Source organism: Xenopus laevis, chromosome 3L (assembly GCF_017654675.1).
Source record: "Xenopus laevis strain J_2021 chromosome 3L, Xenopus_laevis_v10.1, whole genome shotgun sequence".
NCBI lineage: Eukaryota > Metazoa > Chordata > Amphibia > Anura > Pipidae > Xenopus > Xenopus laevis.
Window position 1 is genome coordinate 30,594,350 of NC_054375.1, and position 144,179 is coordinate 30,738,528.

At 37.7% G+C, this 144,179-nt stretch overlaps 1 long non-coding RNA gene across 1 annotated transcript; it reads left to right on the forward strand.

Moving 5' to 3' along the window:
- The first annotated feature begins 10,667 nt into the window (after positions 1-10,667).
- LOC121401155 lies at positions 10,668-89,959 on the forward strand. Its single transcript, XR_005966149.1, has 2 exons — positions 10,668-10,736; positions 89,917-89,959. It is a non-coding gene; the product is annotated as an uncharacterized LOC121401155 (long non-coding RNA).
- The last annotated feature ends 54,220 nt before the right edge of the window (positions 89,960-144,179 follow it).

Genomic DNA, 144,179 nt, shown 5'->3' on the forward strand with positions numbered 1-144,179 from the left:
GCTTCAGAAACACTAATATTGTTTATTTAAATAGGCTGCTGTGTAGAAATGGGGGCAGCCATTCAAAGGAGAAAAGGCTCAGGTTACACAGCAGATAAGTTCTGTAGAACATAATGGTGTTATCTGTTATCTACTATTTAACCTGTGCCTATAGACTTTTTTCAATTTCCTCCATTGCTACACAAGCCGCTTGTTTATATGAACTATAGTAGTGTTTCTGAAGCAAACACATCAGTTTTACCAGTGCAGGGCAACAGTACATGATATTTTCATTACTTTAAAACTAGAACACTTTAATTTTTTGGTTAACAACAACATTTCTCAAGCGGGGTACAATTACCATCAAGCAATAATGATAATAATAATGGACTAAATGGGTTGGGGTGTCCACAAACAGACCAATTGAAATTATATATACAAAAATTGGGACTTACTAACCCCCAGCCCATAGGCCCAAAAGTCTATAATGCTGTGAATAATCACACACACAAAAAAAAATCAACATAAATAAAAAGGCAATATTTATTCAACACCATGCCATAACACCCAAATTAAAACAACTTAAAAACAAGCAGCACTGCATGTTGGGTTTCGGATCCCTCTATTATAGATATTTAATCCCATTCACTGATTATATAAATCAAGTGTGTGGGAAACTGAATATGACCTTGTTAGGTACTATGTATGCTATCTGCATGTAAGGTAGAACAATCGGATAAGCCTATACACTGTTGGAGTATATGTAGACACTTCAATAATGGTAAGAGGGCAGGCAACCTGAGTAGAAATGGTTATGTCTTTTAGCAATCATAAGGGAAGAATGGGTCCCAGGATCTGTAATGCGCACCATACCAAATTGCATGTAAATCCAAAGTTCCGGACATAAATATTAGCACCCTCGGTGCCCTTGTATCTGTATTTAGCTTGTGTAGTTGCATTTGGGAGTGTGTGCATGGTGACCAAATCCTTATGCACTAGACAATGTCCAATAATATTACGAATGGATAAATCGGTAATCAAATCCAAATGGGAGATTAGCATTCAGCAATCGCCGTGTTTTTTTTTTATTTATTTTTTTTGGTGTTTCTGTTCCCTTAATAAATCTTGATTTTTTTTTTTAAAAAATACAAGTTTGTCAAATTTTCTTATCTCTGCATACATCTTCTAAGTAGGGATTGAGCAGAACATAAAGATCATAGTTTACCATAGACTGTAGCCTTCTACCACTGCTCTGTAACTTCAATCCATCCACCCACCCATCCATCTATATATCATCTATCCATCATCTATCCAATTATCTATCTGTCTGTCTGTCTATCCATTTTAGGATGTATGTGTATTACCAAATGTGTCAAGTATCTATCTATCTATCTATCTATCTATCTATCTATCTATCTATCTATCTATCTATCTATCTATCTATCTATCTATCTATCTATCTATCTATCTATCATCTATCTATCTTAGTATGTCTGTGTATTACCTATGTGTATATATTCACAGATATGTGCATACAAACAGTTTAAATTGAATGTAGGACCATAAGAAAGCGTAGGTGCTTGTCTAAATAACGAGACAGAATAGCTCTGGGCTAGCTAAAAATATAAATAACTTACAGGGGCATAGAAGGAAATCACAACCAAAGCTGTCATAGCATATTCTATTTTGGAATATCTGTTCATTAACCTGTAGGTGTATGTTTTGCATTAAATGCCAACTGTTATTAACCAGCAGATTAGGTCAATGCATAGCAGAAATAAAGTCATCTATTAAGTCTTTAAATATCACTTCAGCTGACGTCGGAGTCATTGACTTTTACAAAGCAGGTGTCAGGACATGCACGGGTTTCACAAGTTATAATTTATAGATGGTGGGGAAAAAAATCCTTGTTTCTAATCAGCACTGATTATGAAACCTTTAAAGAAACGTTAACTCATTTGCTCTCAGGTTGTTAAATCATAACCCAGTACTGACCAACAGGTAAGGTAAATGTAAAAACAACATTTTGCAGTAATTACGACTATAGAGTGAGGACAACAGGCAGCAATACAAGCTCAGTCCTAAAGCCCAGGAGATGTCATATAGTAATGAGTAAATCACTCTCTCTCGTATTGCTGTACCAATTGGCAGAGATCTGCATTGGGTTTTAACTTAAACTGATGGAATCCTGGATGGAATTCATATAATTCAAGATCGATCTATCTGTGTCCCAAAACTCTTATGAAACATCTTGACATAAATAATATATACTGTAACAGCAGTTATGACTTAGGCATCAGACACTTTGCTCTTTTAGGTACAGGTATGGGATCTGTTATCTGGAAACCTGTTATCCAGAAAGCTCTGAATTATGGGAAGACCATCTGCCATAGACTCCATTTCATCCAAATAATACAATTTTTTTAAATATGATTCCCTTTTCTCTGTAATAATAAAACAGTAGCTTGTACTTGATCCAAACTTAGATATAATTAATCATTATTGAAGGCACAACAAACATATTGGGGTTATTTAATATTTAAATGGTTTTCTAGTAGACTTAATGTACAAAGATCCAAATTATGGTTGGCTCCTTTATCTAGAAAACCCCAGGTCCCAAGCATTCTGGATAACAGGTCCCATACCTGTACAATAATTGATCATATCTGTGTTGTATGATTATTTAATACATTTTTGGACCCCTTTGACAAGACGGTTATTAAGGTTATTTTATGTTTGATATTCTATTAATATGTTTGAGTCAAGATGGAATGTTTCCTTTAATTTCATCAAATTGTAATTTCTACATTTACTACACAATACAATACAGGTATAGGATCCCTTATGCGTAAACCCGATATCCAGAAAGCTCCGAATTATGGAATGGCCTCCCATATACTCCATTTTATCCAAATAATCCAAAATTTTAAAAATAATTTCCTTTTTCTCTGTAATAATAAAACAGTAGCTTGTACTTGATCCCAACTAAGATATAATTAATAAGCAAACCCAGCTTATTGGGTTTATTTAATGTTTAAATGAATTTCTAGTAGACTTAAGGCATGAAGACCCAAATTATGGAAAGATCCGTTATCCGGAAAACCCCAGGTCCCGAGCATTCTGGATTCCATACCTGTACTACGCAATATTTTGTACATATGTGCAATACTAGTAAGATATTCATCTTCTGCATCAAAGCAAGTTTTTTTCAGAAACATATAGATGATCCTCTTCATTAACTCAGCTTATATTTTCCATGGATGCACAAACACATACATCATTTGATTTCTCTAAGGTATAATATTAGCCTAGCTTGTGATTTTTAATGTCTGCAATAAATTAAATTAAACCAGTTAGTTATAAACAGAAGCACTACTGATATTCTAACGCTGAATATTTTTATATAAAATATCATGATAAATAATCAAGAAACATACTGTACAACAGCTGAACCATTGTCTTCCCTGTCCTACAATTAAAATTAAAAAGAAATCCATCAAACTTCTGAAGGCAAAACTCTGAGAATCAATTGCTGATTTAATTATTTGAGCAAATGGTCGAGCAATCATAAACGGGCCCTGAGTTTCTCATTGAGGTATAGCTCACATATGTTGTATTGCCACTTTCTGTGCAGAAAATAGTTATTGGTATTTATAAAGTATTTTCAAAAGAATCAATAGGTCACATACAGTATTTATAGATAAATAACAGATTGTTGCAATGCTTTCAAAATATCTGAATTCCTTTTAACAAAAGAAAGTACTTTGCCTACATTTTTTTTGTTTTTGGAAAACTCTGAAAAAACTAGTGGCAGATATCTATTTTTTAACACACCTGAAGGCTTTTATTTTAGCTTAAGGCTTTAAAGTAAAGAATTGAAGAACATTCTATTAGAAAGAAGTGACTGCACTGCCTGTTCACCTGCAAACTCATAAAGCGTTTATTACAAAACAAAGACAAAGGAAACCAAATCCTTGCACTGACTTTATAAACCTTTCGTGGCTTTGTAGGTTTTATCAGGGAAAGTTTAAGAAAGAGCAGGTCCATTGTCTTATTCAATATTTTTAATCCATTACAACAAATTCAAATTTCTGATTTGATATTCCCAGTGATCTGCATCATCACTTCAGGTCTAATAAAGATGATCAAATGGCAGAGATACGTTTGTGCTGAGAAAATCCCTTAAACTTTAATTGACCTAGTCTCTGAACTATACTTAAAAGGTAAAATGAAGTTGCTGCTACAAAAGAATAAAACCTAAATTCTATTCATTTTCATGCCATCTAGTTAACCCAATTTTGCAGAAAGGCTGATTTGGGCGTTAAATAGAATTGCAAATTCTATTTCCTTCTTGTACTGTATCCTTGGCTGGTTCAAATAACAGATTAAAGATGAAACCTGAATAATTATTTAAAAAAAATTGCATTTTAGTTATGCAGTAGAAACAACGTTGGGCCAGATTCTATTCAGTGAGAAAAAGGTTATGGCTGAGATTCAATTTAAGTTGCAATTCGATTTAGGAAAATGTATCTCATAGTTTAGCATGTGAAAACTCTATGGGGAAAAAACTGGAACTGAATGAAAAGTTTTTTTCTCCTCAAATTGAATCTCATCCATGAGTTTTCATGTGATAAACCAAGCGATAAATTTTTTACAATGATTTCAATCAGGCCCATTATCTGTGATATTTTAATTCTTGTAAAGGAAATGTTGGTTTCTCTATAATAAAGCATTACTTTGGAGTTTAGAAGACCTGTCAGTGTGACTTTACCTGTGTTAGCAAATTGTAAAATATATAGTACTGTGTATATATATATATATATATATATATATATATATATATATATATATATATATATATATATATATATATATATATTTTTTTTTTTATGTGGTGAGGTCACTACTAGGATACCTGGGAAAGTCCAGGACGGAGCTTATTTATGCCCCAGGTTCCTAACAGAGTGGTTCTGGGACTGCTAGTCCATCCCGGGTGTTTTGAGTTGTCCTGAGGTATCTCAGGTGGTTAATTAAAGAGGCAGCTCAAGCCAGAGTGGAGAGTTCCTGGCTGGGGAAAAGACACAGGAAAGCTGCCTGTGTGAGAGGGATTGAAAGGATTATTGATTTGAAAAAATTCCCTGTGTGCACCGGCATCTACTTACCTATATATATATATATATATCTGAACGAGCAGGAACACACGACCATGAATGCTGCAAGGGCCGGGTGCCAGTCTGTAAACACAAAGCGTGACTGATTCTGGAGTGCCGTCATTGGAAGGAGTCTGTATATATATATATATATATATATATATATATATATATATATATATATATATATATATATATGCACTTGGAGGAAAAATCCATAGAAGCCTTGGTGCAATGTCATATATATATATATATATATATATATATATATATATATATAACAAACAAGGGAAAGTTGTGCTCACCACTAGTTTTTAAAACCATTAGGCGGGGGTGCAATGAGGCTGTGACCACAAAATACATATAGACAAATACAAGATTCCTCTGCACTCAACCCATTATCAATATATTTAAGACAGAGACATTTTGTGCATACTGCTACTGAAAAATGCCTTACCCTTTAAACAACACAGGGATTGTTTTTCCATATATTGCAATATATTTAAGCTGGCCAACTACGTCAAAGTCATCCCATATCTGGCCAGTCCTATGCTCAATTTTCATTTGATTCATTAAGAATTCTATGGTTTCATTATACATTTTATAAAAGGGACGAATACGTTTTACCTGCAACTTACTAGCTGCTTTCAAAGTAAAACTCCCAAACTTGGCTGCCCTTTTATTAGACACCAGTGGGATCACCTGACTATAGTTGGAGAGGGTGGGAGCTACAACATGGAGCTGGTCACTGCTCTTGTAGAACTATAACAAACAAGAGAAAGTTGTGCTCACCACTAGTTTTTAAAATCATTAGGCGGGGGTGCAATGAGGCTGTGACCACAAAATACATATATATATATTAGACATTGCACCAAGGCTTCTATGGATTTTTCCTCCAAGTGCATTCTTTCTGTGGTTCTTTCTTTTGTTGTGGTTAAATCTCACAAATGGCAATTAAGAGGGCAACGAGTTGAGAGATTTAACCTTGGAAAATCAAGTGGTGGGTAAAACATAGCAATGACTTGAGGAAATACTAAAATTCTTAATGAATCACATGAGTGTAGGATTGGCCAGACCAGGGATTACTGTGATTTAGTTGGCCATCTTGAATATATTTCAGTAGGGCAATCAATCCCTGTTTAAAGAAGAGGGCATTTTTTAGTTGCTTTATGCACACAATATTCCAATATGGGTGAGTGAATATTGTGGTCATACCCTCATTATATGCCCACCTAATAATTGAAATTCATTTAACAGTGAGCACAACTTTCCGTTTTTCTATAGAACCTCATATGTAACTGATTTTAGTAGAAATATCCGAATATACAATCCCATATCATGTACAGTTGTTAAAACCTTGAAACTTTACTTCGAAATAGAGATCCACCAGGTGTGAGTGTAGAGGTATAAGATATAAAATGCTTTTAAAGTAAGTCAATTGTAATACAGTAGGGAAACAGAAACTATTTTTTTTTGCCTATAGCTGCAATTTATCTACTGTATATGGGGGAACTACAAAAACGACATTTCCCAGAATTCCTTTTTCCTTTGTCTATCCTGGTAGATGCTTCACTGGAAACAATAAGTAATATAGTATGCCCCCGGTACGGAGGAAGATGGTACAACCCTGCTTTATAAAAGCCACATTCATCAAACAATGGAAGGCCCATATTGGCAGATTTAAAGGAAATTTAAAAAGTGACATTGTGTGATGCTTTATGCCACCTTTATAAATATTTTCCATTTCTTTAGTACAAGAAAAGAATGAATTTAAAGTCTTATTTTCTGCAAGTTTCTGTCTGTGAAAGTGCAGGCTATTTTGATGTCGATAGTCATTTATTCCTGTAGCTTTAAGCATTCATATAACATCTGTTACTGTAGTTTCTCTGGAAAACTTCCCTCCGGGGGTTCTTCATGAGAGGATACAGAAGGATTCTATCACACATATGAGCTGATTAGAAAAGTATTGGATCACAACGCCACATCTTGTACCGACTAATTAAAAAGTACTTCAGCAGCAGGATAGAACCAGAAGATGTCGCATGAAAGAATCACCAGTTGTTTTGTTATTAAAGGTGATGCCTCATTTAGCAATACAAATAGAAGTGCCACTTAAGTGAAATTATTTATCTGAGTATGGTGTGTCCTTCCCACCAGTTTTTCTTTTAATTATAGAAATATATTTGACAAGAATCCGCACCCCTTCTTGGGCAGCACGGTCATCAGTTTATTTAATGTATGCCACAAAAAAAAAGTTTCTGTATCAAAGTGAAACGTCCAAAAGAAGTGGTGCAAAGCCCCCTTTATTTTGCACTTTACACCATTCCCTCTTGAGTTTCATCCAGAGGCCAAACTCTCTGCACTTCTAGAATGGAGAGCAAAGAGTTGTGCCTCCATTCAGTGTTGTTGTGTACAAAATGGCCTAAATAAAAATGGCCTTGTATACTCCTGCTTAAAAAGGATGAACACCTTTAGACTAGAGGAAAAGAACTTTCATTTAAAGCAGTGTAGGTGGTTCTTCACAGTGAGGGTAGTGAGGTTGTGGAATTCACTGCCAGCTTATAAAGGTTATGGCTGATGTTATGGCTGATTCTGTTAATGCTTTTAAGGCTTGGATGACTTCTGGGTCAAGCATACTATCATAGACGATTTAAGGCCATATACCAGTGGTATTAGAGCTTTGTAGTACCATTATTAGACTTGATTTCTCCAATACCACGAATGCCATGAATGTTATTAAAAGATCAGAATATATAAAGTACAAATGGGGAAAATAGAGCAGAAAAAACTACGAATATCTCTAAAACCTCTAAAAATTAAATATTTTTGGTTAATTACTAGCAAACAAAATCCAAAAACGTTGACAACATTGAGTTCTATGAGACCTCCACTGCTTTTACTTGGAGAAATCTTTAAAAAACTGATTTTGATATGATTTGATATTAATCAAATAAATCTGAATGTTAGTAAATAGGCCCACAGTATAGATATGTGTATACAGTATAAAGTTAATGTGAGTGTATGGAGTGGTCAACATGATTGTGTGTATGTCTGGGTTTCATTTGGAGGGTTTGAACCTGATGGACTTTTTTCAACCCAACGTAACTATGTAAATACAAGGAGTTGCATTTGCTAAGGCTTTGTTTGATCTTTATCAAACTAAATCTTGATCTAATGACCAAATCCTGCATATATGTGCACTCCTTTATTAAAGGACAAGGTGCAAACTGCAAAACCTGGGCCACAAAGATATAAAAATCAATAAGAAAAGAAAAGTCCTTTAGATTTTACCCTTGTCAATCCTTTTCCAGTCTCTCTCTATGGCAACAGAGAAAACAGACAAAAGAACAAAAATATGACTGAATATTACATGCAATAAAGAAATTGCCATCTTGTAAGTAAGCACTTTGGCCAAAGTTGGTGGAGGTTTGTGCAATAAGCTTACATGCACGCTCTGGAGAAGTAAAAAGGTTTTTGAAAGGGGAACTAACACAAGAGTTTTCTTGTTTTCCAACACAAGGTGTCATCTAGAGAAATCTGAACATACTACACCATAGTTTTGTTCTGTTGTCTGTTTTCTCTGTTGCCATAGGTGCTGATTTGCTTTTATACCTGTGAAAACCTGGGCCACAAGAGCCATGTACATTTAACATCTTGCTCAAGTGCAGTAAAACCATTGTTCAAAGGGGAAGCAGTGTTGGTAAACAGGGCAAAACTGGGGTGGGTATGGGGAGCGGGTGGTGCACTACCCAGGACCCTACTAGCATTTAACCTGAAGAAGTAGCCGTGAAATTCACAAGAACATCACCATAATTGCCCCATAGCTATTGTGTAAATGGGGGTCCCCTGGCACAACTTTCATTAAGAATATTCTGCCCAGGAGTAGTAGGGTATAGGGATGGGCGAATTTTACCCGTTTAGTCCGCTCAACGCCATACAAGTCTATGGGTGTCATCTCCGCGGCAAAACAAGGCGAAAAAAATCTCCCATCTGTAGTAGGGTATATAAGGTACTATGGAGCCCTTACTTAATACTTATCAGGCATATAAGTACAAGTATAAGGATCCTTGCGCCTGTCAGCTCTGTACCTTTTCAGTTCAGGGAAAGGGGCAGAGGGCAGTTATGATGATAAATGGGGGTTCCAAGTAGTAACCATATCAACTAGAAATACATTTTTAAAAAGAATATGCTGTTTGCCAGATAATTAATACATTTGGTAGTGTGTTAGCTATTAAATTGTATCTATATTCAAAATAACCATTTTCTAATGGGATTCATCATACTTGATTTTACATGATGCAAATGCTTCCAATTAGTAGTTTTAAATCAGTATAATAGAGTCTCACAGTGTGAGACCCGATGTGCAATCAGTCTGTTAGAAAATTACTGATTCCGCCGCATACCTGATTAATGGTTTAGTTACAGAAGAATCAGAGTACAATGACATTACCAGCATACTCTGCTCTGTGTATCCGAGTAGGAGAAATATATAGTATATAGATAAACAACTGATAGAATCAATAAACAATTTTATTCACCCTAATGCTTTTATACCACAGTTATGTAGAATCATGTTTATTTATAAAACCAAATAAGTATTCTTTTGAAATGTGTCAAGCCATATGCAGAAAAAACTGAGATAAATAAGTTGTAGTTCTAAAAATGTGTAAAAAGATTAGATTTGTCGGCCAGATCAGAAGAAATAGAATTGTAAATAGTCATTGTGCCGCAATTCGTGATGGGCGAATTTGCCCGGAACGAATTTTAAAAAAAAATGGACGCCGGCGTCAAAGCCGGAAGCCGTTTCACGATTTGTCGCCGAATTTTTCGGCGTTCGCAAATTCGCCCATCACTAGCTGCAATCCTTGTTTTTAATGATTTTTTTTCTAAGGGAGCATGTTTTTGTGTTTCTGCAAGTTTGAGGTAGTGTTGAGCGATTTTGTCCCAATTTGCTTTGTCAAAAATATTGTGAAACATTAAAGTCAATTTGTGTCAAGATTTTTTTTCTACACATAACAATTTTTCTCGCTCCAAATACATTAAAGCCAACGGGCGTTTTTTCTTATGGCGACTTTTTTTGTCCAAATGCATTAAACTCAATTGGCGTTTTTTCTTATGGTGACGTTTTTGTCCAAATGCATTAGTAAATGGGTGTTTTTTCGTGTTGCAGACTTTTTTGTTGTAGTGAATTTTTCTGCTGTGTGTAATATGAATAATTGTGTATTCAGTCATTATGTGCCATCTGCGAAAGAAAATACTCGTTGTGCCAAAAATGTTATTGTAGCTGTCAAAAGGTGGATTACATCATGAAAAAATAATGCATAACAATAAAATAATTATTTTGAGCTTTAATTAAATTTCCATCTGTTATCATTATGGCAGAATGTAGAAAAATGAACCTGCATTTACAAACATACATACAATTAGCTTATTTTAGGTTCTGAAAGCTTCCAGAATTTGATGCAATGCTAATTCTCACCTGCACATTTTTATTGATCTTGTTTTTACACCATGTTTTTATACTGTTTTTCAGAATTGATAACATCAGGAGAACAAGAAAAAACTGTTAAGAAATCTTCCTTCTACATCAGGCAGTAATACAAATGCGTGAGTTAAAACTGTTTTCAATTCTACAAACGTACTATGTAATTACGTTGACTATTGAGTGACCTTTATGTCAATTATGCAGGATATTACCACAATCGTGTCACATTTAACAGGGTTTGATAATGTGGACCACTTGCTGGTTTTTCATTTTGATTCAAAAGCTTGCTGTTTGGCAATGCATGTAACCTTAGAGAATTTTACTCCTGTAGAGCTTTTGATGGGGTCAAGTAATATTCAATATTCACATTTTGCTAAAAATATACTGCAATCCCTCAGTTTGCCAATACAGCGTTCACCTCCAAACTCTTTAGTACAGGTATGGGACCTGTTACCAGATTTCTCGGGACCAGGGTTTTCTGGATAAGGGATCTTTTCATAATTTGAATCTCTGTGCCTTATTAAAAAAAAATCATTAATTAAAGACCAACATCATTGTTTTACCTCCATTAAGGATTAAATGATATCTTAGTTGGGATCAAGTACAAGGTATGATGTTGTTATTATTACAGAGAAAAATGCAAATTGTTTAATATCTTGCCTGATTTGATTAAAATGAAGTCTATGGTCAATGATCTTTAATTTCGAGCTTTCTGGATAATGGGTTCCCACACCTGTATAAATAACGCATATTGGCAGATTCCCCATTCTCTAATATTTGTAACTACCATCAAGCCTTTAGTTCAATTTATTAAAAGCATACATGAGATCAGAGAACAGAGACATGACCTAATCCCCATGCACCACGTGGCTTCTGCCTTCTTTCTCCCAGCCGTAAAGGGATCCTGTCATTGGAAAACATGTTTTTTTCAAAACGCATCAGTTAATAGTGCTACTCCAGCAGAATTCTGCACTGAAATCCATTTCTCAAAAGAGAAAACTGATTTTTTTATATTCAATTTTGAAATCTGACATGGGGCTAGACATTTTGTCAATTTCCCAGCTGCCCCTGGTCATGTGACTTGTGCCTGCACTTTAGGAGAGAAATGCTTTCTGGCAGGCTGCTGTTTTTCCTTCTCAATGTAACTGAATGTGTCTCAGTGGGACATGGGTTTTTACTATTGAGTGTTGTTCTTAGATCTACCAGTCAGATGTTATCTTGTGTTAGGGAGCTGCTGGTTACCTTCCCATTGTTCTTTTGTTTGGCTGCTGGGGGGGAAAAGGGAGGGGGTGATATAACTCCAACTTGCAGTAAAGAGTGATTGAAGTTTATCAGAGCACAAGTCACATGACTTGGGGCAGCTGGGAAATTGACAATATGTCTAGCACCATGTCAGATTTTAAAATTGAATATAAAAAAAAATCTGTTTGTTCTTTTGAGAAATGGATTTCAGTGGAGAATTCTGCACGAGCAGCACTATTAACTGATTCATTTTGAATTTTTTTTTTCCCATGACAGTATCCCTTTAAACAGAGGCTGACTATCCTACCATCAGGACCCCATGCCTACTGAGCTACTCATGCTTCATATCAAATACCACATTTTTATTCCCCCTGGAGGTCTGAGTAAAGGTATCCTTCACTAACTGTGACTACAACATCACCCCACCTCATAGGGAGAGAAGGTGGGACATTGCGAGAAGCTGCTCCTCGCTCTGCACGGAACCAACTGGCAAGTTAAGGGACCAGACAGCCCTAACTAACACCCATCATGCCCTGCTCCCCGATGCTTTGCCCCTTGTCATTGGGTTCTCTGAGAAGAGAAAGACTCTTCATTGACAATATTATAATTAAAACTAGTTATTTTGAGTAGGTTTTGGGAAGGTATCTGACTAAGAAACTAGCTTGCTTAGTATCAGGCCCTTTGTTGAATTCCTTATAGAAAATAGACAGTTTTAAAATATTTCATACTGACAATATTGTTTGAAGTGGGAACACTCACAGAAGAGAAGAGAAATAATCCAGAGATAGGAGAAATCCCTGACAGAATCTCAGTTCTAAGAAACACAGTCCAAGTGGCTTCTTTCTTTGTTGCTTTTGGAAGAAAATTAACCTTAAATTTTAATAAACAGTATTGGGGTGCCAAATCCAGACAAGTAAATGTTCAGACTTGATGAATAGTAATGGGCGAATTTGTCCTGTTTCGATTCGCCATGAAATTCGCAAATTTCCTGAGATGGGCGTCCCTTAATTGGCACCGGTGTCTAAATTGTCGCCAGCCTCAATGCCGGCGTCAAAAAAACATTGACGCCGGCGAATTATCGTGACAAATTCTTGAATTTATTTGCTGGCTGCAAAATGCAGTAATTTGCTGCAAATTCGCGCCTGGCGAATAAATTCTCCCATCACTATTGATGAATAGATATGGCTTGATACCAGCAGTCACATTTGTGGTTGGTGTAAACTTGGTGCAAATCGAGGATCTGGGAGGGAAGATTAATCAATAATAATTATCTTATTTGTTATTATTCTAATGACTGCAAAAAACTGGTGTGGGTCTCTTGAAACTCACTCTAGTGTGTATATATATATATATATATATATATATATATATATATATATATATATATATATATATATATATATATATATATATATATATATATATATATATATATACACACACACACACACACACACTAGAGTGACAGTTTCAAGAGACCCACACCAGTTTTTTATATATATATCTTATATATATATATGATATTTTAAACATTAACAAAGTGTTTTTAAAATATATGTTTTATTTCTACTTATTTTTTTTATCTTTGGGATTGCCCATTTGCAAAGGCCCCTCTTGACATACTAGACCATGAACTCAAAGTCTGAGAAACTTTATGTACCATGCAGTATTTTATGGACTGTTTCACGGCACCCCCTTCTGAAGGGGCAATTCTGGAAGCGTGGCTCTGTGAACTGTGTTAAGGACGTTTTGTGGTTTTCCAGGAATGGCCTCCTCATTTTAAGGAGGCAAAGGATGACTATTTAGAACTGTTGAAGGTTAATTCTGTTTAGAGACTATTCCATCCGAGAAAGCCCTGAGGAAGAAGAGGGCTAAATCCCCTTTCCTTCCCCTATCTTTTCTCTTATGTGAAAATAAAGCTTTAGGCCTATGGACTCTCCTACCCTTACCCCATTTACCTCTCCCCCATTCACTACCCTTACCTCTGTAACTTTATTACTGTCTAGTATTGTGCACTGAAAGGCATAGCACAGTAGTTAGTAAAATCTTTGTTTATATATATTTTACATATAATAAAGGATATTTTCTGAATACAGGTATGTGATCCTTTATACAGAAAACTGTTATCCAGAAAGCTCTGAATTATAGAAAGGCCATCTCTCATATACATTTTATCCAAATAATCCATATTTTACAAATGATCCTCTTTTTCTCTATAACAATAAAACGCTTCGTGATTATGCTGATTAAATTACAGATATCTAGTTTCTCAAAGCACATTATTTTATTTCTGAATCGCTTTTTAGGTCAGAGTTAAACATTTAGTTAGACCGAGACCTACAATTAACTTTGCAAATAACCTGTACCCTTTTATAGTACAGGATTAAATTTATTCTAAAAGTGATTGAATATTTTTTATACTACAGTAAATCTTTGTAGTGCAAATATACAATAATGTATGGTTGGTATTTCATAATTTATAGCATTCATAATTCATTACAGGACTCACTTAACACTACAAACAGTAGAGTAAGCATTCACTGGTCACACAAAATGCTTCTGCAGTCCATATTGTAACCAGAACTTTGAATGATTCATTGACATTCTTTTAGAAGAATTAAAAATAAATGTCACTCAAAGGTTAAATTAATAATAAGCAAAAATGGCAAACTACAGTTGATTTGATGCGACCACCACTCTGTTTCATGAAAAAGTAAAAACGTGCAAGATCCTAAGAATTGTAGTGATGCATTATGTATGGCTCACACCAGTGATAATATGACTTTTATTCTACTTACACTTATCATAAGATTAAGTTTAAACTCTAACTGAACAAATACAGTTTTAGGGTAAGAAAGTCTTATGAGAGATATGTGAGATTAAAGCTCTCCACAGAAAAACTCACCCACTTTTTAGAACCATATTTATTTCACCAGGGGTGAACATGGGGTAGAACTTGGATTCTACCTACTGATATTTCAAAAATTATTTCATAATTATTTTTAATAAATCTGCCCTTAATTGTACATTATTTTCTGAAATATCAGGTCAGTTTGTAGAATGGTTGTCTATGTTTTTATATGGTTTATACCAATCACCATTACATAAACGTTTGTATCGAGTATCTATAAATAGGACCGGTAACTGCTCCTTGCCAACAAACTGGTTTATGAAATTGGGGACCATCAAGAACACATTTTAGAAGACTAGTGGGGGAATGTAGTATGTTTTGTTAGCGACCATGTTTGCATCCTATTTGACTGATTACAGACCTCCATGACTTCCTTGTAAAGTTTGTGACCAAATGACTTTTGCAAATATTCACAGTGCATTTGATAACATTTTTGAAAAACGTTATTTTAAACATCATTTGCGATTTTTAATTACGTTCCCCCTCTAGACTGCTAAGTGCTGTCAGTCCTAATCCCTCTCTATCAAAGAAAGTTTCAAACGATAACCGGTACATATGTTGGTGCTATGACTTAGCTTGCTTTTGCTTACATACATGAATATCTGACTTGCTGATATCAAGAACACTATCTTATATTACCTACAAGAGAAGTAGAGCAAAAACTCCTGAGAACCATAGCCAGATACGAAGGTGTCTAATAAAAGGGCAACCAAGTTTGGGAGTTTTACTTTGAAAGCAGCTAGTAAGTTGCAGGTAGTCCCTTTGTAAAATGTATAATGAAGCAATAGAATTCTCAATGAATCAGATGAAAATTGAGAGTAGGACTGGCCAGATATGGGATGACTTTGACGTAGTTGGCCAGCTTAAATATATTGCAATATATGGACAAACAATCCCTGTTTTGTTTAAAGGGTAAGGCATTTTTCAGTAGCAGTATGCACAAAATGTCTCTGACTTAAATATATTGATAATGGGTTGAGTGCAGAGGAATCTTGTATTTGTCTATATGTATTTTGTGGTCACAGCCTCATTGCACCTCCACTTAATGGTTTTAAAAATTAGTGGTGAGCACAACTTTTCCTTGTTTGTTACAAATAGGAAGAACAGTCAGGCCACCACACTCTTTCTGTTTAATACAGGGTTGTTTTTAAGGGAATATTCGGGAAGAATTAATCGACGTCGACAAATCGCCTCTTCTTCGGACAAATAATCTCCCCGAACTGCCTTCTAGAATTGAAATCGCCGGCGGGATGGCACTCGGTTTTCCAAAGTCGCCCGAAGTTACCTCATCTGGATTTAGATTTTAACTGGCAGGAAGACTTTTCGGGAGATTAGTCGCCCAAAGAAGAGGCGATTTATCACCGGGCGACTAAATCTCCCCAAATCTTTGCGTTTGTCTCTGCCCTCAAAGTTCATGTGTTCTTAATTCCATTCTTCTATCAGTTCAACAGTGTTTGCTCTCCTGCTTTACTGCCAGGAGGCAATTATTTCTTTATTTTCTTTTCCCCACCTCTATGACTTCATAATAGAAGGACTAAAATCATTATTCTAGTCTATGGTATTCTCATCAACAGTATGACCAGAACCTACAAAAACAGTGTTTACATACAGTACAGGTATGAGATATGTTATGCAGAAACCCATTATCCAGTAAGCTCTGAATTACAAGAAGGCCATCTCCCATAGACTCCATATTAATCTAATAATTCACATTTTTAAAAATGATTTTCTTTTTCTCTGTAGAAATTAAACAGTAACTTGTACTTGATCCCAACTAAGATATAATTAATCCATATTTTAGGATAAACAATCCTCTTAGGTTTCAAATTATTGCTTTTTTGGCGATTTAAGGTATAAAGATCCAAATTAGAGAAAGATCCCTTATCCCGAGCATTCTGGATAAGTGGTCCTATACCTGTATTTGTTTTTACTCTACTGTGAGAGACAGAATACATTTATGTCTAGCATATGCATCTATCTCTTTACTAGGCATAATTGATAAAATATCTATTCAAAAATAAACTATTCAATGTTTTATTTATGTTCTTCAGGAATAATGAAACTGCAGCATAATTAACCAATCCAGATTTGGTTTCAATGTTTACCAAAAAAGTGGACTTTTTTTTATATATAATAGAAAGGTGAATTCCAAGCTGCCTGGTTTATTGTGTTTTTAAATTCTACAGTTTTTCTATTTTTAACCGTACGTTATGCCAGGATTGGACAAAGTAGGCCAGTCGTTATAATTGACAGTTTTATTTGTAAGTGTGTTAAAAACCATAAATAATTAACTCTTTGCTTGAGGGAATAACATTGGCTGCAAGTAACCTCTCTATTAAAATTCCGTCTATCTTGTTTTCATAGTTATTTTAATATTGCTTTTTTTTTTCTTCAAAATTAGGTATTTTTTTAGGATGCGTTTAAACATTCGTGCAGAAACTTCTGGGGAAAAAAGGCCAATTTTTTTCTAAAAATGAGTCACTGTGCATGACTCACTATGAAAAGGAATGACATGTTCTTTTATCATTTCTGACAGAACTTTCATGTGGAAATGGAACCAACCCTTAGAGCTTTCCAATAATACACCTGTTCTATATATTGCTGTTGATGAAAACACATATACAGTGAGTCCATAAATTACAGCAACAAATCCACAGATGCACAGCACTAACAATATTTAATAATGGACATGTAGTTGGCAAACTATGGGGCCTTTTTATTATGTTGTGTAAAAAGCTGCGTAAAAATAAATGGCGAATTTATCAAGCTTTTATCTTACACCATGTGAATGCCAGATTTTCTGCCATTATTTTACACTGCTTCAGACCTATGTAAATAAGTTCTGGTGGAAGTTGTTCCAAGAAAAAAATATTTTTATCACGGTGAAGCCTGGTGATGTGTGCCAAATTATTCTGCATTTTTTTACACCAAATAATAAATATGCCCCTTTTTGCACTAAACAACAGAAAGTGAAACTTTTGGAGATCTGCATGTAATGTGAAAATTTGCCCAAAAATTCAACCGTGTTTCCACTCCCTTCAGAAGAAATGTGACTCAGCAAAAGCTTTTTTTTTTGGGGGGGGGGGAGTCCATTCTCCAGATTTCCTTTAGAAATGTTGTCTGGTGTTAAAATACATTTTAAGCTTACATATTTGTAGAACAAAGAAAGAAAAGAGCTGACGTGAAGGTTTGCTTATTCATTTAAACTCTGAATAAATAGACAACATAAATTTAAGAAGTAGCAAGAAACGGTGGCACATGCTGCAGGAAAGATATATCGGAATTCCCTGAAAAAGCCAAGAAAAAAAATGTAAATCTTGTACAGGTAGGATCTCTTGCCTGGAAATTTGTTATCCAGAAATCTCAAGATTATGGGATGACTGTCTCCAATACAGTAAATTTTAAACATTTGCATTTTTAAAAAACATTTCTTTTCCAATTTAATAATAAAACAGTAGCTTGTACTTAATGGTAACTAAGCTGCATGGAGCCATATTGGTGGCAACACAATTCTATTGGGTTTATTTACATTTTTAATGATTTTTAGAAGACTGAAGGTATGATGATTACAGGAAACAAGAAGTCACGAGCATTCCAAATAATAGATTCCATGTAGTGACTGTATTGACAGTAAGTTATTAGTGTATAAGAAGTACCATTTCCATTGCAAATAGTACTTGTATCACCATGCATTCTGTTTTGGAAATACAGTACCTGGCGACTCAAGGGAAAACAGTAATCTATAACATGAAATGGTTCGAAGCAACAAAGAAAGCAGGTCATAGCTTTTTATTAACTTAAATTATGACGACATGAGCACTATGCCACTTTTGATTGACATATGATGTTTTATGATCTCACTTCCTGTTTTACACCTTAAAAAGTTTGTTCACATAATGATTTGTACACTTGATAAAGGGCACACACTTGATAAAGGGCTTTGGGCCCGAAACATGTTGTGTGCAATAAAGAGCACTTAGCAGCAAGTTCTGCCTCTTCGTTTGCTTTCTCTCAGCTCTTTTGTTGATTTGCATAAACTCTTATAAGATTGGTTAATTCAGATGACCAATGCTAGGCAGCCCCACATAGTTATAGTTTTCACTTAAGACTAAGGGGGTTATTTATCAAAGTCCGAATTTATCTCAATATTTTCTGAAAAAAATTCCAACCAAATCCGCACGCGTTTGTTGGGCTTATTTATTAATACACTTTCCCGAAAAATTTGTTTGCCGGAAAAAATCCAGAGAAATCAGATTTTCACGATTTTTTTTGGATCTTTCATCAGATTTTCACGATTTTTTTGGATTTTTCACCCGAAAATTCTGAATTTTGCCCGAAAACTCAGAAAACTTCTGGGTATTGCCAAAAACCCAGCGCACCTCAAAAAATCATTGGGACTTCTCCCACCGACTTAAATGCAACCTCGACAGATCTGAGATGCTGGATTTTCAGATTCAGAATATATTCTGAAAAATTCATGATTTTTTAAAAGTCTGATTTTATAAAAAAAATCACAAAGTTTTCGTGATTTTTGCATTCGGAGTTTAGTAAATAACCCCCTAAGTCTATAATTGCAAGATTTGATTGGTAAGAACACCATCCTTACCTGAAAAACACGGTCCTTACCCCATAGACTACACATAAATACAGATACAGGACGTGTTATGCAGAATGATCGGGACCTAGGTTTTCTGGATAAGGGATCTTTCTATAATTTGGATCACCATACCTTGCCTACTAAATAATCTAATATTCTTTATTTTGCCTTTATTAAGAATTAATTATATTTTAGTTGGGATCAAGTACAAGGTACTATTTTATTATTACAGAAGAAATTATTTTTTAAAACTATTTGATTAAATTGAGTCTATGGGAGATGGCCTTCCCATATTTTGGGACTTTCTGGATAACAGGTTTCTGAATAAGAGATCCTATACCTGTACAACATTATTTTATTGACACATGTAAAGGTACGGCATCCCCTATCTAGAAAGCTCTGAATTATGGGAAGACTGTTTCCCATTGAGTTCATTTTAAGCAAATAATATCCTATTTCTCTGTAATAATAAAACAGTACCTGGTACTTGATCATAATTAAGCTGCACAAATCCAAATTTGTAGCAAAACAATCCTGTTGAGTGTATTTAATGTTTGAATGAACTCAAATGATCTTGAAACTCGAATGGTAGCTTATTTAAGAAAAAACTTAAATTTCAATCACTCAATTCTGCGAATTAATTGAGTTTTCTCTGGGAAAATACTTTAATCGATTACATTGAGTTCTCGATTAGAATTTTCAGCCAAAACCCTCCAAAAAAAAAATCATCAAGCCGGCTGTTAACCTCTTCTAATGGTTCCTGGGACCTCTACCATTGACTTATACATGAACTGGCCAGGTTTTAGGTTGAATTTGAGTTATTTCCAGGGTAGGGGGATGATAATAATAATAAAATTCGAACCTTAGTAAATATGCCCCTAAATGTTTTTAGCAGACTTAAGGTATACAGGAATTACTGGTCTATATGGAAACCATGGATTGACTTTTGGATAATGATAAGAATAGTTAATGTTATTCTACACAAGGAATGGCACTATATAAAGGATTCAGTTTTTTAAAGGTTCCATTGATTTTGTTTTTGTTTATACATTAATACATAGAACATTGGTTACTCAATAAAGACAGAAACTTTTTTCCCATCCCCTCTTTTCTCACTCCATCATGCTTTTTAATTTTGTAACTATAAATGCATGTAGAATGTTCTAAAACATATACCTTGCATGTCATATGCAGACAATTTACCTCTCATGAATCCTTGCAATGAAATTGAACTGTAATAATGAAATATATGCAATTTTTAGACTTTTTATATTGATTTGCTCTTGTAAGAGTCAGAGACCTTAAATACAATGGGCCAAATTCAATTTAGTGAGAAAAAGTTATCTCATGGTTTATCACAGGAAAAGTCACAGACAAGATTCTTTTCTCCAAATCCAGTTTCAGTTTTTCCCCATATACTTTAATAGAGTTTTTACATGATAAACTGTGAGATACTTTTTTCTGAATTAAATTGCATCTCAAATTTAAGTCCATGTGCTAAACCTTCTTTTCACTGAATTGAATCTGGCCCAATGACTGATTCACTGAAACCAAGAATCCAAGCTTTTTGTATAACCTTAAGATGCTCCATCGCTATAATTAAACAAATACAGGCATTAATTAGCTTTCACTAGAAAAAAATAATTAAGGTTAAAAAAAGTAAATAAATGTCTAATAAAATGAGTTCCTGATCATTTAAATGGAGCAGAACAGCTTGATTACTTTGCTTAACAGCATGTTTATCTCACTTCAAAACAGTCCTTCTGTCTCATTTGCTAAATTATAAAGCACAGAAAGGTGAGCAGCTTTGCATTAGAGAAATTGCTTGGTCAGGCAACAATGATGTAGTTCTGTGTTTTGGAAAATATGTATTACTCTTTTAATTCCTAAGGTATTTTAACTCTGAGAAATGGTTTATATTTGTCAGTTTCTGCACTCATGATAATGCGTTTGTTCTAACATTTTAAATGGCTTCCATGCATACCATAAATATAAAAATGGATCAACAGAAAAATATAGTCACCTCTTAAAGTTTTTCTAACTGCTATTTTTTTTGGTACTAAATCAGTATAACCTTTATTTGGCTGCAGCTTCAGTGAGTACCATCTGGTTTTCTAAACCTCAATCTTTTTCTGGTTGAGGCTTTTGGGCAAAAACTCAAATTTTTAGATGAAATTATACCCCAAAACTGCTAAAATTCCCAATCCGAAATCCACCATCTCAAACCTGCAGAAGTCATGTAGAAGGCAATGGCAGATGCCCCTTTTACAATTTGCAGATATGATGATCTGTGCTGGGTTTGGTCCGATAATCCGAAAAATTTGGGGGTTTTAATCGATTACCCAAAACATTTAGCAATTCAGGCATCAAATCTGAAATATTTGTACGATTATAGTTTTCCCGTCGATTTTATTGTTTTTTGACCTGACTTTTTCGAGTTGTATTGATAAATAGTATAAAATTGTGGATGGGATTTTGGTTGAGCTTCGCTTAAAAATGAAAAAATAGTAAATAACCTATAAATCTCCATATTGAAGCCTAGGCCACTCTTTCTAGCTACCCTGTCTAGCTAACACTCATGGATATATACCTATACTCCTTTCACGGGTCCCCTATCCTCAACTTCACTATGGGGCTGATTTAGTAAAGGAAAGGAGTCATATTGTTTTAAAAACAATAATGTGCTAGAAGGAATGTGCTTAAAATATCAGGTTTAGTTATTGAAAATATCTGCAAAAAAATCCTACTCGTCTCACCCATCTGTTACTCTTCCTGCTGGCTCTATTCCCAGACCTGGATTTACAAATGTGGCACCCCTGGGCCGTCTCCGCTCATCTCCCCCCTCGTATGCCTACCCTTCTCTGTGTCCCCTTCCGCCTCAGTGTCGTATTGCATCACATTGCGTTGTCCTCCCCGTCTTTTTGTGCCTGCACATATATTTCAAGATGTGCGCATGCGCATATACGTGCATGCACAAGAAGACGCGGAAGGGGAGCAACTTGCTTGTAATCGGTTGGGCGGCATGCCGTCCCTGAATTTCTGCCGCCCTAGGCCCGGGCCTTTGTGGCATTGCCACAAATCCAGGCCTGTCTATTCCCAGGCTGTGCAGGGGAGCCAGCACACTGCACTGTTGAATAGGAACTAATCAGCAGCTAGGCTGACTTGAGGGGGAACTGAAGCCTATCTTTGCTTGTTTGACTGCAGGGCTGTGATTGACTGTCCCACTCCTACTTTGCTGGCAGGGACCATTAGGACACACCCACCCCTCATTTAAAACACCTCCAGGAACTGTAGCAGATCTATAGGGAGATCCAATAAAGGAGGCATTCAAATAATATTAACTCTTAGCCCAAAGTAAAACCACAACCACATAACATTTATATTGTCTACAATATCAGGTGGGTTATTAACAATCTTATATGCCTATATGTTTGTATTTATTTTCCCTGAATAAAAAAGTACTAAAAAATGTGTATTTATCCAATTACTCTAAACCATGAAACATGTGATATTTATTCAGTATAAATATCGTGATCAACTTGAATACAAAACTTCTCCATCTAAAAGCCGGTGAGATCATGTATAAGTCAACGGGAAATGTTCTTTCCCAATTGCTACATCTTACCTTGCTTAGAGCATTTCGAGTTTTTTTTTTTATTTGTAATTTATTACGAAAACCAAGATTTTGATTTTTTTTGTATTCTCATTCAGATTCGTTCCACATTTTTATTTGTTCCTGTGTTTTACATTCAGATCTTTTAATAAATAAGTAGACATTTGTGGTTTTTAAACATTTCAGTTACAGTAAGTAGAGTTTTTGAAAAAAACCTATAAAACTACATGCATATATACTTACATACAAAGCTCCCTGCTTTCAACTTTTAGCGGCGGACCGGGTACAGGGGGATGTGGCATCACTAGTAGTGAGAACTATTGCACTCGCTGCACTAGCAGAGCGAATTTCCATGTTAAAAAATGGAAATTCAGCTCTTAAAGTCACCAGAGGTGCCCGCTCCATGACGCCTGACCAAGGTACTTGCCTTGCCTCATGGCAGGAGTGGCCCTGGTCCCACTGCCAAATGCTGAAGATCCCCAATAAGTAATAACACTACACAGCTCACTTTTTTTTCTATTGCTATTTTTCTGTTGGGGTCTTAAGATGTAGGGGTAACTAGGGATGCACCAAACCCTGCTTTTCAGGGTTTGTCCGAATTCCTAAATTTTGGAATTTGGGCGATTACTTAACCGAATGTACATGTAAGCCCCTCTTCTGTGGCGGAAAAGCTGGGGCATAGGTGGAAATACTTGCCTATAGTGCTCGCCTAAACGGCAGCACACTAATTTTTAAAACGTTATATAGGGTTCGGATACAGTCTTGGATTTGGCAGAATCCGAGTCCTGATAAGAATAGTTTGGATTTGGCCGGATAACAAAACAAATCTGGGATTCGGTACATCCCCCTGACCACCTCTTATGAATTTAGTGGTACTGAAAACAGGAAGTGTTGTATTCATGGCAAATGCGAGCTTCATTTTCAGAAAAGTGGAGGGCACAAGTGAGCAAAAAAATTTTTTTGTACTTTGCAACCTGCCCTGAACTTTGTAAATGTAGATGATTTATATGCTGATTACAATATATCAGTCTGGAGCAACTTCAGCAGTGAGGACACCACAAGGTTATTTATTATGATATTTAAATTGTGTATAATGAATATAAAACAGTACCCATTAACACTAGTATTAGGTATCTAATATAATTATTATAATATAATAATATAATTATAAGAATCAGAAGAAAGATTTAAATCAACAGTACCAGTTGAAAGATGGCATATTATTTTCTGTATATGTTCTTCAGTCAATTTCCAGATCATATTTTATGAATATGGCACCAGTGCATAATACAATATTTTCTAACAAAGCTTCAGGTTTTTGTTTTTGCTACTGCAGTTTCTGCAAATTACTTTTTTGACCTACTAGGATGAGTACATTTTTCATTTTTTCATTTATTGATCTTGTTCTTCTGTAGCAATATCCCAGGCACAGAGATTTTTGCCATACTTACAAGTTACCTAGAAAAATAAAACGTGCTACCGTCTATGCAAAAATGAGTTTGACATTTTTATTCACGTTCTGAAATAGTAATAACATAAACATAATATAAAATGGTTGATGTAAAAAAAAGTTCAAAGATGTATTGTTGGAGCAAACAAGAAAAAAATGATGGCAAATAAAATATAACAGTACTGTTATGTATACAATAGATTTTTTAAACATTATTTCTTTAATTAACCATTGTGGAAAATGTAAGGATCTTGATATACTGTGTACATATTAACTGGAATTACAGAATATACAATACCATTTAATTTCACTCTTAGATGGTCTGTATTTATTAGGAGATAAGTTATCTATTCACCTGGGTGCAGTTGCACAGAAATCAACAGAACATTCTCTATAAATACAAATATAGAATTCAATTTACCCCAGAATGTATTTCTATTGATAAATATTGATTGATGTATGCAAATGTATATTGATGTGACCTCATTAGTGATGGGCGATTTTTTTATTTCCAGGGGGGTACTTGGCTGAGGCTGAGTTTGTGAGGTTGGTGAGTTTTTTTCTACCTCAAATAAACACAAAACCCTAAGGTTTGCTTATTTATGAAAAACTCACAATGTAAAAAAAACTTGATTGAATGCAATCGGGGGAGGAAACTTAAATACCTCAAATTTATTGAGTTATAGGCTATAGATAGATAGTATATTTTTAGATTAAATCTATTTCCAGCTTCAGGGCATAATAAATCTCCAAAAATTTGAGTTTTGGCTGAAAATACTCCCCAAAACTCTCAAACAACTTGACCTTTAATAAATCTGCTCCTTAGTAAATCATGAATTTAGAGCTTTAAACAAAAAATCAATATTTGATTGTTAGTAAATGAGCCCCGAATTGTCAACAACTTGCATTTATCATGAAAGATTTTATCTACTCAGCTTGCTCAGTTCCCTCTGCCAGAATGATAAATAATATATATGTTTTCACTTGTCCATCATTTTTGTTTTGTCCAAAGTTGAGATATAGCGATGAGCGAATTTCTCCCATTTCACTTCGCAGAACAATTTGCGGAAAAATCGTGAAATCTGAAATTTTCACTGAAAAATTGTGAAATTCAGACATTTTCACGAAAAATCGAGAAAATCGGAAAATTGTTGCCCGCGTCCAAGCTGACGCTGGCTTTAAAGTCAATGAGCGCCTAAATAGTGTTGACGAGCACCGATGTTGACTCGATCAACTTTTCGGACACACATCCAAAAAAATATTTGACAATGAATTTGGCCGGTGCGTTTCGCAAGAGATTCCAGGTGCCTTGCTTTGCCAGGTGAATTTATGAGATACTGTAAATTGCTTCTTATGCCTAATCCTGATTTCAAAATTAGATTATACAAAAGTGCCCTCAATCCAGAACTATATGGAAGGCAGTTTAAAACCTTAGTCCTAGTAGAGGATACCTCATTAAAACTATCTGTACACAGTTCTTCAATCAGTTCTCTACCAAGTACAGTGTTCCCATTAATAAATAAAAAATAAGGGCCAATTATAAATCTTCTTAGCTAAATTGCATCTACAGATGCATAATCTTTTGTTTTTTATTAATGACGACTTCTTGAATCTATGCATTCAAGTGCGACATAAAAAGGCATAATATATTTTAGCAAGAATATGAAATAGCATTCCCATTGTTTGGACAGGAATTTAAAATGTGTGACTACATCCTTGGGGCCTAATGGTTAATTCTAGTGCATTTTATAGCAAATCTCTCAGATCCCTGAGGCAATGTCCTGATTCAAGTGTTGATGTCAAATACATTTTTAAAATGGAAACTATGAATCCCAAATATGTCAGAATGTGATGGTTACAGCATGTTGCTGCTCTGAGCTTTGCAGTGCTTAGCTTGTTAGTGAGATGGAGTTAAGGGCAAGAAAAAAAAAAATCAACAATGAAGTAAAAAAAATAATAGCTTATTTATTTTAGCTTAATAAAATCACCTTGTCTATTCATTAGTATTAATAATACATACACATACATTATAATGAATATGTTCATGCTCTCCAAACAATAGTATTAATAATAACAAATAAAATCATCTACAATAAATAAGCATTTACCTGCTAAATTTGACGACTGTTTTTTTTCTTATCTTTTTCCTGCAAGATTCTAAACATATTCAAACAGTAAATTACATGACAATACTTTATTAGAAATACATAAAAAGGGTACAAACGGAAAAACAAAACAAATGAGTTGGAAATAAAATGTATTTACCCTATTTAAGGATAACAGAGAAAACAAATCAGGTCTTCTGGGAATATGCCGTATGTATTACTGTAGAAAGAATCTGGATGAATTCACTGAATTGTAACATTTTTGAAGAGAACATCCTATTCCATAATTGGCCAGGGCTGTGAAAATTTCTACATAAATTTCACAGATGGGAATGTCTTTGGGTTTAGTTCTCAACAAAATGTTCTTCAATTGAAAATGCTACTAAACTATGTAACACCATACAACATTTTGGGAGGGCATATTTAGGTGGTTATTTATTAAACCTACGACTTTATCTGTCAGGCTTTTTGGTGCAAAAACGTGTTTTTTCGTGGAAAGATTTATTATACCGCAATGCTGCATAAAGCCCAAATCAAGTTGCATCTAAGGAAGGCTGGTTGGGCTGAAACATGTAGTGCATGAAACCCCTGAAATTAAAAATACTATAATAAAGTTATAAAATGAGACATGGCAGAGATGTGAAGTTGAAAACACACAATTAGTGTGCACTTACCGACACCTGCTCCACGGGTCCAGATTACACCTGTGCTGCCACGTACCCACGCCTCCGGCCTTGGATGGACTTAATGCAGATATACAACAGTTTGTAAGGAGCACACGATGTGTTGGATAAAATCTTAATTTATTAGGTATGATTAAAACAATAAATTCATCTCATATATATGTGACTTGTATCCCACGCTTGACGCGTTTCGTGGCGACTCTCCACTTCCTCAAAAGCATAAGATATTCAAACCCCACTTCCCAGTAAATACAGCCACATTAAAGGTGACCCGTCACCCAAAAAAAATATTCATAATCCTATTTCATCACATCAGTTAAGCAAAATGAACTTTAATTACACTATATAAATTATTTAAATCTTGTTTCCTCCAGTCTGGGAATTCATAATTATAGCAAGCAGGCAGGTGCCATTTTGTGGACACTGTTATTAAGACAAGCCTTGTATCATCTCAGAATCTTGTTTGTGCACCAGAATGGGGGACCCGATGTCCATCCCCATGCGCTGGCTAAACAATTAAACAGTGAAGGGAACGGGGAAATGTGGGGAGAGTAGCGATTTCTAGGAAGTGCTGAATGTAAAGTGAAAGTAATTGTCTGCCCCGCCTCTATGCCCAGGGCATAGAGGAGGGGCAGACAACATTTGATTGACAGCTGAGATGTTTAAATGAGTTACAACAGCTATGAATGCTTTAATAAAAAATAAAAATTGGATTTTATGTTTATGTTTAATTTGAAAAGGACTTTTATTATACAGCTTTTTGTGTCTGGGTGACAGGTCCACTTTAACCCCACCCCATAAAACCATTAACCATTTAACCCCCAACAGACTCCTGGTAACTAAATGCTATCTGGGGAAATTGTGTTTACATTCAACCAGAAAGAATACTGAATTTATCATAGCTACACACTTTACAAATCATATAATAATACAATATGTTGCTTATTGAACATCTGTTTACATTTTTAACAAGATACGTTAAATTGTTGTTTAAATATAATAAAGGGATTTGGTCAAGTCTATGGGGCACATTTACTATTGGTCGAATATCGAGGGTTAATTAACCCTCGATATTCGACCCGCGAAGTTAAATCCTTCGACTTCGAATATTGAAGTCGAATGATTTAGTGCAATTCGTTCGATCGAACGATTCGAAGGATTTTAATCCATTGATCGAACGATTTTCCTTTGATCCCAAATTGCCTAGAAAGCCTATGGGGACCTTCCCCATAGGCTAACTTTGGTGCTCGGTTGGTTTTAGGTGGCGAAGTAGGTGGTCGAAGTTTTTTTAAAGAGACAGTACTTCAACTATCAAATGGTCGAATAGTCGAATGATTTTTACTTCGAATCGTTCGATTCGAAGTCGTAGTCGAAGGTCGAAGTAGCCAAAAAAATACTTCGAAATTCAAAGTATTTTTTATTCTAATCCTTCACTCGAGCTAAGTAAATGTGCCCCTATGTGTCTTGTCTCAATGTTAAAAAACCTACAATATAAACACAATACGTTCAATTATACAGTATACCATATTTTACATCAACACATAAGCTCAAAAAATGCACTAATTGCAATAGCAAGAAATCTCCCATTCTCTATCGAGTCCCCCATAATTCTCAGTGGCTTCTAGCCTGCGAAGTTTTTGATCTAAATCTCCTTTCCTTACACCTCTGGGTGGCTTATCTATGATTTGGAAACTTATACAGACTTCACCCTGATGCTTTTCCACCAAGTGTTTGTTTGGCTATAGCTGACCAGATCTATCTGGTCAAAAGCCGACATATGTTCCAAAATATGGGTACTAGCCATCCTAATTGTTTTGCCCACATACTGGGCCACGCATCCACAAGTTGCTAGATAAATAACCCCTTTGGACATTAAAATACTGCTTGATGTTGTAGGTGGCCCCTGTTGTTGAGCTTTGAAACATCTTAGAGACCTTAACCAGTGAAAAAGTCTTACATCTGGTTCGTCCACATCTATAGGAGCCCTTATATTTCAACCAAGCACTAGTACCACTCTGCTCCTTAGTAGTATACAGACTCTTCAAAAAATGTGCTGCCACGTTCTTACCTCTCTTATATACAAATAAGGGTGTTTTATCCAGGATCTTCCCAAGGACGGGGTCCTGTAAAAGTACACCCCAATACTTCTTGATACTCCTAATAAGATGGGCATCATGATTATGGGTTTTACAGAAACAAACATCTGACTGTCTCTTTTTTAAGCTGTTCTGGAGACTTCACCCTGATTGGAATCAGCCTTGTAGTTCAGTAATTTCTCACGATCTGCCTTAACTGCTTTATCGTATGCTGTTTTTATGTATTGAAGCCTGTATCCCCTATCCGCAAAGTGATCCCACAGCAATATTGCTTGTTCATTGAAAGCATCCCAAGAAGAGCAGACCCGGCGTAGCCTTAAAAATTGTCCCACAGGGATGCCTCTTATGCACGGACTCGGATGACTGCTCTGTGCATGTACGTAGCAAAGTGTTGCGGGTGATTGCCTTGCGGAAGAGGGTAGTAGTAATCTTGTCACCCTGTGTTTGAAAAATCACATCTAAAAAAGGAATTTCTGATACATGAGTCTCATACGTAAATTGAATTCCTTTAACTGTGTGGTTACAGTATGTTACAAAGGCCGCAAACGAGATATCATCCCCTTCCCACACTCCTATGTAATCATCGATGTAGCTATAGATTATATGATTTCTAAATGGGCTTTGGTCTCCAAAAATGAAAATTCTCTCCCACCAGCCCATGACCAAATTAGCATAGGTAGGTGCGATAGAAGTCCCTATTGACGCCCCGTGTTGTTGTAAATAAAAGCGCCCATTGAACAAAAAGTAATTGAAATGTAGCAGAAAATCAATCCCTTCTATAATAAATTAGTTCTGTACCTGGAGAAATGCTCTTGTAACTGCTAACCAATACCGTATTGACTCCAAGCCAATGTCATGATCTATAGAAGAGTATAGGGACACAACGTCCATCGAGAACCACCTATAAGTTGGCCTCCACACTAGATCTGCCATTTTATTTAAACACATCGTAGTGTCCCTTAGATAAGTTGGGAGTTTAAAAACTAAGGGTAACAATAGCTTATCTATATATTTGGACAAATTCTCAGTTAGGGAACCTATACTAGCCACTGTGGGGCGCCCCTTCAGATTTTCCAGAGATTTATGTACTTTGGGGAGTACATGAAATATAGGTATGATTGGACTCTCACAGTCTATATATTCAAATTCCTTCCGATTGATAACTCCCATATTTAACGCGGATGACAAAAATACACATAGCTTGTTCTGAAAAACTATAGTAGGGTCTGCATCTAACACCCTGTATATTTCCTTATACATCATGATCTCTGATTCATACACTTCCACATCTAGGACCACCACAGACCCACCCTTGTCAGCATTTTTCACCACAATATCTCTATTCTGTCCCAGGGTTTTTAAGGCCTTGTATTCCCCAATACTCAAATTGTTACATCTGTGTAAATGCATTTTTTTTTATTATCTTTTATCTCAATTGTCTCAATATCCCACTGCACCAATTTTTGAAACAAATCAATTGCACTACTTTTTGATTGTATGGTGTAGAAACTGGAAAGTTTCTTCAAATTAGTATGTGATATAGGGGGTTCCTCCGCACAAGAAATCTCATTCTCTCAACGTTCACCATGTGAAAGAACATAAGCCGATAAGTTTATCACATTATCACTGGTATTGGATGGTACAGTTAAATGTGTTGTCCGTTGCCCGTTGCCCGTCATTAGGTTGGGATATAAAAGGATCTAGTTGCTCACTTGCAATGGGATCATCATTCACCAACGAGGTTTCTTGTTGCGAGCCCCGTCTCTCCCCATCTGATAACCTGACGTTATTCCTCCATCCCCCTCGCCTTGTATGTTTCGGGAGCTGCGGGTATTGACGGGGTCCCTCCGTATATAGCCTCTGCCCCCTGTATCTTTCGCCGAAGTTGCCCCAATCTCTGTGATCTTCCCCCGATCTCTGTGATCCTCTGGTTCGCTTTCTGTTAAATCCGGTACTGAGGTTAAAAAAGAGGATGAAGATACGCGAGAGCTGTGAAGTTGTAATGGTAGATACATTATATTCTGTAGTTCCAGGAAAGGGTTGGATCACTTTTAGTGACTAAGGAATATAAATAAATAGTGATGGGCGAAAAAAATTCGCCATAGTTAAATTTGCGTTGAATTTCTGCGCTTCTCGAAACTGCGTCAAAAATTCGCCTTGTGGCTCGTTTCGCCATGCGACGCGAGCTGTGACGCCAAGAGTGTGCGTCAAAAAAAAGGTTTGCGTGGAAAACGGAATGTCATCCACAGCAGCCAATTAGATGTGAGCCATCCCACTATCTGTGTAAGGAGCTGCAGAGGCGGCCATTACTCGTGGGGTTTTTGGTAGAGGTAGAGAGAGCAGGATAGTGAGAGATTTGTGTGTGATTTAGCTAGAGGAGTTTGTGTAGAGAGCCAATGCAAGTGGAGGTTGTGGATTTCAGTTTACTGTTTTCCCTCTTCTGCTTGCCTCCTAACCACCCAATGGCCCTTTTTAGGGCTAACTGTCTTTGTCTGTGCTTGTGTGTGTTTTCCTTGTGGGTATTTTTCTCTACTTTCCTTCCCCCAAATATCCAAACCGCCCCCTTATTTTTTTTTTTTTTTAGTTTAGTTGTGCCCACTATGACGGGCCATGGGAGAGGGGTGGTGGAGGTTGGAAGAATGGTGGGATAGGGAGGGGCGGCCGAGGAAGAGGCCGTGGTGCTGCCCTGGGCATCCAACCCCACAACAGCCCAGCCCATGTGCCATGCCCAGTCTGGGCACTGTAGCGCAGCACAAGCTGCCATCACAGCAGCTGCCATCACAGCAGCAGCCGCAACAACAACAGCAGCAGCAGCAAATGCCACAGCAGCAGGTGGCTCTGGGTCGCAGTGGGGCAACTGGCACATGTAGGACTGTGGCAGATTTTTTTGCCACTGCTTCGCGACCCATACGCTCGCAGCAGGCAGAGGCGGTGGTAGACAGGCTGACCCAGGCTACCTCGTCTGCAGCAGGCACCAGTGAGCGACAGGAGGTGGCATCACCTGCTAGCTCAGTGTGTGATGACACCCCATCCCTCTTATTTGATCCTGAGGTGGACTTGGGCCCAGACACCCTGGATCTTTTTGATGATCAAGCAGGAATGGGGGGGAGGTTATTCATGTCTGATGAGGAGGTCATGTCACAGCCCACATGAGTAGGGGATATTGGGCAGGGTCCCCTAATGGCAGGGCAGCAGGTTGCTGGTGTGGGGTCAGACACCAGCATGCTGGATGTGGGTATTGATGCCATGTATGAGGCAGAGTCTGGGGGAGGACGATGACAGGGACAGACCCTGGGAGCCGGCTCCAGAGGATAACAGCAGCAGTTCGGGGGGAGGGGAACTGTTTGTTATTGATGAGGATGAGGATGAAGAGCCGGCTCCCCAACCACTGCTAGGGGAGGCAGGCAACAGGGCAGCACTGCACCTCGGTCCAAAGCCTATGGGCGTACGGTGGGGACCATCCCCAACCCTCCACAGCAGGCAAGGCAGTGGCCCACACTTCTGCAGTGTCGGCATTTTTCACGTGCCAGGCAGAGGAACAGACGGTAGGAGTGTGCCAGTTCTGCCGGCCGAAGGTTCGAAGGGGGCAGGTAGGGTCACATATGGGAAGTTCCCATATGAAACGTCATCACAGGATGACGTGGGAGCAGCACCAAAGTGGCAGGGCACCAGGGGGAAGTGGTGCTTCCTGTCCACCTCCTCCCATTCCTCAGGGAAGAGGTGCTAGCTCCCTAGACCCTGCAGCAAGGGAAGAGGATTCTGGGGCTCACAGTCCGAGGCAGCCAATGTGTACTGTAGCTCAGCCTCTTCTGCATCCTCCTCCTCCTCAATGCAGCCCCTGTCCCGCCAGGTTTCCCTCCCCCAGTTCCTCACCCGCAAGACGCCTCTCTCCCCCAGCCACCCCCAAGTGCAGAGGCTTAATGGCTGCCTGGCAAAACTTCTGGTAGTGCAGCTGCTGCCCTATCAGCTAGTCGAAGCAGCCCCCTTCCGACAGCTGATGGCTTGCTCCTCAGCTGCCATTATTTTGCCAGGAAGGCCATCCCTGCCCTCCACCAGAAGGTGGTGGAGAATGTGTCCCTGTCGCTGGATCATGCTGTCGGCGGCAGGGTGCACTGCACCACTGGACCAGCAGGCATGGGCAGGGCATGTACATATCCTACACTGCACACTGGGTCACCCTGATGAGTGCTGGGGAGGGTGCAAGCAGGGGCGCTCCCCTCATGCTACAGGTGCCTTCCCGTCGGGTACAGGGCAAACCCCACATGCCCACTTTCTCCTCCACTATGGATGAGCCACCCCTGAAGCGCCCCGCAGCTACGCTTCAGTGCAGCACAGGCGATGTCAGGCTGTGCTGCAACTCCTCCCTGGGCGAGAGGAGTCATACTGCACCTGAGCTCATGGCTGCCTTCCAGACTCAGGTGCAGCGGTGGTTCACTCCCCGCCAGCTCCAAGCAGGTAACATTGTTTGCGACAATGGCCGCAACCTGTTGGCCACCTGACCCACGTGCGTTGCTTTACACATGTCCTCAACCATGTGGTGCAGCGCTTCCTCAAGAGCTACCAAGGGTTGGGTGACATGCTGGAGAAAGTACATAGGGTATGCACCCATTTTCACAGGTCCCCCACCGCCAGCACGTCTTTGGCACGGATGCAGTGGCAGCATAATCTGCCACCCCACCGGCTCATCTGTGACCTGCCGACGCGCTGGAATTCCACCCTGCACATGGTGGAGTGCGTCGTAGAGCAGCAATGGGCAGTCAGCAATTACCTGCTGGAACACAGTGCCAGGGGTACTCAGGGGGCAGATTTAGGGTACTTCAGTGCAGAGCAGTGGCAGCAAATGAGGCAGCTCTGCAAAGTACTTGCCCCCTTTGAGCAGGCCACACGATTTGTTAGCAGGGACAATGCGTGTCTTAGTGATGTGATACCCCTGGTGTTCCACGTCAAGCGCACGTTGGATGGGCTGCTAGAGGAGGGTGACGTGCCGGAGGAGGAGGAGAGGCCTCGTAGGCAGGCAGAGGGGGCTGGGAGGCAGGATGAGTAGGAGATGGTGCCCGATGAGGAGGATGAGGGAGAGGAGGTCTGGGTGCCTGAGCAGCATGGGGAGCAGGGCACACGCCACCCAACCACCCCAGCTGGGAGGGTACAGAGCAGGGGCAGGTCGAGCCAGATGACCTGCTGCATCTGGAGGGCAGTCAAGAAGAGGTTGGTCAGGGGCACCTCTTTTACATAGCTGTCCATATGCAGACTTGCCTCCGAAGCGATCCCAGGGTCTGTGACATCAAAAACCGGGAGGATTATTGGGTGGCCACTTTGCTTGACCCACGGTACAAGGGAAAGGTGGGGAAGTTCCTTGTACCCAGCCAGAGAGAGAGGAGGGTGGGTCAATTGAGGAGGGCTCTGTGCTCGAAACTAGTGGAGGCCTTCCCTCAGTCTGACACTTCTCAGGCCTCCACTATTCCACACACCCAGCAGAGACGGGGGGCCTAGCAGCAGCAGCAGCAGCAAGGGCGGAGATCTCATGGGTGTGTGGAAGAGCTTTTTTGAGCCTCAACGGCCAGCAGCAGGCCCAGTCAGCACCCAAAGCCACCACCAGCAGTGGGTGCAGCATATGGTGGCTGACTACTTGGGGTCAGTCAGCGTGCAGGATGCCATTCGCCCTGATGATGACCCCATGCATTACTGGGTATCGAGGCTCCACTAGTGGCCAGAACTGGCACAGTACACTCTGTAGGTGCTGGCTTGCCCCCCTGCCAGTGTCCTGTCTGAGCCACAGGTGGGATGATCACTGAGAAGCGGGCGAATGTGCGCCGTTTCCCTTCGCTGAAAAATTCGCGAAACGTATATTTTGACGCCGGCGTCCTTTTTTTCCAACGCCGGCGGAAAAAAAATTTGACGCCGCCGAATTTTTTCGGCCGAATTTTTGCGGGCGTTTCGCGAATTTATTCGTGGGTGTTTCGCGAATTTATTCACTGGCGGCGAATCGCGCAAATTTGCCGCGAATTTGCACCTGGCGAATAAATTCACCCATCACTACTAGCCTCCTCTCCTCCTCCTCTTCACAGATGAAGCCTCCTCTTTCCATTGCTGCCCATACTCTCCTCCTCAGTAGTATTGCCCATTCCCCATCTGTCTGCACTTTCTGCCCTTGCTGCTGCTGCAGCCTGCTACTAGCCCTAGTAGTACTGCTGCTGTGCTGCATTGTCAGCAATTTTTTTTCTGGTGGGGGCCTATCAAGGCTCCTACTGCTGTCGCTGACACTGCTGCTGCATTGTCGGCATATTTTTTTTCAGGTGGGGGCTTATCAAAGCACCTACTGCTATTGCAGATACTACTGCTGCATTGTCGGAATTTTTTTTTGTAGTTGAGGCCTAACATGGTTAATATGTTGCTTCTAATTTTGCCGCTTAGTTGGCTAATTTCTTCTGGTTGATGCCTAACATGGCTTCAAAAAATGTTTCTGAATACTGCCACATTGTTGGCTAATTTCTTCTGGTTGAGGCCTAACATGGCTTCTAAATATGTTGCTTCTAATTTTGCCGCTTAGTCGGCTAATTTCTTCTGGTTGAGGCCTGCCTCATTTAATTCTTCTGGCTCTAATATAGTTGATTCCAACACTACTGTTGCTGCTGCTGTTGCTACTAATGCCTCATTATTAACTTTGCCAAAACACTGATACGCGCCCACGACAAATTATCGTTATTCGGCGAAACACCACAGATTCGCCCGTCACTATAAATAAAGGTTACACGTAATAACACTCAGGGACACAGAATAGAAATGTCACAATATAAGGCTGATTAGTAATTAATACAGATAATTACTACATGGCAGCACAGAAACCAGTGTAACTAGCACACAATTTAATAATCAGCCTTGTAGCATGAGCTTATTTTACAGGCCAACTTAATTTTCTGCTTGATAATTTCTGACAACCCCTAAGATTAGTTTCTCAACAGCTGCTCAGAGCCCACTGAGCATGTGAGTGTCACCGACACTTTCCAAGATGGTGACCCCCTGTGAAAGTTGGATCATTGTCCTGGATCATTGCTGCTATTGACAAGCTGAAACTTTAGGCTGGTGCAATAAGTTCACTACATAAAATATGTCATTTATGGCCTCATTCATTTTTAGGGTTTAGTTCTCCTTTAACGAGGCAGATTTTTTTTCATAAAGATAAAATTATACAAATATAAAAAGATACAAGATAGATACAAATATATATAAACAGAATAATAAACATAAATGTTGTGTGTGTATATGTGCTGGTACAATAAAAAAAATATATATAGCCATATTCATTTTTAGGTTTTAGTTCTCCTTTAAAGTATTTTTTGTCTTGGTGACAATATTGTCTCGACTACTTTTGTTGCAGCAAATTTTTCCATTGTGAATTTTTTTTATCTCTGTTTAATTTCTCCCGCGAAATGGCGAAAAATTTGCAAAAAATAGTGAAAATCAAAATTAACCCCTGCGTTCAATTTTCGCGTCAACTTTGATAATGGCAACTTTTTGGACACGTGTCCAATTTTTTTTGACGCAGACGAATTTTTATGGGAGAATATATTAACCGGTGGCGAAATGCGGAAATTCGCCACAAATTTGTGACAGGCGGATTTGTGACAGGCAAAATGTGGAATTTTGCTGTGGATTCATGGCTGCAAAAAATTCGCTCATCACTGCTTATTAATCTTGAATTTTTAGAGTTTAGAGTTTTTAAAAAAAAAAAAAAATGGAAAAAAATAAAAATCTATATGGAGATTAGTTGATATTTCCTTACTAGGCTATTTTGTGTTATTATTGAGGTTTATAGATATGGAAAATCATATGTTTTTATAATATATTATTCATTAGTAGAATAAGCAAATTGCATTGATTGTTAAGTTGTTAAAAATATATATATATATATATATATATATATATATATATATATATAAAGATATAGTTAAGAGCACTCACGGGTATTGTGAAAAAGGCTTTTATTGGAGTATTACAATCTACCCCACATCAACGCGTTTCGGTTCCCTCTGAACCGTCTGAATCCTGACGACGGTTCAGAGGGAACCGAAACGCGTTGATGTGGGGTAGATTGTAATACTCCAATAAAAGCCTTTTTCACAATACCCGTGAGTGCTCTTAACTATATCTTTATGCTATTTCTTGAAGAAGCACCAGGGACTTGATTGATCGTTGGTGAGTGCCGGTTCAACAAACTGACTATATATATATATATATAGGACACATATGCAATAACACTTTTTCAATTTTTTGCAAAATCCTGGTGTTGCTGGTCTTTCTTTCTATAATATATATATATATATATATATATATATATATATATATATATATATATATATATATATATATATATATATAAAATATACATATGCAAAGAGCATTTCGTAGCTATTCTACTACACCCCTGGAGAGATATAGTTACTATCTGCCTGCAAGCTTTTCTCACATCATTGAAAGCTATAGATTCCAGTGAGACAGCGTCTTACTTAGGACATGGCTGAATTTGTCCAACAAATTTATGGAAATAAAGGAAATACCAGGCTTGCCAGGCTCTTTAAAGGGGACATTGACTAAATATACTGTACATGAGTGATGTAATTTCAGGTATCAGAAGATAGAGAAAGATTTAGATAAGCACCAACTGTATATCAGATATCCCCGTTATATTTTTTATAAATAGTATTTGGATGTAGATGTATTATATTACATTTAGGGGGTTATTTACTTAAATCTGAATTTCTTATTTTTTTTTTTAAAAAAACACAACCAAAGTCCCATGTCCGATTTTAGCTTATTTATTAATAAAAAACTTGATTGAATAAGATCATGGAAAAACCCTATAAAACCGAGCGAAAACCCGAATACCCCGAAAAGTTAGAATTTTGGGCTAAACCAAAAGGATTTGGATTCGGGGGTTCGGCCGAATCCAAAATAGTGCATTCGGTGCATCCCTACTAGAAACGGGCAGTGATGGGTGAATTTGTCCTGCTTCGCTAAGCTGCGAAATTCACGAAATTTCCAGCAAGATAAAGTTCCAGTAAAATAAAATTCATGAAACTTGAATCTTGACTTTATGCCGTTGATGATTCCAACGCCATTTGATGTGCATTAGTCAATGGGCGTCCATTTACTTGTTGGCGGCGTCGGAATTGTTGTAGAATATTCACGACAATTTTGCAAATTTATTCGCTAGCGCGAAACATGGAAAATCGCTGCAAATTCGCACCTGCCGAATAAATTCGCCCTTCACTACTATGAACCACCCCTTTGAAGAGGCCAGTGCCATTACAAGGATTTTTCTAACTGATCTTTTTTTTTCTAGCTGATCTTTTTCCATTTTAAAAATGTAAGCATTCGGACAATATCTAGCTGGCAGGATCTGCCTCCGATTGCTCCTGAGGCAGGTAGGGTAGCCCTGCATGTTACAGAGCACCCTGTCTAGACAATCATACATACATACGTTGTGGAGCGCTCATAGCCAAGATGACTAGTAGCGCATTTGTCCCATTTCACTTTGCCATGAATTTCACGAATTTCCTGAGAAAAACTGGTAAAAATCGCGAAACGGCGATTTTAAAAATGGCCGAAACTGTAATATGACTAGGAGAGAGCCGAATTGAAAGATGTATAATAAAAAGTAACAATAACAATACATTGAGTGATTCCCATTTGAAAGCTAGAAAGAGTCAGAAGAAGAAGGCAAATAATTAAACTATAATAAATTATCGTTTATCGCATCTAAATTGGCGCCTGCGCCCGAAACCGGCGCCAACGTATTTTCACAGCAAATTCGCAAATTTGAATTGAAATTCACTGCAAATTCGTGCCTGGCGAATAAATTTGCCCATCACTAAAGATGACTGTGCCTATGGCTATGCGCTGACATCATTGTGCTGTGGTGATGCACCAATGTGCCCCTGTAACCTGTTCAATGCCCAGATATAGTTCTTGTTAAAGTTCCTGGGTGCTCCTAATTATTTTTCTGACTTGATTTACTAGTTCCTGACCAGCTGCTTTGTCTTTGACCTTGATACTTGCTGCCTGCCCTGATCTTTTTGCCTGGAATTGACTACAAACTCTCAACTCTTCGGATACCTCGATTGGACTTTGCTGCATTGTTTCCTCCATGGTCTTACTCCTACCATCCATCATGTTTGGCCCTGACACCGTCATACAAGACCTGCACATTACCTGATTGGAAGGGTCATGAGCAGTAGCATTTTTCGGTTTTCTCAACCACCATAAGAGCTGCTGCAGAATAATGCTATATAATGCTCATGTGCTGGCTTTTCAAGTCCAGTCCTTTGTCCGAAGGTGAACATCGCCTTTTAGCGTGCTCCTGTGTCCTCCACCATTGAATTTTTTTCCTCTAACAAGTTATATTAAGTATAAAGTTACACTGATGATATTGTTAATGTAATATAATAAATCTACATCCAGACACAAATGATAAAAACATAGAGATATCTTATATACAGCTGGTACTGGTCTATACCTTTCTCCATATTCTGATATCTGAAGTCACTGCCGTGACATCACTCCTGTATAATGTTCAATCAACAGCCAACCAGATGCATGTAACAGTACCCAACATTCTTTGACAGTCAGTCAGTTTAGAACATGTGCAATAATCAACTACAAATTATAAGTACATATAGGGATGCACTGAATCCAGGATTCTGACTTTTTGTCACAAAACAAGGAAGTAAAAAATGGTTTCCCCTTCCCACCCCTAATTTACATATGCAAATTAGGGTTCGGATTCGGTTCGGTTTTCAGCCGAATCCTTCGCCAAGGATTCGGGGGTTTGGCCAAATTCAAAATATATCTGATATTTTTTCCTAGCATGTAATCCTTCAAAGTTGCCTGACTGCAACTTTCAATGGTTTCTGACAGCTGAAGAAGTTTTTTTCAACTTCTCAACTTGCAGCAGAACTGTAGGCTGAACACGATGACAGATGTAAGAAATCTCTTTACAGCCTTGTGACCTGTACAAAAAAAAGCTAGGGCTGCATTCCAACAGGGAACCAATCTTTAAACATGAATTAAAATGTCAAATTATAATTCTGTTTACTCTGTCCAGAACTGTACTTACTGTTGGGAAATATAATGATTAGAAGGCACGTCAGTGTTTCGTGAGTTCCATAAAAGTATTCTACTTGAAAACTGTGCTTTAATATATCTACGAGATTCCTTGGTGACATCTCATATCTTTATAATGTATTATAGCAAACACATTATGTTATATACTTTTTTCCAGTAGCCTTAAACTTTCATTTAATATGCATGTTGTGGTTCCTATTAGAGCCCACAGAATGATCGCCATATGAGCACTTACTTTTTGTTTTTTCGTGAATTGATGCCCTCTGGTCTCTTCAAGTGCTGGATAAAAAAAAATGTAATTAAATGAAATTAAATGTAAATTGTCAGCATTTTTTAACTGTGCCTAATTAACATTTTCATCATTTACTCTGAAAATGTATCTCATTGACAAGGAATTTAAAATGTTAATTAACAGAACAATGCCGTTGAGTTTGTTGTTTTTTTTTTCATTTCATGGCAATAAAAAAATATTGCTTATTAGGATCATTACCCAAGGGAGCATTGTAATAATTGGATTTAGCACTGCCATTAAAAATGACAAGTCATACTAACAGAACCGGATGTAAAATGATATAGTTTTCTGTTTTTTAACTTTCTTCTATATGTCTAGGTTGCTTTTTTTTTTAGTTTTTTTATGTTAAAATCTTACTCTGGAGTAGTACCTTAGAGCCGACCATAAGCAATTAGTCCTCAAAGGTCTGTTGTAGGCAGGGTGTAAGGAGCTCCCTTCCTCTTCAGTGGTGCCGGTGTGGTGACATCATCATGTAGATGTATGACGTCATTGCACTGTTTTGCCACTAAAATTGGAAATAAATAGATGCCGAGTGTCGCATGTGGCTCCCTAAATTCAGAACAAGTGCAAAGCTCCTGGTCACGGTTCAATCTTCCGCCTTTGGCCTTGGGAGGAGCCCTCAGCTACTCAGATGATGCCAGGTCTTAACTTGAGGGGAGCAACGCAAGTGTTCTGAACGAGCAAAAGGGGCACAATCGTTACCATGGGTAGGACGGAAGGCAACAACAGCTTTAAAGAATAGACAATAAAGTGTGGTGAGACAGGCCAGAGTCGGTACAGGCAGATTTCAAGAATAGACAGGCAGGTCGGGTCGGTATAGGCAGAGTTCAGAATATTCAGGCAGGCAAAAAGTCAGGATTTGATAGAGTATAGCAGAGTCAGACAGGCAGGGATCAAAACCAGAGAATTCACAGACGAAAATCACACCCAGTAAATATATCAAAATAGACCTAATGGGGCAATGAGTTTGGGCTCGAAGCCCCTTTAAATATTTGAATTTCGCGCCAAAGACATGATGACGTCACATGCATGGCTAGTAAAACTTGAAAGTGCATGCCATAGGAGAACCAGAACCTGAGGAGAGAGGATCACCGCAGCGGGAATCCCTGCGGGCCCACTAAACCACCAGGGTGAGTCCTTACACCAAGGACCTGGGTTCAATGTCCAAGTATAGGTCTTACCTCTGTAAGTTCCTGGGTGTGCTACATTTGCTAATTGACTGATTCCTGGTTTATGACTCTTCTGCTTTGTTTCTGACTATGCTGATTGCTGCCTGTCTCTGACTTTTGCCTGAATCACGACTCTGAGCTTCTTAACCCCTTGTGTACAGCAAATTGGACTGATCCTGTCTGTCGGCATTGCTGTTTCCTCCATGGTCCCAACTTCAGCTCCTGTAAGGCCCTGACATAGGGCTTCTGAATTGGAAAGCAGGGAGCAAGGAAGGAGCAGTACTGGGCTACAGACAGGATGGGCAATGAATTGGCACGACCGAACAGGCAAAATAGGAAGACAGGGCTGGCTATCCAGGCATAGTTAGGAAAAGCCTACTAGCCAGGTACAAAGCTTTAGTTTGTGGTGAAAGTCCAGTGGCAAGATAGATGGTTCACATTCACAAATGGTCAAGATAACAACCAAAAACACCTTGACTTTACTATGACTCAATGTTGGTCCCATCTCCACACCCCAGTAAAAATTCACAACCACAACCTCTTGGGTGGAAAGGCTGCAGCTTGATTAATTACATAAGAGTACATGAACTTGTGTATATGTGTAAAACACTAGCCATTGAAGGCTGCATATAACCATTAACGAAATCTTATGATAAATGAACAATACTTCAAACCAGTTTTCCAGCCTAAGCCTCCACCACCTACTGTGCCATCTTGCCCCTAAACCTAGCCCCCAGGCCTATCCAACACCAACCTCACCTTAACACAACCTCCATATTTTTCGCTACCTAGTAGGGAAGCCTCACTATGCCAAAAGTTGCGACATACTATCTCCCAAACCTTCCCCACACAGTGGGAGGGTGGGATGCTGTCTGTTCCAATGTAGTCACCAGGTAAAAGGGCTTTCCTCACTATCCTCCTTGCTGTTTAATGGCTAGGCCCTTTCCCTCACACTACAATTCCTATAATGTCAAAGCTGCCAACACCAAAAGTTTTTCTACTCATCCCTCTGCTACACCTGTCCCAGACTTGTCCAATAGGGTTTCTGGAATTCAAAAGAGTGAAGTGTTCACATAGGAACAGAATCTGGTTCAAGATGACCTGCGATCAGTCAGCCTTACTGTCTGTGGTAGTGGTAGGTTTGAATATTGAACCTTTAGGCCAAGCATGGGACCAAGATGCTGTTCCATTGCATCCAGACCAGTCAACACTTGCCATAACCGGCATAATGATGGTGGTGCTACTTTACAAAGATAACATTCTGAGTCTTTGCTAAATGTTACTTCAACTTTTTGGTGTAACATTGCACCTGTTTTACATATCACTCTCTCTACCTACAAAAAGTAATCTCGTTTTATTTGTTTAATTTCAATGGGATCTGTCAACATTTACTGTAACAAGCACATACATTAAACTTATGTTAACTTATCATTAATGAAAAAAATTTTTTTGATTAGTTAACGCAACTAAAAACAGTTTCTGTTTGGCTAAAAATTCCCTTCTCTCCTTACCTGACTACTCATACCATTCCATAGCCAGTTCTCCTTCAGCCAAGATTCAAATTGCCATAACGTCTTGTATGTTAAGTGATTAATTGTAATGGAAAGTGTAGAACTTACCCCACGGGACATCCAAGATGGCGACCTCCTGCCCCACCATGCGGCTCTTCCTGGTCGTAATATGACTGCGTCAGAAACGTGTCGCCTCAGGATTGGTCGCCGGCGACGGAATGGACGCCGGCGTCAGAATGTGCGTCGGCGTCAGGACGCCAACGTGAGGACGTCGGCGTCATGACGTCATCGCCTCAAGTTTTGGCGCCAACCTTGGACTATTTATTCCCAATTGCCCTTTCTGTCTTTGCCCAATTATAGGTCTATCTTGTATAGTTCCTGGGTGTGATTTCTTGCTATTCTGATTATCCGTGTACCGACTTCTTGCCTGTTTAACGATTCTGATCCTTGCTGCCTGTATTGACCATTTGCCTGCTTACGACTATTCTCCTGATAAATCCTTTTGTACCGCGAACTTGGTGTTGTTGTCTCCTCCTTGGTCCACACTACAACAGAGCCTTCGGGCCCTGACAGTATAATTGGGCCATGGACCCCTCTGAGGAGCCTCAAGTTCCTACTGATGTCGGCAGAGCCGTTCGTGGATTGGCTTCCCGCATGCACACCTATGAAGCCCAGCAAACCCACTTCGGCCAGGCACTTGAAGCAATCCTGGAGAAATTATCCGCTTTATCTCCTGTGGCTCCAGTCCCTATGCCGGTTCCTGCAACTCCGCTCCAGGTTTCCGAACCTCGCATCCCTGCACCTCCTCTGTATAGCGGTGATCCGGAATCATGCCGTGGTTTCATCAACCAGTGTGAGATCCAATTCACCCTGCTTCCAGGTCAGTTTATCTTGGAGCGAGCAAAAGTGGGCTATATTATCACCCGCCTGCAAGGGAAAGCTCTGGAGTGGGCTTCTCCTCTTTGGGAGAAGGAGGATCCGGTAATCGACGATGCCAAGGCCTTCATCCGGGACCTTCGCACAGTCTTCGATGCTCCAGGTCGGGCTACTTCTGCCTTGGCTCGTTTATTCCAGCTGCAGCAAGGGACTCGTTCTGTTCCTGAATATGCCATCGAATTCCGAACTCTCGTGGCAGAAACTTCGTGGAATAATGATGGATACCATGCTGCCTTCTACAACGGCCTGGCGATGCGCATCAAGAATGATCTTGTATCTCGTGAGATTCCTTCTCGATGGGAGGACCTTGTTGCGTTGGCTGTGAAGGTTGATACCCGACAGAGGGAGTTCCAAGTCGAACTTGACAGGGAACGTGCTAGGAAGTTTTCCAGGTTCCAACCCACCCTGGCTCCACGCTTCCAAAGACCCTTACTCCCCAGTCCGGCTTCCAACCTTTTTCCTCCTCCTCCTGCGGCACCTGCTACTTCTTCTTTACCACCTGAAGAACCAATGCAGATCAGTCGGGCACGCCTTTCCGAACAGGAGAAGCTCCGGAGAAGGGCTGCTGGGTTATGCCTCTACTGTGGGGGAAAAGCCCACTTCGCCCAGGAATGCCCAGTGAAGCCGGGAAACTCCAAAACCTAGGTAAGCTTGGGGAGACTTACCTGGGTGGAATTTGTTCTCCTCCCCATTCCTCTGCTCAACGTTTTCTTCTTCTTGTTCAAATCCAGTTCGGCTCCAAGAAGATCTCTTCTCAGGCCTTCCTCGATTCTGGTGCTGCAGGCAACTTCATGGATCGTGCCTTTGCTGATAACCATGCCATTCCGCTCCAACCCTTGGCAACCCCTCTTCGAGTCCTGGCGATTGATGATCGTCCTCTTTCTTCTGCCATCATCTCGCAGTCTACTCAGGAACTTTCCTTCAAGGTGGGCACTATGCATTTGGAAAGACTGTCTTTTCTTCTTATCGATTGCCCTTCAACTCCCGTTGTCCTGGGATTGCCTTGGCTGTGTGTTCATAATCCGGTCATTGACTGGTCCTTCTCACAAATTTTCCGTTGGAGTCCATTTTGTGTACACAACTGTTTACCTGCTGTTCCTGTTGTCAAAGTTTCTTCAGTGTCTTCAAGTTCTTCTCTCCCTCCTGTGTACCAAGCCTTTTCCGATGTCTTTGATAAGAAGTCCGCTGAGACTCTCCCACCTCATCGTCCCTATGATTGTCCTATCGAACTTTTACCCGGCTCTATGCCTCCCCGAGGCCGCACTTATCCGCTTTCTCCCTCCGAAACTTCTGCTATGAAGTCTTATATCCAGGAGAATCTTCAAAGAGGTTTTATTCGTCCTTCTACCTCCCCTGCTGGAGCAGGGTTCTTCTTTGTTGAAAAGAAAGACGGTAGTTTGCGGCCCTGCATTGACTACAGGGGGTTAAATAAAATCACCGTAAAGAACAGATATCCTCTTCCTCTCATCTCTGAACTTTTTGATCAGCTCAAGGGGGCTAGTTTCTTTACTAAGCTGGATCTACGTGGGGCCTACAATCTTATTCGGATTCGTGAGGGAGACGAATGGAAGACCGCTTTCAATACTCGTGATGGCCATTACGAGTATCTCGTCATGCCATTCGGTCTTTGCAATGCTCCTGCGGTCTTCCAGGAATTAGTCAATGACATTTTTCAGGATCTTTTGGGACAGTGTGTGGTCGTGTACTTAGACGACATTCTTATTTTTTCCAAAAACCTTTTTGATCATCGTTTCCAGGTTGAGGAAAAACAATCTCTTTGCCAAATTGGAAAAATGCACCTTCGAAGTTTCTTCCATTCCTTTTCTTGGCTACATCATTTCTCCACAAGGTTTTAAGATGGATCCCGCCAAAGTTTCTGCAATTTTGGATTGGCCCCTTCCTACCAGCGCCAAGGCAGTTTAGAGATTTATTGGCTTCGCCAACTATTATAGACAATTTATCAAAAACTTTTCTTCCAAGATCCATCCAATTCTTGCCCTGATCCGTAAAGGGAGTAAATCACAACTCTGGCCCCCTCAAGCTCTCGAAGCCTTCAAGACCCTCAAGGAAGCCTTTTCTTCTGCTCCAATTCTTAGACACCCTGAACCCCTTCAACCCTTCTTCATTGAAGTCGATGCCTCTGATGTAGGAGCTGGAGCAGTTCTGTCTCAAAGATCTTCTTCTGACGGTAAACTCCACCCTTGTGCTTTTTTTTCCAAAAAATTTTCTTCCCCTGAGCAGAACTACGATGTGGGCAATCGGGAGCTACTTGCCGTTAAGTTGGCCTTGGAAGAATGGAGACATTTGCTTGAAGGTTCATCTATTCCGGTGACAATCTTTACCAACCACAAGAACCTTGAATTTATTCAATCCCTCAAGCGCCTCAATCCCCGGCAAGCCAGGTGGGCACTTTTCTTTTCTTTGCTCCTGAAGATTCCTGCCCCGAAGATCCTGTACCCATTGTGCCCTCTACCAAGATTATTGCTGCCTTGTTTCCCTCATGTGCCTCTCAGTTACTTTCTGCTCAGTCTTCGGCTCCTGTAGAGACTCCTCTTGGTGTTGCCTTTGTCCCTCCGGAATTTCGTCATGCCATTTTATCCCAATCTCACAGTTCCAAACAGGCCGGTCATCCAGGGATTAAGAAGACAACCGAGCTCCTGTCTCGTTTGGTCTGGTGGCCGACCCTAAGGAAAGATGTCAAAGACTTTGTTTTGTCCTGTTCCACTTGTGCTGTTTCCAAGTCCGGGCATTCCCCCCCAAGGGTTTACTCTTACCACTTCCCATTCCATCTCGACCTTGGACTCACTTGGCGATGGATTTCATTGTCGATCTCCCTGTTTCATCTGGTCACACTGTCATCTGGGTGGTGATCGACAGATTCAGCAAAATGGCTCACTTCACGCCTCTTCGGAAACTGCCTTCTGCTCCCGAACTCTCTGAACTTTTCATCAAACATATATTTCTTCTCCATGGTTTTTCTGCCGAGATTGTGTCTGATCGGGGTTCCCAGTTTATTTCCAAGTTCTGGAGATCTCTTTGCAAAGCTCTTAACATTTCTCTTCAATTTTCTTCTGCCTACCACCCACAGTCTAATGGAGCCGCAGAACGGGTCAATCAGGCCTTGGAACAGTTTCTTCGTTGTCATGTGTCCTTGTGCCAGGATGATTGGTCGGATCTTCTTCCCTGGGCTGAATTTGCCCACAACAACGCTCTGCACTCTTCTTCCCAGAAGTCTCCTTTCTTCTGTGTTTATGGTCTCAATCCTTTGGCTTTTTCCCAGGATTTTCTTCTTACCAATGTGCCTGCGGCCAATGACCAAGCTGCTCACATGTTGGCTATTTGGCATGCTACTGCGGCAAACTAAGAGAAGAGTTCCCTGGTGCAGAAAAAGTTTGCTGATAAAAGAAGGATTTCTTCCCCTCCATATATTCCTGGTGATAAAGTTTTTCTTTCCACACGCAACATTCGTCTCAAGATTCCTACACCCAAGCTTGGTCCTAAATTCATCGGCCCCTTCCCTATCATCGAAATCATCAACCCTGTGGCTGTTCGTCTTCAACTTCCTCCTGAGCTGCGAATACCCAATGTTTTTCATGTCTCCCTGCTTAAACCTGCTTTGTCTTGCCCCTCTTCTTCTTCCTCTCCAGCTCCTGTTTTGGTTGACGATCATAAGGAATTTGAAGTCAAAAGAATCTTGGACTCTCGTATTTCCAGGGGCTTTCTTCAATATCTTATCGAGTGGAAGGGGTTCGGTCCAGAGGAGTGTTCTTGGGTGAGAAGCTCTGACGTACATGCACCTGTCCTGGTTCGTAAGTTCCACAGACTTTTTCCTTCTTCCCCTAGCCTCGGTGGTCCTGAGGCCCCCCTAAGGAGGGGGGTACTGTAATGGAAAGTGTAGAACTTACCCCACGGGACATCCAAGATGGCGACCTCCTGCCCCACCATGCGGCTCTTCCTGGTCGTAATATGACTGCGTCAGAAACGTGTCGCCTCAGGATTGGTCGCCGGCGACGGAATGGACGTTGGCGTCAGAATGTGCGTCGGCGTCAGGACGCCAACGTGAGGACGCCGGCGTCGGCGTCATGACGTCATCGCGTCAAGTTTTGGTGCCAACCTTGGACTATTTATTCCCAATTGCCCTTTCTGTCTTTGCCCAATTATAGGTCTATCTTGTATAGTTCCTGGGTGTGATTTCTTGCTATTCTGATTATCCGTGTACCGACTTCTTGCCTGTTTAACGATTCTGATCCTTGCTGCCTGTATTGACCATTTGCCTGCTTACGACTATTCTCCTGATAAATCCTTTTGTACCGCGAACTTGGTGTTGTTGTCTCCTCCTTGGTCCACACTACAACAGAGCCTTCGGGCCCTGACATTAATAGACCTGCAAAGAAGGGGAATAAGAGATGTGGGCAAGGAGTCTGTAGTTTCAGGCAGCAGTTTGCTTTACAGGATGGTAGTTATTGGGCTAGCAAGAAGGCTACCCTCTGATTTCAATCAGTGTTTGCCTCAGAATTTAGTGTTTTGTGTGATTTTGTCTCATACAGTAGGTTTATGGACTTGATAGTAACAGAGGGCAGGATGCAAAGTGCAAACTACCATGTTATTTGTTCTTTTGGACCCTACACTGCACTTTGCAGAATAGCCACAAGCCTTAATACACAAGTCCAAAATAAAGGAGCCTCTTACCGATTGTCTACCTATCCACTCCCCCGACCCATCCTTTCATTCAAACACTAGTTAGGGTGTGCCAGTGGATGCAATGTACTTATTATCTGCACTGAAAGTGTTCAGACTGAGTTTGCATTTTCATTTGTGTACAGTATGTTGGAGCAGGCAAACAATAAGCCTTGAATCCACTGATACGCTGTGGAACGCTGATCAAAGATTGCTCAGAAGTCTTTTGCTTGTAACATCAAATTTACGGCTTTATTCAAACGCTTGTGAAGATTACATCGGAGGGAGTATGATTCTAACGCATTTCATGCCCTAAAACTGGGCACTTCATCAGATGAAGTGCCCAGTTTAGGGCATGAAACTCGTTAGAATCATACTCCCTCTGTGAGTGTCACAAACACTTTTCAAGATTGCGACCCCTCCCTGTGACAAGTTTGAAGTTCTAGATCATTGCTGCTATTGACAAGCTGAAACTTTAGGCTGGTGCAATAAGCTCACTATATATAATATGGCATTTATAGCCTCATTTTTTTTAGGGTTTAGTTCTCCTTTAATGAGGTAGATGTTATTCATAAAGATAGAATGATCCAAAGATAAATAAAATATACAAGATAGATACTAATATATATATATATATATGAATCATAAACATAAATTGTGTGTGTATATACTGTATATATATATATATATATATATATATATATATATATGTATATATATATATATATATATATATATATATATATATGAAAAAGTTTACTGCAATTCAGTTTTGTTATGCTGAAATAAAACTCATGAGTTCGAATTAAGATCTCAAAACTTCAAATGTTCAATATTTGATAAGATAAAAAACAAAAAACACTATGTAAAAGCGTCTAAGTTCAATTACATTTAAAAAGAATTTGGTTATTTTTTTTCAGTTCGAGACTTTCACGTTTTTTTTGAATTTGCAGATCCATTGAAAATGAGTAGAATACAAATTTGATGCAATCGAGTTTTAATTCTTCACGTTATTATTTAACCAAGCTCTTTATATTCAGATTTTTTTAATAAAATAATATTTTGCCTTTATTCTAATTAGAAAAAAAAAATTGAAAAACCACAAATTGTTCTACATTTTATAAATAGGCCTCTTAAACTGGGAAAACATTAAAAAAGTTTAAATAACGCAATTAGTCAATAAAAAAAATACTCCAATAGCTTATACAAATAACATGAATTGAAATGTTAGAGATATGCAGATAATTCATTTGCAAGTCATCAAGGTTTGACTCATTTTAGTTCCTATTTTTACTGATGAAACAACATGCAGTGTTGCCTGACAATGTGTTGCCTTTCTCCTGTAAAATGGAACATTTATTTTTTGCATTCTTTACTAAACCAACTTAAGATCCTTCTATACTTTTTGCCAATGTGAATTGAGCCTATTAATAGCACTGCACAGCTTTCTGTATTGGTAGCAGTGTTTTCTCTTTTACTAAAGCTGTTCTTTTTCTTATACGCGAAATGCCCAGTGCTCCAGCATGCACAGGGGAAAGGTTGCACTCATGATGGCTCCGGGATCTAGGACAGTGGCCTAGGGGCACCCAAGCCCGAAATCCGAGCCTGTTTTGACCGATGTCATAGATTTCCTTTTTGTCATTACACCCCTTGCCCCAGCCCTATATCTTTGAATAAGGTATAGTCAGGCCCCCTTTTCCTCTGGAAAATGCAAAATGGGGCTTTAAAGGGGCAGTTCACCTTTAAGTGAACTTTATTATGTTATAGAATGGTTAATTCTAAGTAACTTTTCAATTGCCCTTTATTTCTTATTGTTTTTTAATTATTTGCCTTCTTCTTCTGACTCTTGCCAGCTTTTAAATGGGGTTCACTGACCCCATCTAAAAAACAAATGCTCTGTGAGCCTACAAATATTTGTATTGCTATGTTTTATTGCTTATCTTTCTATGCAGGCCCTCACCTATTCATATTCTAGTCTTTTATGCAAATCAATGCAGTGTTTATATGGAAATTTGGACCCTAGCAACCAGACTGTTGACACTGCAAACTGGAGAGCTGCAGAACAAAAAGCTCAAAAAACACAAATAATAAAAATTGAAAACAATTGCAAATTGTTTTCAGAATATCCCTCTCTACATCATACTTAAAGTTTTAGTTTTGTACAATCCCTTTAAGTAAGAAAATGTATAATGCACAGGGGAAATGACAGGAGAAGAAACAATTTAGGCTGGAGAATAATAAGGATGCAAATTTCATGGTAGAGTAACGAATGTGTGGGAAAATTAAGTCAGCAATTAATAATGTAGACCCTTTAGGAGTATCTTTATTTATAAAGCTCAAGTTCTTAGACACAGATACACTTGGGGTTATTTTCTACGTTAGATACTTAGATTGAAAGCTCTATACTTACTACATTGCACATAAACCCTGCTGTATAGTGATGGGCGAATTTATTTGGCAGGCGCGAAATTCCTCGATTTGCCGCCAGCGAATAAATTTGAATTCATTTTGCTGACGAAAATTCACCGTCGTGAAAAAAAATCGGCCACCGGTGTCAAAAAATGGATGCCGGTGTCAAAAACGAGACGCCGGCACCGCTTCGCGTTTTTTTCGATGTTTCACGAATTTCGCTGGAAATTCACGATTTTTTTGGTGAAGCGAAACGGCGCAAATTCGCCCATCACTACTGCTGTATGATGCACAATTGAAGGTATTGTTCACCTTTGAGTTCACTTTTAGTATGATGTAGAGACAATTTCCAATTAGTTTTCAATTTTTTTATTAATTTTTGTAATAAATTGTTATTAATTGTAGAAACTTTGTCACAAAACTGACGGAACTGCGAATAACCAATACTAACCTTCAACGTTCAGTGAATGACGATTCTGTCAATACTGCATTCCAAGTGTTGGAAGGGGATCAGCAGAAATCCTTTCATTGATTTTATGGCAAATACATTTACAATTTAAAACAAATGTAATTTAAAATAGAATAAATTAAATTAAAGCGAGGAATAACGCTCCGTAAATCAGAAGTTACATTATCATATCAGAAACTAGAGATTTTGTTTCTCACTCTTATTTATATCTGCAATTTAAATTTTACATGAGAAATTATTGCTTCTCCGGAAACGATGAATTATTGATTAACTATGTGCACATGTAGTCGCATAAATTCAGAGTTCCCTGATGATTTATTCTTTCAAACTGGGGGTACATTTGAAAGTGAAAACATGCTTATTTACTTATTTGTTAGTATTTTGAATTGTTTCCTTGTCAGACCACTGATATATTTTGTTATGTATTTTAAAATGAATCCTAATGCGTGATGCTGTCAATTAAGGTCTGATTTAACTTGTAGCAGCAGCACATGCAGACTGTTAGTCTGGTAGAATTTATTGTGTCAGCCCTTGAGCTTTGTAAAATCATCAAGGTAATTAGCTGATTTAGGCATATACCAGTTTGTAGCAACATTGTTTCTATTCTTAGGGGGCGAATTATTAAAGTGTGCAAATAGAGCTCACCACAGTAAATTTTACTCTATTCATTGATACAAGCCTGGATTTGTGGTAAGGCCACGAAAGCCTGGTCCTAAGGCGGCACAGATAAAGGGACAACATACCATTTAGCCATATATGGGGCACTCTGGGGTCTTGAACTCAGGTCTCTGTGATTCCTGACCCATTTGCAAATGATGGCACTTGTGAGCATTTCTGGGGTGGGGGTGTTGGACAGTGGAGGATGCCAGCCTCTGTGTGCCCCCACACATGAAATCCAGCCCTGCCTTTAAAAATTCCCTTGGAATAAGTAGACAGACTGGGATGTTACAGTGGTGAGTTCTATTTTCACACTTTGATAAATCTGCCTCTAAGTGTAATTATGTTGGTAAATTTATATGCCCAGGGAAATGTGAAATGGTGCCTCGGTTTGGTAACAGTAGACATGAGCTTCCAATTATTATGGAAGAAGGGATTACTCTGTGAATGTAGTGCTGGTGAAGTAGTCTAGTAAGGGCTGCCATCAGAAAACAGGGAACCCCCATACTAAGCTAGCCAGATTCCCAACCAAAGGGTTCCCTATACCTATATGGGTCCTTGGGTGGTGGCCCCTTTCAACTAAAGAGAATGGGAACTATGTTCAGGGCCAGAACTACTAGGGGTAGGCAGAAGAGGCACGTGCTTAGGGTGCAATACTAGGAGGGTGCTGGTCATATACCTCTTGCCTACATACCCCTAGTCCTGGCCCTCCATTCCCCCAGTCCTACCAGCTCTCCTACTCAATCTCTTTGCCCCCAACCCCGCAGACATAATGTGGCCGCAGATGCGTGCTAGTGCAGGGGGTGGGGTGGCTTGGCCTAGCCGATACTATGTTCCTTATCAAATGTCAGGCCATGCCCCAGATCCACCAAGGACATACCTCATTCTGATAAAACTTGCTCCTGACACAACCAAAGTGCACCAAATTATTTACTAAGCATCTTCCCCTTTGTGGTCCCCAATCGTATCTTTCCCAGCCGGCGTCATGGTGAGGCCCCTGACTGGATTCCTGCCTGGCTCACCTTGATTGTGGCTCTGAATCTAGTTACCAAGCATTTGGACCATATAATTATTTGTTGATCAACTTAAATACTGTACATTGGAGCAAATCTGGCTGTTGGAACAAAATATTGCCATATAAGATATAATGGTTAAAGACAGGCCTAAGCTATTCGATCACAGGGAACTCATGACAAAACTAGTAGGCTGGAACATAAAAGATCATTGATGAATGTGAAAAGATATTGATCTGCTAGGAATGTGGCAAAATTTTATGAATTTCCTACAGAAAAGCCAATTCCACCTTTTGATAAATGTTCCCCATAATGTTTGTAATATTTCAAAGTCAAACCATTATTCTGTTTCTGTAATAAAGCAGTCCAGTCATGCCTTGGCAAGAATCTAAATGAATGTTATACAGTTACTTATTGTGGTGGCTGCATACCAATATAGTGTGTCTAATGAGCCTGCTCCTCAAACACCTGGATACAGTTATAATTACTTGTATGTTGAAAAAACCATTCTGTTTATCTTGAGCTTTGCACACTGCACTTGTGTAAGTAAATTAACCCTAATAACTTATACGGCAGGTCTGTTAAATAAAACATTTTCATCCAAAAGGGATGTGTATAGCACAATTTAAAATTTCAATCAGTGAGCTTCAAAATGGTCTGGTATAACCCTGGTGCACAATCCTCTTTAACCCATTTACTTTAAATATTGTGCACCATCTTAATGTTTCATTATATGCCCGAGCTGATGCCATTTTTATTGTGTTACTACAAATGTGGATTTAAAATATGCTTATAACCACATACAAAGAAAGGCCCATGTGGGACATGTTACCTTACCATAACAACAAATGTTGTTTCAGCTATAGCCATGTAACATAGTAACATAGTAACATAGTAAGTAAGGTTGAAAAAAGACACATGTCCATCGAGTTCAACCTTTTTTTTTTTTTATTAACTACCTATCTGCCAGTTGATCCAGAGGAAGGCAAAAAACCCATCTGAAGCCTCTCCAATTTGCCTTAGAGGGGGAAAAATTCCTTCCTGACTCCAAAATCGGACTAGTCCCTGGATCAACTTGGACTATGAGCTATTTCCCATAACCCTGTATTCCCTCACTTGCTAAAAAGCCATCCAAGCCCTTCTTAAAGCTATCTAATGTATCAGCCTGTACAACTGATTCAGGGAGAGAATTCCACATCTTCACAGCTCTCACTGTAAAAAAACCCCTTCCGAATATTTAGGCGGAACCTCTTGTGAGAACCTATAGATTGTGTAGCCCCTTCCCTATAGTCCTTGCTATTGAACTGGTCACTGGTTCTTCAGGCCACAAGCCACCTCCTGAGTCACTAGGCCATGCCCACTTCTAACTTTGGAAATAATAAGGAATGTTGTAACAATGAGACCTTCAGCGGCAGCTAAAGTTAGTTACCAAGATTGAAAAACACATTCCAACATTTTTAGTCCATCACCAATCTGCCTCAAGGGGAAATACAACTTTGTCTTTTCATGCAAGGTAAATTTGAAAGGTCAGGTGAGAATTACCTATTTGGGTAAAAAAAAACATAACTATGGGAAATTGAAAATGTTAAAAGGGGTTGTTCACCTATAATTAAAATTTTAATATGCTGTAGAGCAGTGATCCCCAACCAGTAGCTCGTGTTGCTCCCCAACCCCTTGGATTTTGCTCTCAGTGGCCTAAAATCAGGTGATTATTTTTAAATTCCAGGCTTGGAGGCAAGTTCTGGTTGCATAAAAACCAGATGTACTGCCAAACAGAGCCTCGTGTAGGCTGCCAGTCTACATAGGGGCTACCAATAGCAAATCACAGCCCTTATTTAGCACCACCTAGGAACTTGTGTTGCTCCCCAACTCTTTTTAAATCTGAATGTTGCTCATGAATGAAAAAGGTTGGGAACCCCTGCTGTAGAGAGTGATACTCTTGAGACAAATTGCAATTGACCTTTATTTTTTATTATTTGTGGTCTTTGTGTTATTTAGCTTTATCCAGTAACTCTCCAGTTTGTGATTTCAGCAAGCTGATTGTTAGGGTCCAAACTATCCTAGCAAACATGCATTGATTTGAATAAGAGACTGAAATACTAATAGGAGTAATGCATTTGTAGCCTTACTGAGCATTTGTTTTTAGGGGGGTCAATGACCCCCATTTAAAAGCTGGACAGAGTCAGAAGAAGCATAAGACAAATAATTCAATATCTATAAATAAGAAAATATTAAGGTCCATTGAAAAGTTGTTTACAATTAGTCGTTCTATAACATACTAATAGTTAACTTAAAGTTAAGTTAAAGTTTTTGCTCATCTTTAGTTTAGCCCAGAGCTGGGCCTGTTTCAAGTCAAGTCAAGTCAAATGGATTTTATTGTCATTTCAGCCATATACAGTAAATACAGTGCATAGCAGAAACGAAATGGCGTTCCTCCAGAATCCCCCGGTGCTATACAACAACTACTATAGTACACGGTCATGCTGGGCTAAGTGGACATTTCAGTTCCTTATGAATATATTCAGTTCAGTCTTTGGGAGTTGAGATACCTGATGGCTTGTGGAAATAGACTGTTTCGCATTCTGGAAGTCAGCGCTCGAACACTGTGGTATCTTTTACAGGATGGCAAGCGGGTAAAGAGATCATGTGCAGGGTGGGTGCTATCCCTGACAATGCTGGTAGCCTTCTGGAGACAGCGGGTGTGGTACATATCCATAATGGCAGGAAGCGAGACCCCAATGATCTTTTCCGCTGTCCTCACCACCCTCAGGATCTTGCGATCTGATACAGAGCAGTTTCCATACCAGGTAGTGATGCAGCTGCATAAAATGCTTTCAATAGACCCTCTGTAGAAGATAGTGAGAATGGGTGGTGGAAGGTGGGCTTTTTTCAGCTTTTGCAGAAAGTAGAGACACTGCTGTGCTTTCTTCACTATAGAGCTGGTGTTAAGGGACCAGGAGAGGTTCTCCGCCAGATGTACCCCAAGGAATTTGGTGCTCTTGACAATTTCCACCGGAGATCCGTCAATGTACAGTGGAGAATGATCCCCACGTGTTCTCCTGAAGTCAACAACTATTTCACTTTCACAGGGAAAGTGAGCGGTTTCCCTGTTCCAGTAGTTGGCTAGGGGTGTCAGGTTCCCCTAAATTTTAAAAAAGGGTAATCACCATGTGCACAGTTTATTTGGACCCTAATAACTAGATGAGCTGGTTGGTGTTGGAGAGTCTGAAGTGAAGGTGGAAGGGTTAGTGTTAGACAAGATCTGTAATAGCTTACGCTACGAGATAGGGTAGAGCTCCACAAGCATTTTTGGTCGGATCGACGCCCACTGACAAAATGCATGCGACAAGTCGGATGGAGTCGCACGCAAGAAGATATAATTGGACTGAATGAAAAGTTGGAGTTAACAACCACACTGTCTGACTGTCGGATGAATATGCTGCTTTCTGTGTCCACATCCAACAGTCGTGTTGCATCGGATGTAATGTAGTTGTTACCTCCAACTTTTCACTCATATCTTTACGCGTGCGACTCCATCCAACTTGTTGCGTAGCTTTTGTCAGGGGGCATCGATCCAACCACAAACGCTTGTGGAGCTCTACCCTAAGAGAGAAGATCAATGTTGTTAGAAGAGCAGTCAAAAACTCCAGCGAGGAGAAAAGGAGGGTAATTAAGTGTGGTGTGATCTGTCAGCATAAGAAATGAAGTGGGTAGACTCAGAAATAGATATTTTTGGGCAGTAATGCACCACTGTAAACAGCCTTGTAGAACTGGGAACTAGTTCACCTACATGATAGTAATTTCTCAGGGGGCTATAAAAACTATGCTTGTGTTAACATTATCAAGTTGATGTAAGTGGATGAAATATCTACTGAGTGGTTGATTATTGTACCATTCTTGCAGTTACCACCAAAGAAATTGTGTAAGATCAAGCAAATAATATATCACCTATTAGAACTGCTGGCATCCAAGTTTAGAGATCAGTCCTGTGTGTGTGTATTTCAACCCTTTCTCCACGACAGATGATGCAGACCCTGTGACTGCAGGGGGACCCAGGAGGTATAGGGGCCCCATGAGGCCCTAATTCATATACAATTTCAATAAATATTGGTAAAAGAGATAAATTTCTAGACATTTTTGGGGCCTGAAAAATAATTTGCTGTGGGTCCCAGTAGTATCTAGTTACACCACTATCTCCACCAAGGGCCCACCTGAGAGTTACAAGTGTAATGCATGCTGTACCAGTGAGTTGCAACAAGTTGGGTAAGACAACCAAGGTCCTAGATACCAAGGAGTTGGTTCATCTTCTAAATAAATTACAAATATCATAATTGAAAGCACATTTTTATCTGTCCATTGCTCACAATATGGACTAAATACTGTTACAAGTGTAGCTTCTGTTAAAAGGATGAAGATAGTAGGCACTGCAAGGATCTTTACAACTCCTAGCTGACTCAAGATATCCTAGAGGCTTTTGAATGGCTTCATTTTAAATGTGTGTGTTTTTAAGAAATAAAAATGCACGGTTTGTTGTTGAAGACTTCATTTCAAAAATTTCGTTTGAAGATCACTCAAAACATCTGGTGCCACAGTCACAAGAGCTTCTGCCACTAGATGTCATTCCATATCTGCTTGATGCTCAAGTGATCTTCACTTATCACACACATTTTCTTATTTCTCTGTTGCTTTCTTCCAATCAGTAACACAGTCAGATATCTCCCTCTCCAAGTAATTCAAGGTGTCAGAGTGTGAAATTGGAATGTTTTCATACAAGTGCCAGTTGATTAGTTATTGCCATCCATTCACTGTTGCGGTTCTTTAGTATCGCCGTCTTCGCCTTTCATTAACCTACATGTAGTTTGTTTTCTTTATGAAATTTCAGTTTTTAGAGCCTAAAACACAGACAAGCCCAATTTTCATGACCAACATCCCAGATCTGATCTATTCTCACATGTTCACGACCAATGAAATCCTTTGAGAGAGAGTCTCACCATCACAGCACTGTAAACAGAAATATTAACTGGATCTGCTGACTATATTTTCCTCAGCTTTTACTTTCATGTAATAATTTCTGCATAGTAGTCACTGCAAACACAGTTAATTAATGGATCATTATGAGAATCCTCTTTAGGGATTTCTAGCCTCTGTCCACCAGCAGTTGTTGAAATATAGCTCAAACCCCAGCAGCCGGTGGAATCATTTTCTGCATCATTATGCTAATAATGTTTACCTAATAAGGAAAAAGTCAGTATTTCCATAGTGATTTTCTCCTATGGATTGCTGAACTTGGCTCCAGGATATTTATGAGCTGTAGAGAGTGCAGAGACACTTGCAACTAGACTAGTAAAGGGATTAAAGAATTTAAACTATGAGCGTAGACTCTCATGGGTGGGGTTGTTTTCCCTGAAAGTCTGGGACATGATTACTCGTTACAAATACATTAGAGGGCATTATAGATAGATAATTGGGATCGTTTTCCCATAAACGGGCCCCTTTATACTAGTGGAAGAGAACTTTTATTTAAAACAGTGTAGGTGGTTCTTCACAGTGAGGACAGTGAGGTTGGGGAATGCACTGCCGGGTGATATTGTGCAAATTATATTAATATCTTTAAGAGGGTTGAAGGACTTCTTGGACAAGCATAATATCCACTGCCATTGGAATCTTAAGATCTACAGTTAGTACAGGTGAGGTTTTGGTATATATAGTGTACAAGTAAGATGGGATGGCAGGTATATATGCCCATTCTTTACATTTTGAGTCATCCATTTAAGAGTCATCACATGGTTAACCAGGCAGAGGCATGTGCTGGACATCCAAGGGCTGTTTTAAGGTAGTGAGCAGCAGGTGAATGTGGTGTGTGAGATTAGGAGCTGCTGTGCACTTCACTACCAGATTGTTTGGGTCTGAGAGAAAGTTGGAGACTTTTCTGCTTTGTGATTCGCCTGTGGGATTCCCAAAGAGAACAGCCTGGGTAGTCTCTTGTGTGTAATGGATGCTAGATCTAGAGCTAATGTATGCTTTATTTGTTCTTTTTGTTGCTGAATACAAGCTATATTCTGTTGCCAGTTTTTTGCTGTTGGAAAAGCTCATTTGAGTTGAAAAATATTCAAGGTGGAGTGGCCTGAATTTATGGTGTGATCCCCCTAAACTTCACAATAGTTGTACAGTATACAGTATAAAGTGAGTGTAGAATGGTCTGTATCTGCATATATGTGTACTGATGTTCAACTGGAGGGGTTGAACTTGATGGACTTTGGTCTATTTTTTAACCCAACATAACTATGTAACTTAAAAGATTTTATAGGCAATAGGGCAACCATCATAGGCATATTAGGTATGGCAAGAAACCAGGAGGCTAATGGAAGAATCTGCTAAAAGTTGATAACAGAGGAACATTTGCACAAAAGGTCCAACTGGTGCTGGAAAAAAACCTGGTGGGCCCAACCCAACGTCGGCCCAGATCCTCTCCCTTGCATCCGCAAGTATAGTAAGGTACCTGGTGGGGGTTGTTGTGGGGACCCGGTGGGGGTTGTTGTGGGGACCCACAGGGTGTTTGCAGTTGGGACAGGGACCTGAGGGTTTTGTGGCTGGTGGGCCAGTTGTGGCAGCATGATTAGGAAAGTACATGCAGGGGGGTCCAACGCTGTTTGCACAAATAATCATTTTTATTTTTTTGTGAATAGTTTTTTCTTACATGTTTAATACATCTTTTTCAAACCCCGGTAGGATTTACTTTTCCCAATGGGCAGTGAGTTTTTTTTTCTAATTATGCATTGTATTTCATTACCCCATTCCAGGTTCAAAAGGCATTGGCTACTCAAGCCAAGTTCTCTGGCTGATTGGAGCAGATTCACCTCCACTATGACCCTGTTTAGCTTAACTAGTGCTTTCCATTATGCAGAATTGAATATTTGGCTTAATAAATACTTTAATTCAAGCTCACTGTGCACACTCTATGGTTCACTATAGCATGCAATATATTCAATTAGTAAAATAAACAGCGCTAAGTGGGTATAGTTGTTAAGTGAATCACCAGCCATTAAAAACCAAGCACACACACACACAGCACTGGAAGTTATTACCGGGCTAATTAAACCATAGGATAGCTGTGAGTTATTAACCTTGCAGCCTAGGGTTTAAGAATATTCTATTTGATTTTCATTCACACAAAGATACTGAGAAATCAGATTAACAGCTGATCTAAATAAAAATATGTGAGATGTCAAATGCTCGATTATTGCTTTATCTATATTACATTTAACCTAGTCTCTATAAGGCACCCTTTTTTAAGTTGCTCAAAAAGACAGTCAATGGAAATATGACCGCTCAAGACTTACCCCACCTCGACTTGTCAGCCTTGTAAGCTCCGTGTGCTCAGCCGCCAGTGTTCCGGCTGTAATATGGATCCAAATGAGCAATACAGGTGGCACTCCAGATGAAACGTGAGGATGTTTATTGTAGCATATCAAAGTAACAACATCGCCATACGCGTTTCGGGAAAACATTCCCTTAATCATAGGCATGCCTATGATGCACAGTCTGCATTGGGACCCTGTATTTATCACCTCCTCACTCCTTATCTCTGATATCATTCCTCACGGCTCTCAAGGCCAATGCTTTTTAGCACTGTTCTAAATGCTGTTGTTATACTTCTCTATTTCAGTTGCTTTCCTATGCAAATCCCTTCACAGCCTCCCAATTCCTTCTCCAACATAATAATAACTATTATCAATAATTAGAGGGGTTATTTTTTGGCAAAAACTCAAATTTTTCGAGATTTATTATACCCCAAAGCTGCAAAAAGTCCAGATCCGAAAATCCACCATCTCAAACCTGTTGAGGTCATGTAGAAGTCAATGGGAGATATCATAATCTGTGCTTGGTTTCATCCAATAATCCAAAAAACAAAGGGTTTTTGAGCAATAAATCCCAAAAAATCTAGAGATTTGGGCGTCCATTCCAAAAAATTCATAAGGTTTTTGCTTGATTTAATCAAGTTTTATGAATGTTTAGTATTTTATAGATTGAACAATCCTAAGCAACTTTTCAAATAGTCTTCGTTATTTTTCTAATCTGTTTTATTTATTTGCCTTTTCCTTCTGACTCTTTCCAGCTTTCAAATGGGGGCCACTGACCCCATCTAAAAAATAAATTGTTCTGTAAGGCTACACATGTATTGTTATTGCTACCGGTTATCACTCATCTTTCTATTCAGGCCCTCTCCTATTCATATTGCAGTATATTATTCATACCAATGCATGGTTGCTAGGGTAATTGGAAACTGCAGAGCTGCAGAATAAAAATCTAAATAACTCAAAAACCGCAAATAATAATAATAAAAAAAATCAGTTGCATATTGTCTCTTCATCATACTAAATGTTAACTCAAAGGTGAACAGCCCCTTTAAGGAGGACTATTTGATGCACCCTGAATTATCAGAAGTCAAAATATCATAAAGAACCATCACCAGTTATTTTCCAAACCTTGTTCAATGGTTTCACAATGCTACACTTGCCTGCAACGATGCAACAATTGTGGGAAAGAAATGTTCCATTGTGGGTACAAAAACAAAACCACAGCAATTTGCGTCCAAAATTATCATCATCATCATTTATTTATATAGCACTGTCAAGATACGCAGTGCTTTACTGCAGTTATAGCAAACAGGGAATAAATGGTGGATAACAAACAAGGATTACAGAGTACAATAGGATTAGAAGGACCTAGAGATTAGAGTTTACAAACTAAAGGTTAGGGTACAGTTGAGACATTAGGATTATATAAACACTTTGTCATTTTTGATACAGCAATGATTAATTAAGGTACATCGAATAAGCCTCTTTAAACAGATGTTTCTTTAAGGAGTGCTTGAAAGTTTGGAAAGAAGGAGAAAGTATGACAGCTTGTGGCAGAGAGTTCCAGAGAAAAGTAGAAGACAGAGAGAAGTCTTGTAGACGAGAATGGGCAGAAGTGATGAGAGGAGAAGTGAGGCGAAGATCAGAAGCAAAATTGCACTTTACGCACTTTACCTAAATGACCCATCTTGTCCTGTCAGCAGGTGTTATTTTCTTATTTTACATTTACATAAAAAAATAAAACTGGAGAAAAAAAATGTATTCAAGTAACAGAATACATCAAAATTTCTCTCATTCATGATATTTTGAAAATTACTTTTTCGCTGTACATGCTGTGTCTTCAAACACAGAAAGATGTATCTAATGGAAAAAAATCCGTTTTGCTAGTGTTTTTCCCCTTCAAACAGATGTTTGCAATTATATTATTTTCACACACTCATCTACTAATCTGCGTGGGTAGCTGACATATTTTTTGCCCATGTAGCTGCTGGGCATATCCACATGTCATTCTAAATAAATTCTGAAAGATAAACAAAGAATCTTGACAGCAGATAAAGAGATTCCTGGCAGCAAATAAAATGTGTTTTAGCAGCTGTTTGATTAATGGCCGTGTATCTGTAATTCCAAATGCAGTTTTCATTCTTTAAGTACAAAGTTTGCTGAACGGAAAATATTTGTCACTCTTGAAGTTTCCCCATACATAAAGGTTTTTCATTATTTGCTGAAATTCACCGGTTTAAGAGGCATGGATATCTAGCAGAGGAATCCGAGAGAGGAGAATTAAAAGGATCTAGCTGATTGAGAAACAGAGAGTTGTAGTTTAAGAAAAGCTGGGAGCCAGATGCTTGATACATCTGGCCTAGCACAAACGACACGTGGACACCAGGATTTGACATTAATGACTAGCAGAAAGACACAGAATAGACAGAAAAACATAACTCTCCTTAGAACAAGAACTTATAGGAGGGCTTGAGGCACGTCTGTAAATGATTAATAGATGAATAAATGAAAGCTTTAGCTTCTGAACACTACATCCTTCATTCAACCAACCTGTAGTGCATAGATCATAAACTCTTAGATACATGCACTAAGGGACCAAAGCCGTATAATTTCCACATTTCCACAATGTTGTACTTTAGGTAAATAGCATATACGCGTTACATGTTGTTTGGAACTGAGGCTCATCATTTTATGTGGCAATACACAGAGGCCATTTGACCCGAATGTCCTTCACGCAAAAAGTTTGTTTTTTCCAGTCTAGGATTTCTGGATGTATAGATTCGTATACCATCCCATGTACTGTAACAATTATTGGAAAATGTATAACATTTGTTTTCTATAACAATGTGTAATGCAGGGCTCAAAGTGGAAACGTAAAGGCAAAATACACAATCTTTTTGCACTGAGCACCCTGCCTTACATACCAGATAAATTGCTGCAGGTCTCTGCACCCCAAAACTGAGCACAGAGACCTGCAACCACCCCCTCCATAACTAGACAGTTGCCTGCATATGCCAGCACTGTATTCATGAGTGGACAAAGGGATGTACATAAGCCCCATCCCTTTGAACCACTGTGGACTCCATAACAGTGCCCTTCGATCAATGGCATTACTATAGAGACAGCAGACCCTGCGTTCATGGGGGACCCAGACTCTGGAGTCTGCTGCACAAATATCCCCCCTCTGTAGGCACTTGTATATGTAAAAGTGTTCATGCACTGTGACTTGCGAGTGTGAGGAGGTATGTGGGTAGGAACAGGGCTGGTGTGCACACCGGGCCCTTTCAAATTTTTCGGTGACTGCTTATGCCACTGGCTTTGATAAATCCTAAGAACAGTGCTGCTCTGCAACCACAGCTACAGTGCTCTACCTTATGCACCAAATTTTCAATCCGATGCCAGGTGCTGAAAATACTGCCACAAGTCAAGCACTTGTGCACCCCTTAGTGCTTCTAATGCCACCCCTATCTTCCACTTTCATCCCCAAAAGTCATGTTAGGCCACATGCTAAATGACAAATGTCATATAACCAACAGAGGGCGCTGTGTGATATTGCAGTCACTGTTATTCTTTCATATAACCAACAGATGGTGCTGTGTGATATTGCAGTCACTGTTATTCTTTCATATAACCAACAGATGGCGCTGTGTGATATTGCAGTCACTGTTATTCTTTCATAAAACCAACAGAGGGCGCACTGTTATTCATTTATATAACCAACAGTTGGCGCTGTGTGATATTGCAGTCACTGTTACTCTTTCATATAACCAACAGAGAGCGCACTGTTATTCTTTCATATAACCAACAGATGGCGCTGTGTGATATTGCAGTCACTGTTATTCTTCCATATAACCAACAGATGGCGCTGTGTGATATTGCAGTCACTGTTATTCTTTCATATAACCAACAGAGGGTGCTGTGTGATATTGCAGTCACTGTTACTCTTTCATATAACCAACAGAGAGCGCACTGTTATTCTTTCATATAACCAACAGAGGGTGCTGTGTGATATTGCAGTCTCTCCCCAAGCGAACTGTTGGTATAGAAATGATTAAAAGTGACTGCAATCTCAGCTACTGCTGCTGACTCGAGTATAAGCTGAAACATTTTGGATGCTGAAAAACTCGGCTTATACTCAAGTATATACGGTACCAAGATTGCACCCAGTCTAGTAACCAACTCATGTTGGTTATGTTCTCTAAAAAAAACTAGATTCTTACCATATCTACTGTATATACAGCACAATTTCAGACTCATTCCAGTGTAGAACATATACAATATGTCAACACTATTTATTCAGTGGTTTTAACATTTTTTATTTGTGATTGTAACAAACTCTGGTTGGTGGGGCCGCGGCTTCCAATATCATTTAGATACTACAATCCTACATATGCGAAGTGATTGCACAATAGCCTGGAGCCAGATTTAAACAAAAATTTACTTTACTAACCTGGGGTTATGACCTAATTATGACCCAGTTTTAACTCCGAATTACAGAAAGGACATCTCCCATAGACTTCATTTTATCTAAATAATCCAAATTTTTCAAAAGGATTTCCTTTTTCTCTTTAACTATAAAAACAGTAGGGATGTAGCGAACTGTTCTGCTGCGAACTAGTTCGCGCGAACTTCGACCGTTCGCGTCCGCCGAATGTTAGCGAACGTTTGGGAACGTTCGCATTTTGAGTTCGCGTTCGATTCGAATACAAGTCGTTCGACCATTCGACCATTCGAATTCCTTCGACCGCTAAAAATCGAACGATTTCCATTAGTTCGAACGATTGTAAGCATTCGATCGAATGAAAAGCATTCGATCGAATGGCTTCGATCGTTCGATTCGAATGAAAATCCTTCGATCGAATGATTAAAATCCTTTGATCGTTCGAATCGAACGATTTTAGCGGGTGTTCGAAGTTCGCGAACTGTCCGCGAACGTTCGCATTTTTTGCCGGTGTTCGCGAACGGCGTTCGCGAACACCAAATCGGCAGTTCGCTACATCCCTAAAAAACAGTACCTTGTACTTGATCCAAACTAAGATTTAATTGATCCTTATTGGAAGCAAAACCAGCCTACTGGGTTTATTTAATGTTAAAATGATTTCTAATAGAATTAAGGTATGAAGATCCAAATTACGCAAAGCTATATAATATCCGGAAACCCCCGGGTCCCGAGCATTCTGGATATACCTGTTTACCTGTATATATATATATATATATAGTCCTCCAAGAAGCCAGCACTCTCGAAAAATAGTTTCAAACGCCTGGGTGCAGTATCGACAGTTTCGATCTCCACATGCACAAAAAAGATCCGCACTCACAGGACTTATGAAAATTATAGAAAATTTATTGCAAGAGTCTAACGTTTCGACCTCATCCGAGGTCTTTTTCAAAGTAACAAATACTAACACACAAATGCTTTAAATACCTAGATTGGCGGGAAAAACAGGTTCTTGGCCAATTAAAGATGACGTGTCCACCTCATCATTAAAGCACGACAAATATACATATCCCAGACAACATAATAATTATAAAATCATTACACAAAAGTAAATTACAGTATAACAAAACCCACATTCTAATACAATGTTAAAAACAATTAAAACCAAATATTCAGTAACATTATATATCACTTCCCAATTTGTTGCCATAATTGTTACATAGCTGTTACTTGTTACGAAAAATATCAGTTTGAAGGAGAGTGGAAGGTCTGTTCAGGAGTTCCCTATACAATTGTAATTTGTTACAATTCTAATATCTTAAACTGGATAACTGCGCAGTGGTTCTGTATAAAACATTCTAATAGCCGTCATATAACCCATCTCTCTACCGCTCAGTGTCATTATAGCCCAGGTGCTCGCCCACCTTCAGTAAGAGCAGTAAGCAAATTAAGTTTTCAAATATGTGAGTACTTACCAATGGGGGCCTGGTCTTGCGGATGGCCGGTGGCCGGCGCTGGGATTTACTTGCGGTGCAGTGGCTTCCTGCGGCTTCCCCCGTGTTGGGCACAGCCTTGCTGCGTTATGTCCCTCCGGATGATTCTACCTGCGGGGGTGGGTGCTGCGCTCTCCTCGCCGCGGTGTGTCTTTGCCGTGATGTAATAGATGGAAGAGGAACATCCACCTTGTCTGATACATCCACTGGGGGGGTCAACAGCCGAGCAGAGGACATTCTGTTTTCGGATCTGTACCAATTACAGTATGATTTTATTCATTCATCTTTTGACACTATGGGGTTAATGAAGATCGATTAATTTATCACGATCGGGATTATGGATTTTGGACACTAGGGGCATATTAAACGTATTTTTTATTTTTTACCTTTTACTTTTTTTCATTTTTATGTTCATATGTTTAGTTATACACTGAGGAGTATTATTGATTATATTATAAGATTTGGGGCATTCACATCTATGAAAAGATGTTTAACTGCACAATGATATTTTATTTTATTTATTTTTTAATCCCAGTATGGGTTTACACGGAGGATCGTTGGTGTAATAGATAGATACAGTCGGATACACATGTATAGTTAGTACATGCCTGAATATCGGGTTATATAGATACAGGTCACTAGGTTTGAATAAACATATGTCCTCTTATTTGGTATGGTACTGACCCATTTGTGCATACTAATTAATAATGAGTATATTTATGATAAGCACATTTTCCATGTCCTGACAATAAATTACTGAAGGTGGGCGAGCACCTGGGCTATAATGACACTGAGCGGTAGAGAGATGGGTTATATGACGGCTATTAGAATGTTTTATACAGAACCTCTGCGCAGTTATCCAGTTTAAGATATTAGAATAGTAACATCAAATTACAATTGTATAGGGAACCCCTGAACAGACCTTCCACTCTCCTTCAAACTGATATTTTTCGTAACAAGTAACAGCTATGTAACAATTATGGCAACAAATTGGGAAGTGATATATAATGTTAATGAATATTTGGTTTTATTATTGTTTTTAACATTGTATTAGAATGTGGGTTTTGTTATACTGTAATTTACTTTTGTGTAATGATTTTATAATTATTATGTTGTCTGGGATATGTATATTTGTCGTGCTTTAATGATGAGGTGGACACGTCATCTTTAATTGGCCAAGAACCTGTTTTTCCCGCCAATCTAGGTATTTAAAGCATTTGTGTGTTAGTATTTGTTACTTTGAAAAAGACCTCGGATGAGGTCGAAACGTTAGACTCTTGCAATGAATTTTCTATAATTTTCATAAGTCCTGTGAGTGCGGATCTTTTTTGTGCATGTATATATGTATATATATATATATATATATATATATATATATATATATATATATATATATATACACACACACCAAGGAACATGAAACATTTCTCAATTAAATGAAAACACAACTATTAAAGCAAAAAGTAAATAAAAATAAAACAGTATAGCTTAGAGGACATTTAAGGACAAGATGATAGCATCATTTAAAGTGTTTTGCCAATTTCTTTAAAAGAGAAAAATAACAATCGGTTTTATAAAGTAAGGGATGTCTAAATTATGCACTGAAAATTGAGTCAAGGATTGTACATACGTTTCTTTCATGCCAGAATTAATGCATTTTTGCCTGCAAACAGAAATACATTTTCTTATTTATTCACATGGCCAGGAAGGAAAGGGCATCTAGAATTAAATCTGAATTCAGTTTGAAAGAAGGCCTCGGCTTTAATACAAACTGAATCAATCTAGCCCATTCCTAATATTACATTGGCATATTTTCATTTGAAATGGTGGTTTGGAAATTAAAGTGGGCTTTTGTTAATAGAAGGAAGAAGGTTAAAGCAGCTACTTATTCTGAAATTCTCATGTGTGCTGTGTGCTTGGGTTATTCTAATATTTAAAGTTTTAAGATGCCAAATATCAGATGACTTTTTTTTTATATGAATGCATTTTCCTGGCCCTTGTTATAATTTTAAATCATAAAATAATTAATTAGGATAGTAGAGGTATGGGATTCATTATATATATATGGCTCGAGTCTAAGAGCCGAAACGTTGATTAAACCCATTTTTTTCATCACAAAAGTGCGGATTTCTTTGTGGATTTCTTTGCTCTATTGATATTGATATCTGTTCCAGCACCTAGGCATTTCCATTGTTTTCTGAGTGCACCTATCCAGTAGTTTGTATATATATATATATATATATATATATATATATATATATATATATATATATATATATATATATATATATATATATATATATATATATATATATATATATATATTGGTGTGAAAAACTATTTGCCCCCTTCCTGATTTCTTATTCTTATTCTTTTGCATGTTTATCACACAAAATGTTTCTGATCATCAAACACATTTAACTATTAGTCAAAGATGACACAAACACAAAATGCAGTTTTTAAATGAGGGTTTTCATTATTTAGGGAGAAAAGAAATCCAAACCTGTGTGAAAAAGTAATTGCCCCCTGAACCTAATAACTGGTTGGGCCACCCTTAGCAGCAATAACTGCAATCAAGCGTTTGCGATAACTTGCAACGAGTCTTTTACAGTGCTCTGGAGGAATTTTGGCCCACTCATCTTTGCAGAATTGTTGTAATGCAGCTTTATTTGAGGGTTTTCTAGCATGAACCGCCTTTTTAAGGTCATGCCACAACATCTCAATAGGATTCAGGTCAGGACTTTGACTAGGCCACTCCAAAGTCTTCATTTTGTTTTTCTTCAGCCATTCAGAGGTGGATTTGCTGGTGTGTTTTGGGTCATTGTCCTGCTGCAGCACCCAAGATCGCTTCAGCTTGAGTTGACGAACAGATGGCCAGACATTCTCCTTCAGGATTTTTTGGTAGACAGTAGAATTCATGGTTCCATCTATCACAGCAAGTCTTCCAGGTCCTGAAGCAGCAAAACAACCCCAGACCATCACACTACCACCACCATATTTTACTGTTGGTATGATCTTTTTCTGAAATGCTGTGTTACTTTTATGCCAGATGTAACGGGACGCGCACCTTCCAAAAAGTTCAACTTTTGTCTCGTCGGTCCACAAGGTATTTTCCCAAAAGTCTTGGCAATCATTGAGATGTTTTTTAGCAAAATTGAGACGCGCCTTAATGTTCTTTTTGCTTAAAAGTGGTTTGCGCCTTGGAAATCTGCCATTCAGGCCGTTTTTGCCCAGTTTCTTTCTTATGGTGGAGTCGTGAACACTGACCTTAATTGAGGCAAGTGAGGCCTGCAGTTCTTTAGATGTTGTCCTGGGGTCTTTTGTGGCCTCTCGGATGAGTTGTCTCTGCGCTCTTGGGGTAATTTTGGTCGGCCGGCCACTCCTGGGAAGGTTCACCACTGTTCCATGTTTTTGCCATTTGTGGATAATGGCTCTCACTGTGGTTCGCTGGAGTCCCAAAGCTTTAGAAATGGCTTTATAACCTTTGAAATTGAACTCAGGTGTGATAAACCACAGTTAAGTTATTTTTTAACAAGGGGGGCAATCACTTTTTCACACAGGCCCATGTAGATTTGGAGTTTTTTTTCTCCCTTAATAACGTAAACCTTCATTTAAAAACTGCATTTTGTGTTCAATTATGTTATCTTTGACTAATAGTTAACGGTTTTTGATGAGCAGAAACATTTAAGTGTGACAAACATGCAAAAGAATAATATATATATAAAATTTCTGATACCGGCACTCTCGATAACTGCGGTAAATGTGCCTGGGTGCAGAGACAGCAAAATAAACGAAATATATCCAGAAGAATTCGCACTCACAGGTCTTACTAATTAAAATTTAACTTTTATTTTTAAAACATGGTCTGACGTTTCTGCCGACCCACGGCCTTTCTCATATATATATACACACAGGTATAGGGCCTTTTATCTAGAATGTTCGGGACCTGGAGTTTTTCCAGATAAGGGATCTTTCTGTAATTTATATATGGTAATATGTTTTATTATTACAGAGAAAAAGATTGTTCTAGATTCTAGGAGAGACGGCCTGTCCCTAATTCAGATCTTTCTGGAAAACTGGTCTGTATATATAGAGAGAGAGAGAGAGACATAGACATGAGTATAATGATACTTATGGTTTCATTCCCTAACAGTGCCTCTTTTCCCTGTTGCTGAGTTAAAACCCATGTAATGTTTGGTACCGTATTTGCATACCCATTTCATTGGCCCTAGGTTGATGACTATATCCTGCATCACTGTAACCAAGTGCTTTGCAGGGGGAGGTCATCCCTCTTTGGCCTGCAGCAGTTGATCCATTGAGCCTGGAGTCAACAAGGCCCCAAAAGTATTAGGCCCTAAAGGGACATCCCCTTTATGAAGTCGAGGTACAGGGACCCCGTGAACGAGGTGAAGCTAGTGTGCAGGATAGCTCCTGTAATAGCACTCTGTAGAAAGAGTGAGTCAGTAAGGCTTAGTAAGAGCAGCTTCAAACTCCACCAAGGAGGATAACACATGAGGTACTGACAACCAGGAAAGTGATACTTTCAACTCCCCATGCTATTTCTTCATTGGTGTCTTTCTATGCTGTGTCTGCTACACCCTTGATATACCTGTCTTGTATTCTGACATACCTCATGTGTGAGTATTATAACCCTGTGGCGATTTATAATTTAATAAATCCTGTTCTACTGTTTTGCAAAGAACCCCTGGCATCCAACTCTATTCTTTTACACCTTCTACAACATCAGCACGTGCTCTTTCCATTTAGCAAAAGCCCATTCTGGTGGTGGTGGGAGAGGGTCCTGTGTTAGGGGTTATATATACTATATACAGTATATATATATATATACACACACACACACACATATATATATATATATATATATATATATATATATATATATATATATATATATATATATATATATATATTATCAGGACCACACTTGTTGTATATAACATTTTAATGATGGTTGGTGTGCTCCCTCCAGATACAGTAGTACATTTTCTGTTTAGGATTACCTAATGGCGCATACTACCACCACAGTATATTTTTATGAAAATGGTTTATTCAGATGAAACAGGGTTTTATATATGGGCTGTCTAATGCAATATATTTTTTATAAAGACCTACATTGTTCCAGGGGTATAGATTTCCTTTAAATTAAATCCCTCGAGATTTGGAAGAAGAAACTTGAAAAAATAACATGCCTAATGCCTATTATTAACTATGGGTTGTATCTGTCTTGCAGACAGATACTAAGGCTTGGCATACAAACTAAATATTTTCATGATATTGGCACATGTATCACTAAGGTAGCAGCATGCATTTCTTTATATAGTATGCTAACCATTGCAGTTGGTTTGTTGTGCACAGGACCCTATTACTACTGCCTAAGCTATAGAAGAACATAATTAAAGTCTATCCTTTGCACTGAGCAGCAGCTGTACATCTGTGATGCACCTTATTAATTAGTTGTATGGTTTTCTGCCCAATGAACACCCTTAGGGGGCCTCTGCATGGCATATGGACACCTTTCAGCATTCTGTTAACGTGAAACACATATGAATAAGCTGGCATAATTTTTTTATGAGATCATCTGCCTAGATCTAAGCGTGATTATTGCTCTTTTAGTTGTTAACAACAAATACAATTGGATTTTTGAAAATCAAGTTACATATATAATACAGGTATGGGACTGTTATCCAGAATACTCTGGACCAGGTTTTCCAGAAAAGGGATCTTTCTGTAATTTGGATCTTAAGATATAATTACTCCTTATTGGAAGCAAAGCAATCCTATTGGGTTTCAATTTTTGGTAGGCTTAAGGTATGGTGATCCAAATTATGGAAAGACCCCTTATTCAGAAAATCCCAAGGTCCCAAACATTCTGGATCCCAGAACAATGAGTACTTAGTTATAGGTGTGAAAATTTATTCTAGGCTTTGTCTGCCTGCACAGTCTAGAGAAAACCAGTTAAATGGATGGCTAGTGACCATAAAAAAACACTAAATTTGTCAACTTCTATTGGGTATCCCCAAAAATTATAGCACTTTATTTTACTGGGTAGAGTTGTTTCTTACCAACTGTTAAACTTCATAGATTGAAGTAGCTATTCTAAACTCTACACAGATTTCTGGACAACCTCCTTTAAATGCAGTCACTATCTTGTTGTGTATATGATCATCCGTAAATAATCAATAAACAAGTCTACTTTCTAAAAAGGATGTTAAAAGGATATGCTAGATTCATCTTATTATGTTTTAAAGATTACTCGACATCACAAGATTCTTCCTACACACCAGCTATAGCGTAGCCTTTGCCCAAAGATTCTATAGATTACAAAGATGGCAGGCATCTCCACATCATTGTCTCTAATAACATTCTTATAAACAACATTCAAATGCATCAAAAGGGATGCTCAACTGGGGGGGATAGTCTGACCAACTCACTGCACAACACAACAATGCTTAAATTAGAGAAAAAATATACAGAAATATATGAAAAATATGTCTTTGAAAATTCAAAATTAGCACTTTTTGTACATAATCAGTATTTGTAATTTTTAATAGAATCCAAATGGAGGCAAAACGCCATGTGAAGCCTCCACAATTTTCTTCAGTGGGGGAGAAGATTTCCTTCCTGACTCCAAGACAACACTCTGACCAGTCCTTGGCTCAGCTTGTACTAAGAAATACTTTCACTCACTTTTTCTCACCTGCTTAAAAGCCATCCTACCCCTTCTTGAAGCTAAATAATCTAATGTATCTGTGGTTCTTCTAATCTTTGTGGGTGTCCTTGTGTTTGCTAAAAGGACCACTATTAAATAAAGCATCAGAGAGTTCATTATATGATCCGTTATATATACTTATCATAGCTCTCCTTAAACACCTCTTCTCCAGTTAAAACAATCACAACTTGGCCAGTCTTTCCTCATAACTAAGACTTCCAATATCCTTTAATAGCTTATTTGTCCGTCTTTGAACTTTCTCTAATTCACAGTACTGCTTGGGCCTTACCAGTGCATTGTAAAAGTGAAGAATGAGTTTCTCCTCCCGCAAATCTTAACCCCTAGTGGGATTTAATGATAACTGGGGTCCTACCTTTCTACAATGTCTGATGTGCTTGGTTAACTTCTCCTCTTACTTTAAGCTTGGATGCCTATGAGTAGCTTCAGCCTTCAAGGAATTGATACCTTGACAGTTCCAGTCATAGAATATCTTTGTGACCATCTAATGACACTGAGTGAATGCTTGATGTGAACTGTTTAATATAACAAATGTCAAAATCTGTATTAAAAAATGTATATTAAATGATTTCAATACCGAATACAGGTAGGTGACTTGTAATCCAGAATACTCAAGACCTGGGTTTTTCTGTATAAGGTATTTTTCTGTAAATTGGATCTCCATACCTTAATTCTAACAAAAATTCAATTAAATGTTAATTAAACCCAAAAGCATTGGTTTGCTTCCAAAAAGGATTACTTGTATTTCATTTGGAATCAAGTACAAAGTACTGTTTTATTATTACAGAGAAAAAGGAAATACTTTTTAAAAATTGGAATTACTTAATTAAAATGGAGGCTATGGGAGATGGTGTTTTTGTAATTTGGAACTTTGTGAATAAAAGGTTTCTTGATAATGGGTCCCATATCTGTAATATGTTGAAGTGAGTAATGCATTTTAGGAAACTGGATTCAAGTTAAATAGAGTCTGAGTGATCTAGTGTCTCCCCATCATTCTAGAAACACTCTTAATGTTTATCTTCAAGGCTGCTGGGTCATGGAAGATTCTTACAAATTCTTCACACCATATTTTTTTCACAAACGAAATCTTCAGCTTCACCATATTGATCACTGGCCTTGACCCTTCTCAGAATTTAAGAACAAACATTATTAGTCTTAAGCAATATTTCCCAGTGGGGATTAGTTCATTTAGAAATTCACTACTATTCTACACATATGCATATGTATATCTGTAATGTAATATCTTACTCTTGTAACTGCCACTGAATCTTGTGGGTGCTGGGTTTTGTTACAATAAGAATAAGGCCTAATTGAGATTCTTCCAGAACCTTTTGACTACCATAATGGGTGGATTCATCTCCTAGAGTATACTAGGCAGAGCTAGGTTGAATTCCAATCTGAGCTTCAGCAGACCCACCAAAGCTCAGCCCCTTTGAAGATACTGGGCTCCCTCCAATCTATGATCCATGGGTGTCCTAAATAGACCCTACTGACTGCCAGTGGTAAAAGAAAGTAATCTAGAAACAAGCATATCATTGGCTCACACCTTCCCTCTTACAAAGCACAATTGGGTCATATAGTCCACAGTAGTCTATTCTACAGTTTCATACTCAAGTTAAAACTCAGTAAAAAGTAAAACATTGTGACCTTTCAGCCATTCCCTGAGCTGCTTATCATTCCAGCAGAAAGCAATTAGAGAACACCAATTCTTGAAGAACCCAACCTTCAGCAATAAAGACTTTGACTCATTCCCAAAATCAATCTAAATCCAATACACAACATACCAACCACAAACTCATTGGATTTTATGTTTATCACATTATTATGAACTTGGATAAACTGGATTGCCCTATTGCTCAAGTAATTTGGTATACTGGAACTATGTGACCTTTCATAGCCATTTATAGAAGCATTCTTTGGCATAACTATCCTGCTTGACAACAAATCTTACCATATGTTGAATCTTTGACCATCAATTTGGTGCAGCTTTCATGAGTAACCTTTCAGTTTCAGTATGGCACTAAAATGAAAATACTTTAGGGCAGTGCATTAAAATGGTGCATGTGAAAGGTCATCAGCTTAAAGGATAGCCCATCATTTGCACCCTCCTTCTGAATGTGTACACAAATATATAATCACACAAAAACTCTATATTTTAGTGCGGAGCTAGCAAACATTTATCATGTGTTCATCTTAATCTGAATTCCAGGCAGAGGTCAGGACAGGCAGGATCAAATGCCAAAACTTGGCTGCAAAAGATGCAGCTACTGGCTGCCACTTATTCACCCTTCATACCTATACATTTATGGACATTAAATAACACATTGAACCAGACATTATTTGGCTAGAACTGAATTGCCCTTAAACTAAACTTTGGTTAATTAAAATGCTGACAGTTGAAACTTGCCTAGACCTGCAAGGTTCTTCCTGGTACCCTCACAGTTAGGGGGATATTTACTGAAATTCGAGTTTATCACAGTTTTTTATTAAAACAAAGTTGACCTAACTCCCATCCATGAATTAAACTCATATATCAATAATTCTTCTTGAAAAAGTTGTTGCATGAAAACATTGCTCCAAACTCGTGCTTCAATTCGAATCGTAAGAATTGTAGAAAACTTAACCTTAACTCTACTTAATCGGATTTTTAATCAAAAACCAGTGCGGATCACAATGTCAAGAAACATCTTCCAGGGCATATGCCACTGACTTCTACATGACCTTGGCAGGATTTTTTTCAGATTTGGATTTTTAGCAGCTTTGGGGTATAATAAATCTGTAAGAACACCTGGTGGTCTAGTGGGGCTGCGTGGATGCCTACCTCCTGCCGCTCCTGTGCCCCACCTTCGCGTGGTGCATGGTTAGTTTTGCCTATATTCAGAGTGCCGCGTCACATCATTTCGGTTGGCGCAAAATTCTAGTATTTAAAGGAGCAAATGTTCCATTTTCATTGCCAAATGTAAAGGTCTATTCCCATAGTTCCTGGGTGCGTTTCTATTGTCTGAATTGTGTTCTCGACCTTGCCATTCTGCTGCCTGTACCGACCTTTGCCTGTATTTGACTATTCTTTGGATTACAATTTTGTACCACGCTGCTGAGGTTTGACCTTGTCCTCTGACCTTGACTATTCTCTGTCATGTGATTTGGTACTGCATTGCCATTCTGGTATTGACCCTGCCTGCTTCAAATCTCTGTGACTGCTCCCACGTACTTTCCGCATACCTTCAGTTCCCTAGCCTGCTCAGAACTCTCTCCTTGGAGACCTGGCAGCATCTGAGTAGCGAAGAGTGAGCCATGACAGGATCAAGTTAGTTCTGAGTTTGGGATACCTTACGTTACAAAATCTCAAAAAATGTACAGTTTTCCCCTTTAAAAACTCAACTAGAAAAATTTGAGGTTCAATAATTGGGCCCCTTAGAGTCCAATTTATTAAAAGTTGAATTTTAGTGGTAGTAGGGCTTTTTGAAACAAAGATTAAACTCAATTCCTCTAAAATCAGGAATACCGTGAAAGTTATTAAAAGATCCCAATACAAAAAGTATGAATAAAAATAGCTTTCAAAAAAATGACTAAACCCCTAATGAACACACCGCTAAACCATGACCAAAAGTCAGATTTTTCCAAGAAAAAAAGGGAACTTCCATTGAATTCTACATGACCTTGACAGCTTTTACTTGCCATACTTTTGTATTCTTAGATTTTATGGTTTTTACACTTGAAAAATTGTGAAAAAATTGTAACTATATGAAAAATGTTAGTTTGCACTAAAATGTAAAATTCGGATAACTTTCATAAATCTGCCCCTTAATATTATATATGTATGCTTCTAAGCAGAATCTCTTTTTCCTTACCTCTTATTTGCAAGTTTACAAGATGTTTCCAGTCTTAGTTCTTGCAGGCTCTGTTATTTCCTATTTTAGTTTCTTTTAAGCAGTGTTTTCAATAACATAAAAGTATGCAGCAGAAACTCTCTGTACCCTTCACTGCTGTTTGTATATTCTAGTCTCATTGCTATTCATTTCACATTCCACTCACTGTCATTCACCCAGTCTCTTATGTTAGCATTAGCTGCTCCCCTACTGGCCCTTGAGAATTTTCTTCTGTTTCTTTTTCACTCACTCATCCCTGTTTTTCTCACAATAGCTATCAATGGTCAAAAGATGTCTTCTTTTCTATGAGATATATCCTGTGTAGGGATATATCTTTATAAAATCATATTCCATATTAAAAAAACAATTACAATTTAACTTTTTTTCTTAATGTGTAATATGACATCAATAATACTACTTAATCATGTTAAGTAAAGCCAAACATTAGCTGATTTGTTCTGATCAGCAGAGGGTCAGCAGATATTCCTGGCACAGCTGAATATAATGAACACAGGTTGTTTCAAGATATTTTAAGTAACTATTCTGTGGTGTTTATACAAATGGCCTGCAGATGTCACTGTGCTCAAGACTTATACTGTGCATACTTCCTGGACATCTTAAAAAGTGATAGTTAGTTGTGTAATGGCTGCATGAGTCTGCTAATAAAGCACTGTTATACTCTACTCATCCTCTGCTACCAAAACATAACATGATCTTCTGTGTACTACATTCTTTCTTTTAAAATAGAATACTGGCATGGGATCCATTATCCGAAAACCCATTATCCAGAAAGCTCCAAATTATGGAAAGGCCAACTTCCATAGATTCCATTTTCTTCAAATAATCCAAATTATTTCCTTTTTTCTCTATAATAAAGCAGTACTGTAACATCCTGCCTGGATTCAAACCAGCAACCTGGTGTTTATATGCTGTCTCTATGTAAGCAGATCGCTAAGGTCCTTGTTCTCTCCTATTGCTTCAAAGTAAGCATGGCTTAACAGTGTGGCCACAGGCAGGGCTGGGCCACGCTGCACAGGCGCCCTAGGCAAACCCGTCAGACATGGCACCGGCTTAGCATGAGTGTGCATGCGCAAGGTGGCACATGCATGAACATGCGTTTGCACACATACACCAGAGCGAAAAAAGACACAAAAAGCACAGCGAGTTGGGCAGAGAGGGGACCGGACTGGGGGTAGATGACAGAGGAGGTACGTGCCGGGCCCCCCCCAGCTTTGCGCCCTAGGCAATTGCTTACTCTGCCCACCCCTTGGCCCGGCCCTGGCCACAGGTGATCAGGGTAAGCCATTAAGCTGCCTATAAAACCCCCTTACACTGCACTGAATCAACTTAGGTTTATTTTCATAGTTCCTGGGTGTGATTCCTGTCTGATTTTCTGTTCCTGACCGTTGCCTGTTTTTGACCTTTCTGTATTACTGCCTGAACTGACCCTTGCCTGTTTGACCACTCTTTTGGATCCTGACTTTGTACCGTGTTACCACCTGGTTTTGACCCTGGTCTGTTTATCCTGACTACGCTCCTGGATCCTGATTCTGTACTGCACTCTGGTATTGTCAAAGCCTGTTCCACAACATCACTCTCACTGTTCCCCATGCCTTCGGTATACGTTGTGGTTCCCTTGCCTACCCAGAACTTCCCCCTTGGTCCTGTCACATTAAGTCCTGGCAACATCTGAGTAGCGGAGGGCTCCTACCAAAACCAAATGTGGCAGCTAAAGGCAGAAGTGTGAGCTGAGACTAGAACTTTGGGGTTTGTTCTGGGTTTTGGGATACCATACGTAACAAGTACCTTGTACTTGATCCAAATTACGATATTATAAATCCTTATTGGAAGCAAAACCAGACTATTTGGGTTATTTTATGTTTACATGGTTTTCTAGTAGACTTAAGGTATGAAGATCCAAATTATGGAAAGATCCATTATCTGGAAAACCCCAGGTCCTGAGTATTCTGGATAACAGATCTGATACCGGTAATCATCAAAAGGGTAGAAGAGAGAGAGAGAGAGAGAGAGAGAGAGAAAGATTATGTCTAACATTTATACATTTTCCAAGACAACTTGGAACTATGGACAGTGTACATATTTGGTATTTCCATCAAAAGTCCAATTATGGTTGCCATTTGCAAGTTTATGTATTGGATGAGGCTAGCTTTTGCTACTATGTGTCAGGAAATGCCAGGAATCTAACTCTTGTCTATTTGTTGAACCATACCTGCACCGTTCTCCTGAGTCACTGGGGTCCCTTAGAGTCATTGTGGGTTTGTTATTAGAATAGACTTGTACTATCTCTCTGCTGATCTCTTGCCCCTCCATCCTTATTAACTTCAACTTTTGTCAATTAACAATTTTGCTCCTGTTACAAGCAACACCTGGTTGCTTGATCATTAAGCTCCCCAGCCAGATCTAGCCTGCGACCCCTTGTTCTTTGCCTTGTTCCAAGTTCCTAGTTTCTGAATCCTCTCCCTCTTCCTGCACCCTTGTCCTGGTACCCCGCCTGCTTCATGTGGACCTCCCGGTACTGACCTCGGCCTGCTCTCTGGACATTCTCATTGACTCCCTGCCGCAATCATGTGAACTCCCGGCACTGATCTTTGCTTTCTCTCTGGATTTTCCCTCTGGACTTCTGCCTGTCTCGAACTCAGCATGTTTATTGGACTTTCGCTGCTAGCTGCCTGTCCCGATGTTTGGCCCGTTGACTGGACTTTGTTTTGCCTGCTGGTATCTCAGTTTATTCTGTTTATTCACTGGTTACTGTTTTGCACCTTTTTCATTAAATTTTAACTTTTTAATGGCATCCAAACTCCGCTCTCCTATATATGGTTATACACCGGGTTATCGATCTGTCCTCAGTGACAGAACGTGACACTATGGTTTTGTTGCTATATTGTTCTGATACCTATTTCTTTAAGGATAATGGATGCCTGGACAGAAATGGATTAGTTTTTTTTACAGTTTAGAGAGTAAAGTAATAATTTATTTTGGCTTCCTCTAATTAAAATAACCTATGAAGCACGTTGTATGCCTGACAAATTTGATAAAATATGGAAGAAATGGCTCGATGCTTATCCCCTGCAGCCAGAAGTGTAACTAACCCAGATGTTGGACTTCACCATCATATATGTATGTATAGGTATTGTTACCCATCACATTACTCTGCCTCCAGTGGGTTTTAGACAAAGTTGGATACATTCTATCAAGAGTCAGATAACATCTGTATAAGAGTATCCTGTAATATTCCATGATTTACATTTTTGAAAAGGTTATCATTGACAGTTAAACATTTTCACCAATGGAAGAGCGGTATTGTTTTTCATATGTATTTATTCATATGTATGTAGTGCATAGACGTATTTTTATATAAATTGGTCTTCCAGATTTCTTGCTGTGTCCAGCAAATATATACAATTTTAGAATAAAACTATATCTCTGACCAGCTTTGGAGGTGGCGTTCTTCAGTCTTTTGGAATACCTTAGGGGGACAAAAATATAATGGCCACGCACAAATTTAGACAATGAATGCATGCATGTTAAAGTTTCTTTCAAGGAAATATACTGTGTGTAATCTACAGATATGGAATCTGTTATAGAGAATGTTTGGGACTTGGGGTTATTTAAAGGATCTTTTCCTAATTTGGATCTTAATACCTTGTTTGCTAAAATCATTTAAACATTATTTAAACCCAATAGGATTGCTTTGCCTCCAATAAGGATTAATTATATCTTATTTGGGGAAAAAGTACAAGGTACTGTTTTATTATTACAGAGAAAAAGGAAATAATGCGTACAAATTTGAATTGCTTTATTAAAAATGGAGTTAACAGGAGATGACCTTTCTGAATAACGGATTTCCAGAAGACCAATGTGTTGAGAAACTGTGGAAACTATACATGTAAAACTGTGCATACATGATATTTAAAACTCAAGCAAAAAAAAACAAAACACAACTCAATAGTCACATAACTAGACCTAATCTATTGCTTTTCTTGATAAAATGCCATACATCTTTGCTACAAACTGGTATGATGTGAGCATTTTTCTGCATGTCTGTGTAATCTTGTTGTTATAACAAGTTTATATGAAGGATTTGTTGGTCATTTTCTTTGCTTATAAAGTAATAATTCAGTCAATTAGGCAAATAAATGGAGGTGAGTGGAATTGGCTTTGCTGGACCAGAAATAATTTGAGGGCAGTTATGAAAGTATCCAATTTATCTGACATCAAAGTAAACTTGTAGGCAGAAATAAATGGAGCAAATACCATATGATTTAACTGTAAGCAAACCCTTACCGTTTCTTAAAATATTAAGTATTTGCAAAGGGTTTTAGTCTTTTTCATTTACAAATACAACCATACCTGTTTTTGCTGTAATCATGTAAAAATATATGTAGTGCCCTGCCGTTGGTTTTCCATGTACAACAACCTAATAGTAAACTATGGGGTCTATTTACTAAAATTTGGATTTCCTTTTTTTTTCAAATTGTATTTTTCTCTAAAAAATCCTAATTTTTTTAAAAATTCTACTGAAAATTAAAAAAATTTGAGATTTATTATGTGTACAAACCACTATACACTCCAATACAAAACCTCTCCAAGTAAAAACAGTCAAGATCCATAGAAGTCAATGGGAGCTGCTTTGATCCTATAGGACCGTTTTTTTTTTTTAACCATTCAGACTTGTGGAGACCTATTTATCAAAGGTCGTATTTTAGTGTTTTTCGTGGTTTTTGAAACCACGACTAAACTCACTATGAATGACATTCATTAAAAGATCTGAATAAAAAAAGCATGAATGGAATATAATGCTCTAAAAAATGTGAATACCGCAAAAACCTCTAAAAATTCTCAGCGCAGCTCCCTTTGACTTCTATAGGACCTCGACAACTTTTACCTGGCAGAGTTTTGTATTCGTTCTTATGGTTTTTACACTTGATAAATCTTTAGCTTTCAGGATTTTTTTAAAAAAAAATAGGAAAACCGCAATTTTTTAGAGATTGGGGAAAAAAAATCTAAATTCCATTGTTAGTAAATGGGCCCCTCTGATTTTTTTTTTACTTCTAATTGTCTGAAAAACTCATGTTTTTAGAGGCATTAAAGATATTCAGGGTTTTTTCATTTTTTTTTCTGTTCATACTTTTTATATTTGGTCCTTTTAATAACCTTCGTGGCATTTGTATTTTTAGAGTTTAATCATGGTTTTAAAAACCTCCAATACCACTAAAATTCGGCCATTTGTAGATGGTTCTTGGTATGTAGTAAATTGCCAGCATCATTATTTCACAACCTTGTGCTATTTCCTATTTTACCAAAACTGGAAACCAACAACCCAAAGTACCACTTTGTGACCACCATGTTAAAACGGGAGTCAAAGTACTCATTAATCGAGAAATTCATTAATAGAGAAATACTCAAACATGTCTCAAACAGGTTAGAAAGGAATGGAAACCACAAAGTTGAAATCATTTAGAGGTCACATAGTAAGTTAGGTTGAAAAAAGACACGCGTCCATCAAGTTCAACCTTTTAAGTCTATATATGTATGACCTGCAGGTAATCTGGATCACCAGAGGAAGCCAAAAAATCCAATTTGAATCCTCTCCAATTTGCCCCAGGAAAAAAAAAAATTCCTTCCTGACTCCAACATGGTCTCTTTATATACCCTTCCATAGAAGGTGGAAAGAGAGACCGGCAAAGTACAATACAATGAAAAGATTGGGACTAATTATTAATTCTGACACAGGAAGATGAAGTCTTCCTACTGCAAACAATAATAAATAAAGTATGTGCTAATATACTGCAGCACATTGCTTCTATTTTCAGTCTTACATACATAAGTTGTGTTGCTCATTGATTGACCTCTGCGTAGCTATATTAGGAAACCACCAAATGGACTTGACTTATTCTTATTAAAAATACAGATGGCGGATTGCTATAATATAAAACCGCACACAGGATGCACCACAGGACATAAGGCAGCATTCATTTTCCAGGAAAAAGGTGTGATAATTCTCTTTTTCAGTAGAGAGGCATGTGGAGAGCTTTTTGTGCCAAATATCTAGATATAATCTGCTTTATTTGCATCTACACGATTAGTGTTGGGTGAAGTGAAAGCTAACTATATCTATATAAACAATAATATGATATTGGTGATAAAATGTAATTCATTATACTTTGTCCAATTATGTTCTGGAGGAAATACAACAGCCTGGCCTGTTTGTGATCCGTTGTCTTAATGTTTCTTTGAAGCTGCTATAGATACTAGAATCTCAAATTCCTTATACACAATAGTGTTCTAGTATGAAATTCCGTATACGTCAGATCCACCAAACTTGGTCCTAATTATGATCGATACAGCCCAAAATGCCAGCTCTCCAGTAAGGATCAAACCATGAACATTAACCTAATTACAAGTATGGGGCATATCCTGACATAAGGTTCATAGTAGTCTTATGGGCAGATTTATTAAGGATCGAGTTGTGTTTTCCACAAAAATTAAACGTTTTTGAGCTTTTTCTTTTGGTCAAAAATAAAAGTTTCAGTTAAAAAAAGTTTCATGTAGGAATCAATGGCAGAGGTCCCTTGAACCATTTGAAGATGTTGATAGCCTTCATGATTTTAAATCTTTTGTTTTGTCCAAAAACTCAAATGATTCAAGCGATTTGAGTGCCTTTTTTTGCCAGAAAGTCGATTAATTCGGGCTTTGCAACTCGAACTCAACGAATCGAGTTTTATCCATTTGAGTTTCTTCTTAAATAAGAAATATTTTGAGTTGTGAGTTTATTCGAGGTATAAGAAAACTCTAAGGTGCAGATTTATCAAGGGTCGAATTTGGAAGTGCAAAAAACTTCGAAATTCGACTATTGAATAGGGTAGTCCGACATTTGAAGTCGAAGGATTTTTAAAATCGTATGATCGAAACGAACGATTCGATCGATTTAATCGACCCATCGTCCAATTTTACCAAAAATCCTTCGATTTCTCAAAACTTGCCCAAACACTCAAGATATGTTATAGGAGGTCCCCCATAGGCTAAACAGCAATTTGGCAGGTTTAAGATGGTTAAGTGTCGAAGTCAAACTTTTTTAAAGAGACAGTACTTCGATTTTCGAAGTCAAAGTTTTTCACTTTGAATGGAAGTCGAATTTAGCCTATCCGATGGTCAAAGTACCCAAAAAATACTTCGACCTTTGATAAATCTGCCCCTAAAAGTCAGAACACTGTTGTAAGCACACCTGACCCTCTCATATAACTGCACCTTCCCCATGCTCACACCTCTCACTTTCTTCTGCTGTAGTTTCCCTAATCGATGGGGACTGGGCCCCAGGTTCAGTGGCAGATGGCAGGCCACCTTCAGCAATTTGCCGCCCTATGCCCATGCATTTGTGGCCTGCCCACAAAGCTGGCCTGATTTCATATCCCATTTTTCACTTGACATTTTTAATGAGCTTAGGGTTGTTTGTAAATACAATCGCTATTCAAACTAGTATCTATTTTTCCCCTTCTATTTTCTGCATTGTTAGTTCTAACAATTGAAAAAAATGCAGCAGAAGTCAGCTGACGCATTAGGTAATATATTGTAGGAAATGAAGTCTTGACTGGAGGAGAGCTGGCTTCTGCATCATTATTTCACTTATCAGAACCAGCAGTTCAGAAACGAATAGGCACATTTACAAATGTGTTAAAAACCACTGGCCACACATAATGGGAAGGTGCTTTTATCATATCTTCTTTCTTTAGGAAACATTTTCTTTTTGGCTTCCCATTCCCTTTATTGTCAATCATTATGGTTACAATGCATCCATGGATCAAACTACAGCTAAATGATATAAAAAACAATTGATAAAAACTTATAGTGTTCCTTTTATTGCATACAACTGCCTGTTCCAAGCTGAATATACAAGAGGTTTATAGTTAATAAGGAAAAGTGTGATAGCAGCACTTGGCATTTAACTAAAAATCATATTGTTACGCTTTGCTTCTATCACGAAGCCAAATTCTAGTGTAATTGTTTTTCTTTTTAATATAATGAATAATAGTGTTTTTTTTAATGCCACACTGATTAATTTACAGTGCATGCTGTATTGTGTTCCTTTTTATTAATTATGGCACACACTGCATTTCATTACAGGTATAAGCCTGATTATAAATGCATGCTCTAAGCTGCTAAGCACATGTAATGTATTAGGGCAATAGACTTAACCTTATAAATGGAGTTTTGTTGTTTGACTTTTATTGCCAATGACTAATAAATGATGGCAAGCGCCAGCGCTGCCCACTGTTCTTTCTGAATTTATTAAGGAAAAAAAAAACAAAAGTAAATTAGATACATTTTAGAGCTGTTAAAACTCACTGAACAAAATTCATTAGTAGCAGGGTACAACACTTATCATAATTTTAAGTTCATTAAACACAATAAAAATGCAAAGACTACGATAATTGATGTAAGTGCCACATCCCTGTAACGAATGTAATAGATTTAGCCTTTTTATTACATTACCTGTTGTGTAAAGGATATTAAGAACTCGGTTATTATAAAAAATGCTGCTTTCCAAAAAAATATTAAGCTTATTTAGCTGGTTATTATTATCCCTTCCGGTATATTAAGCCACAGTTAAATCATATTTTTCAAAATTCTTTTGCAGTAAAAAGTCTGACTCCATAATATATTATAGATAAGGATGGGTAATTTTCTGGTAATTGTCTCTCTTCTTTTGAAGACTTTCTTTGACAAAATATCTCTTGGTGATTGTGATTATTTTGAAATAAGTTCTGACTAATTTGAAAATTAATGACTGGAAAATTAAGAATGCCCTTATTAAGAGACTGTGAAGTCTTTCAGCAGACTTCACGGCCGAAAATATCCGAACAGATTTTTAGCCAAAAGTATATGACACAATTACACAAAATGACGCAATCACAGTGGGAACAGTGACTTCTGTATTTGTCTGTAATCTAAACTGACCCAAGAACAATCCATAGGGTAATTACATTTTTATAAGGGATTAGGGGCGAACAAAAATCACGGTGCAGCAAAACATCACCATTTTTAAAACTGTTGATGATTCAAACGTGTACCTGTTTAAAAAAAAAAATGTTTTGAATATTTTTAAACAGGATTTCCTTTTTCTCTGTAATAATAAATCGGTACCTGGTACTTGATCCAAACTAAGATATAATTAAACCTTATTGGAAGCAATACTCGTTTTTTGGCTTTATTTAATGTTTAAATGATTTTCTAGTAGATTTAAGATATGAAGATCCAAACTACGGAAAGATCTGTTATCCAGAATAACCCAGGTCTTGAGCATTCCTGATAACCGGTCCCAAGGGTTTATGTACATAAAGAGGTCATGAAGGCACGATTTTTCACAGTGTCCATTTTGACGCAGAAAACCCGAAAAATTGGCAGTTAAAAAAGACTAGGGGGGCGATTCAGTAACTTCGAGTGAAGGATTCGAAGTAAAAAAACTTTGAATTTCGAAGTGTTTTCTGGGCTACTTCGACCATCGAATGGGCGACTTCGACTTCGAATCGAAGGATTCAAACGAAAAATCGTTCGACTATTCGACCATTCAATAGTCGAAGTACTGTCTCTTTAAGAAAAAACTTCGACCCCCTAGTTCGCCATCTAAAAGCTACCGAACTCAATGTTAGCCTATGGGGAAGGTCCCCATAGGCTTTCCTAAGTTTTTTTGATCGAAGGATATTCCTTCGATCGTTGGATTTAAATCCTTCGAATTGAACGGAATAATCCTTCGACCGCTCGATCGAACTATTTGCGCTAAAATCCTTCGATTTCGATAATTGAAGTCGAAGGATTTTAATTCCCATTCGAATATCGAGGGTTAATTAACCCTCGATATTTGACCCTTGGTGAATTGGCCCCTAGATGTTTTCGCGATTGATTATGCCCCAAAGCTGTTCCGAGTCCGAAAATACTCCATCTAAAACCTGCCGAATTCATGTAAAGGTAATTGGCAGATGTCCCCTTAACCATTTGAAGATGTTTAAACCCTCACGAAATTTTTGGAGTTTTCAGGGTTTTGTGGTTTTCAAGTGTCAAACTAAAAAACTTTTTTTCCCAATCTGATTTTTTCCGATTTTTTTTATGATAAATAAGGGCAAATTGTGGATTCTAGTTTGGTCTTACTTTTTTTTATTAAAAAAATCTGAAAAATTCAGAGTTTGATAAATAACCCCCTAAATTTGCCCAGGAGCAGTAATCCATAGCAACCAATCAGCAGGTAGCATTTACTTGTCACCTGTTTAAAAGGAAACATCTTATTGGTTGTTATGGGTTGCTACTCCTGGGCAAACTGAGTGACTTTTATTACATATGGTGGATGCCCTGATATGGATCTAGCAGGTAGTAAAACTATTATTGATTTGTGTTTTAAAAGTCCTTACAATCTTTCTTTCCCCATTAATCTTCTAATAATAGGTATTTTAAGCAAGACCAACTGATTTGAATAATCAATCTATTCTATAATTTATTTCTCACTACAGATATAAAAAAATACAATATCAATGGATCGGTTGTTAAAGAATGTTTTATCATGAAACTGAGAATTCATTCATATGAAAGCAAAATATTGTTGCCTGCAGCTCAGCAACTGAAGTACGCCGCATCCAGTGCAATTATAAGCACATTGTCTTTTGTAATATCTATTGATCTTTCAGTGTTTGCAGCTCCTAGTTTGTCTATTTTTAAGTTTATTCTGAAAAGTAGCCTAATAAAAAAAAAAAATAATTACAGCAGCATTTAAAAAGTGTCTCTGCAATACTTCTTTAGAAATCGTCTCTGCCAGAGCACATTTTTCTTAATTATTGTTAACTGCGCAAGTGATTAGCAGACAGACACAGAGAGAGAGAGTATATGAAGGGTGTTTAGGGGGCAGATTTATGAAGACAAAATCTTCTATATAGTAGGGTCTCTTGGTAGTATAATGGTTACTCACCACATCAAGGAAGTGGCCCAGGTACACCGCCCTGGGCCCTCAGCGCAAGGGGCGGATAAACCGAAATCTCGAATAGAAGCAGGCACTCAAGGGCAAAAACTTCCACCAGGCAGATGTTCCAAAAGTGAAAAAGTTTATTGTGTCAAAACAGCCTGACACGTTTCGTGTTCCAAACACTTAATCATAGGCCTTTTATCAAGGGTCAAGATTTATCAAGGGTCGAATTTCTAAGTACAAAAAACTTCGAAATTCGACTATCGAATTAAAAAACTTTGAATTCGAATATCGAATTTGAAGTTTTTTCAACAAACTTGAGAATCCTGCGGTCGAATAAAAATCATTCGATAAAACGATTAAATTGTTAGAATCGAACGCTTAAATTGTTCGAATCAAACGATTCTAACAATTTTAGCGATCGATCAAAGGATTTTCCTTCGACCTCGAAAGACTTAGAAAATGGTTGTAGAAGGTCCCCATAGGCTAACATAGCACTTCGGCAGGTTTAATTTGGCGAAGTATTGAAGTCAAAGTTTTTTTAAAGAGACGGCACTTCGATTATCGAATGGTCGAATATTCGAACGATTTTTACTTCGAACCGCAGTCGAAGTAAATTCAAAGTCGTAGTATCCTATTTGATGGTCGAAGTATCCAAAAAATTACTTTGAATTTCGAATTTTTTTAGTTCAAAAATTCCCTCGAATTCACTTTGACCCATAGTAATTCTGCCCCTGGATGTGTACAGAGAGAATTAAAGGCAACAATTGATACATGTAGCTACATGTAATATCAGTAGATTACTCCACAATCCCACTACCTACCTACTTGGAGTCCTGTCCATAAAGATGCCATAAACATCTGTCTAGCCTAATTATTAGGTACAATAAGAATGTAAAATTTGGAGTTAGGGTTAAGGGAAGTGGGTGCAATAGCCCCCCCCCCCAGAAAAGATTTAAATGAAATATGGGTACAGATATGGGATTCGTTATCCAGAAAGCTCTAAAGGCCATATCCCATGGAGTCCACTTTAATCAAGTAATTCTACGTTTTTATAATAATAAAACCGCACCTTGTACTTTATCCCAATTAAGATATAATTTAATACTTACTGGAAGCAAAACAATCCTATTGAGTTTAATTAATGTTTAGATGATTTTTTAGTAGACTTAAGGCAGGAGTCCCTTTTTTACCTGTGAACCACATTCAAATGTAAAAAGAGTTGGGGAACAACACAAACATAAAAAAAGTCCCTTGCAGTGCCAAATAAGGGCTGTGATTGGCCATTTGGTAGCCCCTATGTGGACTGCCAACCTACAGGAGACTCTACTTGGCAGTATACTTGGTTTTTATACAATTATAGAATTGCATTGTATATAGAGAATGCTTTTGTAATTACTGCAATTTAGCAGTGAGCTCTTGTACATAAGTGATCTAATATTTAGGATGTATCCATTTATGTGTTGAAATTAATTGCAGGTCAATGATTCCCCTACCTTGCATCCTTGGCTGATGGTAGATGGAAAAAAATCATCTTTGGGAAGAGAGATTGTTGGCAATGGTTCTTCTGCTGGATCAGTAAACTGTTAAGGTAAATACAGTATATTTGTCAGAAGAACTCTGACATTGCTGGTTTTGCAGATACACAGTATAAAAAGTTTATGAATAAATGAGTTCCATCTGTGATACATTAGTACAGGTATGGGACCTGTTATCCAGAATGCTTGGGACCTGGGGTCTTCTGGATAAAGGATCTTTCTGTAATTTGGATCTTTATACCTTAAGTCTAATAGAAAATCATGTAAACATTAAATAAACCCAATAAACTGGGATTAATTATATCTGAGTTGGGATCAAGTACAAGCTACTGTTTTATTATTACAGAGAAATAGGAAATCATTTTTAAAACTTTTGATTATTTGAATAAAATGGAGTTTATGGGAGAACGCCTTTCTGTAATTCGGATAACGGATCCCATACCTGTACTATATAACTAAATAAAGTTCTTACTGTAAAACCACCAAAAATTTGCATGCCCTCAGTTTGCTTGAGTTATGTTTATTCTAATAAACTGTTGAGACCTCTAGATGTTTTTTTTTTCCTATAGCAACCAGGGAAGTATTAGGTTTGTCAGCAGTAAGAAAAGGAAAGCAAAGATCTATTAGTTTGTAATGGGCAACTGCACAGGAGTAGTTGAATTCCTTTCTTAGTAAATAAGTCCCACTTGTGAGCCTTTCATGTGCAAATCTCTTTATTGATCCTGGAGAAATACTTAAAAGATAAGGAAAGTCTAAAATGGAATAAGGCTAGAAATGCTGTATTTTGTATACTAAACATAAGCATGAACTTACTGCACCACAAAGCCTAATCAAACAAATGATTTATGCGTTCAAATTTGGCCACAAGGGGCTGTCATCTTGTAACTTTGTTATACATCTTTGCCTGACCCTGACCTTGCACATGTTCAATCTGCCCCTTAGGGATCGTCATAAACAAAGCTGCTTGAGTTCTGCATGGCTGGTAAGTAAGGTGGGGGCTCCCCCTGCTGTTCATAAGTATGATTGTTTCCCTGCTCAGCAGTTAGGGACCATCTGACAATTCCTATCCACGGCAATAAATGAAGGAAGAATTTCACTGCATACAGTCAGGTTTCTTATAAAAATGGTACACATTTTTTAATTAGAGTATATTGGAGATAGGTTTCTTTTCATTAAAGAAAGTAAAAATGGGATTTTATTTTTTTGCCTTTCCTTGTCCTTTAATGGGCTTTAGCACACATTTTGGGGCAGATTTATCAAGGGTCGAATTTCGAGGTGGTGGGAGTTGTTTTAAACTCCCATCAATTCGAAATTCGAATAAAAAAAGACAAACCAAAATTCATAAAAAAATTTTTTTAATAATTCGAGTGAATAGACTGTATTCGATCGTTTGAATCGAATTCAGATCGTATTTGATCGAATTCGATTTGAAGTATTTTAAAAAAAAATCTTAGATTTTTCAAAGTCCACCAAATGACTCCAAATAGATTCTAGGGGTCCCCCACAGGCTAAAACAGCAATTCGGCAGGTTTTAGATGGCGAGTAGTCAAAGTCGAATTTCTTAAGAGACATTACATATAAATGTACATATAGTTCGTAATTTGAATTTAAAAATTACATTTTTCAATTCGACCCTTGATAAATCTGCCCCTTAATTTTAAATGTGTTTGCATTGGGTTTTATATTAGCAAGAAAAAAGAAAAAAAACGTTAGCATAACAGAACTGTTGCTAAAATACCATGGCTAATACAAGTATGGGGTCTGTTATCTAGACCAAGTGTTTTCTGGATAAGGGATTTAGATCTCCACATCTTAAGTCTAGTAAAAAAATAACTTAAACATTAATTCCTCCAAAAAGGATTGTTTTGCCTTCAATAATGATTATTTCTTAGTTAGGATCAAGGTCAAGCTTCTGTTTTACTATTACAAAGAAAAAGGTAATTATTTTTAAAAATCTGAATTATGTGATTAAAACTGAGTTTATGGGAGATGACCTTCCTTTAATTCAGAGCTTTGTGGATAATGGGTTTTCAGATATTTAATCCCATACCTGTACCTACAGATGGAACAAACCTGAAAGCAACATCTGCTCACGACACTAATATTGAAAGGAACAGTGCAAATTGCATTCTGCAATGAGAACTACTCTATCTGTATTACATGCTCCATTTACCTTACCAATAAATGGACCCACAGTGCTACATAGCTTATAACATGCAAAGTAAGACAATTACTTACAACATGGCATCTGGTATACTATATCCATTCATTCAAGTTGTTTATATCACAGGTCTTATGAGCTAGAGAAAACAGAACCTATAGAGATGCAATAACAGGATATACAGTATTTAGATTCTGTAAATATACTTATACTGTATGTACAGTATAGATAGTTTTTAAAATGTTGAAGGGTCTGGCAGAGTGATAATTTGTTTTCCAGCTTAGAAATTGCATCTAGAAAAAGGCTCCAAGATTAGCAATATTATGTTGTAACTTAGCATTTTGTCATTTTCAGGGAATAAGGCTTTATGGTGGGAAAAATATTAGGGTAGTTGTGTATAAACAAATCTAAATGTACCCTGTTTTCAAGTCATTTCAGGATATAAAGGGCATGTAAAATCTAAAATAGAATAAGGCTAGAAATGCTGTATTTTGTATACTAAATATAAACATGAACTTACTGCACCAGAAGCCTAATCAAACAAATGATTTATGCTTTCAAAGTTGGCCACAGGGGGTCACCATCTTGTAACTTTGTTAAACATCTTTGCAAGACTAAGACTGTGCACATGCTCAGTGTGGTCTGGGCTGCTTAGGGATCGTGATAAACAAAGCTGCTTGAGTTCTGCATGGCTGGGAAGTAAGGCGGGGGCTCCCCCTGCTGTTCATAAGTATAATTGTTTCCCTGCTCAGCAGTTAGGGACCATCTGACAATTCCTATCCACAGCAGTAAATGAAGGGAGAATTTCACTGCACACAGTCTGGTTTCTTATAAAAACGGTACACATTTTTTAATTAAAGTATATTGGAGATAAGTTTATTTTTCATTAAAGAAAGTAAAAAAGGGATTTCATTTTTTGACTTTACATGCCATTTAACAGAATTTACTACAAGTATAGGCTCCGTTATCCAGAAAGCTCGGAAATACAGAAAGGTCATTGCCCATAGACACCATTTTAATCAAATAATTAAAGGAGTTGTTCTTTTAAATGTACTTTTAGTATCATATAGAGTGTGATATTCTGAGACAATTTGCAATTGGTTTTCAATTTTTATTATTTCTGTTTTTTGAGTCTTTTAGCTTTTTATTCAGCAACTCTCCAGTTTGCAGTTACAGCAATCAAATTGCTAGGGTCCAAATTACCCTAGCAACATGCCTTGATTCGAATAAGAGGCTGACATATGTACAGGAGAGGCCTGAATAGAAAGATGAGTGATAAAAAGCAATAACAATACATTTGTAGCCTTACAGAGCATATTTTTTTTAGATAGGGTTTTAGAAAAAAGTTTTTGAAAACTGAAAAAAAGTCAAAGAAAAAGGCAAATCATTCGAAAAAAAATGAAGACCAATTGAAAAGTTGCTAAAGTTGACCATTCTATAACATACTAAATGTAAATTTTAAATTGAACCATCCCTTTATTTTTTAAAATGATTTCCATTTTCTCTGTAATAAACAGTACCTTGTACTTGATCCCAACAAAGATATAACCAATCTTTAATGAACCAGCCTATGGGGTTTAATTTTAATACTAAATATTAATATTTACAAGATATTTTAATAGACTTAGTTTGGGTAGACAGGTCCCATATCTGTACACCAGGATTGTTTTGCCACTTTACTGGGTCAAGCCAAGTCTGGGGTGATGTAAATTAATAATTTCAAATGATGGCGACCATCTGCCTTTAAATAAATGATACAGTTTTGTGAATGGTGCTATTAGATCTTTGTTATGAATGCTTCACTGAGGAATTGCGCATGGGTTGTCAAGTATTCATCAAATTCCATTCCTACAGTGTGCTTGTCACATCACCTTCACCCAATTGCCAGAAGCTAGTGCAAATGCAGCTCACTACATAATTAGATCTGTTTCCTTCATGAATTTAACATATGTATATCTGCACAACAAATAACAGAAACATGGTTTCTACGTCACGTTTTTTTCTCGAACAGCAATTTTGTACGATTTATCGTATGCCGTGTTTAGTTTGTCATGTTCCATGAATTGCACCTTCTCTTCATAGGATGTCAAGATTAATTTGATTTAATTAGTGTTTCAATCCTATCCTCGAGATTCACCAATATAGCCTTGTGAATTTTAACAATAGTGCAGGTGGTTCTTCACAGTGAGATCAGTGAGGGTGTGGAATGCACTGCCGGATGATGTTGTGAAGGCTGTTTCTGTTAATGCTTTTAAGAGGGGCTTGGATGGTTTCTTGTATGTATAGATGCTGGGTTTCATTTGGAAGGGTTGATGAATGGTCTTTTTTCAACCCAAATTCACTATGTAACTACACAGCAACATCATGCAGTCCAAATAGGGGAGTGTGTAGTGTTCCCCAGTCTCTCCTGGCTGAGGAAAAAGGTTCATGATGCCAATGGACCTAAGATAAGCCTGTAAGGGGGTGTAAAGTGATGAGAGTGTTATGTGAGTGAAATGTTATTCTTTTGAGTGACAAAAATGTGTATGTATGTAAAATGTATGTGTGTTTAAAAATTGTTTGGGTGTAATTAGTGTAAAGCGCCATTAGTTTTAATTTGGTTTAAGTGTAATTTCTTCCCCGACCACCAGAGGCCACTGTAGGACACAGAAGGGCTGTAAAAGGAGGTGCCCCGCCCAAAGTGAGCAGTCCTGATGGGAGGCGTGGCCAAAACAAGATCACCTGGCTGGTGAATGAAGACCTACAATGAAAGAAAGGGGAAGTTAGAATAGGAAAGATCTTAAGTTGAGCGAGCACTAGGTGCACGAGATAATCAGGCTATTTAGTAAAGGCAGTTGTGGCCCCATCACGGAGGAAAGTGGAGTTAGTCTCCTACGGGCACTCCGTAAGTGAGGGAATCAGTGGTAGTCTAGGACCAGGTAGGAAAAGGTCCTAACCTGAAAGAGTGGATGGGTATCACCCTGAAGGTATCGGGCCACTATTGGAGAGTGGGGGGATACGGGTGGAGTATATACCAGAACACTAGGCGGTTAGGTGGGATCCAAGATCCTAAGGAAGGCATGCCTGTCAAGAAACTGATTTATTGGAATATATGTAACTGAATGTATCTGAAGAAGCGTGTACTGGAGTGTGTACAGTCCTCTGGTGTTCCTGAAAATAAAAATCTCCTGTTTTTTTACAAAGAGTTCCGTATGGAGAGTAACAAGTGGGTTTACTTTCCCTTTAAAAATTGAAAGCCCCTCCCACAAGCCTCTAATTAGCACCACATAGGTAGATAACCTAGCAGTAGGCCTGCTTTCATGGAATTCATTGGAGTAAAATAGTGGTAGGTCAGCTAGTAAGGAAGGGTTAGTAGCTGAGATAACCTGCCAGTCAGGGTCATAGTGACAAAGGATACGACAGGTCAGTACCCATTTGAAGTGTGCCAGGTATGTATCAGGACACCTGGGTGCCAAGAGGGCCTTCTATGTGAAGGAAAGTGGGCAGTAAGAGACATTAGACACCATTTGAATCCCTGTGCTCTTTCATCGGCCAAATAATGCTATCCTTAATCATGCCTATGGGGCCATACACATGTCACCTCAGTAATGTACATATAGCTGTTCCGACACTGAGTACTTTGGTGCTTATTTGTCCATATTGTTACTACTAATTGTGCCTATACACCGCATCAGTCACTTTCTCAACTACCTTAAAATTCATGTCAAAGCAAAGCCAGTGGGTTAGATTGTTGTGACAGAGATAGTAGGGAACAGGTGATAAGGATTAGCAACAGCATTCATGCTAACAAGCTACAAATATAATGCTTCTAATGATTATTACAAGTACCCCTGATCTATATATAGAATAAACAGCATGTATGATTAAAAAAAAAAAAATAACTTTTTTTTTAACTATTCCCACCTCTAGATGGCAGTAAAAGGCATCCAAAGTTCAATCCATACCTTATTAACAATACGTTTATATGCACAACTACCTTCAAATAGTTATTATGTTAATCCCTTAAATGTCTGTAAAGAGATTTTTTTTTTTTTTAAAGAATAAACCCTTCAAATATAATTACTTGCAACAATTGTACAGATAATTAGATATGTGCATTTGCAAAATAAATGCTACCCACAATAAACGTTGTTTTTCTGTGAAAAGCACCAGGTGATTTTAATAAATCTATTGAAATGGAAATAGTGGCATTCGTTGCACAGGTCCATAGGAGGGCAGAAGGTCAGCTGTTTGCTATCAGCATTAAATATTGAGTGTAGATTTTAAGGTCACTCTTGAACTGTGAGACCATTAGAAAATAATAATGAAATATGTTTGATACAAACTATACATTGTAAAATGTTCACAGTGTGTGGGGATATAACAATAATGTTAAAAAAAAAAGTATTTAACATATCAGAAGGTGTTGACCCAGAACATTTGTGATTGTGTCCTTTCTAGAACTCAATGGCACATTTTTTCTTTTTACTCTAAAGGACATCTATTAAAATGTTTTTTTTTCTATCATTTCTTTTCATATAATGTAACAGTAGGAACAAAGGACATTTGCTAATAAAATCATACTAAAGTCTTTCAGTAAAGTGTTCCTATGTCCTTCTTAGTTGATGTTACCCCTCTAAATGGATTTAAGACACTAGGGGGTTATTTACTAAACCTCAAATTTATCTGGTTGGGTTTTTTGGGGCAACTTTTTTGAGATTTATTATACATGGGACCTGTTATCCAGAATACTCGGTACCTGGGGTTTTCCGGCTAACGGATCTTTCCGTAATTTGGGTCTTCATGCCTTAAATCTACTAGAAATTCATTTAAACATTAAATAAACCCAATAGGCTGGTTTTGCCTCCAATAAGGATTAATTATATCTTAGTTGGGATCAAGTACAAGCTACTGTTTTATTATTACGGAGAAAAAGGAAATCATTTTTAAAAAATTGGATTATTTGGATAAAATGGAGTCTATGGGAGAAAGTCATTCCGTAATTCGGAGCTTTCTGGATATTGGGTTTCCGGATAAGGGATCCTATACCTGTACCATGATGCTGCAAAAAGCCTGAATCCGAAAATCTCAGACCTGTCGAGGTCATGTATAAGTCAATGGGAGGGGCACCTATCTAATCAAAAATGTGATTCGGGTAATAAGCCCAAAAAGTAAAGCAATTTGGGTTTACGCTAGATTTTATCGAGTTTTTTCACAATCTGATTAATTCGGGTTATTTTATTAATAAATAAGGTCAAATCGAGCATGGGAGTTTGGTCGTGTTTTTTTTTTTAAATCAAATGTGATAAATTGGATTTTAGTAAATAATCCTCTTGATAAAGGGTTATTGCTAACTCTTTAAACATGTTGTTTTTTTAAAGCAACCCAGTTATACTGCTTGGGTCCAGCTCCCTTTTCTTCAAATGTTTAACCATTGGTAATCTTCAGAAAAGGACGTGGTAAGAATGAACCTGGACAACTTGGGTGTTTGGTTGTGGAACCAAATGGGGTTATTTATCCAAATCCAAATTTATCTATTTATTTTCTTAAATATACTCTGAACCATATCTGCACAGGTTATTTCCCCTTATTTATCAATGCATTTTCCCTAAAAATTCAAGTGCTGGAAAAAACTCAAGAAAAATTGTGAAATATCATATCTTTTCAGTTTTTGCCCATTATTGCACGAAAGCCAGTGCAGATCAGGATATCTTCGGGACTTCTCCCATTGACTTATATACAACTTTCATCAGGTCTTAGGTGCCTGATTTGTTCTTTTTCTATCCTCAGGGTATAATAAATGCAGGTTTTTATTTATTTGTTTTCACTTTTTCATTTTACAAAGAAGTAGAAGATGTTTTCCCCTTCCCACCCCTAATTTGCATATGCAAATTAGGATTCGGTTCGGTATAAAGCCCGAATCTTTCGCGAAGGATTCGGGGGTTCGGCTGAATCCAAAATAATAATAATTTGGACTTTAATAAATAACCCCCATTGTGTTAGCTGGCATATTCCAACAAAACTAGTTCCCTTGCAATTGGAGGAAGCCCTTTTCAAATATTTGTAGTCGAGGCATGCTATATATAACATGGTGCTACATCTACAACAAATATATATACTGTACATAATATACAAATCATCCTTTATCATTCAGCACACAGGTAATTTGAAAGCTTTAAATCAAAATCCAAATGTGCAGTTTCTCTTTAGATACAACATGTGTCAATCATTTTTGTCATTTCATGTGTATTGATTGAATATCATCTAATCTGTGTATGGGCCACTAGGTGAAAAATGTCTGGAGATTTAAGATCTGCTTAACACAGACTTGAGACTGGCAACATAGTATTTGCAGTTTGCACCAATGAAAACTGTTAGCACAATACAATGAAACCTGTTAAAACTAATGTAAGGGAATCTTTTGTTAATGTTTAAAATACATTGACAGCATATAAAAGGAATCAGATAGTAGCTGAATGGCATAATCTTTTGTCCTTTATCCTTTTTTTCTTCATTGTGTAGTCGACTTCTGCCTTACTTTACTTTGTATCCTCCGGCTGGTAATTTTCCAGTAGCATCTACATTCTTCTACTCTCCGCTCTCTTGCTTAAAGCACAGTGCTACAATTTGCAATAACCTTCCTTCTTTTGTTCATACTGCTAGTCAATATTTGGGGATTTAAAAACTGGGTTTCATAATGTTAAAAGGAACAATGGCGTAGATCAAGTTAAAAGGAAAATAAAGATGAGAATAATATTAATGGATCTTTTATTAAGAGATCTAATAAATATTATATACACCAAATACAGTTGTGTTTTATCATTATCAAAGACTTATGCTGGGTTATTGCAAAGGAACAGTAAATCTGGTGGGTATCAACAGCTGTTTAATTATTCAATAGAATTTGGATTCATGGAATGGCTAGTGTTATGTTTTGGTAGCCGAGGATGAGTAGAGAATAACAGTGCTTTATTAGCAGGTTCATGCAACCATTACACTTCAACTTTAATACTTTAAAACGGTCTAGAAAGTGCACAGTATAAGTCGTGTGCACAGTGACACCTACAGGCCCTTTGTATAAACACCACAGCTAGCTTAGGGAGTATTTAGGGTAATGAATCTACTATACATTAGGTATGAAATACATTATCCAGAAACCCATTATCCAGAAAGCTCCAAATTACAGGAAGGCCATATCCCATAGAATTCAAAGGTTCAAAAAAGATTTCTGTTTTCCATGTAAAAAGACAGTACCTTGTACTTGTTCCAAACTAAAAATATAATTATTCCTCATTGGGTTTAATTCATGTTTAAATGATTGTGTAATAGACCTAAGTTATGAAGATCCAAATAACAGAAAGACCTCTTATCTGGTAAACCCCAGGTCCGGAGCATTCTGGATATCAAGTCTCATGCCTGTACTATTACTTTTAGTAACAACATACAAGTCAATTATGTTGTACAATTAATTGCAATGAGATTAAATGTTGATAATTTTCCCGTTTTAATGAAATAAATCTAAACGTTTGGCTATTTAATCAGTTACCTGGCAACAGAAAAATTTGCAAAACGGCTCCGGCGTCCATTCTTTGGTGCACATTCGCCGGCGAAAATGCGAAATGAGAATTTTCATGGTGGTTTCGTAAATGTATAAGCTGGCGGCGAATCGCGGGAATCCTGCCGAATAAATTCGCCCATCACTACTTGGGAACTATCCTAAATCAACTCCATCTTCTAGATTTGTTCTTCAGTGTAGGCAAGGTCTCAAGGCATATACCACAAAGTGATTAATAGCTTGTGTTTTTATTGATTAAAATAGTGTCAGGGCCTGACCTGGAGCTGAAGTTGGGACCAAGGAGGAAGCAGCAATGCTGACAAGCAGGATCAGTCCAAGTCGCTGAACACAAGGGGGTTAAGAAGTTATAATCCAAGCAACAATCTGAGGCAGGCAGGCAGCAATACGCATAGTCAGAATCAAAGCAGAAGCTAGAAACTAGGAATCAGTCAAATGGCAAATATAGTGAAACTCACAGAAGTAAGACCTCTACTCGGGCATTGAACCCAGGTCCTAGTGTGTATTTATTTTAAATTGTCGCATGACATGGCAACTCTAAGCAATTCTGTCACAGCACCAGCACTACACCCCAAGTGATGGCTATGGGCACCACCATCTTGGATGCAGCGCTGAAAAGTAGCGAATGCCATTGGGTTCTCTTTACAAATAGATTTTAGATGTTGATTGTTGGTTATCGGACACTACTTGAGATGACAACTCAGTAATGGCTGAATTACCAGAAAGTAGAATACGGTAATGTTATTTAAAACTGGTGGTGTTTAATTTAAAGGATAAAGGTAAAAAAAGTAAGTAGAAATGTAACCTCATTTTTAGCCAAAAAACAGTTACTCTGATACTTTCATGCACAAGAAGATACGTTTAAAGTCAATATTTTATAAATCTTAGAGACCCATTTATCAACATTCTTATTTCAGTGGCCTTGAAAAAAAATTTGAATTTTTCAGACAATTACTAGAGAAAAAAAAATCAGAAAACCTCTAAAAGTTCTGAATGACTACAAAAAAAAGTCAAATAGGATCAGTGTAGCTCCCTTTGGCTTCTATAGGACCACGGCTGCTTCTTCTTGCTGACCTTTTGCATTAGAATTTTTGTGGTGTTCATACCTTATAATTCTTGAATTTTTAGAGTTTAAAAGAAATTTAAAAAACCCACAAATTGTTAGTGAGAAAATAGAAATTCAAATAGGCCCCTTACAGTTTAAAATGGAAGTCAGAAGCAACCACTAATTAACCCCACAGTGATATAAACAATCGGTTTCAGACAAAGTCTCTTACTTCTATGGCCTGAACATTCTGTAAAAGAAAACTACAATCGATGTGAGAAAATAGAATACACTTCGGGTAGGACTATATGGATGCACGGGTGCAATCCGATGCGCTGCAATCGTGTCGCGTCGGATCAACGCTGCAACTTCATCCGACAATGCATTCACTTACCTTATTTTTGTCGCATGCAATTTGTCGCAGCGCGACGGAGCGCGATGAAAACGTCTGTGTAGTCCTACCCTTAACCACCTGATGCTTCTGTGTAAAAGCAAAAAGGGGACTATAAGGTTTTTAAACTTTAAGATAAGAATTTTTTTCAAAATGATTGTAATAACTATATGTATACATATAATTCTGTGTTTGGGTTACCATGTTTTATATAATTCAATACTGTTGCATGCTAAAATGCATGGACAAACAAACAGCCCCAGCACTTCCCCTTACTCTTCCTTTTTTAGTAGTAGTAGACCTGCCCAAAATTACTTTATATGTTTCAGATCTCTATGAATTTTGAGATAGACAGTATCGGCACTCCAATCATAAACTTCTCTGTGATTTATTGCATAGCATGCTGTAGCCAACATTGCCGTTCCTCTTGGGAGCTTTGTCACCGATTCCTTGCAATAAATTACAATGAAATTTATGACTGAAGTGCTGTTCCCTTCTACCTTTTCAAAATATCTTTCTTGATCATGCACACACAGCTTAAGAGTTTGAGTGCGCGTTATATTATGATATATGTTCGGTGCATATATATATATATAGTATTTTTATACAAATACTGTGCAGATGACACATCCAACTCAAGAAGTAAATACAGCCCGAATGGATGCATGTAGATTAAATATAGGCTGCACCCCTCCAAAATATGTTTTGGGCAAAATATAATTCTTTCTCAAGCTTCAGTCAGGAACAGTCTAGGGGGATTGGATTCTCAAATTTAGAGTTTATGGGAGTTTATAAAAACTCCCATAAACTCGAAAAAAAACCCGACCAATCTAAATTTATTAGAATATTTACAATTCGGGTGAATATGATCAACCCGCAAACTCAAAAAACTGAATTTGAATTGAATTTGATTCAAGTTTTTTCACCCCCAAAAAAATATTTTTTTTACATTTTTTTTTTAAAAGGTTTTTTTTTTTAAAAGTCCACCAAACAACTCCAAATTGATTGTAGAAAGTCCCCCATAGGCTAAACCACCAATTCAGCAGGTTTTAGATGGTGAATAGTCAGATTTAAATTCTTAAAGGGACAGTATATGATAAATTACGAAATTAGAATTTCTGACTTTTTTTAAACTCAAATTGAATTTGGACTGTTCCCTAGTTGAATTACACTGAAATAAACTCGTAATTCTAATTTAAAAATTTATATATATATATTCCACGAAAAAAGGTGCACACCAGGATTTTTCAATTAAAACTCTAGAGACAGACCGAAACGTTGCCCAGTTCCTTTTTTAACCTATTTAATAAACATGAAGTTTTAATTGAAAATTCCTGGTGTGCAGCTTTTTTCGTGGAACAGCTTTTTGAAGGTAGCACCCAGGTACGTGATTTATTTTTGAAGTTACTAATGGATGGTGTGCGCTAGGACTTTGAATATATATATATATATATATATATATATATATATATATATATATATATATATATATATATATATATATATATATATATATATATATATATAAAACTGCTGGAAGCCGGCACAACACGTCTATTAATTTAATGTTCCTGGGTGCAATATACAAACGATGAGATAGCTGTCCAAAAGTAGGCATGCACTCACAGGTCTTATGCAAAAAGAAAATGGTGTTTATTCAGCAAAAAAACTGCTAATGTTTCGGCTAGCACTCTAGCCTTTCTCAAAGTGCTAACCGAAATATTAGCAGTTTTTTTGCTGAATAAACACCATTTTCTTTTTGCATAAGACCTGTGAGTGCATGCCTATTTTTGTTCAATACTGGTCGCGCTCTGGGGAGAGGAGAAATTGGCGGCTTCACTCGATTCGCTCATACTGAGCTTACCGTTAGCCACCCTGTCTCCTACCCTATGGTTATGGGCTCGTAAGTTGCTAAGTGATCTACACCAGGAAACGAAACAGAGATTACAGGTTGCCTAGCAATGGTGTCCTGCACTACCTCAATGTAACCCACGGGCAATCGGTAAGTCCCTACCCACCACGGTAGGACTACAGTCAGGTAATACTGCTCATATACCTGTTAGACTCACTAAGTCAAGCATATACTTGCATTCAAGGCACACCTAACGGCACTACTCACAAGAGGAGCTAAAGTCGACTGGGGCCCCCCCTTGCACCTGCACAGAAGATGGAATCGTGAGTGCGTATGCGCAGAAAGAGGAAGCGTGAGGCCGCTCCATTACGCAAGCGAGAGACACCTCAAGAGACGGTGAAGCGAGAGTGCTCATGTGCCAAAGAGCGCACACTTGAGAGAAAGGATGCCGCAAGTTCTGCACAAAATGGTCCGAACTAGGGAAAGGGGTAAAGAGGTACGTGCCTGTCGCCCCTCTGCCTTTGTGCCCTTGATTCCCTGATGAAAGTTCCAGTAAAGAACTGAACTGAAACGTCGGTCTAAATAAACTCTTGTTTCAGCATATTAACATTTGTAAAATTGTTTCATTGGAGTGCTGTCAGTATGGCTGTTAAATATATATATATATATCTATATATCTATATATATATATATATATATATATATATATATATATATATATATATATATATATATATATATATATACACACAGATATCTCAAATCAGTTTTAAAATGTTTACCCTTGGTATTGATGGTTCAACATGTACAAGTTTGCTTCTAAGGGTATGGTGGTTGCTTCTGATTGCTGACTAAATTAATATCTCTGCTCTCTCAGAAATAGGCATCTGTAGCTCCAATATATGGATAATATGCACTCTCACTTTATATAGATATTGATATATAGAGTATACAGTTTCTTTAAATGTGTAATTCCAGGCATCATTGGTTTAATAGGAGGTGTAAATGAGGTCCTTATAAATAGCGCTTATCTATGTCATCAGTTAGAAATGGTTCTTAGGGATGTGACTTGAATTGCATGACTCCTTGAAATGTGTATTAAGAAATCACGTAACCTACTACTTTAATGTATGAGCATATTATATTTAATTTCAGAATTCCATGGCCTGCATAAAAGCACTTTTTCTATTGCCATATGTATCTTTTTAAGCCTGTTCTGTGAAGGTACAAAAGAGGTCTTCAAAAGAAAGTAAGAAGGAGGGAGGTATAGTGATGTGTTTAATGCAGCAAGGGGTATACATAGTTAAATTGGGTTGAAAAAAACCAAAGTCCAATAAGTTCAACCCCTCCAAATGAACCCCAGGGGAAAACTCAAATATTTTGATGGAAAAAAACCTTGCATTTTTAGAGATTTATTATAACCTAAAGCTGCTAAAAATCAGAATCTGAAAATACTCCATATCAAACCTGTCATCGTCACATAAAAGTCAAGAGCAGATTTCCCTGAACTTGTTTCTTGACATCGTGATCTGGGCTGGAGAAGCCGACAAAGTCTGGGTTTTCGTCCGATAAAGTTGAGTTTTCACAGAAACAATTTGATAAATTTGAGTTTTCAGAGGTTCAATTCGACTTGGCGCTCCATTTTGTCACTGCATTTATTTGCTCAGGGAATAATTATTGATAAATGAGTTAAATTTGTGGATGTGAGTTTGGTCAACTTTGTTTTAATAAAAAACTGAGATAAACTCAAATTTTAGTAAATACCCCCCTTGTTGTATTTTTTTTAGAATATTTATGTTTTAGACATTTTACAGAACCTTTTATACATTCATTTCCAATGATTTTTATAAAGTATCTGTTTATTTTCATGTAATCTCTGTGAGACCTTGGCTATTGGCTGATGCTCAATCTCTCAAAAGCAGATGAGAGCAGCCTTCCTATAGCAAAGATGGTTTTAAAATGTGGTAGGCTGCAGAAGTGTGGAAGAGAATGACAATTTTGTTGAAGCAGTAATCTCTGGAGTCAGGCAAAGATAAGGCATGTATATCTGTTGGTACTTCAGGATTAAACAACATGCTTGACAATTTTTCTGATTGAACTTCTAGAAAAGCACCAGACAACTCCAGTTTAATGCTGGCTTCATCAAAAATAATTCACGAATAACTGAAATCTGCCTCTGCCTCATTTGAACACCTCTCTCCCATATAAAAGTAAAAATCAAGACAAAAATGAACTAAAAAAAGCAAAGAAGTAAAAAAAAAAATTCTACTATTAAAATGCTCTGACATGGCACATTACTTGAATCCTGCTTGTATATTACTTTTATTTATCAAAATTCAAGTTTTCTTTATTTTGGAGGTTTTTCTTGCAATGCTGCCAATATTCATATTTCAAAATCCTAGGGCTTATTTAGGTCCACAAGTGCAGTGAGCAATGTGCAATATTGAGCACAATGACCATGTTTTTTTTTTTTTTTCATTGTTGCAGAATTTTTTCACCGAATTTCAGCATCACTGCAGGTGCAATTGTGCTTCATTGGAAATTAGGCACAGTTATGCAGAATATTTTCAAAGTCTCTCTGATGTCATTTCCAATGGGGGAGGATCAAGCCCAACTTTTGTGTTGTTCAAATGTATGTGTGGGAGGAAGGAGCAAGCCTGTAAAAATTCAATTTGTTGGTTGTGGCAACCCCTCTACCCTTATAAATGCTAATTGTATAGGGGAGGATTAAGCCTAGTTAGACCAATACCTTGGTCAGGAGACACTTATCCCAAGACATGCTACTATGCAGGGAGTTGACAACGGGGAAAAAATCAGACCAGAGGTAAATAGTTAGGACAACCTATTGGGTTTACCTCCATGTGGTGTGGTAGCTTATACGTTTTATGATCATAATTTTGTAACTATAAACATACATGCACTCACATTGATACTAAATTACTAGGGGATCAGGGAATGTGCATTTCTCTACTATTTCTCTTTTGTATGTTTATTACTATTCTGGCCAGATCAGTTGCACTTCATTTGTATATATTGTATTTAGCCTTTGCAGTGCTCCTAAAACCCCTCCATTTTTCCAATTTTGGCATGCAAATAACACACCCACCATATTATTTTGGCCAAACTGAACTGTGACGATTGATGCAGGGCGATGTGGTGCTAAGAAAAATTATATGGAAATTAGTGCAAAGTATCTTTAATGAAAACAGATTTAAGTGCACTCTCTGTAGGGGAGCAGCGCCAATTGCTCACTGTACTTGCAGTAGGGATGTAGCGAACTGCCGATTTGGTGTTAGCGAACGGCGTTCGCGAACACCGGCAAAAAATGCGAACGTTCGCGAACAGTTTGCGAACTTCGAACACCCGCTAAAATCGTTCGAATCGAACGATCGAAGCATTCGATCGAATGCTTTTCATTCGATCGAATGCTTTTCATTCGATCGAATGCTTTTCATTCGATCGAATGCTTACAATCGTTCGAACGAATGGAAATCGTTTGATTTTTAGCGGTCGAAGGAATTCGAATGGTCGAACGGTCGAACGATTTGTATTCGAATCGAACGCGAACTCAAAATGCGAACGTCGCGCGACGTTCGCGAACATTCGGCGGACGCGAACGGTCGAAGTTCGCGCGAACAAGTTCGCTGGCGAACAGTTCGCTACATCCCTAACTTGCAGTCGTTAATGAGTCCTATTATGTTTTATTTAAACAGGTACATTAAAAAGTATATACAATATTCCATCCACATAAGCACATCTAAAATTGATTTAGATCTATACGGTCAGATGTACATTACCCAAATCTTTCCATTTTCGGATCTGAAAGAGAAAAATTTCAAAACACCTTTTAATCCAAATAATCCAGATAACAGATTACATATATGTTGTATTACATACATTTTCACTTTGCATCCTCAGAAAAAAGACATGACCACAGTATTAAGTTGTTTTTTTTATCTATAAAGAAGCTGATGTTCCAGGGAGAAGGATAATATCATCTTCACTAAAATTGCAAGAATAAAAATTGCAACAATTGAGAAGAATTGGCCTCACAATTTAAAGGGATACTGTCAAAAACAGTATCAAAACGCATCATTAAGGATGTAGCGAATTGTTCGCGCGAACTTCAACCGTTCGCGTCCGCCGAATGTTCGCGAACGTCGCGCGACGTTTTGAGTTCGCGTTCGATTCGAATACAAATCGTTCGACCATTTGAATTCCTTCGACCGCTAAAAATCGAACGATTTCCATTCGTTCGAACGATTGTAAGCATTCGATCGAATGAAAAGCATTCGATCGAATGCTTCGATCGTTCGATTCGAATGAAAATCGTTCGATCGAACGATTAAAATCCTTCGATCATTCGATTCGAACGATTCTAGCGGGTGTTCGAAGTTCGCGAACTGTTCGCGAACGTTCGCATTTTTTGCAAATCGGCAGTTCACTACATCCCTACGCATCACTTAATAGTGCTTCTCTAGCAGAATTCTGCACTAAAATCCATCTTTCAAAAGAGCAAAAGATATTTTTATATTCAATTTTGAAATCTAACATGGGGTTAGACATATTGTCAGTTTCCCTGCTGCCCCCAGTCATGCGACTTGTGCTCTGATAAACTTCAGTCACTCTTTACTACTACTCTGCAAGTTGGAGTGATATCACCCCCTCCCTTACCCCCCCCCCCAGTAGCCTAACAAAAGAACAATGGGAAGGTAACCAGATAACAGCTCCCTAACATAATATAACAGCTCCCTGTCTAAAAACAACACTCAATAGTAAAAGCCAAGTCCCACTGAGACTGATTCAGTTACATTAAGTAGGAGAAATAACAGCCTGCCAGAAAGTAGTTCCATTCTAAAGTGCAGGCACAAGTCACATGACTGGGGGCAGCTGGGAAACTGTCAATTTGTCTAGCCCCATGTTAGATTTCAAAATTTAATATAAAGAAATCTGTTTGCTTTTTTGAGAATTGGATTTCAGAGCATAAGTCTGCTGGAGTGGCACTATTAACTGATGCTTTTTGGAAAAAAAAAACAAACATGTTTTCCCATGACAGTATCCCTTTAAGCAGGGATCCCCAACCTTTTGAACCCGTGAGCAACATTCAGAAGTAAAAGGAGTTGGAGAGCAACACTAGCATGGAAAATATTCTTGGGGTGCCAAATAAAGGCTGTGATTGGCCATTTAGTAGCCCCTATATGGATAGTCAACCTACATTGAGGCTCTGTTTGGCAGTGCACCTGGTTTTTATACAAACAAAACTTGCCACTTAAAAATAAGCTCCTGCTTTGAGGCCACTGGGAGCAACATCCAAGGGGTCGGAGAGCAACATGTTGCTCACGAGCTACTGGTTGGGGATCACTGCCTTTAAGGAATGCTGTATTATTCCAGGATACCTTTACTGACAAGTAAATTCAACCAGATGATCAGTGCTGTGTGTTACTGCTCCTGGGAAAACATAGTGTCTTTTATTACATAACCCCATATTATTCCATTTAGTTTATCTGTATTATACAGAAGTAGGTTTTTTTTCTCTGAAACTCAATATTAAAACTACTCTTATAGGATCTGTTATCTGGAAACCCGGTTTCCATAAAGTTCCATCTCCCATACACCCAATTTTAATCAAATAAATACAATTCCCCTTTTCTCTGTAATAATAAAACAGTACCTGGTTCTTGATCCTAACTAAAAAGTCAAAACAGGCAAAGCAATACTATTGGGGTTAATTGGTGTTTAAATAAATTTTTTTAGACGTAAGGTATGGAAAACCAAAATATAGCAAGACCCCTTACCTTTAAAGTTGCAGGTCCTGTGCATTCTTAATAATAGGTCCCATACCTGTACTATAGTTTGTGTTACCTGGTACCCATTAATGTAAAAAATTCAATAGGGCTCATTTACAAACAATGGGGCAAGATACTAAGTGCAAAACTGGGGAAAGGCATGTGGGCATCCTCTGGGTCTGCCCTATCTTGTGTGGTTTTTCATATGTGCAAGTGGGGGGGGGGTGGCCTAGAAAGCAAAACTTTAAGGAACCCTACTTATGTTACAGACACAAGTGCTCTATGTAACGACTACTCACCCTGGTTGTCTAGGGGTTCGAAGGGGTCGGTGGGGACGCACGGCACACCCTCAGCTGAGACGCCTGCCACGCTGATCTGTTATGCTGCTAGAGCCGGTTTCCTATGGGCGCGCGCGGCATGTGCGTCCTCTTCTTAAAGGCGCAGTGACACTGGCGCGTGACGTCAAATTCAAACTGGATTTAAACAAATTGTTCAGTGTAAAAATAAAAACTGGGTAAATAGGCTGTGCAAAATAAAAAATTTTCTAATATAGTTAGCCAAAAATGTAATGTATAAAGGCTGGAGTGATTTGATGTATAAAATGTCAGTCAGAACACTACTTCCTGCTTTTCAGCTCTCTTGGTTTACACTGACTGGTTACCCTGGCTACCAGGCAGTAAATAATCAGAGACTTGAGGGGGGGCCACATGGGTCATATCTGTTGCTTTTGAATCTGAGCTGAATGCTGAGGATCAATTACAAACTCACTGAACAGAAATGTACCATGTGGCCCCCCTTCAAGTTGCTGACTAGCTCAGAGTTATAGAGCTGAAAAGCAGGAAGTTGGATTCTGGCTGTTTTATTAGACATCTATTCACTCCAGTCTTTATACATTACATATTTGTCTAACTAACTATATTAGAAACATTTTTTATTTTGCACAGCCAATCTATTTACCCAGTTTTTATTTTCACACTGAACTGTTCCTTTAAAGGGACTTCAGTACTGTGTTCATTGCCCATTATTTGGTTAGTCTTCGTGAGTTCCTGGGTGCGTTCCTGTTATTGTCCTGTATCTGATTCCTGTTTTGACCCCTGCCTGTCTGACTAATCTGTCACTTCCATGATCCTGACCCCTGCCTGGTAACCGACTATTCTGAAATCTGTATTCCAACCTGTGCCTGTCTGACTCTTCTTGATTGATATCCTGGTTTTGACCCTTGCCGGTCTGACTCCGCTTGTATCCTGCCTGGTTTTGACTACGCTTTCTGTCTGCTCCCTGTATTGTGACTTTCTGCCCAAAGGATTTTGCAAACGTTCGTACCCCTCTGCTTGTCCAGAACCCTTAGCTTGGCTCCTCTCTCTATAAGACCTGGCGGCATCCAATTAGCCGAGGGCTCCTCCTGAGGTGAAAGGCGGCTGTTAAAGGTGGAAGCAAGAGCCGAGACAAGGGAGCCTAGTACCGGTTCTGGATTTTGGGTGCCGATCATGACACTATTTATGGGCTATAATGGTTGCAGTTTTGTACCCTTTACTACTCTAGCATTTGCATCTGTGCTAGTTGTAAATAACCCCTAGTGGCCTATTTTTTAAAATTCAAAATCAGATGTTTTTTGGTGAAAAAAAACCCCAGGCTTTTTTATCAGTTTTAAAGATATGGGGTAAAATACAATGGCAGCTAAAACTTGGCAAGCAAAGAGATTTTTGGTGGATTTTCTTTGAGCATTCCAGATAAAAATGAACCGAACAATAAAAATGATGTTGTAATTGAGATTGTTCCGCACATTAACACAACCGGGTTTCTCTGCTTCAAGTGTTTTTTTCATAAATATGCTATCAAGCAAGCAATCAAGAAAAATTATTTTGTGTTGTGTTTTTTTTCTTCGAATTTTGAAAAAATAGAGTTTGGAAATGAAGAAATCTTCCTCCTTGTGTCTGTTACTTTTTTTTCCTTTATAAGAAACACTCCTTTGCTTTCCATTCTCGAGCTTTGGAAAATGACCTTTGGCTACAGCTTTTCACTTCCTGACAAACACCTCCCCTGACTCTTTGTTGAATTTATCTTCAGTATTGTGTTATTAGGAAATGAACATGCTCTCCTTCCATTTCATCTCTTTTGTATTCCAGAGCTACAGAAATGCAAAATACCGTTCATGTAACTTGATATAACTTGTTTCTTTTCATAATGAAATAGATAAGCAAGACTGGAAAATAACTTTAAAGATTCTGTTTAATCAGAGCATGAACCTATTAGTAGTAACTTAATTTGAAAGAATGAAATAAATGTAAAGCAATTTGATAAATATGCCTTCCCTTTCAAAAGAATAACAATAATAAAAAGATTATTTTTTTTGCAGGGATTTGCTTTATTTGTTAGGTTGAGATATTCCTGCTTGTGTAATTAAGATAAAGAAAATGTGTTGCTACTTTACAGAGCAAAGACAATAAACAATGTTAGTGGAATTTATGTGAATTTAAGTCTCTACACTTAACTGCTATTTACTGTAGAACATTACAATGTTTTAACTCCCCCAGTGGGTTATTAAATGCTGAAAGTACAGTTCAAGGGCAGAAGCAGGACCACTGCAGCATGTTAAAACGTTTATTACTTATCAATCCACATGGTGGCTGTGTTTAAAATAGACAGTATTTAAATCCGCAACATGCGTAATACATCATTTTTGGATTTGGTTGAATAATAAATCCTTGGGAAAAGGTCAGAATGTCAAACCAAAATCTGTACCCAATTTTGTAGATTAAAATCAGAGAAAAAATTTAAAAAAGCATAATCCAAAAAAATAAATGGTCGTCTTCAGTTTTTCAGCTCATAGCATTCCAAGGGATCGCTTTAAGATCCAAATCCTAAAAAATGTTCAGGAATTCAGATAAGTCCTAAATCAAACTTTGGATTCCGTGCATGCCAAATTTGGATACGGTAGATAGTGAACAATGATTTCAGACATGAATGCACTAATGATTGAAAATTTGCAAAATTTCGCCAAATGCTCTGGAGTGTATTGGAAAACAAAGTTAAATTGGAGTTAAGGCATTTTTAGCTCATATATATATATATATATATCTCATTTACTAGAAACAGTTGCACTTCCAGATGGCTTACCTTGCCTTTTGGTGAGTATGGGTGTGGTGAGTTTGTACACCATAATACCACATGACAGGGGAATTGAAACAGTTAAACAGTCTCTTGCAGAGTTTGACTCCTATGACGGCCCTCCTGTCCCATTCGTTTTGAAGTTGACTTTATGTTTAAATTAAATTACTGTCGCTTTGAACATGATTATTATTTACAGATGTCAGGCACTGCAATGGGTGCGGCCATGGCACCATTGTATACAAATGTTTTTATGCACCAACATGAACAGCAATATATCATACTTAAATATGGTGACAAACTCCTTTTTTTGGAGCTATGTCGATGATATGGTCATGGTGTGGTGCAGTTTGTGGAAATCAGGCCTGGACTGGCAATCTGTGGGTTCTGGCAAATGCCAGAGGGGCTGCTATAAGGTGCCATAGAAAGTCGCTATTTAGTGGGCTGGTGGGGCTGTTTGGGCCTCTGTGTGGGCTCATTGGGCCTCTGTGTACCTGAAATGCCAGGGCCTATTTTAATTCTCAGTCCGGACCTGGTGGAAATGGTAGTGATGGGTGAATAAATTCGCCAGGCGCAAATTTGCAGCAAATTTCTGCGTTTCGCAGAAACTGCCATGAACGTTCGCTGCCAAAAAAATTTACTGTACGTTTTACAGGAGATCTGCTTCCACAAAATTTTTTGGATGTGGTGCTCATGGTGAATGGTGCCCATTTGGATTACACTCTATACTGGAAACCCACTGATAAAAATGTTTTACTTCATTTTGATAGTTGTCATCCGTGGCACATGAAAAAAATCTGTTACAGATTTCACAGTTTTGTAGGATTCTGAGGCGTAATTCCTCCTACCCTTTGTGTGAGAAACAATGGTCTGAAATGTGGAGCAGGTTTAAAGAGAGGGGTTACCCCAAGCAACTTTTGAGAGAAGCATTAACTAAAGCCCATATAAGATGTCAAGTGGGGAATCCACGTGAAAGAAACCACTCTGGTTTGGTGTTTAGCACCAAGTACAATAGTTGCACTAAAAACATTGGTCGCCTAGTGAGAAATCAGTGGAATATTATTAGTGCAGACAAGGAATTGGACAATATTATGCCCAAACCGCCTAAGATTTGTTACAGGAGGGGTACCAATCTTTGTGATATTTTGGTTGAGTGATCCAATATGGAATTATGGTCACAAAACACAAACGTGGCTGTTGGGGTCAAAAACTAGGTGTTTTTGATGCCCCAGTTGTATCTCTTGCAGATACATGACACCTGGTCAATCTTTCCTACATCCACAATTGAGCAAAAGGTTCAATATTAGACATCATATGACTTGATGTACTAACTATGTGATCTATTTGATCACTTGTCCCTGTGGTTTGTCATATGTTGGCAAAACTGTCCAGACCCGTAGGGGTATATTTATCAAAGAGTGAAGTTAGAGATCACCGCAGTCCTCTAGAGTGAAATTCCACAACTCTCCATTCATTTGGAGGGGACAGATCCAAATTATTTTTACAGAGGGAAGTTTTTTGGATAAAAAAACCCAAATACCCCGGCACCCATGAATTAAACATTCAATGGGTTTTCAAGTCCAGTTAGATTTTGTACATTGTATTTCTGTTTTGACACCTTGTATTATTTGACTTATGCGAGTCTCTGCTACTATGCATACATGTTTTTATTCTATGTTTTCTTTTGGTGGAATATATTCACTTTAGATATGGTGTTCTGTATACCACATGACCGGGTGTAATCCATTTGATTGGGTGAGTCCAATGCTTTTTACCTGTATATATACCTGTGATTTTATCCATGAACTTGGTCTTGATAAAGGTCTTTGATATAGACCGAAGTGTTGGCCTGTTTTTTAACTGGATCTAATAAAAGTGATGATTTTTTAAACTTTTACTAAAGTTTCCAGTGTGCACCTGTTTACACTGGACATATATATATATATATATATATATATATATATATATATATATATATATATATATATATATATATATACACAAGAGATCTACTGCACTTAACCCATTATCAGTATATTTAAGACATTGAGGCATTTTGTGCATACAACTACTAAAAAATGCCTCACCCTTAAACAGGGATTGTATGTGTGTATATATATATATCTATCTATATATATATATATATATATATATATATATATATATATATATATATATATATATATATATATATATATATATAATATCAAAACAGGGGGGTTGTGGGAGCACTCTAAAGGCTTTAAAGTATATATATATATATTAGTATAATAAATGCTATTGCATATGTACCCAAAACAGGGGTTATTTTGTTACAAAGTTATGATCACAAAATTGATAAGCCACCATACCACGTCAAGGTAAACCCCGAATGGCGGTCCCTAACTTGTTTTATATTTTATGTGCATTTTAGCATTATCTGTAATCAATGTCCGTTGAACGCTGTTTTTTCACTGAGGGCTAATTTAGCAGAAGTCACTGTAAGGAGCATATTTATTATGTAGTGTAAAAAAAACAGCATATTAATTCGCCACACCCCCCCAGGCATCACCCTGTAAAAAAAGGCATAAAAATGGGGTAATTGCTTTTTCATTGAGCACCTTCTGCTGGAACTTACTTACAAAGTGTAAAATAACCGCGTTTGCATGGTGTAAAATTTCACATACCTTCGCCATTTATTTTACACTGCTTTTTACACATTTTTTTTTCTGTCGAATTTCGTTTTACACAGCATAATAAATAGGTGCTGTTTTTTTTTACAAGGTGATGTGTGGTTTATTATCCCGCTGTTTTTTTCTTCACATAATAAATATGCCCCTCAGTGCTGACTTTTTGATGAGGCCTTCTGTGTGAAGTTGAGGCAGTTTTTATACGTCCCAGGTTTCAGTGAGAGTGGTTCTGGCCATGTAGCCGGGCCAGGTTTTCTTGCACTCAGGTGTGGGCTAATTAATGAGCCTCTTCCAGTGTGTGTGAGTGACTCTCTGGGACTGTGTTTTCTCACTGTGAGGTGAAGTTTGTGATACAGCACCAAGTGACTGAGCTGAGGAACAGAAAACAATCCCTTCTAAAACATTGTGTGCTGAATGTGTAACAGAGGCTTCTGGGACTTCTACTGCTGTAAGTACTGGACATTGTTTGTTTCTTTGTTTATCAAGCAGGACTGATAATCCTGTGCTGGAAATGGTTATTTAATTGATCATAAAAACCAGCTAAACTGTATTGAACTCTTAAAATGTTCAAAATTGTGCAATGGCAATGCTCCCACCTCACCTAAACCGCGTTGACCTCTGAGGTAGCATTCTAATGCAGTTTTGTGGCGAAATTGCAAAATTCACTGTGAAACGACACCAGGCAAAGACGTTTACTCACCCCTGTTCATTGGGGGCTAAATAATAACTATGGTTCATTGCATTACATTTCACTTAACAAAGTCCTTTTTTGATGTACAGGACTTGAGGAATATATACAGGTATGGGACCTGTTATCCAGAATGTTTGGGACCTGGGGTTTTCCGTATAACGGATCTTTCTGTAATTTGGGTCTTCATGCCTTAAGTCTACTAGAAATTCATTTAGACATTAAATAAACCCAATAGGTTGGTTTTGCTTCCAATAAGGATTAATTCTATCTTAGCTGGGATCAAGTACAAGCCACTGTTTTATTATTACAGAGAAAAAGGAAATCATTTTTAAAAATCTGGATTATTTGGATAAAATGGAGTCTATGGGAGGCAGCCATTCCGTAATTCTGAGCTTTCTGGATATTGGGTTTCCGGATAGGGGATCCTATACCTGTAGTAGCATTTGTGAAAAGCTTTAATAATACTGCTAATCATGTATTATCTTGCTTTTTAACGCTATACAATTGTTAAAAATAGTTTTAAAACATTTCAGTGTTCAGCTTCTTGATTTTAAATCATACGTTTCTCTTTAAATAGTAATATTTTCAACCTGGGCACAGATTATTCTCCTGCTGTCCAGGCTCCTATTTTGTGAGTCCAAGACATCAACTATGGATTTTATTTATCATTATGCTGCATACTACAGGTATGGGATCCGTCATCTGGAAACCCGTTATCCATAAAGCTCCGAATTACAGAAAGGCTGTCTCTCATATACTCCATTATAATCACATAATGCAGATTTTTAAAAATGATTTTCTTTTTCTCTGTTATAATAAAACAGTAGCTTGTACTTGATCCAAACTAAGATATAATTAATCCTTATTGGAAGCAAAACCAGCCTATTTAATGTTTTAATTATTTTGTAATAGACTTAAGGGATGAGGATGCAAATTATGGAAAGATCCAATATCTGGAAAACCCCAGGTCCCAAGCATTCTGGATAACAGGTCCCATACCTGTACAATAATTTTCCAGCATCTTTGTCCTGCACCAAGGACCTTGCGCTGCCAACTAGACACTGAATTCAAGACTGGAAGGATACGTTTTTACAAGTTTCCAGCAGTGATATGATGAAGACAAGTACTTTTATACAAAAAACTCTAAATAAATTACTGTATGGGAAAAAATAGTGGTGTAACTACAGGGGAAACAAACCCTGCAGTTGCAGGTGGCCCATTTGCCCAATTAATGAGCAATTTTGATATATCTTGGTAGAATGGGTCCACTTACCAATGTAATTGAATTTGCTGTGGGGACCCAGTAACCTGGAAAAATATATAACATATAGGGAACTATAAGATGGTAATAAGAAGTATAGTCCTTCCCGGATCATTTTCTATAGCTCAATGTCTGTATAATCACGCTGGATTATTTATTTTTTATAATATAATTAGATATTATATCTAATGTTATTAGGAATAGACTATAATATGTATATACAGTATATAAATAATAAAGTACCCCATCTTGTAAAATATATAGTGAATAAAGTACCCCCTCTTGTAAAATATAAGGATATTATAAGTTACCGAGGAGTTTCATGACCTTATAAAAACACGAGGCCGAAGGCCGAGTGTTTTTATACAGGTCATGGAACTCCTCGGTAACTTATAATATCCTCATATTTTACAAGAGGGGGTACTTTATTTATTATAATACACAAGTTTCAGTGAGTCATGTGTATTATAAGGATATTATACATTACCAAGGAGTTCCATGACCACATATACTGTAGGTCATGGAAATCCAAGGGGACTAATAATATCCTCATATTTTGCAACAGGGGTACTTTATTATTATAATACACAAGTTTTATTGAGCCAAGTAACAGAAATGACATCACTAAGCCCCGATTATAACCGATGACATCAATAAGCACCATTTATAAAGATATCATTTACAGGATATTCATGGATATTGTGCGGTCTTCGATTGCCAAAAAAAATCAAACCTGCCGGATCAAAATCTGGCGAATTTTTGGCCTAATATTGATTAGGGAGACCCATTGAAAAGCCCGTACACAGGCAGATAAGCTGCAAAATTGGTCTAAAGGACCGATATCGCAGCTCTAATCTGCCCGTGTATGGCCACCTTTAAGCCAGTCCTGGTTGTACATATTTCTTTCAACTAACAATATTTGGCCTGGATGCTGCCTACCCAGGCCTAGGCATGGATTTTATTTAATCGTTAATGGACTTTGCCTGAATCAAAATTTTACAATAAAGCTACTTTGAACTAAAATAGCAAAGATAAAATATGTATGATAATTCCACTATTTTAAATACATATTTACTTAAGAGTTGATTTATCAAAATACGGATTTGATTAGTTTTAGAGGTTTTTTTTTTACCTCGGCTAAACTCACTTTTTAAAAAAAGCATGAATATCTTCTTATTTATAGGGATCACAAAAATATTTTGCTGCATTTCGTCAAGGATATAACACCCATAGACTTTAATGTATAGTAATAATATGTTGTGTGAAGAACCACCCATTGACTTTAATGAGTGGCCAATTTTTTGCCGTCTCGCGAATTTTTATATAAAAAACATTAAAATATAACTGCATAACTTTAACAAATGTGACAAACACCTCAAAATCCTTATTTTTGTAAGAATGTTCATGCAATTACAAGTGAAATAACTCCAGAAAACTTCTAAAACCTCAAAATAAAGATTTTACAATTCGATAAGAACAGATCTGATTGACTTCTACGTGACCTTCCCAATGTTTAGATGGCAATGTTTTGTATTAGAGTTTTGTGCTTGTACATTCAATACAGGTATGAGATCCGTTATCCGGAAACCCATTATCCAGAAAGCTCTGAATTACAGAAAGGCTGTCTCCCATATACTCCATTATAATGAAATAATCTAATTTTTTTAAATTGATTTCCTTTTTCTCTGTAATAATAAAACAGTACCTAGTACTTGATCCCAACTAAGATATAATTAATCCTTATTGGAGGCAAAACCAGCCTATTGGGTTTATTTAATGTTTACATGATTTTCTAGTAGACTTGAGGTATGAAGATCTAAATTACGGAAAGATCCGTTATCCGGAAAGCAACAGGTCCCACCATTCTGGATAACAGGTCCCATATCTGTACATAGCAAAATGTTTATGGTTTAGAGTAATTAGTCTAATAAATGACTTTTAGCACTAAACAGTTTCATTCTGGGATGGGAAATAAAAAATATGAATGTTAAAAATATAAATAAAGATCTCTATAACAAGGAATAAAATAACCCCTACTGTCTATTAACAGGATAAAAGATCAATTTTATTTCCAGTCGGATGCATAACACACACACACACATATATATATATATATATATATATATATATATATATATATATATATATATATATATATATATATATATATATATATATATTTGGCACCACCACGGTGTTGCTTTTTCTGTATCTGCTCTTACAACAAGGATAGGCAAAACATGCATCATTCCTGTACAATATGCAAAATATTTATTAGTGAGAAAAGGAAACTGCTGTCCATGCATTATGGTGCTGCAGAAGCCAAAACAGAATGAGATATTTTCAGTGTGGATATCTCTTATCATTATCACCATGGAAACCAGGCAATGCATTTAACAGCTCAAAACAACAATTCTGGAACAAAATGAACAATACCAGTAATAATAATATATTTGTGGATATAATGTAGATTATAATAGCATTATTCATTCTAATCTGATATGATTGCCACAAATTAGCTCTTGTTCTTTGTTTTGTATTCGATTTCAATCTGCCGTTTTGAAATTCAAATGGTAAGACGGGCTGAAATATCTCTAGTATGGATTTTATTTACTTACAGGGAAAAGGGAATGGAGATCGGAAAATGAACTGCCACGTGTGATTAGCGCCGGCGTAAGGGAAGCCGTTTGGATAGATTGGTCGCTGCAAAGACGAGGCAATTAGTCGCCAGGCGACCAAATCTCCCCAAAACGCCCTGTGTGGCCTGACCCTAAGCAGTGTAACAGGGTTGAACTGGCGCCCAGGATACAGGGCCCCAATCCTGTTGGTCCTTGCTACCTGCTGCAAACCAATTACTAGTGCATGATTTCAGAATTCTTCAAATTAAAGATTGTGCCTTCCACTGTGGAATGCACGGTCATCTTTCCTATTTTCCCCAAGGAGACGGTGGCTGGGTGGTGGGCCATTGAGTCAGGTACCCCAGTACAACTCAGAAAAGTAATACCTGCTCATTGCTATCAGGAGTGGCTGCAGCTCGTACCAGTCCCATACGGGCAATTATAAGTACTTATACCATAACAAAAAAGTAATTATTTGTGTATTTTTTTGTACAGTAAGAGATTATCCATCGTAGTGAAATGAGTCTTCATTTTAAGAATTAGCAAACACTTTCACCTACATGAAATATTATTTAACAAGTGTCTTCCTCTGCACTCAGCCGATACACAAGTATGTAACTCAGCAGCCTGCTTCTTGCTGTCTCAGTCACATTCTAAACATAAGTGAACGTCCCAGGCAAACATAATCTAAAACAATTCAAATTATTTTAATTGTTTCAGACTATGTTCATCATGTGCACTAGACACACATCATAGTAATAGCTGATGTATCCTAGTAGCTTTAATTACTTTTTTTTCCACCCCCGATCACTTGCTGATTTGTGAAAAATCTTGAGGACATTAAACACAATCATGTAAAGTCACAGCAAAAAACTTGATTACCAGAGAAATTAGGGATGCACCGAATCCAGGATTCAGTTTGCGATTCGGCCAGGATTCTGCCTTTTTCCAGTAGGATTCAGATTCGGCCGAATCCTTCTACCCCACCGAACCGAATCGCAATTTGCATATGCAAATTAGGGGCTGAAAGGAAACCGCATGACTTTTTGTCACAAAACAAGTAAGTAAAAAATGGTTTCCCCTTCCCCCCTAATTTACATATGCAAATTAGGATTCAGTATTCGTCCAAATCTTTTTTAAAGATTATTTACTCTTGTTTTTTCGTCACATCTTTGTTCGCTGTGGTGTTTCCCGCCACACCTTGTATCTCTTCTGATGTTTGTATTTCTGGGTCACTTTGAAAAAGGCTGTTACAGCCGAAATATCCTTTTTTTTACCTTTAATATAAACTTTTTTTCATCATAAGTCCTGAGAGTGCGGCTAATTTAGCGAATATATATATATATATATATATATATATATATATATATATATATATATATATATATATATATACATACATTGTGTATTGTGAGTTGGTCCCTAAGCTCAGTAATTGACAGCAGCACAGAGCGTATGCAGAAGATGGGGAGCTACTAGGGCATCTTTAGAGGCACATCTCTTCCCTGTTGTAGGTCTGTGGCTATATTCCACTCGTCAAAAATCCCCAAATCATAATCTCCAACATTTCTACTTATTTGTTAAGCTTTAGTTCTCTTTAAAATAAACCTGACTTTTATCCCATACAAGTGATCCATTTCAGGTCATGTGATGGACTACGCATTTTCTTACCATTTTACACTAGTAAATAGACTGCACAAATAAAATAACATTTCCTTTATAAAGCAGTTAAATGAAGCATACATATATTGCCCTGTGGTGTCACACAGTTGGACATATGAATCTTAACCTTTTTATTTGCTGGCTACTCTCCTTTCATGCTGGATTTCCTTCTGGTTTTGAATACATAGAAAAGTCTATGTGGGCATTTTAAGCTGAATATACCACTGTCTATTGTAGACTTAAAATTCTGCCTAATACAATATTATTTCCAATGTATCAGCATAAAAAATGTTTTGAGGGTAAATAGACCAATTCATTCTATTATGATTTTAGAGTATAGTGGCAGACATTTATTATGTGCTGCTGAAAAACATATATCTTTATTATACCTCCAGTATGGGGAAGGGCCGAAGGGGAATTTAATGAGGTGCAGGACAGATAAGGCTTTGATTAAGAAACATTGTGTAATGTGTTTTGTCTGCTGCCATATACTGTAGTATTCAGCCAGTCTTTACATGATTCTGATCGCTATCAAATTAAGGATAATTTACTGTACTTCACCGCACTTCCATCTCCTTTCACAGATGAATTGTCATTTCTGTAACTGTAACATTTCCAGCCATCAGACCTAAGGAAAAATACCAAGGCAATTATGTTAAAATAACACACACAAGGATTTCTGAAATCAAAGGCATATTTATAAAGTATTAATATATATATATATATATATATATATATATATATATATATATATATATATATATATATATATATATATATATATATATATAGAAAAGTCACACCTAAAAGGGACAACAGGTGGACCCCTCCCTCTTGGGTACAATTGTTTGCAGCCTTCAGCAGCTATCAGATGTTACAAGAAAATTAATGGTTAAATATAGTGATGGACGAATAAATTCACCAGGCACTAATTCGCGGCAGTGAAACTCCCGTGAAAATTCAAAAAATTTGGTCACGCATCGGAAAAGTTGCTCACGTCAAAACCGTCGCGGGTCAACATTATTCGGACGTCAATTGACTTTAACTCCAGTGTCAAAATTGACACGAGAGTCAGAATTGATGTTGGCCTAAAAATTGGTGTGGGCATCAAAATTGAAGCGGGCATCAAAATTCATGCTTTTTGCCGTTTCATGAATTTCCAGTAAATTTTTTGGCGAAGCGAAATGGGACAAATTCCCCCATCACTAGTTAAATATTATATAAATGTAATTTTTACATTACCCTACACTTAACTGATGTTGATATGTTGGTCCTTATTATCGAGTATGAGTAAAATATTTTGGGGCAAAAAAATGTCCACAGACTTTGGACGTTGCAGGGTTGGAGAATTGTTGAGTGAATAAATGACAATCCACTTCAATGCATTTAGTGACTTTTTTGCATTTTTGGCAAAGCTAAACTGGTCAAATTCGCCCATTGTAATGTGTTGCGCTGTCATCTTAAGTTTGGGACAGCAGTGGGATAATACACCACAACACCAGGCTTCGCCATGTAAAAAATGGTATAACAATTTACGTGCCTTCCTCCTGAAGCAATGTGAAATCACAGCGACAAATCTGGTGTTGGCATGGCGTATAATTACACAGCTTTAAACACACTTTTTTCTGCGATTTTCATTTCACACAGCATAATAAATATACCTCTTAGAGTAATGGTAAAATAACAGTGGTAAATCTTGCGGTTGTAAAATTACACACTCTTACACAACTTTTTATACCATTTTTTCAGCGAATTGTGTTTTACACAGAATAATAAATATGCCCCTAAGCCACCATTTTGCAGTGTGCTGTTATACATGCTGCTGTGTTAACCCTTAGTAATAGTTATTCTCTACAAGATCAATTCCTGTGTGTCTGTCTGTGCTCTGGCTCAATGTCTCACCCACCTGCTCCAGTGAGTTCCCTGCAAAGTCTGGATAAGGTGCCAAAACAGATTTATTGAGGAAGTAGGATTCGAACCCACACCTCCATTCATTGCCTGAACGGGATATATTTATCAAAAAGTGAAGATAGAGATCACCACAGTCCGGACCGCTAGAGTGAAATACTGCCTCTCTTAATTTATTTCTATAGGATTTTTAAAGGCGTATTTATCAAAGCATGAACTTTCACTTTCATCCTTTGATGAATACGCCTTTAAAAATCCCATAGAAATGAATGGAGGGAGGCAGTATTTCACTCTAGCGGACTCTTTGATAAATATACCCCATAATGAGACATGAGACACCCATCACTAGTCGTTATTTATGTGAATTTGTTAATAAACAAGCTGCAGCCTTTTTCGCCCAAAATATCTCATGTAATTTGGTAAGTAATCTTAAGGAAAGGGGAGGAGCTTGGTGATATTTGGGAGGGGCCTGTCAGCTTGACGCTGCCCCTGTCAAGAGCGGGAGAAAAGGTTAGAGAAAACAAGTATGAGAAGAGAGCAGCGGGAAGGAGAAGCCACCTGCTTCTTTCTTATTACCAACAATCCCCAACAAAGCTGAGTTTTGATAAATAGACACAATACAATAATTCCTGCAGAACAGAATTTAAAGGAAGCATTATGTAGACCTCTCCTTTACCTACGTTGTTTCTTTAATACAACCGGGAACAGCTCAAATGTATAGTCAACCTGCTATTTGAATGAGTTATTGGGCACTTGCCTTGTGCTCCACGAGAAATAAATATTTCAGAAAGACTCTTAAGGGAGTGGCTCCCATTCAAGATATAGTAATATATATAAATCTATTTTAGATGGAATGCACAGCTGCCTGAAAGTTTTATTGCTTTAACACAGAGAATAAAATAACAAGCATTGCAGTTTGCTTCCAAGAAGACAGTATCAGGCCTTGTAATCTCCAAACAGTTGATGAACACGGCCTTATCAAGCGATCTTATCCACTTCCCTTTTGCTCCCTGTCAGAAGTCATTACTGCAAACTGATATTTGGGAGTGGAGTTATCTGTCTCCCCAGGACCCATGGTATCGCACTAAAATCAAAGTTATGTTTTTGATCACATCCAATTCTTGTGCTGGAAGTGAAAGTGAATGAGTCCAAGAAAGTATGATTTAGCTTTGAATATGGCTATCCATCACTGTCACTGTCTTTGCTATGTTAGCATTATGAAACTGCAAGAGCCATTGAGTTTTATAGAGTTCCTAGATATGAACCTAAACGTACAAATCAATACAGGAGTCATATATAGACACTAAAGACCTTCAACTGCTTTTCATTGCCAAGAACTGTCGGTATACGCAAAGTATTTATGGCTTACAGTTTAAATATTGCAGCTGAGCTAAACTTTAACCCTAATTTCACCCACTGTGAAGTCAATGCAAATAAAAGCAAGCCCCACAAATCCCTTCATTCTAATTGTGCCGTAAATGCATAGAACAATTGAAAATAAATAAACAAGCAGCCTTCAGCCCATAACAATTTAGTATCATAAAGTGATTAAGAAGTTAGTATTTACGGGTAACTAAAAGTAAGGGGGGTATTTATTAAAACTTGGATCCATCTCATTATTTTAAAAATAAAAATTCAACCTAACTACCAACAACAATTTGGTTTAATTCGTATATATAAATCGTACGAATCGTCCCCCTAAAACCACACATTTTTGGGATTGATTAACAAATACCAGTGCCAAAATGCTTGAAACCCTCGAAGATCATGAAGGAAAGAAATTTCTTCTGCCATTGACTTCTACATGACTTCGACATATTTTAGCTGTAGAATTTCTGATTTGGATTTTTAGCAGTTTTGGCGCATACGTTTTTTTCCCCCCCGAAATGTGTTTTTTTCTCTTTAAAAACTGACCAGAAAAACGTTAGGCTTAATAATAGGCCCCTATGACTCTCCCAGCCAAACCCCCACCAGCAACCTCACTTGACCTGACTCAACTACAATAGCTCCAAAAAGCTGTAAAGATTTGCATCTGCCCAATGAATACAGTGCTTCCTTAGTTTTGGGTTAGGTAGGGTGTGCCAAGTTAAGGAGTCCCTAACTTGCCCCAAGGAGCCCTTTATTTACAACGTACCATTAGCCTTCTTGAAGGGGAATGATTTATAGCACTTGCACCTTGTGTCATTATAAATAACCACTCTGTTCCTTATTTTCCACCTCCCCATCACAATGCAGAACACACTCCACATTAATATACTTGCACATGAGGTTGTCCCCGAGAAGCATGTCTGTTGCCTTTGGAGTTATGTTTTCTGAGTTTGAGTGCAGTATGGGTGATGCAGTTTGTGCTACTTTGCTCCAAAGGTCACCAACGGACCACCCAGTATGTCATTTGTCTTATATGGCCTAAATATTTCTAAAGAAGAACGTAAAAATGTGTAGATACGGTTGGTATAATTTTGTTGGTACATTATAGAGTAAGAGATGTCACAAAGAGTGAAATATTGTAGCCTCAATGAGATCACTTGCCCCTCCATATGAAACCCACTGCACCTGTACCACATACATAAAAAGACCTACTGTATGGGAGAAACGATCTCCCACTATCTATCTATAATTTCCTTGGAAGTCTGTCATCATTTCCAGTGTTTGGCACGCAAGTGCATCTGCAAAAGGCCAAGGACAGTCTCCTTTATTACTCCACTAACAGCACTGGTTAAATTTGAAAATGTTTTATTTACCACCAATATTTGTAATACACCCTTCCCTATCCAAGTAAAAATATGTATCAGGCCAATATTCATTAATTGAATCAGTAACCTTTTGGTACTTCTTAGTTATTTTATACCTTTTGTATAGAATTAGCTGTGCCTTACATGGTGCTTACAGTATATGCACACACCCCTTCCACATGCCACTACATGTGTCTAAGTTTGGTATTTGGTTCTGCCCTGACCTATCTGAATTAAATATTGTCCTTCCAGTTTACTTTTGGGTCCCTTGCCTGCCCCTGTGGGAGTCTCTGGATTCTCACATGGTAGGACCTGGCACCCAAGTAGCTTAAAGTAAAAAGGTGGCTTTACCCAGGGTCTGTTTTGTCATCCATCATCCTTCCCTAGAGCAAACCCTGCCTCAAAAGTGACACCCATGCATGCTGTCCAGCAGGGGAGCGGGCCTGGCTCAACCTATCTACAAGCGCCTCTAACTGTTGTGGCACTATGGATTACCTGCTTGTTGAGGCAATAAAATATGACAAATTATCCACAACAAGCCCATGATGTGAGATGTATGGGTTGGGGGCTATATGCCCATGACCAGCTTCAAAACTCTGTCAACCCTTTCTCCCTATTCCTTGTCATCTCATACTGGTCTGGACTAATACATATAATGATAAAGAAAAATATGTACAATATATACAATTTGGAAAGAGTAATGTGGATACGTATTATCCCCTTGAACTGTCTCAAAACAAACTCCTATATTACACCAGCTAAGTTCTCTACACATCCTTCTCTATCCACTAATTACAACGCACTGAGCAATGGCTGCCTGGGCAGCTCCTTATTTAGACAGGTGGAGGGCTCCAATAAATTTGTTTTTGTTGGGGGCAAGATGTGAATTACTTGCTTTCTCTTATTCCTGTGAAAATGATTAGCTAGGCTAAATTCAAAGCTTGATCTGGTTGGCAATTTAACAAAGTGCACATGTAGCAGAGGAAAATAGTGCTGTTGGGTGGCCTTCAGTGAGAAAAGACACGGCAGATTTTCAACAATACAAATCCCGTGCAGCCTTCTGCTGTTCTTTAAAGGCAAAATGTTTTAGATTTAAAGGAAAACTATTCTTTTACTTGGCAAGAAAAAAATCATATAACAAATGGTTATTTTCAGAATGGTCAGTTCTGCAGCATGTACTAATTTTAACTTTTTTAACCTGTAATGAATGGATAGCAGATCTGAAAAGTCACTTTTTCTTTGCAAGCATTTCCTAGTTTTACCATAATAGAACCAGTCCTACATTTTCTTTTGTTACTGTTACATTAGGGTGCATAAAGCACTTAAGCACTAAAGATTGTTTCTAAAGTTCAATCCCTCTTTTCCCCCCTGCATGTACAGTCCAGATGCTTTCTCCCATTCAACCATGACAGCTGCAGCTGATGGGGACAGTCACAAGAACTGTATATAAATGGGTAAACACACAACAGTTATATTCACAGAGATAAGCTAAAGGAAAAGACACTGACACTAACACAATGCTCTACAGAAATTAAGCTTTCATCATTCCTTGCCCAAGTGGAGCTTGCAATCTATTTCATTCACACACAGGGTTGGTTTTATCATAAACCAATTAAGGCCTCCATATATTGGAGTGTTGGAGGAAGATGGAGTAACCCAAAAGGAGAATGAACAAACTACTTACAGTCTGTGCCTAGTCCAGATTCAAACTCAGGACTCCAGCAACAACGAAGTGCCTACCATTGAGACACCATGCCACCATGTGAATTGGCATCTGTTATTAACCTATTGTTTTTAGAATAGTAGCTAAAACCTCTCAGAATAGAGCCCTCATATTAATATCTGCAAAATTAGCGTTCTGTTTTCATACCTCCCAAATGTTGCTTCTTTTGCAGGACAGTCCTGGTTTTGACAGCTCAGCCCACAATCCCGGCACCTTACTGAAACGTCCTGACTTTCTCTTTAATCTACTGCACTGATGCTAAAAAAAGATACAACGTTTCTAAAACTTAATAAAAATAGGGACTTTTTTGGACTGGCAGAGAACCCAAAATACTTAGCACCTGCACTTAGGTACAATTGAAACAATTTAAGATAAGCACAGATACAACTGTAACTATTTGTACTAAGCAGCTCTCTTGCGGGAACGGAGACTTGCAGCTTAAAGGGATTTATTTGCAAAAAAAGTAGCATAAAACATGGCTAGGGTTTAAATGACCATAGCAACCATGCATTGATATGAATAAGCGACTGGAATATATGAATAGAAGAGGCCTAAATAAAAACGAGTAATAAACAATAAATTTGATTACATTTGGATTATTTGGATATTATTATTTTCAGTCTATGGGAAACAGCCTTTCCGTAATTTGGACCATTCTGGATAACAGGTTTCCAGGCAATAGATACCTGTATAAAACAAAGACACTAACACAATTGATAGATTAAAAAGGGATTGTCTTACACTGGAATAGTTAATTTTTTGTAGCAAGTAAAAAAAAAAATCAGCATTATATTACTACTTATGTAATACACTTTAGACAATATAAATTAGAAATATAGGTCCATGTTATTTGTATGGTGTGTATATATGGGGTATATAACAAAATATTCCTAATTGTTTTCATTACATTTGTAATTGGTTTGATACATTCATTTACATAATGTCTACCTTGAGATCTTTTTTTAAAATTGTTTTCAGGATTTGTGGTCCCGTTTAATAATGAAAGTCGTAGAAAAGTATTTCAATTAGAACAAATGGAGATTGCATGACTCTTTGTGGTCACATTTAATATTATGTACTGCCTTTGATCTAAGAACAAATTAGACATTATTTAAAGGGGATATTCACCTTTACTGGTTTCATTACATAAACACAACTCACTGTTTAAATCTCCAACAGTGATCTATTAAACTTGTCTGCAGCTATGAGGGGATACTTTCAAGTTTGGGGTTGTTTTTTCTGGAGAAAAAAGTTGCTTGCAATGGGACATGATTGCTATTTATAAGTACATTAGAGAACATCATAGACCGATAGCAGGATTTCTTTTATTTTTTGGGAAAAGATCAAAGAACGAAAGGCCATCCCTTCAGACTCAAGGAAATGAGCTTTGAAGCAGTGTAGGTGGTCCTTCATGGTAAGGACAGGGAGGTTGTGGAATGCCGTGCCCAGTGATTTTGTGATGGAAGATTCTGTTAAAGGACAAGGAAATCCCTGCAGCAAACTATAGACCATTATATCACTATAGAAATTATATATTTATTTTCCTCCAAACTTCTTACTTTCACCAGGTCAAGCCTAGAGATATTCACTGTTTTTCTGATGGTTGCGGCCTTCATATTCGATCCGGCAACATCACTCAATAGGCTACTATCATAAATCTTATTTGAGGATTCCTTGTTCTTTAAAGGGGGTGGTTCACCGTTAAGTTACATTTTAGTATGTTATAAAATGGCTAATACTAAGCAACTTCTCACTAGGCCTTCATTTTTTCTGACATAGTTTATACCTTTCAAATGGGGGTCAATGACCTCATCTGATGATGAAATCCTCTGTTAGGCTACAAAGTTTTTATTAAACCTACTTTTTAATGATCATCTTTCTATCCAGACCCTCTAATATTCATATTCCAGTCTCTCGTTGAAATCTGTGCATGGTCATTAGGCTAATTTGGACCCTAGCAACAAGATGGCTGAAATTGCAAACTGGCGAGCTGCTGAATAAAAAGCTAAATAACTCAAAAACCACAAATAATAAAAAATTAAAACCAAATGCAAATTGTCTCAGAATATTACTCTTTACATCATACTAAAAGATAATTTAAAGGTGAACAACCCCTTTAATGATGGCTTAGATGAATTCTTAAACAAACATAATAGCCATGGCTGTAGTGATTTTAAGACCTAAAGTTTGTTAGAAGGGTTTGAACTTAATAATCTATTAGTATGCACAGGTTCTACTTTTTTTTTTTAAAGTAATTATTTAGTTTTAGAGGTCTGAGTTCTGTGAAAATTTGCCAGTATATTTTCCCCATACAATGGTAGTGGGGGAAATTCTCTAGAGAATTTTTGCCATGGAGAAAATTAGCATGGAAAGGGTGATGTTCATAATGAGATTTAAAAGGGGCTGCTCTATCTTTGTAATGGTATTATTACCTGGAGAAATTACTCTTGGCAAAAAATATGCTCTTGTGTTTTAGTGAATTGGAGAATTTTCACTGGAGAAAGTTCACCTGCAAATTTAATTCTCCAAATGTTGGTGTGTTCTCCTTTTAGTAAATTGGCAATGTGGAGGGGAATTTTCATTTTTGATTAAACTACTCCAAATTTTCAGTTTCACTCTTAGGGTAAGGGCACACGGGCAGATTTGGGGAGATTAGTCACCCCGGGCGACTAATCTCCTCTTCTTCAGGGCGACAATCTCCTGGAACAGTGGGATGGCACTCGCGGCACTTCGTTTTCTGAAGTGAGGCAACTTCGGGCCATTCCGCTGACGATTTTTCATTCTAGCCGGCAGGAAGGCAGTTCGGGGAGATTTTCGCCCAGAAGAAGAGGAGATTAGTCGCCAGGGCTACTAATCTCCCCGAATCTGCCCTGTGCCCTTACCCTTAAGTAAATATATCCCAATGAGCAGAAGAAAAAAAAGAACAGGGAGAAGAAGAATGAAAAAGAGAACAACTGAGACATAATTTGGACTCTGGCACATGGTTCTCTGCAGATTATACTGTACTTGGGGGCAGTGGTCTGCTAATATTTTCATTGTGTCAAATGTAGCATTCTGAGTGACCTACGAGTTTGGTGAATTATTGGTTGTTTAATATTGTTTCCCATACTTGTAAACCGGTTTTCTCACAACAGAGTATGCTGTCTGTAATATTTTTTTACATGACTGATAGGACCATATGTGTTTCATTTGTGCACCATTTGTTTCCAGTTGGTACTTGCCATCTGACCATATAGCACTGTTTAAACATTGTGACTTTTTCATTTGCATAATGGGAAGGTAAAAGCTGCTTTCTTCTCATCTGTATGTATTATATTTCTTGAGAATCTTTATTTGTATGAGCCTCATATAAAGTTCATGATAACTTTTTGGAGATAAAGGAGAAAAACATTTTTGGATGGTAGCACTGCATTTATTAGGGAGTCAGAGCAATTTTCTTGCATTGATTCAATCTAGCAATGTAATGTATGTGGTTTGCCAAGTGTCTAATTCCTTTTTGATTTCAACAAAGCATAATTTTCAACAGACCCACAGGGAAGGCTTGGGTTTTGTGTTAAGTTCTTATTATGATATATTGTTGAATTCTTCCAGGATGTTAAAAATGTCTTGAATGGGTTTTGTAGTACAAGTATGGGATCCAGTATCCACAAACCCGTTATCCAGGAAACTCTAATTTACGGGAAGGCTAGCACCTTTAGGCTCCATTCTAAGCAAATAATTCTAGTTTTTAAAATGATTTAGTTTTTTCTCTGTAATAATAAAACAGTAACTTCTGGGTAATGATGTTCCAGGTAATTGATCCCATATCTGTATTACTAGTGCTATTTCTATAAGGAATTTATGATTTTTTGGCTTTTGGATGTTTGAAGGTCATGTAGGTTAATGTGTATTATGTTGCTTTGTGTAAAGGGTTCAATCTGCATCACCTTGCAAATTGCATAATTCTTTGCCTATGTTTTTAACATTATTTCTTGTCACTTTTCATTGATACTCACCTCCATTCCTATTCAAAGTAGAGTTGCCATTGGCAACACATAAACTGTTGTACATCACCAGACAATTTTTGGTCACTGTGAAGCTCCAGCTTTGTCCTTCCCCACATTGTCGGCTGTGAGTCCATGCAACAACTGAGTTATTCCTTGTTGTAGCACTGGTTATGCAGTCCTTGTCTACTTGTTTAAGGGACAGGACCATGACGAGCTGCACAGACTCTGGTTCAGTAAAAGTACAGGATGGACCACAAAATAGAATGTTGATAGACTTGATGTGGGGCTCTGTATTTACAATTTAGAACCAATAATTCCTGTGGATTGGTTGCAAAATGCTTAAGGTTTTGGATTATTTATGAGAAGCAGAGGTGGACAATTTAGGTAAACTCCTTTGTAATACTGGAAAAACTCTCAACCTGGGCTTGTCAAGGTGTTTCTGTGATGCATTCTTGGCTAATGGATCTCAAAGTGTCAGTGGGATTGGCATTATCAGTCGCACCATGATATACTAAATACCATACAAGCATACGGGCAGTGGGTTCTGCTGTATGGTCGTCCCCACACCAGTTGACTGAAAGTTGGTGCTCACCTGTCTGCTGCTCACTATACTTGGTCAGGGGGTTTGGACCAGCCCCCCTTTGAGAGGTAGCTTATAGTTATTCTCTAGATTGAACTAATATTGACTTTTAGTGTGTTAGATGTGGAATACATCTAAGCAGCTTTGTAACTGATCTTCAGTAAGTGTACTGTACATTTGTCTCATTATCATTACAGGTATGTGACCTATTATACAGATTGTTCAGAACCCTGGAGTTTTCTGTATAACGGATCTTTTTGTAATTTGGATCTTAATGCCTTAAGTCTACTAGAAAATCATATAAACATTAAATAATCCCAATAGCATGTTTTTTTCCTCCAATAAGGATTCATTATATCTTAGTTTGTGCCAAGTACAAGCTACTGTTTTATTATTACAGAGAAAAAGGAAATAATTTTTAAAAATCTGGATTATTTAGATAAAATTGAGTCTATGGGAGACAATCTTTCCATAATTCGGAGGTTTTTGGATAATGGATCTCATACCTGTATTTTCCTTTCTGTGTTGCCCTTTTCTAAAGTAAATTTTGTATTTTGTTTCAAATGGTCAACATCCTGGCAAAACTAAGGAAAACACTACAATTAATTCATTTCCTATGTGCCTTTTAGTAACCTGGAGTCTGCTTTAATAAAATAATTTCTCATCTTTTGTTTAAGTATTTTTCTCCCACAATTTATATCCAATTTATAATGTGATGCCCATTATGAGCCTGTGTATAGGTTATGTCTCCTTACATTCCTTTATTAACAGAAGATAAATGGAGATTCATAGCCCAGCTACAACCTTTAGATGGGTGGATAATGCAAAGCGCAGTTGTGATAATCAAAACAGAGAGAGGCTGCAGGAGATAAGCAGAGATAGGGTCATAGTTGAAGGTAATGATGTGTAAAGCTGAGGATAAGCTCATCTACTTAGACAGAGTTAAAGAAGGTGAAGGATGATTTTTGTGTTGATTGGGTAGTAGGAAGGTCATATTGAGTTTAATTTTAATGGCCCACGGCTGAAATTCAGAAACCTAACTTGAATTAAAACTTAATTTCCCTTCTTACTAATGCATCCATACCTTAAGTATGAGCAATTTATACCTGCAAATTCAAACTGATGGTGAAAGGTCTCAAAAATAAGCACTTTAAAATTATTTTGGCCATCCATTCAAAATGTCATACACTTTAGCTGTGCCAGCTAAAGAAAAAATAGAAAAAAAATCAGATTTTTAGGTTTTGAGGAATTTTAGAATTGTGCAATCCTTTTCTATTTTTGTTTTCATGATTTAGAGACATTTAATGGACGGCCTCCTTAGAACTAGCACCTCCATTACATACAAACATAATTACATGCTAATTTATAAATTAGTTATCCTAACCATTTGCTTCTTCAGGGCTCTACCCAGGATCTTCATCTAGAGGTGTTGTCCAAAAATTAAGTGAAAATAAAGTTTGCGAAGATCAGCTATTTGTACATGCGGGTGCAGATTTATCAAAATGTGAGATTACAGTTTGCCACAGAAAAACACAGATATGCATTTTGGAACACAAATAGATAAAAATATGGATACTAGATACAAATATTGCATACACAGGATGTTGTACAAGGTAGACGGAGATAAGATTATGAAAAAAATATTCAGTGTCAAAAATACGTAAAATATTGACAATTTGTAGTATAATTACCATCAGATTCACAGTAGAGGGGTAATGGTTGTGCATGGGTGTAGCTTAAGATAAAGCACATCAACCAACTACAATGAAGCAAGTCAACCCTTGACTAATTGGTTGCAAGCAACAGACCCGTTGTTTTTGGCTGAAATTCTAGGGGAAAAATTAAATCTCAATTGGTTCACATATCTCTACTAGCAAGAAATGTTGGTCAAGAGGAACGACAAAGCTGGCCATATATGTAAAGATTTTTAAAAGATCCGATCGTCATTGTGAGACCACGATTATCTCAAAACGATCGTACGAATTGTCCATCAACTAAAAAGACCATTTGCCAGGAAAACAAAGGGGAGCTGCCTGCTTGGCCCTGCAAACATAGATAGATTGCGCTGGGATCGATTTTTTTAACCTGGCTGATCAATTTTCTGACAGATGTTGGCTGAACAATCATAAGATGTATGATCGTTCGAATCCCACTAACCGCACGATAATTTCGAAGGATTGGATTGTCTGCTAAAATCGGTCGTTCGGCAAGAAAAATCTTTGCGTCTATGGGGACCTATAGTCTTCATTTCCAACAAGCAAAGATTGTTTTTAATACAGGGCTTGCAAATTGATAAATGGAAGGAATCCCTTTGGTTTAAAAACAAACTTCACCAACCAATGCAAGCTCTAACACATTAGGGTTTATTTAAATAAAATATAACTCTTATTGAATAATGTAACGTACAAATCTAAAAGTACAGGACAGACTGGATAGAAGAACAGTCCCTTGCGCATAAAAGAGCCTAAGGAGGCCTGATTCTATGTAGTCACTATTGAAATACTATGAATAACGAAGTATTGTAGAAATGTCTGTAGATATGAGAAAAAAATCTAATAGAGTAGTGGTAATATAATTCATAAAGATATTTATGTTCAGGGAAAGTGCACTAAATGATATCCCAGTTTGGACGCCAGCATTCTTATTCCTTCCTTCAAAAATGTGAGTGTGTTTCACTCACTTTTTTGCCATGTGCAATATACATATTTTTATATTATTTAATAAAAGTTACACTTTATTTTAACCATTATTAATGTGTTAAAAGCTTGGGTCGGGTGGTACAGGTTGATTTCTATCCATGTGGGCTCTTTCCATTCATCAACTTGCAATTTTATGTAATTGCCTAACTTTGTCGATCAGCATAAGAATTAGATGGGCGGTGCAGGCTTGTTCTTTAAACACAAAGTTAAAAATAAAGGTGTGGGTAATACTTAAAAAAGAAAAAACCAGACTGTTTCAGTGTGCTAAATGGGGGAAGAAGAAGGAAAGCGGAAAAAGAACATGAATGAATTAAAATATACCCCAAAAAATCAGGTTTCCTGGGCAATACTCTCACCTTCTTTGGAATATCAATGATGACCCAGAATAACGGTACTCCCTGGAATTCCCCAGGCTATGTCATAGGGCCACATAACTGCATTGCCACCCAATCATCTCCAACCCTTTTCCAAGTACGGCTAAATCTCGCTTAAACACACCAGGGAACAGTTCTATGCATTTGAAATGTTATGCAGTCGCACATTACCTTCATAGAGCAATTTTTCATGAATGACAAAAGAAGTGCACATGCATGGTATGGAATAACATGATATTGTGATATCTTATATTTATGTGCATTTAAAATCTGATGTTTCCTGTCTGGTTTCAAGAGGCATGTGATTGGAAACATTAATAGCCACATTTGCCAAAGGCCAAATTTCAAATTCATGTGAGTTTTAAAAACTCCTGTAAATTCGGAATTCGATCAAAATTTTATTTAAAAAAAAAAATGTAATTTTTCAAACTCGGATGTATTAAATCAACCCAAAAATGGTAATTGAATTAGAATTGAATTTGATTAGAAATTAAAAAACTCAATTCAAGTTTTTTCTCTGAAAAAAACTTGAATGTCAGGAAGGCTGCAAACAACTCCAAATTGATCCCTGGATGACTCCCATTGACTTAAACAGTAATTCGGCAGGTTTTAGGTGGCAAATAGTTGAATTAGAGTTGTTAAAGGGCCAGAGTATAATAAATATCGAAATCAAATCATATTTTTTTTTAAAAACTCAAATCAAATTCGAATAACTCCCTAGTCAAATTTGACAGTTTTGACCATAAAGTATTCAAAAATTAGAATTTAGAATTTTCAGTTCGACCCTGATAAATCTTCCCCTAAATCTTTAACAACATATTTAAAACCCTGGCTGACTAAGCTGTAAGAACCTGATTTTATGTGACATATAATTTAAGACATAGATTAAATAGTACTGTGGCACTTTTATGTACTGCCCCCCTTACTGTAAAAGTCAATCATCTGTCTAAAAACTATCAAGATATAATAAGGAGCCACAAGCTGGAAATCTCTTAAGAATATTTGCATGAAAGTTAAACGAGTTATTGAAACTTGAGATGTCTTAATTCACATTAATCTTTTGAAACGAGTTCAACAAAAGATAATATACTTAAATAATGGCGATCACAATCTGAATAATAGCACTGTAACTAAAACATATTTTATTTAATATCTTCTTAAGCTGAGCTTCCAAGACACCAAAAATAAAACAAAGTCAATCACACACACACACACATGTTTAGATGGTAGATTTCAGTTGTATTTTAATAAAACTCACACAGTTGGCTTTAGTCAGAGTAAACAAGTACTAGCATCGAGGAAAAGCCATTCACATGTTGGCAACAATCAGGAAAAAGGTAAGAAGATTCACTGGCACACAAGGCAGGGGCAATCCCTTGCACGTTTAATGCAATGTTTTGGGGTAGTAACTCTTTTTCAAACATGCCGATGATGCCTGAGAAAGGGGTTGTTCCCCCGTAACATTTCACTTCTGCAATAATCTTGCAAGGGCTTGCCCCTGCCTTATGTGCCAATTAATCGAATTCCACTGGACGGATTGGGAGGGTGCTGATCCCTCTATCCTTGTGCACCAGGCATATAATTCCTGGATGGTCAAGGTGTGCGAGTGTGGAGTTACATTGGCCACAGTCAGGTGCCAGAAGATTTGCATTCAAACAAGGATGTCCAAGTTCTGCGGACCTCTTTCATCATACAGTGATCACATTGCACAACAAGAGAGTTACAAGATGCCATTTAATAAGCTCCCACACAGGCTGACAGCAGGCATAGGCCAAATACTTTTGGGTGATCTAAAAATCCCATGCTGTCATTGGTTTTATGAAGAATGGTATAGACATAGCTTATGCAAAAAGCTATGCCTAAATATTGCAAGTTTCTCATAGGGTTAACCATTGGTACTTGTTTTTAATATTTCAAAAGTACATTGCTGTATCATTAAACATTTTGTTCTTCTAACTAATATGTATGCAAATTAATATTAATACAAATATTAATATTATATTTCTTAATGTTTTCACATTCTAATGTTGTAAGTCAAAGAGTATTTTAATGTATGCTGACACACACTGTGAAGTTACTGTCAGAATATTTCAGTAATTTTTAATTAATTTATAATATATTTCTATGTACTGTACCTACTTCTTTATTGGTTATTTATGGCTAGTTGCCTCATCATTTGCTACAGTATTCCCCTGCTGAATACTGAATTCTCTCTTTTCCACTTTTCCCAGGGATAGGTTTTTATTTCACACTCTTATACTATTCAGCCTTTACGTACTTTTCTTAAAAGTGTCAATGTTCTCAGATTCACACATCGGCACCGAGACACTGTTTGAAATACATCAGTGCTGAGAAAAATGTTTAAAATAGGGCTTACATTTCCAAGAGCTGTGCAAACAGAATGGAATCTGTAAAACACGACGGCCAGATGAAGAAGCCCTGGGAATAGAATTCTTTTCCTAATGCGCACATGATCTAGCTGTTTTGGAAATTCATGAATAATAACCTTTATTGTAATTCATTCTGTAAATACTGCTCTGTTTAGCAAAGGTTGTTATGCATTCATTTTCAAAATGATTTTATTTAAGTAAAATGTATATTTCTCATGGAAATGGGAAATAGACAGGCAATACAATGCTCTACATACATTATCATTGAAAGCAACAGCCAGAATTGAGTAGGTTGATGTTGGCAATAACCTTCTATGGGTAGAATGCAGGGCCGGGCCAAGGTATTTTGGCACCCTAGGCAAGGACTTCAATTAGTGCCCCCCACCCAGTCCTGCATTATCATTTCCCACCTTTCCATTCATATTGTCCCCATGTACCTGTGCCAGCACCTATCATATTGCCTCCATTTGTACCTATGCCAACAGCAGTCAATCCCTCAGATTGCCCCTAATCTGTACCTGTACCAGCATAAGACAAAAAATCAATCATATTGGTATCCCCAATCTGCACCTATGCCAGTGGCAGCCAAAAAAATCCATCATATTGCCCCTAATTTGTACCTGTGCCAGCAGCAGGAGCCAAAAATACATCATATTGCCCCAAACATCTGTGTACCTGTGCCAGCAGCCACCATATTGCCTCATATACCTGAACCAGCAGCAGCCAATCCCTCGTAATGCCCCCAATCTGTACCTGTGCCAGCAGCAGCCAAAAAATATTGCCCCCAAATATGTACTTGTGCCAGCAGCAGCCAAAAATCCATCATATTGCCCCATATCATCTGTTTATCTGTGCAAGCAGCAACCAAGATATTTCCCACAAATATGTACCTGTGCCAGCAGCAGCCAAGAGGGAGGTGGGGAGTGCTTCTGCCCACAGGTATCACAGGTAAGAGGGGGTTGGAATAGAGGGTTTATAAAATTGAAAAACTATTAAGGGCCAAGCAAACCAGGGTTTAAAAAAAAAGGAAAAACAATCCCCTTAAAAGCGCGCCCTCCATATGATTGTGCCCTAGGCGGGCGCCTACTTTGCTTACCCCTAGAATGGATTAGAAGGTAGCCTGAAGGCCAAAAAGAATGAATAAATGCATATCAGGTTAATACTGAAGGTGATAGTTCCTGTCCTAGATATTTTTGTTCAATAATAGGTTTACTAATAAGAACTAATTTTTATGTTTAGAAGTATAACCGCATGTTTAGAAGTATAACCGCATCCCACAAATTCTAAAAAAAATTGCGGTAGAGGATAGTGTCTTATTCCTAGGGAATGGTATGGAATTAGGAAACAGTGTTGATACCTGTATTAGTTTATTCCCTTTGCATCTGTTAAAGGAGAACTAAACCCTTAAAATTTCACATACTGAACTTATTGCACCAGCCTAAAGTTTCGGCATCTCAATAGCAGCAACGATCCAGAACTTCAAACTTGTCACAGGGGGTCACCATCTTGGAAAGTGTCTGTGACACTCACATGCTCACAAGGGCTCTGAGCAGCTTTTGAGAAGCTCAAAAATCTCAAAAATCATCAAGCAGAAAATGAGCTGATGCTACAAGGCTGGTTTCTATGCTGCCATGTAGTAATTATCTGTATTAATTACTAATCAGCCTTATATTGTGACATTTCTATTCTATGTGTACTGTATATTGTGAGTGGGTCCCTGAGCTCAGTAAGTGACAGCAGCACAGAGCATGTGCAGTGAATCAGCAGAGAAGAAGATGGGGAGCTACTGGGGCATATTCTTAGATATAGACACAGATCTTCCCTGCTAAAGGTTTATGGTTGCCTTGGGCTGTTATAGAAACCCAAAGCATAATGTACAACATGTCTAGCCTACTTCTTTAGTTAAGCTTTAGTTGTCCTTTAACATAAGTATGGGATCTATTATCTAGAATGCTCAAGACCTGGGCTTTTCTAGGTAAGGGATATTTCCATAATTTGGATCTTCATACTTTAATTCTACTAAAAAATCATTTCAGTATTTAATAAACCCAAAAGGATTGGTTTTTGCCTCCAATATGGATTTATTATATCTTCAATGGGATCAAGTACAATGTACTGTTTTATTATTACACAAAAAGGGAAATCATTTTTAAAATTTTGACTTATTGATTTGAATAAAATAGAGTCTATAGGAGAGTAATATGCAGGGTTTTTTTTTTTGGATAAAGGGTTTCCAGATAACTGATCCCATACCTATACACAGGATCTTTTTACATTCTTGCATCACAAGATGATGACCCCACATTCAGGTATAATAAATTGCCTGACCTGTCTGTGAGCCACAACCTGAACACACTTTGTATCATCTGTACATTTCACTATTACAGCAGCATCGTCTTTTTTGAGTGCTGACATATTCCAAAGCACTTGAGAATCCGTGAACTGAATAAATATACAAGATAATTCTATTTGGATCAGTAAAAAAAACAAAAACACATTTTAAAGTGATGTTTAAAAAAAAATAACAGTTTTAACCAACAACAAATTTATTCTAATGAGTCAGACCAAACACTTCAACTTCAAGTTAAAAGGCCTGGATGGAATATTCAGTTCTTTTTATGAATAATTGACTTTATTAAACATCCACCAAGAGATGGCACTCTTGACTTAAAACAGAACAAGTACTAAGTACTAAAAAAAAAAAAAGCTATAGATAATAGGTGAGTTTGCAGATAAATGTTTAAAATAGATTACATATTGCGTGTGTGTGTGTGATAACATCAATTTATAAATAATATAGATTACTTGACATATTGCAGGGTTGATTTAATAATGACATAATTAAATAAATAATAATAAAAAAAAAAAATATATCAGAATGCTTGCCGTTATACATATTGCATCAGATGTATATCAGGTCAGCAAAACAGTTCTCCATTAGGGCAATATGCCCAGAACAAAAAGAATATTCTGTTTGATATGTACATTAAAGTTTTTTAAGTGTTTGCAGTGAGAGAATTTTAAATAGACCCAATTTTATTTTTAAAGTGCCTCTTTTATTTCACGATGATAATTTTTCATGGTTTATAAAAGTATTGAAGAGAAAACCTTTATTTTATGATTAGCTGAGGTTGTCCACATTTCCTTATTGGAGGCAAAACCAGCCTGTTGTATTTATTAAAGTTTACATGATTTTCTAGTAGACTTAATGTATGAAGATCCAAATTACAGAAAGTTCCGTTATCCGGAAAACCCCAGGTCTCAAGCACATACCTTCCAACTGTCCCTTTTTCAGAGGGACAGTCCCTCTTTTGACAGCTCAACCTGCAGTCCCTCATTTGTCCCTCTTTTCTCTGCAGTGAACAGCCAGAAAAAGAAACAAAGTTTCTCACTTTATTGGCTTTTAGCAGAGAGCCCAGAACAGCTAACAGGTACAAATAAGATACTTTGTAACAATTTTGAGACACAAAAACACAGTTTAGATAAGGAGAAATATTTTCAAACTTTCATAACCTGCCAAATTTTGTAAAACAAACATGGTAATTAGGGGGTTTTGTCCCTCTTTTTACTTCCAAAATGTTGGGAGGTATGCGAGCATTCTGGATAATCCTTACTTGTACAGTGTACTAGGTATTCCTTACATATGTCATCTCTGAGCTACTAACATAAAAACATACTGTATAATTATGTAGGTATAATTATATTTGTCTCTCTAATATACACATGAAAGATGTACAGTGGATATATAAAAAAGGAGGGATATATACGCATACCTCCCAACTTCCCGATTTTGCAAGGGCCAGCCGCCTGTCCCGGATCCTTATTTAAATACCCCACATTGCTCTGAACTCGGTACAGGCTGTGCTGAACAGCAAGAAAAGATACAAAGTTTCCCCAACTTAATGCAACAAGGAGGCTTTTGGCAAAGAGCCCAGAATACTCAACCGCTGCACCAGGGGCGATCCTGGCCCCTCTGCCGCCTGAGGCAGCAGCAGTTGCTGCTGCCCCACCTCCCCGGGAAAATCGCTCTTAAAGTACCAGGAGCAGCATTTTTGCTGCCCCTGGTACCTAGTGGGGCGCTGCCTCAACTCGCCTCATTGGCGAAGCACCTCTGCGCTGCACTTAGATACAATTGTAACTGATAAGATAAGCAGGTCTATTAGGGGGAACTGAAACTTGAAGCTTAAAGGCCAATTACACCTTTATTAGCAAAACTGTATTAACACATACAGCATGGCCCTAAACCTCCCAGAAATGTGTGTCAACTTTCCATAACCTGCCAGTAAGTGAGTTAAATGGTCATACTATTTGGATTAGTGACCTGAACCATTTTAAGATGATGTACAAAAAGCTAGTTTTAATGGAACACTAAGGGGGTTATTTATTTAAGATTGTGTTGTGTTTCCTAAAACAATTGAGTTTTAGTAAAAAAAGTGGAATTTTTCAGGATAGAATATTTTTTTTGAGATTTATTATGTCCCAAAGCTGCAAAAAGCACAAATCCGAAACTACACCAGCTAAAACCTGTCAAGATAATGTAGAAGTCAGTGGCAGTGGTCGCTTGAAACATTTGAAGATGTTTTTAGCCTTCATGATTTTCTGCTTTTTTTCAGTGGTTTGTACTCAAAAACTCGATCAATACGAGGTATTCAAGGTTTTTTTCACAGATAACTTGATCAATTAGAGTTTTAAAGTTTTTCCCGCCCGATTGCACTCAATCAAGTTTTTCCACATTCTGTTTTTTTCATAGATAAGCAAAGATCCAGTTGGGAGTTTATTCGAGGTAGAAAAAACCTCACCAACCTTTGCTAAATAACTAGTGATGGGCGAATTTATTCGCCAGGCGCGAACTTGCGGCCAATTTGCGCGATTTGCCTACGGTGAATAAATTCACGAAATGCCAGCGAAAATTCGCCAGTGTAAAAAAAATTAGATGCCGGCGCCGTTTTCCAAATTTTTCGCCGTTCCGAGAAATTCACTAATTTTTCGCGAAGCAAAACGGCACAAATTCACCCATCACTATAAATAACCACCTAAATAGGCCCTTGAGCTACCATCCTGTGCTTTCCTAAGCTCCAGGTACTGCTCTGCATAGCTTTTTAAATAATAAACATTTTTAAACGTGATTTCCCTTTTCTCTGTAATAATAAAACAATAACAATAAAACCTGATCCCAACATATATAATTCATCCTAATTAGAGGCAAAATAATCCTATTGGGTTTATTTAATGTTTAAATATTTTTTTTGCAGACAAGGCATGGAGATCCAAATTATGGAAAATCACAAATCCAAAACATTTTGCATAGCAGGCCCCAGACCTGTAGTACAGGTATAGAATCTGTTATCCAGAATACTCGGGACCTGGGGCTTTCCGGATAAGGGGTCTTTCCGTAAATTTCGATCTTCATGTCTTAAGCCTACTAAAAAATCATGTAAACATTAAATAAACCAAATATGCTGGTTTTGCTGCCAATAATTATTAATTATATCTTAGCTGGGATCAAGTACAAGTTACTAGTTTATTATTACAGAGAAAAAGGAAATTATTTTAAAAAAATTGGATAATTTGATTATAATGGAGTCTATGGGAGATGACCTTTGCGTAATTCAGAGCTTTCTGGATAACTGGTTTCCAGAAACTTTTTTTCAAGTTTTAACAAGTTTAAGATGAGTTTGATAGCTGGTTAAGAACTATTCTATTTTATTTTTTTTCACATACATATTTAATATTTAATACGGTAACTTAAATATTTCTAGACTTGAAATGCTTCTCAAATATCAATGATAGCTACTGTTAATTTGTCCTGAATTTGGTAGCTGTCAAAACACATCTGCAATAATCTTCAAGTAGGTACAGAAAGAAATGTATGGACTATATTTTACATATATTAAAAAACTGAAATTTGCATACACATAGTAAAAGGTCATTAAGGTAGTCTTAGATCTCCTGCTCAGGTTTTTTTTACTTGCCAAATCATGTAGCAGGTATTACAGATTTCTAATGCTGAAAGAACCTTACACTGCCATTTTGACAGCTTATGTTGAAAATATTTTTATGATTACACAGCATACTAAACTTCTCTCCAGCCTTCAACTCCTACAGGATTAATAAAAAAATAGAGGCACTGCCAATATTATGCACTTGGGAATCATGGATTGTCTTTTAAATACAAATTTTTCCCCTAGTTTTTCTCATAGTCGACACAGGCGCATTTAAATTATACTGAGCAAAATTATGACTATGCATATATTTCCATAAAAACACACAACATGTTTTTGATGTAGGATTCATTATTCATCAGTCAGCTAAAATTCAGAGTACAGAGCACTTTTAATTGCCTATTATACCTTGAAAAAGTAAGGACTTATTTATAAAGTCGTTATGTAATAACGAACCTTAATACTGAAAAAAAGCATTAAATCTAGTAAGTGTTAATGTAAGAATACAGTAGAACCCTGCTTTTATGTATTATATTTTTTTTTTTTTTTTAGAAATTATGCTGTTTATTTGTGGCCCAGCATGGAAAAAAAAGTAAAAGCAGGGTTCTGCTGTACTTATAAATTTTAGATACTGTACAATATAGAGATTTTATGGGAGTGAGAGCTAACCTAGTTTTATTCCGTAAGACATCTTTGATATAGGGGTGAACATTTAATTAACATATGACTTCAAATGTAGAATTCAAAAAGTTTTCCAATATTTGGACTGAACAGCACAGAGATAATTGTATAGTGACTGGAGAGAAAACAGCTATTTTTGGCCAGTTATTTTGGTTTTTCATTTTGTTAATCTTTTGTGTCTTCAAAGACAACAACCGTGTTCCCATGATGTTTTTTTTTCCCTGTGATTCCAACACTATCCGAAAGAAAATAAAGTTAATTTGCTGCTTAATAAGTATAAGGATAAGGGACACTACTAAGGCTGTGCTTTCCTGGATGTGAACCCTAGTCACAATGGCTAGGAAGCACCCAACACAAGAGTAAAATCTGAGTTAACAATACCCACTCAGTTAT